The sequence below is a fragment of the Muntiacus reevesi genome, chromosome 2 (genome assembly GCF_963930625.1).
Source record: "Muntiacus reevesi chromosome 2, mMunRee1.1, whole genome shotgun sequence".
Lineage (NCBI taxonomy): Eukaryota > Metazoa > Chordata > Mammalia > Artiodactyla > Cervidae > Muntiacus > Muntiacus reevesi.
Genome location: NC_089250.1, coordinates 17,186,403 through 17,330,581, shown reverse-complemented (window position 1 = coordinate 17,330,581; position 144,179 = coordinate 17,186,403). Strand labels below are relative to the sequence as shown.

Here is a 144,179-nt window from a genome sequence, read left to right as displayed (position 1 = left end):
AAATGAGTATGCGCAAGTGAAGCACAGGTGCTCCCAGATAGGTAACTTGACCTGAGATGTGGGGTGTGGCTTCCGGGAAGGAGCTCCGTGGGGCCAGTCTCCCTGCTTGGGAAGCGCGGTGCGTCTCTCTGTAAAACGTACACTGAACCTTTTTATATGAAACCAAAAAGCCTCTTCAAAAAAAAATTTTTGTTATTTTGATCAAAATATCTATCAAAAACAGATGCTGATGTAGGCCTTTCTCTAAGCGAAGTAACATAAAGTGCACTTTGGAAAAGCAGGGGATACTTGTCATTGTTCCTGGGGCTGTTTTAGCTCTTTTCAGCCTTACCCTTTGACTTTCTCATCCTCCCTTGAGATTGTGGCTGTAGGTGATACCTCAGAGCCAAATGCTTAATTTCTCCAAGGTCGTGGGTGACACGTGTACACAAGGGTGGTGAAAGCAAATGCTTGAAGGCGGCTTTGTGGGAGGCGTGTCTCTTCACCCCTGAACTGTTTCCTGGGGGCAGTCGTGTCCCAGAGGCAGCAGGGGTCACTGTGGGCCCACCTCCCTTTCTCTCTGATGCCCATTCTCTCCTCTCCCAGCGGTGACTTGTTACCTGAGGAGCCCCAGAGACGTGCACTTCTTTAGAGCAAGGTCACAGCTGTCACTGTTTACAGGAGGCCTGCTCTATGTGTTCAGGGTTCAAACAGTTTAATGGGAATTCCGTTTACTATACGGCAACTTAAAAAAAGCAAATCATTTAGGGAAACATGAGCAAGGTTGGTGTTTTCCATCTTCCCCAGGACTCATGAGAGGCTGGCAGAGATCAGCACCAAACTTGAGGTGGAGAAGCAGCAGAACAGATCTTCATTCAGCACTCTTAGCAGGAGGCCAGTCCTGGAACCCCCTTGTGTTGGAGATTTCAATAATCCTTTAGTGCTCCATGGAAGTCTTACTCCAAGAGCAAATGTAGGGTTTTCTACCTCAATTCCACGCCATTCAGATGACAGCATGGAGACTTACTTGACCAAGGTTAGTTCTATTCTACTTTATTTCACTGGGTTTCACATTTCTGTTATGAATGATCCTTGTTTTTAATTTGGTGGACTTCTGAGTTGTTTTTTTTTTGTCTTATGCACACTAAGTAAAAGCTATCATTAACTGTGCTAATCAAGGAGACATTTAATGATTTTTTTGTCCTAGAGCTCTCGTTTTTAAGAGATACTTAACTTTTTAAATTTCTTGAAAAGCTGCCTTGAAATTCTACTTTAGAAATGAAATCTTTTTGCCTAGTAACTGAAAGTATACTTTATGATGTTTGACTTACTTTCTAATTGATTTCACTTTGGCAGTAGTTCATAATCACTTCTGAGCTCTGTTGCACCCACCACAGTTTATCTACCCCTAAGGATAAGTGAATCACTGGCATCTAAACACTAACCTCATATGGGTGTTTTTTTACTTGAAGGAATCCTAGATAAACCCTTTGTATGAATTAAACAAACTTGTAATACTAAATCAAAAGATTAATTTCTGGTTTTGGGTGAACACTTTTTGCTATTTTCTTGTACAAGAGTACGTTTTTAATTGCTGTTTTACTTATAGAATTTTGATTTAAATTTCTGAAAACTATCTTGCTGAGCAGTTGTAGAATGTTTCTAAATTTGTACTGAACGGAAACATTTAAAAATTATAAATGAAGCTCACTTTATCTCTATCTTGACATCACCTGGATGAATGGTATGAAAGATAGTGATGATGGGGAGTGTTTTAAGTTGCAACCAGTTTTCATTGTGTAATCATTGTGGTTAAAATATCCATTTCAGTCAGTGCACACGGGTTTATCGTTTTGATAGGGTTTTGTGATGTTCGTGATGCAAAGAAAAGTAGCCCTTGTTAAATGCAGTCTCAGCCTGTTTTCTCATTTGGCTTCTTGCCATCATAGGAGAGCGATCTAAGGTTTCTTTGACAGCACTGGGGCTACGTTGGGTCCTAGTTCTTGAGAGCCGTGAACCTGGAGGACGTGCTTTAGCTGTGCAGTCACAGCGGGCCTCCGAACACTTCATCCCAAGTCAGACACTGCCCCACGCAGGCCTAAGAGGAGGAAGCAAATGCTTGACCCCCGTCCCAGGGGCAGGCTGCCTACTGCAGACCCAAGTTCACGGTGCTGTGAGCACGTAACATCTTGTCAAAGAAGAGATTTGGAACCAAGCAAGCACTTCTTAGTTCCTTGTCCCAAACTCACCTGTTAGATAAATCTCCTCTCTTCTCACGTGGAGGGTAGGAGTATAAGTCCTCCCCTTGAAACTTCAGGCTGAGGAAATGAAGTTCAACTGTAATTTCTGACCGGATTTAGATTATAGTTGAGATTACACTCATACTTTTTGTATAAACTAACTAATGATGAGAGCTTGGATAGAAGTATGCTAGACAGTAAAGAGAGATCTGTTGCGTGTTTTAAATTTTGTTCTAAATAACCCCAAATGTGGATAATTCATTGTTGACTGATTTTAGTTCACCAGGTTTTATCTGGAGGAAACAAACATCCTTTGAAGGACGAATCTCTTCAGTTTTGGCCTGCTTGATTCAAATAAAGATTTTCTCCTTTACGTTCCCTGTCCTGTTTTTAAAACATATTTATCCTTTCTAAATTAACTATATTGACTGCTACAAATAGGAGTTTGATATTGATTTATTCTTATTTATGCATTTAAAGCACATAATTTAGTTAGAAAGTCATGTCATGCCACAAGCATTATTTAATTATATAAGAAGGATTTACATATTCATTGTGTCTATGTTATAGTTAAAAATCTGTGTGTTTTTTCTTAACCTGAGGAAGTAGCTGGCATAGGACTCAGTAAGAAGGTCATTGGCTTTGTTACTTCTTTTGTAGAATTAGGAACTTTGAGTAAATCAATGAGTCTCATCCCTTACAGAAAGTTTTTTCTTCAAAGGAAACAACCTTTCTTTAAAAAAAACTTCTGCATGGAACCGTGTTATATAAAATGGAGACAAGTATAGAATGTTTAGCTAAAGAGCGGCCAGAGCCCCTGCAGCTGTGACTTCTCTGTCCCTCCACCCTGCAGTGACCCCTATGGGGCCTTCCCCTTCTATGGGACATAGTTCAGAGTCTAACACTTAGGAGAAAATCCTTCTCGCTAAACATCTTCAGAATTAAATCTTGCTGGTACATTGTTTTCTTGTGTATAGTCTTCTCACCTTTCTGTGTTTTTGTTAAATGGAAGAGTTTAAAGAAAGTCACAGATGTGTTCTCCTTATTAACATTTGACTCAAACTACTTCCTCCACTTGAACAGGATCCTCACCTAGAAATCAAAATAAAGTCTCGGAAGTACATATTTAGGCCAGGAGCTTTTAGGGAAGAAGATGGGCATCTTGTGGGTCATTCCGAGGATTATGGGTCATTCCCTAATTCTCTGAAATTATGTGTACTTGATAGACTGATATTTATTGTACTTTTTATCAGATTAGTCTAAATAGCATTCCTTATATGTATTCTCTGTTATGTATAAGCAGAATAAGTAGGGATTAATTTTGTTTTATTTATGTGATTTTTTTGTTCTACTGAAGTAATCTTCAGGTTAGGTCTAATCTCTAAAAGTATTATTTAAAAGTCACATTTAATAAGTTATAAACATATACCTTGTTTATCTTAAAGATAAATATTTGACTTATTTCAGATGCGGCGGGAGTTGGACAGGAGTATAACTAGAGGAATAAGAGAAGGTATGTTGCCAAAATGTATGAATTAATGTAGACATTGATTTCAGAAATACATTGTAAACAATAAATGGCATCTCTTTCCATTGTTTGGATAACAGATGCTATGTGAAATTTTTTTTTTTATACATAGCTAAGGAAAAATGTGAAAGCATGAGCAATCATAGTGAAAAATATCCTTCTTCCTTATTTATTCACCACGTACCATAGCTTGAGGTATGGTGGCTCCCTTGAGGATATGGAGGGCATCCCTGGTGGCTCAGAGGTTAAAGCGTCTGCCTGCAATGCAGGAGACCCGGGTTTGATCCTTGGGTCGGGAAGATCCCCTGGAGAAGGAAATGGCAACCCACTCCAGTACTCTTGCCTGGAGAATCCCATGGATGGAGGAGCCTGGTAGGCTACAGTCCACTGGGTCGCAAAGTGTCGGACACGACTGAGCGACTTCACTTTCACTTTCACCATAGCTTGAAAAACAATCTCTGAAGGTCTATGTATTTCTTTTTATTTCTAGCTGTATTCTCCTTCCCTCCATCCCTGTGGAACTATCTTCCTACCCCTGACACCATTCTCAGAAAACGTGGCGTCCACACCATCTCAGTGTTGGTGGTGGTTAAGGCTGGGACACGCAGACTCAGGCAGTCACGTGTGTTCAGCGGTCACTGGGTGGGTAACTAAAGTCTCCCTGTCACTGATACGTCATCAGTTTATCTTTCAGCCTCAGGAAATGCTCCACACACCCACATCCATTTGGGTCCTGCCAAAGCAATCGGCCTCATCTCTTCACTGCCTTACACTGCCCCTCAGCTCCGCATCTGACCACCCGACCATGTAGGATCCCACAGACTTGCCTGCGCCCCTGCGGTCTGTGTACGCGCTTCTGCCCTCTGCCTCTTGTCCTTTCCTGTCCTTCAGGTAACGACATGCATATCACCTCCACCAAAGAGCTGCCAGTATGGACACAAAGCTGGCTGCCCCTCCTGTCTGTTCCTTGTGCCATCTTTTCTATCTTAGTATTGATGACTCTGTATGGAAATGGCCTGTTTGTCTGTTTTTCCAGTTTAGGGCATATCATTTTTCAGGGCGGACGGGGTCACCTTCATCTTGTCACTCCACTGTTTTTCACAGAACCTTTGCACATAGTTACTGAGTAAACGAATGAAAAGTGAGAAAACCAGGCGCTCTGACACTCAGCCCCACCTGTGACCATGAGCAGATTAGAAAACTGTGAGCTTGGTTAGGATTTGCTGTTGTGTCATCTGTAGATAGTTTTCATTTTTCAGAATACTAGGAGAGGTCTCAGGGTTTTTTATTTTGTGTGTGTGTGTGTGTGTGTGTGTGTGTTTTCTTTTTTTTTTAACCCAAGTATTTTAGGTAAAGAATATAATTCTTTCCTTTTCTTTCAGCTGATGCTCAGTTTGCATCTGATGCCTTTAGACTGTCTTCTCGAGGATCTGCAGATGAGTCAGATGTGTGTGATGACCTACTTTTGTAAACAGAAGAACAAGATATACAGATTTGGAAGGAAAAATACATGAGTTAGAAAGATAAATAGTAAACGTTTCCCTACTGGACCGTTTCCATGGCATTTCATTGTTTCCCGTTAAACATGATGAGAAAATCTTTATTAAAGGAAAATACTTTTGTATATGTGTGTATGATGAAAATTTATATAGTATTTTAAGTGATGTTTCTCTGCCTCTAACTTACTTTTTAGGTGATCTAAACATCAGCACTGGTGAGTTTTCCATATTCTAAGTGATAGAGTTACTCACTCAATCGTGTCTGACTCTGTGCAGCCCCAAGGACTGTAGCCCACCAGGTTCCTCTGTCCATGGAATTCTCCAGGCAAGAATACTGGAGTGGGGAGCCATTTCCTTCTCCAGGGGATCTTCCCAGACCCTGGGATCAAACCCAGGTCACCTGCCTTGCAGGTGGATTCTTTACCATTTTAGCCACCAGGGATGCCCTTTACAGACTCAAACTGAGCCCTAACACCGACTGTTTAAACAGCACCCAAACAGCCAGACATGTCATTAATATTATTGGTGTTGATTGGTAGCATTTTTGTATTTTCCAGTTTTTATCACTATATATAGACCTAAAGATTTAGATACTGCTGTTATGGCTTCTGTCAATGTTTTGATGTATTACAACTGTCAATAGTGACATAAAACTTACTATATGTAACTTTAAACACAGATTCATAGGCCTTTCCTCATGGGGAAATAAGATTTGCCTGAGTTTTTACCTTTTAAATGAATTAACTTTTTATCATTTTTATTTTGAATTAGGGGATAATTACTTTACAATATTGTGATGGTTTGTGCCAAACATTGACTTGAATTGGCCATAGGTATGTGTATGGCCCCTCACTCTTGAACCTCCCTCCCACCTCCTTCCCCATTCCACCCCTCTAGGTAAATCACAAAGCACCAGCTTTGGGTTCCCTGCATCATGCAGCAGATTCCAGAAAGACACATGTACCCCAGTGTTCATTGCAGCACTGCTTACAGTAGCTAGGACATAGAAGTAACCTAGATGTCCATCAACAGATGAATGGATAAAGAAGCTGTGTATTATTAAACTATAGAAAGGAATGCATTTGAATCAGTTTTAATTGCCTTTTGATTTACTTTTGGAGACAGTGTTAAAATTAGAGAAAGTTCCTCATGGATAAATAAGATTTGCCTAAGACTTTTCACCTTATCTTTACCTATCTACCAATCTATCTATTTTTGCTTTGTGTTTTGGATAAAGTCTTGGGAAAGACTTTTTTTTTTTTTGAAAAAGCACCAGACAAACAGACATTATCACAAAACTCCACTATCTCCCATATATCCTCTGGGATATAAGGTACCATTTCTCTTTCCTAAATGTTATTTGTTCTCCCATAAGTGCCTCGCATAAGACAAGTCACCTGTTTTTCAGAAGTTGCCTTTTTCTCCTACTCCCTATCATCTATTAAGTAGTGTATCAACTCCCAGTAATTGCATTAATGCTGAAGAAGGTGACGTTGAACGTTCTATGAAGACCTACGAGACCTTCTGGAATTAACAACCAAAAAAGATGTCCTTTTCATTGTAGGGGACTGGAATGAGAAAGTAGGAAGTCATGAGATACCTGGAGTAACAGGCAAATTTGGCCTTGGAGTCCAAGATGAAGCAGGGCAAAGGCTAACAGTTTTGCCAAGGGAACGCACTGGTCATAGCAAACACCCTCTTCCACCTACACAAGAGAAGCAAACACCCTCTTCCACCATCACCAGATGGCCAATACTGAAATCAGATTGATTACATTCTTTGCAGCCATTCAGGTATGACCTAAATCAAATCCCTTGTGATTATACAGTAGAAGTGACAAATAGATTCAAGTGATTAGATCCGATAGAGTGCCTGAAGAACTATGGACAGAGGTTCATGACATTGTACAGAAAGTAGTGATCAAGACCATTCCCAAGAAAAAAGAAATCAAAAAGGCAAAATGGTTGTCTGAGGAGGGCTTACAAATAGCTGAGAAAAGAAGAGAAGCTAAAGGCAAAGGAAAAAAGGAAAGATATAGCATCCTGAATACAGAGTTCCAAAGAATAGCAAGGAGAGATAAGAAAGTCTTCCTCATTGATCAGTGCAAAGAAATAGAGGAAAACAATAGAATAGGAAAGACTAGAGGTCTCTTCAAGAAAATCAGAGATACCAAAGGAATATTTCATGCAAAGATGGGCACAATAAAGGATAGAAATGGTAGGGACCTAACAGAAGCAGAAGATATTAAGAAGAGATGGCAAAAATACACAGAAGTACTGTACAAAAAAGATCTTCATGATCCAAATAACCACAAAGGTGTGATCACTCATCTAGAGCCAGACCTCCCAGAATGTGAAGTCACGGCCTTAGGAAGCATCGCTACGAAAAAAGCTAGTGGAAGTGATGAAATTCCAGTTGAGCTATTTCAAATCCTACAAGATGATGCTATTACAGTGCTTCACTCAGTATGCCAGCAAATTTGGAAAACTCAGCAGTGGCCACAGGACTGGAAAAGGTCCGTTTTCATTCCAATCCCAAAGAAAGGCAATGCCAAAGCTTATTTGAACTACTGCACAATTGTACTCATCTCACACACTAGCAAAGTAATGCTCAAAATTCTCCAGGCCAGGCTTCAGCAGTCTGTGAACCGTGAACTTCCAGATATTCAAGCTGGATTTAGAAAAGGTAGAGGAACAAGAAATCAAATTGTCAACATCCAGTGGATCATCACAAAAGCAAGAGAGTTCCAGAAAAACATCTACTTTTGCTTTCTCGACTACACCAAAGCGTTTGACTGTGTGGATCAGAACAAACTGGAAAATTCTTAAAGAGATGAAATACCAGATCACCTGACCTGCCTCCTAAGAAATCTGTATGCAGGTGAAGAAGCTACAAGTGGACGTGGAACAACAGACTGGTTCCAAATCGGGAAAGGAGTACGTCAAGGCTTTATATTGTCACCCTGCTTATTTAACTTATATGCAGAGTGCATCATGCAAAATGCTGGGCTGGATGAAGCACTAGCTGGAATCAAGATTGCTGGGAAAACATCAATAATCTCAGATATGCAGATGATACCACCCTTAATGGCAGAAAGCGAGGAAAGTGACAGAGGAGAGTGAAAAAGTTGTGTTAAGCTCAACATTCAGAAAACTAAGATCATAGCATCCTGTCCCATCACTTCACTGCAAATGGAGAAACAATGGAAACAGTATGAGACTATGTTTTTGGGCTCCAAAATCTCTGCAGATGGTGACTGCAGCCTTGAAATTAAGAGATGCTTGCTCCTTGGAAGAAAATATATGATCAACCTAGACAGCATATTAGAAAGCAGAGACATTACTTTGCCAACAAAGGTCCGTCTGGTCAAAGCTATGGTTTTTCCAGTTGTATGTATGTATGTGAGAGTTGGACTATAAAGAAAGCACCGCAGTATTGATGCTTTTGAACTGTGGTGTTGAAGACTTTTGAGAGTTCCTTGGACTGCAAAGAGAGCCATCCTAAAGGAATCCTAAAGGAAATCAGTCCTAAATATTCATTGGAAGGACTGATGCTGAAACTAAAACTCCAATTTTTGGCCACCTGATGTGAAGAACTGACTCACTGGAAAAGACCCTGATGCTGGGAAAGATCGAAGGCAGGAGGAAAAGGGGACGACAGAGATGACATGGTTAGATGGCATCACTGACTCGATGGACATGAGTTTGAATAAGTTGCAGGAGTTGGTGATGGACAGGGAAGCCTGGCGTGCTGCAGTCCGTGGGGTTGCAAAGAGTCAGACACAACTGAGCAACTGAACTGAACTGGCTGATATCAACTCCCAGTTGTAGTCATCCCTTACAGTCACATTTCTTTGTGAACCTCTGCATGTTATTGTTCCACTGCTCAATTATGTCCAACTCTTTGCAACCCCATGGACTGCAACATGCCTTGCTTCCCTGCCCTTCATTTCCCAGAGTTTACTTTAACTTATGTCTGTCGAATCGACCATGCCATCTAATCATCTCATCCTCTGTCACCCCCTTCTCCAGCCCTCAGTCTTTTGCAGCATCAGGGTCTTTTACAATAAGTTGATTCTTCACATCAAGTGGCCAAAGTATTGGAGCTTCAGCATCAGTCCTTCCAATGAATATTCAGGACTGATTTTCTTTAGGATGGACTGGTTGGATCTCCTTGCCGTTCAAGGAACTCTCAAGAGTCTTCTCCAGTACCGCAGCTTGAAAGCATCAATTCTTCGGTGCTCAGCTTTCTTTAGAGTCCAACTCTCACATACATGGAAAAACCATAGCTTTGGCTAGACAAACTGTTGTTGGCAAAGTAATGTCTCAGCTTTTTAATATACTGTCTAGGTGGGTCATAACTTTTCTTCCAAGGAGCAAGCGTCTTTTGATTTCATGGCTGCAGTCACCATCTGCAGTGATTTTGGAGCCCCCCAAAATAACATCTGTCACTGTTTCCATTGTCTCCCCATTTATTTGCCATGAAGTGATGGGACCAGATGCCATGATCTTAGTTTTCTGAATGTTGAGTTTTAAGCCAACTTTTTCACTCTCCTCTTTCATTTTCCTCAAGAGGCTCTTTAGTTCTTCGCTTTCTGCCATAAGGGTGGTGTCATCTGCATATCTAAGGTTATTGATATTTCTTCCAGCAATCTTGATTCCAGCTTGTACTTCATCCAGCCCAGCATTTCTCATGATGTACTCTGCATATAAGTTAATTAAGTGGGGTGAAAATATACAGCCTTGACATACTCCTTTCCCTGTAGGCAAACCATTTGATTTCTGCTCCCTTTGTCTTCTCATAAAAGACAGTTTGGGAGGATAATTTCCTAGGAAGTCTCCAGTGGTTTTAAGATCAAAGATTGGTTTTGATGCCTTCTCTCATTCCTTCCAGCTGTTTTGAGTTCTGTGCTCCTAGGTTAGCAGAAGCTTTTAAAAATGCATTGGTTATTTTGCAGCATCACAGGAGAGAGCAGAGGCTTCCCAAGGGGCAGTCAGCTCTGCTTGCCACTGGACCAGTCATCCATGTGCTTGGCCTCTGGCTCTCATCAGCTGTCTTCTTCTGTGTAGAGTGAAGATGGTGTGTGGAGTGAAGGGACAGGCAGACATGCTTCACAATTCCTGTGTTCGAAGAACAGAGATGCTCCACCAGCTCACTCTCCAACCTTGTTTACCAGCAGGTACGATAGATTTGTTTGAGTTCTGAGCTGCTGTCAGGGCGGAGAACCTGATTAGATCTCCATGCTAACCAAAATGTTCAGCACTGGTTCACAGCATGTTGACTGATTTCTAACTTGAAGTCCTGGAGTCTTCCCAGAGGAAAGGATAGCAGGGACTTGTTCTTGTGTATTGTCAGTGGTGATGTCTTAGATCAAATGCCTGTGATGTTCCAAAATGTGACCCAAGTCAGGTGACCCAGCCCTCTTTCCCGTGTAGTGAACAACTTCAGGGACGTCTCTCCCCAGTGGTGGTACTTGAACCGTGTATTCTTATCTTCATCATGATGATGTAGTCAACTCTTCATACTTGGCAATGAAAAGATGGACAATTCAAACCAGATGATTACAATCCATGTGGCTCTGGATGTAATAAAGACAGTTATATGATGAGACACAGTTTTTTTTCTCACCTACACATACCACTCATATATGTTTGATTTTAATTGTACTCTTCATCTAATTATAGTCCTTTCTTGACTAGGCCCACACCATCATGGACTGTGGGGCCCAGAAAGAAAGCTGCGTGCCAAAGAATTGATACTTTTGAACTGTGGTGTTGGAGAAGTCTCGAGAGTCCCCTGGACTGCGCAGAGATCCAACCAGTCCATCCTAAAGGAGATTGGTCCTGGGTGTTCATTGGAAGGACTGATGTTGAGCTAGGGAGGCACCAAACTGACCCTCCACTGGTGGTTATTTGAGAGCTGATCATAAGGCTTCAAGTTCATGGCTGCAGTGGGTGCTGCCCATGCATCAGTAGCACAGAAACCTTCCTGTTGTGCCAGAACATCCATCTAAAAACGGGTAACGTCAGTAGGAAGGCTGGGGCAGAGGGTAACGTCCTTGAAAACCAACCAATCTCAGGTCCCCAGGAAACTAGAGAGGCCTGTAGTTGTCATGAACAGGTCAGACCATGTGTGAACTAACAGGAGACTCAGTTTGGAGCTCTGGGGACCAGAGCACATGATTTAAAGTCTCTTTCTATACAACTGTGTGTTCTTTGGGAGAAGAGATTGGAGTGGGGAAGCAAACTGATTTCAAGAATTCTATGCTAAAGAAAGTTAAACAGCTTTCTTTAGCCTTTAATATTCTGGTTTGATTACAAATCTCTAAGAGAGGGAAATAAAAGGGAGCTTTTCCCAAATATTTTTCAACTGAGATTCCATCTTCACTGGGAATCACTCACATTTCAATGTGCACAAATTGCTGCCCCCACACCCCCACCCCAACCCAGTTTGGAGAATGCTAGCTGGAGAAGTCAGGGAATCCCTCGCTGGCAGGGTTGCCAGCTCTGTGACTCAGCCCCCAGGTCAGCTCCCAGACCGTCCAAGGGGGTTCAGTTCAGCTCAGTTGCTCAGTCGTGTCTGACTCTTTGCGACCCCATGAGCCGCAGCATGCCAGGCCTCCCTGTCCATCACCAGCTCCTGGAGTCCACCCAAACCCATGTCCATCGAATTGATGATGCCATCCAACCATCTCATCCTCTGTCCTCCCCTTTCCCTCCTGCCCTCAATCTTTCCCAGCATCAGGGTCTTTTCCAATGAGTCAGCTCTTCACATCAGGTGGCCAAGGGATTGGACTTTCAGCTTCAACATTATTCCTTCCAATGAACACCCAGGACTGATCTCCTTTAAGATGAACTGGTTGGATCTCCTTGCAGTCCAAGGGACTCTCAAGAGTCTTCTTCAACACCACAGTTCAAAAGCATCAATTCTTTGGCACTTAGCTTTCTTCACAGTCCAACTCTCACATCCATACATGACCACTGGAAAAACCATAGCCTTGACATAGACAGACCTTTGTTGGCAAAGTAATGTCTCTGCTTTCTTCACAGTCCAACTCTCACATCCATACATGACCACTGGAAAAACCATAGCCTTGACATAGACAGACCTTTGTTGGCAAAGTAGTGTCTCTGCTTTTTAATATGCTGTCTAGGTTGGTCATAACTTTCCTTCTAAAGATTAAGCGTCTTTTAATTTCATGGCTGCAGTCACCATCTGCAGTGATTTTGGAGCCCAGAAAAATAAAGTCAGCCACTGTTTCCCCATCTATCTGCCATGAAGTGATGGGACCAGATGCCATGATCTTAGTTTTCTGAATGTTGAGTTTTAAGCCAACTTTTTCACTCTCCTCTTTCACTTTCATCAAGACACTTTTTAGTTCTTCTTCATTTTCTGCCGTAAGGGTGGTGTCATCTGTATATCTAAGGTTATTGATATTTTTCCCGGCAATCTTGATTTCAGCTTGTGCTTCCTCTAGCCCAGTGTTTCTCATGATGTACTCTGCATATAAGTTAAATAAGCAGGGTGACAATATACAGCCTTGACGTACTCCTTTTCCTATTTGGAACCAGTCTGTTGTTCCATGTCCATTTCTAACTGTTGCTTCCTGACCTGCATACAGGTTTCTCGAGAGGCTGGTCAGGTGGCCTGATATGCCCAACTCTTTCAGGATTTTCCATACAGTCCAAGGGGGTAGCCTTCACAATTGGACCCCCACATGCTTGATGGTATGTGAATTCTTGCTAAGGTTACATCAATACGTGGATTAAAAAAAACTGAAGATCCACAGCCTGCCTGTGCACCCTTTCCAAAGGTTGTTCTGCCGAGAGCTGAGCATCAGTAAGCAGTCCCAGGTGGGTGGAGGGTCTTGCTTTCTACAAAGACCTCTCCATAAAGGTGAGACCTGCCTCTCTCCCTCTGCTTACTTTGATGAGTTTCTCCAGGGCCCACACATCTCTCGAGTGCCAGACAAAATAGTGTTTTTGAGAAAGTGAAAGAGTCTATGGATTTAGTGTGAAATCTTTTTGCAACTCAGATGATTTCTAATACTTTGCTTTCATGAAAATTGAGGGAAGACCGAATTGAGCTCTGTCAGAAGTTAGATCATTAAAAATCATTTTGATGATAGATCACCCTATCCCAGGGAGCTTGGTAATGGACATTGCTATGATAAAGTTTCTTTCATTTTCATGAAAAATGTTTCATAGTGTGTAGAATAACTGAAACAACAATAATTGTAAAATGAGATTAATGTTGGTGAAGATTGTCATCTAGTTTAGGAAATAGATGCATCTTAATTTAGTAAGTCTGGTGAAAACTGATTTTTCCAATAACATTGTACTTTTTATATTTAATAATATTTATGAAATCCTGTTGTAATAAGTCACATATTAATAGTACCTATAATAATAATTCAGTCTAGAATTATTTCTTTAATATCTAGAGCTACTTGGCTACAGGATTTAAACATTACTTTCAAATTAAAATGTATAAAATTAAATTCAAGTTATATACATACTTTTGCTGCAGATAAATATGAATGATCAATGAAAGGTTTAGGCATAAAATGTATCACATTAACATAAAATTATGTGAAGAAAGTAGAGTGGAAATAGAACTTTAAGGAGTAAATGAAATAACTTCTGCCTACTAAAGATGAGCTTATAGGTGTATATTAAAACAAATTATGGTGGATCTCAAATTGCTGTGGTGTTAGATTGTCCTGGAAACAGTGAAGACGTCATATTAGGATTTTACTTTTAAATATTTCCTACTTCTGGTTCACCAGAGATTGTATCCTTTACAACTATTTAGATTGATGAAGAAATGTTTTGGATGTGAACTTAAACAGGTGTGAAATGTCATATAGTGTTTTTTGTTGTTGTTGTTAAACGATAGTATTAATATGCATTTTGAAATATGCACAAATGAATAATTCGAAAAGGCATATAGTTTAAAGAATTATTTTAAGGGGTAACCAAGCAGGAGATTGACGGTCTCTGTATCCAACAGCACATACGGAAAATGAAAAAACAGGGGTCCAGAAATGGCTCCATTTGGTCTGGTTCAGGCTCTTTGCACACTTCTCCCACTGCCCTCCTTCTAGTCCAGGATCCAGGCTAACAGGTCCTCAGCTGCCAACTTAATATCCCACATCACCACTACTCTCCTCCTCCCACGTGTGACACTCATTTCTTTCACACTTAATGACAATCATGTTGACTTGGCCCTGGGACCACCTCATGAAACTGTCCGGGGAGTCATCATCCCCTGGCCCACATTCCCTGCCTCACTCTTGCCTCAAATCCCAGAAACCCTCAGGCAATAGAAAGCCCAAGTTTAGGCCTTGGTCCTAAGCCCTTGTCCATCTATCATCATCTGAATGATTGCTATTAATTTGTGCATTTGCAGTTTTCAAAGTGTCTCCCTCTTTATACTTCCTCTTTTCCTCTTTACCACAACCTGCTGTGATAGATGAAGATAGAAGATGGATGGATGGATGGATGGATAGGTAGGTAGGTAGAAAAAAGAAACTGGGGCTCAGAGGATTTCAATGGTTTGCCTGTGATGACACAGCCAGAAATGGTGGAGTTAGTATTTGGAACCAGGTCACCTGTCTTCAGACTCTTCGCCTTATGCACGACATCACAGAACCCAAGGCCAAGGTCACAGAAAACCAACTGGAATCTTTCGAGCCTGGGGTGGCCCACTCAAGCCTTACTGATCATACAGCCCTGGAGAGTGTGGTGCGTGTTAGCACGTAGTCCTTGTCTGATGGGCCTTCACACTTCATCCAGATTCTCTGCCAGACATTTGGAAAGGACTTACAGAGAGGGGAAATGAACACGTATGTGTACTTCCACGTACCGTGGAACAAGATTCCTTAGAACAGGACATGATGGGGCGGAGCTTAGAGAGCTGAGTATAAAGAAACATTACATAAAAATGGGCAAGTTTTGCTGTGAGAGATGTTTTAGTCTGGATAGCAGTACTGGAAATAAAACTTGGTTGGATGTCAAAACACCAGTCATCTAATTTTAGTTGTTTTTTTTTTTTTTTAATTTTAGTTTTATTTTTCATTAAAGACACTGAGTTTTAGAAACCAAGAAAAATACTAAACCTGTTTCAACTTACCTCAAAGTGCCCAAATTAATAGTTATTTCTGGCTAAGTTGAGTTTACCTATGCGTTTGTGTCATTTTTTGGAAAAGTTTTGAGGATAGTTTTTTTTTTTTTTTTTTTAGTGCATTCAGACATACAGTTTAAAAAATAATTACTCCTACTATGGAGCTTGATATTTTTATTATTCAATGTGAGGTATTTCATTTGAGGCTGAGCACTTAAAGCATTTGAAAGTTAGTTGGGATTTAGGGTTACGAAAAATTGAGACACAACTTAGCAACCAAGGAACAACTCAAGACAGAGTGATTGGTTTCCTAGGAGTTAAAGGAGTCGATCTGTAAGTCAGATACACAGTAAATAATTTTAGTTCACTTAGCACACACAGGACATAATTTACTAAAGGACTATGGCATTGTAAACAGCCAAAGGTTGCTCTCCAAGACCACCTGGAAGTTCAACTGTGCAGATGGCCCGAGTTCAGCAGCATGGACTTACTCTCCCTGTCCTCGTGGATTGGCTCCAGCCAACTGGTTTCATTCTGAGCACAACTCAGCTTGCTGAGTAGTCAGGCTCACTGTCAGTGACCGACATGTAGACTGCCCAGCAGGGGTGAAAGAGACCGGTGTAAATGACCTCTCCTGGCATTTGTGGCAGGAAAATCTATTTCTGTGAAATTTTGCTGTAGGAGAAAAAGCATCCAGACCCCTGGTGTCTACATATAATAATGCTGCTGCTACTATTGTTATGATGAATCAAAGTTACCTCTCCCAGATTTTCAAATACCGAGGATCACTTTATTTTCAGCTGCCAGTGCTGCAGGGCTCCCGCGAGGTGGAGGGGTTGCCTGAGATCATAATGTAAGTTATTAAGGGTAAGTCAGAATTTTTTCTGATATCTCTTGACTCTAAACACCCGCCTACTACTATCCATCTGTGAATTTGGAATCAATTTACAGATTAATTTACTATGCATGGCCAGTGTTTGTGAAGTGTTGTAACGTCCTGTGCAAAAGATACTTGTGTGCGTGCTCAGTCACTAAGCTTTGTCCAACTCTCTGCGACCCCATGGACAGTGGCCTGCCAGGATTCATTGCCCATGGGATTGACCAGGCAAGAATACTGGAATAGTGGGTTGCCATTTCCTCCAGGGCATCTTCCTGAGCTCTCCTGCATCCCCTGCATTGGAAGGCAGATTCTTTACCACTCTGCCACCTGGAAAGCCTTCACAGATGCTAGTGGTATTTTATTAGAATCATTTGATATCTATTTATAGTGTAAGGCAGTAGCAACAGAGTATAAGCTATAAAAGAAAAATTTAAGTTGGAATCCATTCTGTAAGTACTTGAAGAAAAAAAAAAAAGGTCAGGGATGGATAGAACACAACTGTTCTCAGATTGAAAGCATTGGGAGGACTGGGATATTCCGGTCTGGAGTCGTCTGGAATATTCTCCATACACCCCAGTGCCGAGCACCAAGCCTGGCTCAAAGCTGACAGCCAGCCACCGTGTGTTCATCCAGACTGAAGCGCGTGCATGTTTGCATTTGAGCTGCTCTCTTAGTTCATCCAAAGGAGTATCTTAGAGTTTTTCATTTCTGATTTCTCCAGGGGTTTCTATCAGGCTCCTCTGGATTATTGGGAGGAAACTGGACCCTGAAAGTAGCCCAGGTGAGTGGGAACTCAGAAGGCATGAGTTCCAGCCTAGATGTTCAGAACGTTGAAGCCACCATGCAACATGTGGCCAGGACAAGCTGCCAGTGCTGCTGGACTGGTGTGTAAAAGAGGCCCCCTGGCCAGCCCATAAATCCCTCCTTCCCAGGAGCCTTAGCATCCAGAGCAAGGCGCTGACTCCCAGGTGCTCTGAGCTGCGGGAGCTTCTACCATATTATTGTTTCTACCTGCTGACACAGGATGTGTGTAAGTACAAGGAAAGGAGTGACTTGGGTTCACATGCAAATCCACCTGAGCACCCAAGCTGGTGCTTGCTGCCTGCCTTCCAGGAACAGATGTGGCACCTCTGCCGCTGAGCCTCAGCAAGTCTTCTACATGTGTTTGTGATAAGAGCTTCTGGAACACAGATACTGTTGGCTGTTTGTTTTTCTGCAACAATCAACTTTTGTTCTTTCCCAGCAGAGCACCTACACAGCCCCAGGCTTCTGGGTCTCTGGATTTTGGAAACACTACTCTGCTTTTCAGCTCTCCTTGGAAAACCATTAGGGACCTCCTAGAGAGGAAAGCTACTGCTTGGGGTTCTAAGTGGATCCAGGGGAGGAGTAAGGTGGTGTGGGCACAGATGATACACGCACCAGTTTCCCAAAGTGAGACAGTGCAGAGCGTCCACCATATCAAACAATACGCATCTGGAAATCATAGCTGGCCAGGGGGTTCACAGTTTAAGAAATGGCTTTGCAACATATTCAGAGTGTGGCCAGTTCTTCAGGACTCTGAGCTCAGTATTTTCTAGCTACTCAATGACATGGGAAAGGAGTGGGAAATGTTCTAATGTGAAAGAAAGGTAAAAGAGACCTAAGTCACATAGTAATAACCTTGCATAGTGTCTCAAAGAAGCCTACAGTAAGAAAGAGTTTTTTAGATATTTGAGGAACTTGTGGATATTTGAGGACAAATAGCAATTTGTCCATATCTACTAGGATATCAGATTTTTTGGTATATAATTGTTCATCAAACTCTCAAATGATCCTTTGTTCTTGTATCTTATCATTTGTAATGTCTTCTTCATTTAGAATTTTATTTCAGTCCTTTCTTTTTCTTGATGAGTCTAGCTAAAGATTTGTTTATATTTTTAAACAAACAGATCTTATTAGTTTCATTGATTTTATGTTAATTTTTAGTTTCTATATCATATATTTCCATTCTCTTCTTTGCCTTCTTTATATTAACTTTGGGCTTGGTATGTTCTTATTTTTCTGGTTACTTATTAGGGTGCTTATCTGAGAGCATTCTTTTTTCTTAATGTACACATTTATTGTTATAAAATTTCCTCTGAGAATTTCTTTTGCTCCATCCCTTAAGTTTTGGTGGTATTTGTTTTCTTTCTCTTTTTTTTAAATTTAAATTTCTAAACAATATCTTGCTGAGCAGTTGTAGAATGTTTCTAAATTTGTAGTTAAATCAAATATTTAAAAATTGTAAATGAAGCTCACTTTTGTCTCTGTCTTGACATCACCTGGATTAATGATGACTGAGATAGCAATAATGGGGAGACTTTAAATTGCAACTAGTTTTCATTGTGTAATCATTGTGATTAAAATATCGATTTCAGTCAGAGCACACGGGTTTGTGGTTTTGATGGTGTTTTCCTGATGTTTGTGAGGCACAGGAGAGTAGCCCTTGTTAAATGCAGTCTCAGCCTGTTTTCTCCTTTGACTTCTTGCCATCATAGAGCAATCTAAGGTTTCTTCGACAGCACTGCGGCTACGTGGGGTGCGTACTACTTGAGAGCCGTGAACCTGGAGGACGTGCTTTAGCTGTGCAATCACAGCGGGCCTCCGAACACTTCATCCCAAGTCAGACACTGCCCCGCGCAGGCCTAAGAGGAGGAAGCAAATGCTTGACCCCCGTCCCAGGGGCAGGCTGCCTACTGCAGACCCAAGTTCACGGTGCTGTGGGCACGTAACATCTTTTCAAAAAGAAATTTGGAATCAAGCAAGCACTTCTTAGTTCCTTGTCCCTAATCACACATTAGGTAAATCTCCTCTCTTCTCACATGGAGGGTAGGAGTATAAGTCCTCCCCTTGAAACTTCAGGCTGAGGAAATGAAGTTCAACTGTAATTTCTGACCGGATTTAGATTATAGTTGAGATCACACTCATACTTTTTCTATAAACTAACTAATGGTGAGAGCTTTGGATAGAAGTATGCTAGACAGTAAAGAGAGGTCTGTTGTGTGTTTTAAATTCTGTCCTAAATAACCCAAAATGTGGATAATTCATTTGTTGACTCATTATAATAAACCAGGTTTTATCTGGAGGAAGCAAACATCCTTTGAAGGATGAATCTCTTCAGTTTTGGCCTGCTTGATTCAAATAAAGATTTTCTCCTTCAAGTTCCCTTTCCTGTGTTTAAAAAAAATTCATGCTTTATAAATTAAATATATCAACTTCTCCAAGTAGGAGTTCGATATTAATTTATTCTTGTTCATGCCTTTAAGGCATATGATTTAGTTAGAAAGCTACTACGTCATGTCATGCCACAAGCATTATTGAACTATAAACAAGGTTTTACGTATTCTTTTTCTCTATGTTATAGTTAAAAATCTATGTGTTTTTTCTTAATCTGAGGAAGTAGCTGGCATAGGACTCAGAAGGCCATTGACTTTGTTACTTCTTTTGTAGAATTAGGAACTTTGACTAAATCAATGAGTCTCAGCCCTTACAAAAAAAATTTTTTTTTCCCCAAAGAAAACAACCTTTCTTTCAAAAAAAAAAACCACAAAAAACAAAAAAAAACTTTTCCGTGGAACAGTATTATATATAATGGAGACAAGTGTAGAGCCCTTTAGCTAAAGGAGTGGCCAGAGACCCTGAAACTGTGATTTCTCTGTTCTACAAGTCTGCAGTGACCTCTGTGGGATCTTCCCCTTCTATGGGACATAGTTCAGAAACTAACAGTTATGAGAAGATCCTTCTCACTGAACATCTTTAGATTTAAAACTTGCTGGTTCTTTGTTTTCTTGTGTATAATTTTCTCACCTTTCTGTGTTTTTGTTAAATGGAAAGTTTAAAGAAAATCACAGATGTGTTCTCCTTACTAACAATTTGATTTCAAACTACTTCCTCCATTTGAACAGGATCCTCACCTAGAAATCAAAATAAAGGTCTTGGAAGTATGTATTTAGGGCAGGAGCTTTTAGGGGAGAAGATACTAGTCTTCTAGATCACTCCTAGGACTATGCGTGATTCCCTAATTCTCTGAAATTGTATGTTCTCGATAGACTGGTATTTATTGTACTTTTTATCAGATTAATCTAAATAGCATTCCATATATATGTTCTCTGTTATCTAAAAGCAGAAAAAGTGGGAATTCATTTTCTTTTATTTCTGGGATTATTTTTCTACTTAAGTAATCTTCAAGTTAGGTCTAGTCTCTAAAAGTATTATTTAAATGTCACATTTAGTCAGTCTGTGTCATTCCTATGATAATATCTCTTGCCTAACTTAAACATAAATAATATTTGACTTATTTCAGATACAGCAGGAGTTGGCCAGGAGTATAACTAGAGAACTAACAAAAGGTATGTTGCCAAACGTATGAATTAAATTTAGACATTGATCCCTGAAATACACTGAAAATGGTAAATGGCATCTTTTTCCATTGTTTGGATAACAGATGCTATGTTAAATAATTTTTCTTGTACATAGCTAATGAAAAATGTGAAAGCATGAGCAGTCATAGTACAAAATATCCTCCTCATTTATTCATCATGTTCCATAGCTTTAAAAAAAAATCTCAAAAGGTCTATGTAGTTCTTGTTTTTTTTTAATGTTTGTTTTTTTAAAAATTTATTTATTTTAATTGGAGGCTAATTACTTTACAGTATTGTGATGATTTTTGCCTTACATCAACATGAATCAGCCATGAGTGTTCATGTGTCTGCCCGTCCTGTATCCATCCACCCTGGACCCCACCCCCCACCTCCAAAGGCCTCTCTAGAGTCTTCTCTAGCACCACAATTTGAAAGCATCCTTTTACTTCGAGGAACCTCAGTCTTTGCCCTGACAGCCGTTAACTGATGATGCCCCTGGACATTATGGAGGGTAATCAGTTTTATTCAAAGTTACTGATTTAAATACTAATGACATCTAAAATAGACCTTCACAGAAACATCTAAACTGGTGTTTGACCAAACAGCTGGGATCATATTCTAGCCAAGTCAACAGGTTAATTAACCATCACACTGGGCAGATATTTAAACTATCACTTTTAAGGAGAATATTGAAATTGTCTAGTATTGCTCCAATTCTAGGCTAGGTTTTATGGAGAACCTATAACACAATCTATATATTCCTTCCTGTCCTCCTGCAGGAGTTTGTTACTGATTTTGTTACTCAACCAGACTTGGGTCCACTTGCCCAATACACAGTCAAACCAGTCTACTGACATCAGGTCGTGATGAAGGAAATTGTGGTGTTTCTTGCAAGGTGCCCAATGTGGGGCCAGGCAAGGAGAACCCAGGGTTCCTTCTCAAAAGACCCAAAGTCTGATGGCTTCCCGGGAAGGGTTTTATTGTTGGTGTTTATTTTTTTTTTTTAATGTCAGTGATTTATTGTTAAGCAAGGCAAACTTCAAAATACTACACAGCATATTTCCAGTATGCAGAAATAGCTAGATATAGAAACACATAAACACACACACAAACACACACACGGGAGTAGATATAGAGATAGCAGTATAGAAATATATGTCCCCAAGTTTGGTATGAAACTGTTAATCTTTTCTTTCCAAGGAGGACAGGCTAATTTATGAGAGAATTAACAAAATTTTAAACATTTCCCAATAGTTAGAATCCGTGGGGAAAAATGAATGTACCTTTTGGTAAACTAGAATAAAGAAAAATATGTGGCTTAGGTTTCCTAAGGATGAAAACAAGTTTTTTAAAAATACTTATTTTATATTGGGCTATTGCCAACGAACAATGTGGTGATAGTTTCAGGTGCAGAGCCGAGTGACTCCGCCATACATATACATGTATCTATTCTCCCCCAAATTCAGGGAAGGGTTTTTGATGGCAGAGTTAGGGGTAAGAGTGTGAGATGCCTGACAGCTTGTATACATCCTTCTGGACTGGTTGGTGGTGAGGTAACTGGGTGACTTGAGGAGTCAGTATCATCAAACATCAGGTTTCAACTGGTCTGGGGTATCCATAGGTTTAGTCAATGTGCAGTTAACTTCTTCCACCTGGTGGGCATTTCAGTATCTGCAGAATTCAAGGATGTGGCTCAGAATGTTATCTACAGCCCTTGAGGAGGAATTAAGGGTCCTTGACTTTGTTTGAAGGTTTAACTATTGTTATTTTGTCTTGCTCAACTGTTTTTATTTGTTTCAGCATTTTCTCACTTCTCTGATTACATTTGCTCTTTGGGCAAAGCCTCAGAGGCTAAAGCTTTTCTACAAACAAAAGGCAGGGTCTGTGGGCAGGTCCTCACAGGGTCCTACTCTGTTTCCATTAGTTTTTCTTTTTCTGTGTCCTCCTTTATTTTTAATAGATTTAAGAGATGGAGAGAGGGTTCCGAGTTAGGAGTTTCTCATTCATAACCCACCTAGGCTGGAACATCTAGAAAAATCTCTCTTCTTAAAATAATCTGTGTGTCATATTCCTCTCCCTCATATGTTAAATACACATCATGTCCTTCAAAAGCTGCACACCCCAAACCAATCAATTCCAGAATCCAGGCTCTGTGCTGTATGATAGAGATGCAAAAACAGGCAAAATGCGGCTTCTTTTCTCACGTTGCTTGTTACTGGTTGCCACTGGGCCCCTCAGTGCTTAGGACTCATTGGGCTGAATAAAGGCACTTCACGAAACTGCAAAGAAAATGGAAGGAAGTCATAGGAAAGACCCCATAGCTTCTGAGATACTTATTGGGAGTTGGAGAGATTTGTTCTGAAGGGATATAAAGCCTTGTCCCAGCAGGAAATAATTGTTAAAAATTTTTTTGGAGTATATGTGATTTACAGTGTTGTGCTAGTTTCAGGTGTATAGCAGTGAATCAGTTATATATATATATATATATATATATATATATATATATATATATATAACATATATATATGTGATTCACACATATATAACCCTTCTTTTCAGATTCTTTGCCCATATAGGTTATTGAGTAAATTCCCTGTAATATTTTCTTGGTCCTTATTATCTATTTCTATTCCTTCTGGAGAAGGAAATGGCAACCCACTCCAATATTCTTGCCTGGAAAACCCCATGGACAGAGGAGTCAGGCGGGTTCCAGTCTATAGGGTCACGAAGAGTCGGACACGACTGACTATTTTTATTTTATGGATAGTAGTGTATATATATCGGAGAAGGCAATGGCACCACACTCCAGTACTCTTGCCTGGAAAATAACATGGACAGAGGAGCCTGGTAGGCTGCAGTCCACGAGGTCGCACAGAGTTGGACACGACTGAGTGACTTCACTTTCACTTTTCATTTTCATGCATTGGAGAAGGAAATGGCAACCCGCTCCAGTGTTCTTGCCTGGAGAATCCCAGGGACGGCGGAGCCTGGTGGGCTGCCGTCTATGGGGTCGCACAGAGTTGAACACAACTGAAGCGACTTAGCAGCAGCAGCAGTGTATATATATTAATTCTAATCTCCTAATTTATCCCTCCCCCCATGTTTCCCCTTTGGTAACTATAAGTTTGATTTTGAGGTCTGTGAGTTGGTTACTAGCTTATTTTTATTCGAGTCCACCTTTAAGTGATATCATATAGTATTTGTTTTTCTCTGAGTTACTTCATTTAGTGTGAAAATTTCTAGGTCCATCCATGTTACTGGAAATGGCATTATTTCATTCTTTCATGACTGAGTAATTCTCCGTTGTGTGTATGTGTGTGTGTACCACATCTTCTTTATCCATTCATCGTTGATGGACACTTAGGTTGCTTCCATGTATTGGCTATTGTCAATATTGCTGCAATGAACATTGGGGTGCATGTATCTTTTTAAATTATGTTTTTCTCTGGATAATTGACCAGGAGTGGGATTGCTGAATCATATGGCAGCTCTATATTTAGTTTTTCAAGAAACCTTCATACTGTTCTCCACAGTGGTGTACCTAGTTACATTCCCAGGAACACTGTAGGAGGGTTCCCTATCTCCACATCCTCTCCAGCTCTTATTGTGTGTACATTTTTTATGGTGGCTATTCTGACTGGTGTGAAATGATACCCCATTGTAGTATTTCTGCACTTCTCTATTAATTAGGGATGCTGAGCATCCTTTCTGAGCTGTTTGGTCATCAGTAAGTGTTCTTTAGAGAAATGTCTATTTAGATCTTACACTCATTTTTCGCTTGGGTTGTTTGTTTTTTGATATTGAGCTCTTTGAGTTGTTTGAATGTTTTGGAGAGTAATCTGTCACATCATTTGCAAATATTGTCCCCCATTCTGGGGGTTTTCTTCTGTCTTGTTTATGATATCTTGTGCTGTGCAAAGGCTTCTAAGTTTAATTAGGTCCCATTTGCTTACTTTTGATTTTAGTTTCATTACTCTAAGGGTTGGGTCAAAAAGATGCATTGCTGTGATTTGTGGCAGAGTGTTCTGCCTGTGTTCTCCTCTAAGAGTTTTGTAGTGTCTGTCCTTATGTTTAGATCTTTAGTCCATTTTGAGTTTATTTTTGTGGATGGTGTTAGGGAGTGTTCTGATTTCATTCTTATACATGTAGCTGTCCAGTTTTCTCAGCACTGCTTATTGAGGAGGCTGTCTTTTCTCCATTGTATAGTCTTGCCTCCTTTGTCCTAGATTAATTGACCACAGTTGCATGGGTTTCTCTCTGGACTTTCTATCCTGTTGCATTGATCTTGCAATCTATTTCGATTTTTGTGCCAGTACCACACTTTGTTTTGATTACTGTAGCTTGTAGTGTAGTCTAAAGTCAGGGAGCATGATTCTGTCAGCTCCTGCTTTTCTTTCTTAAGATTGCTTTGACTATTCAGTGTCTTTTCTATTTCCATACACACTGTAAAATTTTTTGTTGTAGTTCTATGAGAAACACCACTGGTAATTTGATACAAATTGCATCGAATCAGTAGATTGCTTTGGGTAGTACAATTATTTTGACAGCAGGAAACGGTTTATTCAGAGTTGTTCTAGGTATATGGTGGCCACCTTGAATTAAATCAGATTAAATCAGATTCATTAAATCAGATCTGATTTTCCCAGCCTGTGGCTCTTTGTGTCCTGTAGAAGGCGCCAAATGACCGGTCAGAGCTCTGATGCACGGGTTCCTCTTTGGAAAATGTGAAATGTAATTCTGAAAGGCCAGCATCTTAAACAAAGCATTCAACGGTCTGTCTGCGACCCTTCCTTTTGCTTCATTTTAGTGTAACGTGGGTCAAAATGAGAAGCAGACAGGAAAATGGTTGCGTCTCCTGGCGTGTGGTAATATTGTGGAATATGAAAACATGAGTCAAACACAGAGGCAGCCCAGTCAAAAAGCAGCTAAACACGGAGCTGGTGTGGGAACGTGTGTGTGCGTTTGTGTACTTCTGCTTCTGAGAGAGACTAAATAGTAAAGGATGGAATGAAACATACTCCAAAAAAAAAGGTAAAGAGAAAGTATTGTAGAAAAACATATAAAAAGAATAAAAAAGTGGGACATGAGAGAAAGAGAAAGGAAAGCTCAAGGGAGCATGAGACCAGGGAACGTGGATAAAAGTACTGACATGGGAACTCCAGGAGGTAAGATCCTATCCTCTCTTTCTTGCAGTTCTAATAATAGTTGAATTTCAAATGACTGTCATACAAGTAGAGGACAAGAAAAAATACACCAAGGCATCTGGAACTAATTCAGTGGAATTCTTTATTTCAAGGGGTTCTTTATAATTTCTATATATTATATTTTACATATAACTTACATACTATATTTTATATAAATTTATATATATATATATGAATGACAATGTCAGGTGGTAAGTTTTGAATTTTCAGTGATACCAAAGAGAGTGTGGCAGGAATTTAGGAGGAAGTTGCGTGGAAGTGAGCTAGTGTGGTTGGGAGAGAAGACTAGCTCGGGAGGGCTGGGACGTGGCCTGGGCCCTGATTGATGGGTAATGAACAAGATATTTGAGATGAATGAACAGAATTCGCTTCCTATGATAGTTGTTAAGCAAGGATGTTATGAACATACATAAACCTACAGTAAAGATGGCATAGTGGCACAGCATGTCCAGGGATTAAAAGAATAATCTTGTTAATGACCTTCAGAGGAGTTATAAAGGATAAGAAGCCAGAAGTTCCTGATTCAGCAACATCATCTCCTTTTTTTTTCAATGTTCTTTGTCAGTTGTACCATATTTAAAAAAATTTTTTTAGCAAGTTGGTAAATGGTAGGAAAGCTTGACATGACATATTTATTGTGTGTGTGTATATATATATATATATATATATATCCTGCTTTTCACAGATCCATATTTATATCATCCAGCTGCTTTAAAGAGTTAAAATTATGATCATAAGACATATGAAGGGCATAGACAATGAGCATCTTAAGAAGAGGGTCAGGACTATTTGAAACCAAAGGAGGATGATTAGTCTAATTAAAAGTTACTTCTTGTTTAATAAAGTTGTATTCCTTAAGACTTATGCTTAGACATGTTATTATTTGAGATTGTATTTTGCCTGTTTCATTACATGGAAAAATCTTTAATCTTGTTACTTTGTTTTCCTCACCCTGCTCTTCTTCCCCAGCTATCCTGCAAAACATTAAAAAGAAAATATTTAAGCAGAATTTGTCCAGGAGGTTTCACCGAGCATGTAGAGTATCCTGCTCACAGACTCACTGTGTGATGTTTATTCCCTGGCACTTCCCTGGCAGGTTTCTCTGAAACTTAACATCTAGAACCCATGACGTGAAGTGCTGACCACTCTCCCCCTTCACCTGGAGGCAAACCGTTCGTTTTCTGCTCCCCTTGTATGCCCATAAAAAGGAGTTTGGGTGGATGATTTCCCAGGAAATCTCTAGTGGTTTTAAAATAAAAAACTAGTTTTGATGCCTTATCTCGTTTCTTCCAGCTGTTCTGAGTTCTGTTCTCCTTGCTTTGCAGACGCTTATAAAAATGCATTGGGGAAAAAAAATGCATTGGTTATTTTGCAGCTTCACAGGTGAGAGCAGAGGCTTCCCAAGGGCCAAGCCAGCTCCAGTTGAGGCTGGACCAGTCATCCATGTGGTTGGCCTCTGGCTCTCATCAGCTGTCTTGTTCTGTGCAGAGTGAAGGGACAGGCAGACACATTTCACAGTTCCTGTGTTCCAAGAACAGAGATGCTTCACCAGCTCGCACTTCAACCTTCTTTCCCAGCAGGTATGACGGATTTGCTTGAGTTCTGAGCTGCTGTCAGGGTGGAGAGTCTGACTGGGTCTCCACCTTAATCAAAGTGTTCAGCACTGCTGCATACCTTATTGACTGATTTCTAACTTGAAGCCCTGGAGTCTTCCTGGAGGAAAGGATAGCGGGGACTTGTTCTTGTGTATTGTCAGTGGTGGTGTCTTAGATCAAATGCCTGTGATGTTCCAAAATGTGACCCAAGTCAGGTGACCCAGCCCTCTTTCCCATGTAGTGAACAGCTTCAGGGATGTCTTTCCCCGGCTGTAGTACTTGAACTCTGTATTCTCATCTTCATCATGATAATGTAGCCAACTCTTCATGCTTGGCAATGAAAAGATGGACAATTCAAACCAGATGATTACAATCCATGTGACTCTGGATGTAATAAAGACAAGTTATATGATGAGACACAGTCTCTTTCTCACACACACATACCACTCATATATGTTTGATTTTAATTGTACTCTTCATCTAATTATAGTCCTCTCTTGACTTGGCCCACATCGTCATGGACCGTGGGGCCCAGAAAGACAGCTCGGGAGGCATCAAACTGACCCTCCACTGGTGGTTATTTGACAGCTGATCATAAGGCTTCAAGTTAATGGCTGCAGTGAGGGCTACCCCTACATCAGTAGCACAGAAACCTTCCTGTTGTACCAGAACGTCCATCTAAAAATGGGTAACATCAGTAGGAAGACTGGGGCAGAGTCTTCCTAGCAGCTCTTCCCGGCATTGTGCCCTAGCGGGTAACAATCCATGAAAACCAACCAATCTCAGGGCCCCTGGAGACTAGAGAAGCCTGTAGTGGTCATGAACAAGTCAGACCTTGTATGAAGTCACAGGAGACTCAGTCTGGAGCTCTGGGGATCAGAGCAGATGATTTAAAATCTCTTTCTGTACAACTGTGTGTTCTTTGGGAGAAAAGATTGGGGTGGGGGAGCAAACTAGTTTCAAAATTCTGCACTAAAAAAAGTTAAACAGCTTTCTTTAGCCTTTAATATTCTGGTTTGATTACAAATCTCTAAGAGGGGGAAATAAAAGGGAACTTTTCCCAAATGTTTTTCAACTGGGATTCCATCTTCACTGAGGATCACTCACATTTCAATGCGCACAAATGCCCCCCAGTCCCCGCCCCAACCCAGTTTGGACAGTGCCAGCTGGAGAGATCAGGGAATGCCCCACTGTCCAGGGTCGCCAGTTCTGCTGAGACTCAGCTCCCAGGTCAGTGGGAATCAGCTCCTGGACAGTCCAAGGGGGTAGCCTTCACAATTGGACCCCCACCTGGTTGGTGTGGTATGTGAATGCTTGCTAAGATTACATCAGTGCATGGATTAAAAAAATTGAAGATCCACAGCCTGCCTGTGCACCCTTCCCAAAGGTTGCTCTGCCAAGAGCTGAACATCAGTAAGCGGTCCCAGGTGGGCAGAGGGTCTTGCTTTCTACAAAGACCTCTCCATAAAGGTGAGACCTGCCTCTCTCCCTCTGCTTTCTATGATGAGTATCTCCAGGGCCCACAGATCTCTTGGGTGCCAGATAAAATGGTGGTTTTTGAGAAAGTGAAAGAGTCTATTGATTTACTATGAAATCTTTTTGCACTCAGATGATTTCTAATACTTTGCTTTCATGAAAATTGAGGGAAGACCTAATTGAGCCATCAGAAATTGGATCATTAAAAATCATTTTGATGATAGATCACCCTATCCCAGGGAGCTTGGTAACTGACATTGCTATGATAAAGTTCCTTTCATTTTCATGAAAAATGTTTCATAGTTGTACAATAACTATAACAACAATAATTGTAAAATAAGATTAATGTTGGTGAGGATTGCCATCTATTTTAGGAAATAGATGCATCTTAATTTAGTAAATCTGATGAAAACTGGTTTTACCAACAAAATTTTAATTTTTATATTTAATATTAATAAAAATCTGTGTGATAAATCAGATAGTAAGTGTATTTATAATGATAATTCAGACTAGAATTATTTCTTTAATATTTAGAGTCATTTGGCTACAGGATTTAAACATTACCTTCAAATTGAAATGTACAAAATTAAATTAAAGTTATATACATATTTTTGCTGCAGATAATTATGGATGATCAATGAAAGGATTTTAGGCATAAAATGTATCACATTAACATAAAATTATGTGAAGAAAGTAGAGTGGTAATACAACTTTAAGGAGTAAATGAAATAAATTTTGCCTACTAAAGACAAGCTTGTAGGTGTATATTTTTTTTTTTTTTTTGTAGGTGTATATTAAAATCAATTATGGTAGATATCAAATTGCTGTGGTATGAGATTGTCCTGGAAACAGTGAAGAAGTCATATTAGGTTTTTATTCTTTAAATTTCCTATTTTTGATTCACCAGAGATTATATTCTTTGCAACGATTTAAGTTGATGAATAAATGTTTTAGATGTTAACTTAAACACATGTGAAGAGACATAGTGGTTTTTGTTTTTTTGTCAAATGATAGTGTTTCTATGCATTTTGAAATATGCACAAATGAATAATTTGAAAAGACATACAGTTTGAAAAATTATTTAAGCAGGAGATTGACGGTCTCTAGATCGAACAGCACATAAGGAGAATGAAAAAACAGGGGTCCAGAAATGGCTCCATTTGGTCTGGTTCAGGCTCTTTGCACACTTCTCCCACTGCCCTCCTTCTAGTCCAGGATCCAGGCTAACAGGTCCTCAGCTCCCAACTTAAGATCCCACATCACCACTACTCTCCTCCTCCCACGTGTGACGCTCATTTCTTTCACAGTTAATGACGGTCACTTTGACTTGGCCCTGGGACCACCTCATGGAACTGTCCGGGGAGTCATCGTCCCCTGGCCCATGCTCCCTGCCTCACTCTTGCCTCAAATCCCAGAAACCCTCAGACAAAGAAAGCCCAAGTTTAGGCCTTGGTCCTAAGCCCTTGTCCATTGCTATTAATTTGTGCATTTGCAGTTTTCAAAGTGTCTCCCTCTTTATACTTCCTCTTTTCCTCTTTACCACAACCTGCTGTGATAGATGAAGATAGAAGATGGATGGATGGATGGATGGATAGGTAGGTAGGTAGAAAAAAGAAACTGGGGCTCAGAGGATTTCAATGGTTTGCCTGTGATGACACAGCCAGAAATGGTGGAGTTAGTATTTGGAACCAGGTCACCTGTCTTCAGACTCTTCGCCTTACGCACGACATCACAGAACCCAAGGCCAAGGTCACAGAAAACCAATTGGAATCTTTCGAGCCTGGGGTGGCCCACTCAAGCCTTACTGATCATACAGCCCTGGAGACAGTGGTGTGTGTTAGCACGTGGTCTTGTCTGATAGCCACTGTCTGTGGCCTTCACACTTCATCCAGATTCTCTGCCAGACATCTGGAAAGGACTTACAGAGAGGAGAAATGAACACATATGTGTACTTCCACGTACCGTGGAACAAGATTACTTAACTCAGAACAGGACATGATGGGGCGGAGCTTAGAGAGCTGAATATAAACAAACATTCACATAAAAATGGGCAAGTTTTGCTGTGAGTGGTGTTTTAGTCCGGATAGCTGTACCAGAAATAAAACTTGGTTGGATGTCAAAACACCAGTCATCTAACTTTAGTTTTGTTTTTCATTAAAGACACTGAGTTTTAGAAACCAAGAAAAATACTAAGCCTGTTTCAACTTACCTCAAAGTGCCCAAATTAATAGTTATTACTGGCTAAGTTGACTTCACCTATGCTTTTGTGTTATTTTTTTGAAAACTTTTGAGGATACCTTTTTTTTTTAAAGTGCATTCAGACATACAATTTAAAAAAATAATTACTCTGACTTTGGAGCTTGATGTTTTATTATTCAATGTGAGGTATTTCATTTGAGACAGCCCTTAAGAACATTGCAAAGTTAGTTGGGATTTAGGGTCACAAAAATTCAGACACAACTTAGGGACTAAACAACAACTGAACAACAGAGTGATTGATTCCTTAGGACTTAAAGGAGTCGATCTGTAAGTCAGATACACAGTGAATAATTTTCATTCACTTAGCAGACACAGGACATAATTTACTAAAGAAAGGACTATGGCATTATAAACAGCCGAAGGTTGCTCTCCAGACTACCTGGAATTTCAAGTGTGCAGATGGCCAGTTCAACAACCTGGACTTATTCTACCTGTCCTCGTGGATTGGCTCCAGCTGTTTCCTTCTGCTGCTGAGGCTGCTAAGTCGCTTCAGTCGTGTCTGACTCTGTGCGACCCCATAGGCGGCAGCCTACCAGGCTCGCCTGTCCCTGAGATTCTCCAGGCAAGAACAATGGGGTGGGGTACCATTTCCCTCTCCAAATGAATGAAAGTGAAGTCACTCAGGCATGTCTGACTCCTAGCGACCCCATGGATTGCAGCCTACCATCTTGTCCATGGGATTTTCCAGGCAAGAGTACTGGAGTGGGGTGCCATTGCCTTCTCTGGTATCCTTCTGAGCACAACTCAGCTTGCTGAGCAGTTAGGCTCACTGTCAGTGACCAGCATGCATAGACTGCCCAGCAGGGAACGGTGAAAGAGACCAGTGTAAATGACCTCCCCTGGCATTTGCGGCAGGAAAATCTATTTCTGTGAAACTTTTCTGTACAGGAGAAACAGCAACCAGACCCCTGGTGTCTACATATCAGTAATGCTGCTGCTACTATTGTTATGATGAATTAAAGTCACCTCTCCCAGATTTTCAAATACCGAGGATCACTTTATTTTCAGCTGCCAGTGCTGCATACAGGGAGGGCACAGGGCTCCCGCGAGGTGGAGGGGTTGCCTGAGATCATAATGTAAGTTATTAAGGGTAAGTCAGAATTTCTTCTGATATCTCTTAACTCTAAACACCCGCCTACTACTATCCATCTGTGAATTTGGAATCAATTTACAGATTAATTTACTATTCATGGCCAGTGTTTGTGAAGTGTTGTAACGTCCTGTGCAAAAGATACTTGTGTGCGTGCTCAGTCGCTAAGCTTTGTCCAACTCTCTGTGACCCCATGGACTGTAGCCCACCAGGCTCCTCAGCCCATGCGAATTTCCAGGCAAGAATACTGGAATAGTGGGTTGCCATTACCTCCTCTAGGGCAACATCCCAAGCTCTCCTGCATCTCCTGCATTGGCAGGCAGATTCTTTACCACTCTGCCACCTGGAAAGCCTTTACAGATGCTAGTGGTATTTTATTAGTATGATTTGATATCTGTTTATAGTGTAAGGCAGTAGCAACAGAGTATAAGCTATAAAAGAAAAATTTAAGTTGAAATCCATTCTGAAAGGACTTGAGAAAAAAAAAAAGGTCAGGGATGGATAGAACACAATTGTGCTCAGACTGACAGCCTTTGGAGGAGTGGGATATTCCGGTCTGAAGTCGTCTGGAATATTCTCCATACACCTCAGTGCCGAGCACCGAGCCTGGCTCAAAGCTGACAGCCAGCCAGCGTGTGTTCATCCAGACTGAAGCGCGTGCATGTTTGCATTTGAGTTGCTTTCTTAGTTCATCATAAGGAGTATCTTAGAGTTTTTCATTTCTGATTTCTCCAGGGGTTCCTATCAGGCTCCTCTGGATTATTGGAAGGAGACTGGACCCTGAAAGTAGCCCAGATGAGTGGGAACTCAGAAGGCATGAGTTCTTGCCTTGAAGTTCAGAACCTTGAAGCCACCGTGCAACATGTGGCCAGGACAAGCTGCCAGTGCTGCTGGACTGGTGTGTAAAAGAGGCCCCCTGGCCAGCCCATAAATCCCTCCTTCCCAGGAGCCTTAGCATCCAGAGCAAGGCGCTGGCTCCCAGGTGCTCCAAGCTGTGGGAGCTTCTTCCATATTATTGTTTCTAACCTGCTGATGCAGGCTGTGTGTAAGTACAAGGGAAGGAGTGACTTGGGTTCACATGCAAATCCACCTGAGCACCCCAGCCTGCTGCTTGCTGCCTGCCTTCCAGGAACAGATGCGGCTGAGCCTCAGCATGTCCTGTACATGTGTTTGTGATAGGAGCTTCCTCTTCGAGAACACAGATACTGTTGGCTGTTTGTTTTTCTGCAACAATCAACTTTTGTTCTTTCCCAGCGGAGCACCTACACAGCCCTAGGTGTCTCTTTCTCTGGACTGTGGAAACACTACTTTCCTTTTCAGCTCTCCTTGGAAATCCGTTAGGGACCTCCTAGAGAGGAAAGCTATTGCTTGGGATTCTAAGTGGATCCAGGGGAGGAGTAAGGTGCTGTGGGCACAGATGATACACGCACCCAGTTTCATAAAATGAGACAATGCAGATTGCCCACAATATCAAATGATACACCTCTGGAAATTCTAGCTGGCCAGGAAGTGGTTCACAGCTTAAGAAATGGCTTCGTAACTTATTCAGAGTGTGGCAAGTCCTTGAGGATTCTGAGCCCAGTATTTTCTAGCTACTCAATGACATGCGAAAGGAGGGGGAATGTTCTAATGTGAAAGAAAGGTAAAAGAGACCTAAGTCACATAGTAATGACCTTACATAGTGTCTCAAAGAAGCCTACAGTAAGAAAGAGTGTTTTAAGTATTTGAGGAAATTTTGGATATTTGAGGACAAATAGGAATTTGTCCATATCTGCTAGGTTATCAGATTTTTTGGTATAGAATTGTTCATCGAAGTCTCTAACGATCCTTGTTCTTGTATCTTATCATTTGTAATGTCTTCTCCTTTATTTAGAATTTTATTTCAGTCCTTTCTTTTCCTTGCTGAGTCTAGCTAAAGATTTCTTTATATTTTTAACAAACAGATCTTATTAGTTTCATTGATTTTATGTTATTTTTTTAGTTTCTATTTCATTTATTTCCATTCTGTTTTTTGCCTTCCTTATATGAACTTTGGGCTTGGTATGTTCTTATTTTTCTGGTTCCTTATTAGGGTGCTTATCTGAGAGCATTCTTTTTTCTTAATGTACACATTTATTATTATAAACTTTGCTCTGAGAACTTCTTTTGCTCCATCCCTTAAGTTTTGGTGGTATTCGTTTTTTTTCTCTCTCTCTCTCTCTTTTTTTTCTTTGGTGGCTAACATCTATTGTTTAGGTTCTGAGCTATAAAACCCATCATAGTGTCATGCCAAAAGGTGCACGTTTCTTTTATCTGGTTTCACTAAGCTAGTAGAAAATTAATGTAAGACATGCTGGAGCAAAACAGGAGCAAAAAGCACAGAAGCTTGCAGAGGCCACTTCCACCTTGTAAAGTCCCCATGTGTAAGACTGCCTCCCCAAATAGAGAGAGCCATGGTGCGGTCTACTTGGGCATCCTGAGATATCCCAGAGCTGCGTGTTACAGAGATTTCCTTCGGTCTCTTCTGTTTGTAACTCAAATGGACAGAATGAAACTGGTTCCCCAGGCAGTATCAAAGCAGCTTTCCTCATGTCACAAAAATTTCCAGAAGTTTGAGACTTAGAAGTGGATCCCCAGTGAGGGCAGCGCTGTCAGAGCCCACTGCAAGAGCCCAGGGGAGAGGCTTACAAGCCTCCACTCTTATCCTTGCCCACACACCACACACCTTGAAACAGGTTACTCTAAATCAGCAGGAAATTCCACTCATGGTTAGATCACACAATGACCCATTCAGCGTCTGTTGACAGCTGACAGTGCAGCCACCACTTTGAAGGGTGCAGTGATGCAGCAGGGACTGAGACACCAAGCTTCCTGTCATCGTGGCATTTATAGTCGAGCAACGTCTGAAGTATTACCTCATTTATAAAGAGGCAGAAACCTGGTTTTGGGAAATTTGATTGTCAGAAAAAGAGATAGTATCTTTTACACTTTACTATTCTTCTATTTTCTGTATTTGTGTTTTTGCATCAATTTGTCCTCCTAGGACTCCAACTCAGACCAGTTATGTAGTAGTCTAGGAAACCAACAGTAGTCCACAAATTGGCTCCAATACCCTATTTTTTCGGTGGGTGAAGTAGCATAATCCACTAAATCCCTTAAGTTTTGGTTCCGCTCTGTCATCTGGGAGTGCTCTAGGAACTGTGAATGAGAAAAAAGTTGACAAATAAATTAGAAATCCCAGTGAGGTTGTTCGGATGACTGGGTCACATGTGTCTGAGATTCTGTTCTGAGATATTCCATTGACTATCGACGCTGAGACACCATGTCTTATGTCAACCTGGCCTTTGTAAACCAGAGGGGTCCTGGTCAAAAATGTGGTCAGCATTTCACTGCAGAATCATGGTATCTTCCTAAGAGGAATATTAACCTTGGTTTCCATCACTAATTGAGAAGATAGAATAGGAGGTTTAAATGCTAGCTGCAGCATTTACAAGCAGTACCACCCTGAGAACTTAAGCAAGTTAATATAACCTCTCTAAACTGTTGCTTTAGTTCATTATCAATAAATGAGGCTAATAATACTTACCTTGTAGTGCTGCAGTGGATCAATGATAAAGTCCGTGGTAGAGGGTTCACATATGCTGTGGGCTTCCCTTGTGGCTCAGCTGGTAAAGAATCTGCCTGCAGTGCGGGAGACCTGGGATCAATCCCTGGGTTGGGAAGATCCCCTGGAGAAGGGAAAGGCTGCCCACTCCAGTATTCTGGCTTGCTTTTAGCTTGTGCCCCTAGGCGTCCCTTCACGTGCTGATTCTGGACTTGGCCACGTGACGAGCCTTGACCAGTGGAGCGTTAGCAAGAGTGATGCACATGAAAGCCTGGTAAGTCCTTGCACACTGGGCTCTGTTTTCTTAGAATCCATCTGCCATGCTGTGAAGAAGCATAAGCAGCCATGTGGAGAAGCCCACTTGGAGGAGAATGGAGGCCTTAAGCCAACTCCCAACTGGGCTTCCAGCCTGCAGCCAGTACCGGTTTCCATCCGTCTGTATGAGTCCATTTTAGATCTTCTAGACATCCAACTCCAAGCCGGCAACATTCTTGAAGCCTAGTAACCTTGTGGTTACTAGGTCAACCCCCAGAGCTGTAAGAAGGAATAAGAAATTGTGAGAAGCCATTAAATTTGGGGTGATGTGTTATGCAGCAGTCGATAGCTAAAACAGAGCTGTTACCTCAAAGTGGAGTCCTGCCACCACACATGGCATTGAATTTTGTGTCTGGTGGAAGAGGGGAGAAGTTTGGAGGAACGACGAAGAGACTGTCTGGTGGAGGCTGGAACGCAGTGGAGGCTATCCTACTGGAAGCTGCAGGAAGGAGAACCAGAGTTATAGAGCCACAGAACAGTTACCAGAACTCTGCCGGTGGAAATATGGGAACTAAAGAGGTGCCTCATGGACTTGGGGTCTGGCTAAGCTGATTCCTGACAGGATGCTGAAAGTGCCATCTGCCTCCTTTTAGACCCCCGTGGTAAAGTCCAGGAGGAGCTACTTGAGCTAAAGAAGGAAATGTTTAGATTTCAAGCAAATTTAGAAGAACTAAAAAGGCACTAGAACCTGTGGGTTTGATAATAAAATTGCTTTCATCTCTCCGAGGAAAATTTCTCAAAGTGAAAAATGGCCTTGGTTTGAAGATGAAATCCAGAGTGCTGTTAGGAAAACATGACCTCAGGGTCAGCGTTTCTGTTAAAACATGAGAAAGATTTAAAGAGTATCTCAGTGATCCTCTTGGCTAAACAAGAAGACTTCTAAGAATCTTAAAGGTACCATGTGAAGCAGAACTACCAGATCATCCAGAGGAATTGGGAGAAATGTTACATTGTTATTAAGTCTTTAAATATATGGGTGCTTTCTTATGGGGCAATAGATCAGCCAAACAGGTTGCTAATGGTTTTTAGATGCACTTGTATAATGGTAGGATAAAACATTTTTGACTTCATATTTGACTTTTGCCATATAGTCAGAAAAGGGCTACTTTTGCAAAAATATTCAAAATTTTCATTTTTACCCATGTGCTCTATATCTTTGTCAACATCTTTATTTTCTCTTCTTAAATTTTTTTTTTTTTTTTTTCTTCTTAAATTGTTAACTGGTCATGTTGTATATAAGGGCTTCCCTTGTAGCTTAGTTGGTAAAGAATCTGCCTACAATGCAGGAGACTCGGGTTCGATCCCTGGGTCAGGAAGATATCCTGGAGAAGGAAATGGCAACCCACTCCAGTATTCTTGCTTGGGGAATCTCATGGACAGAGGAGCCTGGCATACTACAGTCCATGGGGTCACAAGAGTCGGATATGACTTAGTGATTAAACCACCACCTTCACATATTGTGTATATTCTCATTTATTATTGGCCTGACATATTTCAAGCAGTTCTCTGATATTGCTTTCAGCAAATTTATGAAATCCTGCACCTTTTGCAATGTTCACAATTTCTTTTCACTTCTACTGTCCTTGAATTTGTTATCTGCTATAATGTTGGTAGGATGGATACTAATGTCTTGAAGGAATGGGTCTTCGGCTAGACATTAATTTTATAAGTAGTCAGTTTATTAATGAATAATTTTTCTTTAAGAAGTTTTGCTTCTTTTCAGCAACCCAGACATTGGATTGTCATATAATGAGAGGCACTGTGGTACCACTCAATTTATAACTGAACAGGCCCTAGGACCAGACAGGGCTTAACATTCTGGTAGAAGCTGAGTTGAAGCCTGGGATTCAGGCTCACAATCTAAGAGGAGCTTCTGTTTTTCACCCTGAATCTAAATCTTGGTGCAACCCACTCAGATGTAACTTTGGGGAGGGAGAGAACTGGAGAGAAGTCTGACCCTCTTAGCATGCCATTGTAAAGTGTGGCAGAGGTGGAGAAAAGAAATGAATGCTCTGTGAAGAGAGCTTCTTCACAGTGTGCAGAAGGAGGCTGACGAGAAAGCTCTGCCCATCCGTGTGATCCTCCAACGCACCATGAGCCTGCTCCTGGCAAGTGTGACCTGAGGCATGTTCTGGGTGCTGGGCTGTAAAATCAGTACATCTTCATCTCTTGTGGGAAGATAGAGGAAGGAGTGGGTAAAGAAGCAGTAAAGCAGGAAAAGATGAGGACAGAATCTCCTGTCTCTACAGTGTCCGTCATACTGGAGAGAATCCGTTCATTAGGTGATGGGAGGCTGGTTGGTCAGAAAGTAGCGAAAGGAGGTAGGTGTACTCAGAGGGCAGATCCCTCTATGTTTCCCTCTTAAGTTTCCCCTTTGGAGAGGAGAGAAGAGAACTGAGCAAAGGAAGCCACTCTTCTGGGCAGCATTGCTTTAGTAACTGTGATAGAAGCTGGTTACAGGAATGAGCTCTCCTCCAAGTTGAAGTTCAGAAGTTGTTGTTGCTAAAAAAAGCTGTAAGAATTTTTTAAAGCCCATTTTCCCCAAAGTCTGTTGCTAGAAATAGGAGGGACTGACGTGGAATGAGAAGCTCTGGAGCGAAGATCTAGAGATTCATGTCAGATTAAGCTGAGACTGAGAAGAGGAGAGAGATCCAAAGGAACCTATTGTACTTCGAGTGGATTTCTTTAAAAGAGTTATTCCAGAAGAGTTACCCACTTCTATTGCTGAGTGTTAAGCTTAGGTATTTCCACAAAGCACTCCTTTTTGTAAATAAAGAGTAGAACATGTATAGCTACATTATAGTTATAATCTATTCCCAAAACCCACATTTTTTTAGTTTGAACACACAAATTTAATACAGGAAAAGATGATATTTAAACTGAATAAATTATTTCAGTGTTGGATAAACTTTCAGCTGAGGTTGTACATTTATAGATACAGAACACACATATTTGTCCATTCATTTAACAATTATTCAGTGCCTGCTCACTGCTTGTCATTATATGTAGTGTTTGTATTATTAAGGCAAATTTAGAAAGCTTATTTTTAAAGGCTGTAATATGTAAAGAAGTGTCACTGGCAGTAAGTCATAGAATTTTTAAATGGAAAAAAGTCAGTAATGGAAAATTTGGGATAAAACAGATATTCTTCTGCAATGTACTTTACCTTAGAGGTAGAAGTTTCTGAAATACTGACCACATTATGCCTTGGCAATGAGAGCACAGATAGAAAGGTGAATACGTGCAGAAGGCAAATGAAAAAATGTCAGGGGAATAAACCATGCTAATTGTGATGCCTTTGGGGTTTTGCTATAAATGAACCTGTTGGACTTTTTCCTGTAGCCAGAAAAGCGGCTACAATCTAGTATTATTTATGCTTCAGTTATATACATTAACCCTGTTATTCCAGTGCTTTCACAGCAAACGTAAGAATCCCTGACTTCTTCCAACTTTTCTGTTCATTTCTCAACAGTCATCACAATGTCTCATCAAGCCAGAAATCCTGTGAGGTCCTTCCTCCGGAATACGGGCCTGTTTCTCCAGCAAGCTTTCCAACAGGATTTTAACTCTTCTATGCAGCTGGCAAAAGCATTGACCCAGCAAACTGAAAACACACAGTGGTATGTACGCTTGGGTCTGAATGAAATGTCCCACGTGTGCTATTCAGTCAGCTTCACACATTCTCGGGACAGGTACTGAATTGCTGAGGAATCAGGCAAGTGCTCAGAGGTGAGAATTGGTCCCGGATACACAGTGTGTGAATTCACAGTCTAGAGAGCGGACCCAGCTGCGGGTCTTCTCTTTAGCGGGAGGGTTCTTCCCTTTTAAGAACTGTGTCCCATTCAGTCTGCCATGGCTTCTGCTACCTCCCCAGGAGACTTCACTTCCTGTGGGAAAGAGCCACTCATTGGTAATATCTCAGGGAAAGTCAGAGCAGCATTACAATAATCACACAGATACCCTCTCTCCACTTCTCAACTGTGGCTTATTTCCATTTGCTTCCGAGGACACTGATGTGAAAGGGAAGAACGTGATATTGATGTCAATGAAACCCACCTTGCTCTCAGTGTGAGGGTTGGTTATGCTCTGAATATAAAGGGGAACTCAGTTCCTTAGAGACTCATCTGAGCCCCACCATGCTAAATCTTACTGTGGTCAGTTCCATGGACTTTATTTAAGTGAAGGCGTTTCAGAGGACGTTGAACAAGGTTCTCAAGCCATTCTTCCCCAGGTAAAGGCTGTGTCTTCGAAGGCAAGCCTTTCTCTCCCCAACCTGTTGACGGCACCAATTTGACTTTTGGTGGATATCTCCCCCCAAAAGGAGGGCGCTCTGTTTTATTCACGTCTGTATTCCCAGAGCCTAGAATAGTGCCTGACACATGGCAGTTGAAAGGGAAATGTTGCAAGTTATTTGTTGAAATGTACATGTGATTGACAGCAGTGTGAAGATGCTCAATCTCTGCCTAACCACTTCCATTTGGCATCTAGAAACTTACACGAAAAGATGGTGGGGATTTGGTTTGATAGACTTAAAATTGCAACAGGAATTCTTAGACCCTCAGCTCAGCTTCTTGAAAAATCAACTAGTTCCCCTGTTTCTGTTTTGCCAACTGTGAAAAGGGGTCTGGCCAAGTCTTCCCTGTGACAGAGTGAGGAAAAAATGTGAGCGCAGTGTTTAACACCTAACAGAGTGATGCATTCCTGAAAGATGCTTGTCAACTCCACTCTTAGCTCCTTTTTCTGAAAGGCAGACATGGAAAGCTATAGAGTGAGATGTCTATCAAGAGCCCATCCTTCCTGTTTCTATCTTCTCCTGATAGAATTGTCATGGATTCAGCACCGGAATGGTTGTTTAGGCTAAATATTGGTCCCCAGATTGGATGGACTGAAACTATTACGGACAATGCCTACACGTCCTAAACCTGCCTTCTGAAAATGTACTCTGTGTGAACATGCAGGGGAAGGACAATGTATGTAGCATGCCAGCAGTCCCATAACTTCCCTGTTATAGAACAAGATTCCCACAGAGTTTGAACACAGAATCATCTTTAAGGAAGGCCCTGTTTGGGAGCCAAGGGACCCCAGGCAGGGATTCCTAACCCCAAGCCCCATTCCCAGCACCCCTAACTGCCTGTAGTTATGTGACCGGGGCAAGGCGTTTAACCCTTGGGACTCAGCTTCTTTATCTGTGAAATAATACTGGCTTCCTGCCTCCCAAGGGGACAGAAGGAAGACTGAGTTAATATTTACATAGCACATTGAGAAGCTCCAAGAAAGGCACCATACAACTGGGAAATGTGATATCATGGGAAGAATGTCTTTTTAAGTTGTTGGTTTCTGGTCAGCCTTTCCAGGCCTGTTCCACACGTACAATATTAAAACGACAGGTGAAGGGGTTTGATTGGATAGTGTGTTAGTCAGGCATGGTCAGAAAAACAGATGAAGATATATATATGTATATGCATAGATATGTTATCACCAATATGATATGTATATATGTATATATAATATCTATCAGGACATACCTATATTTGTATATACTTAGGATATAGGCATATACTTTTTCATTATGCTTCACTTCATTGCACTTTACAGGTATGTTATTTACAAACTGAAGTTTTGGGGCTACCTGGTGTTGAGCAAGTCGGTTGATACCATTTTCCCACCAAGTATTTGCTCACTTTGTGTTTCTGAACTTGTCTTACTAAGGTCAGCCTCACTAACCCCAAGGCTGAGGGCTTACTCTGTCAGCAGTAGGGACCTATCCCAATGCCTTATTATGGTCCCGGGAGCTGCCTGTGGCTCAGATCATGAACTCTTTATTGCAAACTTCAGACTTAAATTGAAGAAAGTAGGGAAACCACTAGGCCATTCAGGTATGACCTAGATCAAATCCCTTATGACTATACAGTGGAAGTGACAAACAGATTCAAGGGATTAGATCTGATAGACAGAGTGCCTGAAGAACTATGGATGGAGGTTCATAACACTGTACAGGAGGAAGCAATCAAAACCATCCCCAAGAAAAAGAAACACAAAAAGGAAAAATGGTTGTCTGAGGAGGCCTTACAAAGAGCTGAGAAAAGAAGAGAGGCAAAAGGAAAAAGAGAAAAGGAAAGATATATCCATCTGAATGCAGAGTTCCAAAGAATAGCAAACAGAGATAAGAAAGCCTTCCTAAGTGATCAATGCAAAGAAATAGAGGAAAACAATAGAAAAGGAAAGCCTAGAGAGCTCTTGAAGAAAATTAGAGATATCAAGAGAACATTTCATGTAAAGATGGGCATAGCAAATGGCAGAAATGGCATGAATCTAACAGAAGCAGAAGATATTAAGAAGAGGTGGCAAGAATACACAGAAGAACTATACAAAAAAGATCTTCATGATCCAGATAACCATGATGGTGTGATCACTCAACTAGAGCCAGACATCCTGGAATGTGAAGTCAAGTGAGCCTTAGGAAGCATCACTACGAACAAAGCTAGTGGAGGTGATGGAATTCCTGTTGAGCTATTTCAAATCCTAAAAGATAATGCTGTGAAAGGGCTGCACTCAATATGCTAGCAAATTTGGAAAAGTCAGCAGTGGCCACAGGACTGGAAAAAGTCCGTTTTCATTCCAATCCCAAAGAAAGGCCGTGTGAAAGAATATTCGGACTACCACGCAATTGCCCTCATTTCACTTGTTAGCAAAGTAATGCTCAAAATTCTCCAAGCCAGACTTCAATAGTACGTAAACCGTGAACTTCCAGATGTTCAAGCTGGATTTAGAAAAGGCAGAGGAACCAGAGATCAAATTGCCAACATCCGTTGGATCATAGAGCAAAAGAATTCCAGAAAAATATCTACTTCTGCTTCATGGACTCTGCTAAAGGCTTTGACTTTGTGGATCACGACAAACTGGAAAATTCTTAAAGAGATGGGAATAGCAGACCACCTAACCTGTCTCCTGAGAAATCTGTATGCAGGTCAAGAAGCAAAAGTTAGAACTGATATGGAGCAACAGACTGGTTCCAAATTGGTAAAGGAGTACGTCAGGCTGTATATATTGTCACCCTGCTTATTGAGCTTATATGCAGAGTACACCATGTGAAATGATGGGCTGAATGAAGCACAAGCTGGAATCAAGATTGGCGGGGGAAATATCAATAACCTCAGGTATGCAGATGGCACCACCCTTATGGTAGAAGGTGAAGAGGAACTAAATAGCCTCTTGATGAAAGTGAAAGAGGAGAGTGAAAAAGCTGGCTTAAAACTCAACATTCAAAAAATGAAGATCATGGTATCTGGTCCCATCACTTCATGGCAAATAGATGGGGAAACAATAGAAACAGTGAGAGAGTTTATTTTGGGGGGTTCCAAAATCACTGCAGATGGTGACTGCAGCCATGAAATTAAAAGATGCTTGCTCCTTGGAAGAAAAGCTATGACCAACCTAAACAGCTTATTAAAAAGCAGAGATATTACTTGGCTGACAAAGGTCTGTCTAGTCAAAGCTATGGTTTTTCCAGTAGTCATGTATGGATGTGAGAGTTGAACCATAAAGAAGGTTGAGCACCAAAGAATTGATGCTTTTGAACTGTGGTGTTGCAGAAGACTCTTGAGAGTCCTTTGGATTGCAAAGAGATCAAACCAGTCAATTCTAAAGGAAATCAGTCCTGAATATTCATTGGAAGAAATGATGCTGAAGCTCCAATACTTTGGTCACCTAATGTGAAGAACTGACTCATTTGAAAAGACCCTGATGCTGGGAAGGATTGAAGGCAGGAGGAAAAGGGGATGACAGAGGATGAGATATTTGGATGGCATCACTGATTCAATGGACATGAGTTTGAGCACGCTCTGGGAGTTGGTGATGAACAGGGAAGCCTGGCGTGCTGCAGTCCACGAGGTTGCAAAGAGTCAGCCACAACCAAGCGACTGAAATGACTGAAGTGACTACACTGAACCTCTTCCATCTTGGAGGGAGCAGAGGCTTGTCCTCACTGGAGTAGACACATTTTAGGTGTAGATCTGCCTTTCCTGCCCCACAGTGCTTCTTCCAGGAGCTCTGTCCACAGAACCCACAGAACCCATTTTCCAGCATCATGGTACTTCCTGTAGCATTGCTTCTGATCAGCGATTTTCATAGTATCTCTTCTCTGATGGCAAAGAGAATACAGCAATGTGCTCTTGGCCATGGAATTAACTGGTTTTACTGAGGATGCCATCACATAGAAACAACTGGGCAAATTGTGAAAGCTTACTGAGACAGTGTGACAGCTAATGAAGACTCAAGTGCGTCAGATGGGAGGCAGCATCCCGAGAGGATGGGGTGCAGTCTTCGAGGATACCATACATGCTGTGAAGGATATGATGTATATCTGAAGCATAACGGTGTCATCTTTCTCCCACAACCAGAACATATGGGTCTTGTAATCAAGGGGTGGGAGTGGCTTGTTTCACTACTGAACCCACGACCCAGTTGTAGAATTTTTGCTTCTCATCCTGGCTTCCTTGAGCTCTGCGTCTTTGAAGATCTTGGTCCCCAAAGAGGAGCTGGTCACCAGGGACACTCACATATGTCCAGGGCTCCAGGTGAACAACCCCGATGAGGGAGGCACTCTGCCAGACCTTCCAGAGGAGAAAAGCATGACTGATGTGTCTGTGAAGAATCCAGGAGAAGGAAAACCCTTACAGGCCCCTGCATCTGGAAAATGCATTCTGGGTAGTACTAGAAGAGTTTCGATTCTGTTCAGTTTATACAACAAGAGCAACATTAGCCATGCATACTGATTTTTACTTATTTGTTCATCTAAATGGAAAGAATAATGAGGGTCTTCAGGTCTGTAGAAACAGAAAAACTTTTTCCAGCCCTCTGAAGCACTAGATACAATTTACAGAAAAACTTCCTTATTCTCTCGTCTGCATAAGTTACAGCACTAACTTAAAGTAAACTTAACAACTTAAAATAGAGCAGGGCCGCTGGTGAAAACAAAATTAATGTTAGTCCGGTTTCTCCCTCATTTAGCCATCACTGGTGATTCTGTGAAGGTTATTACTATTCATATACTCGGCTTCTTTTTAAATATTCAGTTATTTATTTGGTTGCGGTGGGTTTTAGTTGTGACATGTGGGATTTTTATTGTAGTTGTGGCATGTGGGATCTAGTTCTTGGATCGGGGATCACACCTGGGTTCCCTGAATTCGGAGCATGGAGTCTTAGCCACAGACCACTAGGGAAGTCCCTTCTACTTGTTTCTTGATAAAGGGCCCCCCGTGCCTTTAAAACATTGATTGTTTTGTCCATATTTTAATGCTGTAGTTAAGAACATGGACTCTGAAATCTGATGTTGGTGTTTGAATCCTGGCTCAGTTCCTTTCTGGATCTGTGATACTGGATAAGTCAATTAACCTCTCTGTACCTAAGTCCCCTATCTCTAAACTGAGGATGATAGCGGTGCCCACTGTAAGTGTTTGGAGCATTCATTACGATAACATAGGCAATATGTTACAACAGTGCTTGGCACGTAGTAAGCGGTGAATAAATGTTAGCAGTTGTTATTGTTAATATTATAATTTGGCAATGCTTGCTGTAAGTTAGCGTGCCAGGAATATAAACCATTTTATATCCCCTCTTTCTCTACAAACCTGCAGAACACCTGCTAAATGACTGCTATGGATCGAATTCTGTTTCTTGTTCACATCCCCTCTTCCCTGCCCTGAATTCTTCTGTTCAAGTTTTAACCCCCAGTGAGACTGTATTGGAAAGAGCACCTTTACGGAAGTGATTAAGGTTAAATGAGGTCACAAGAGTGTGGTCTAATCTGATAGGCCTGGTGTCCTTAGAAGGGTCAGACATTTCTGTCTCTCTGCATGTACAAAGAAGACAGGCCATGTGGGGACGCAGAGGGAAGGTGGCCGTTTACTCACCTGGAACCAGTCCCACTGACACCCTGACCTTGGACTTCTGGCCTCCAGCACTGTGAGAAATGAATGTCTGTTGTTTAAACCCCTCAGGCTGTGGTATTTTGCCATGGCACCCTGAACAAACTAAGACGTTCTGGAACGTTTTAACTTGTATATTGAATGAGAGACAACGGGCAGTCCTCACGTAGGATGTCTGATGCCATCCTCAATGCCATTTCTCCCTTGTGGGAAAATCTTAACTCTGCCATCTCCCATGGTGGTGGTGGGGTTGTCCGGAGGAGTCATATACCACTGGGACTACTGTCCACTTGCTTCCCTCAATATCACTGTTTTCTATGGAATTAACTGAGGCTCCAGGCTGACTTCCAGCTATGCAGAGGTTAGTTATTGTCCGTGAGGACCTCTTACTCTTACTTCTTTCCTCTTCCAACACAGATGATCTTGTAGGAATAAGAATCTGGTCCATTGAGTCACTGCTTCCTTGGTGGCTCAGATGGTAAAGAATCTGCCTGCAATGTGGGTTGGGAAGATCCCCTGGAGGAGGGCATGGCAACCCACTCCAGTACTCTTGCCTGGAGAATCCCATGGACAGAGGCACCTGGGAGGCTACAGTCCTTGGGGTCACAAAGAGTAGGACATGACTGAGCGATTAAGCACACATCTGTCCATTGAGTCATTCTGGATTGGTGTGACCTTATGGATCTTTAGCCTTCATTCCCTCAGAAGCTGGGCCACACTGGCTGGAGACCTGGCCATTTCACTTCAAGGCATGCCCAAAGCCTTCCCAGGGTCTTCTGGTTCCCTGAGACCACGCTGCTCATGGCCTCTTCCTCCTGAGTCCCTGCCTCACACCAGCTGGATTTGTGCTCTGTCACAAGAAGCATGCATGAATTTAGTTGTCCTAATTGAAGACTTGGTGATCACAGGAAGATTTGGTTGTCACGGGATGTGAGGCCTTGGAATTTTCTCTCTTCCCCCTCCCCACTTTTCTCCTTACCTTTCCTTTTTCAAGTCCCTAAGAACTCTTCCTTTCAGTCAGAGAAGACTTTGGCTGGGTGCTAAAAGTTGCAGAAAGCCTCGTTAATAAGATGCTTGCAGAAGAAAGAGCCTTCTATTTTATGGCAGTTTTGGTTATCAACTTATTGTAAATATTTTATTGTAAATAACACTGTAAAATATCAACTTATTGTAAATATTGTAAATACAATATAACTTATTGTAAATATAATAATATAAATATAAATGAAATATAATAATATTGTAAATACATATTGACATATGTATGATGAGATGTATATTATATGCACACTATTTCATACATATGATGTTTTGACTATATAAAATATTTACACTTATAAATAATCTTTTTTCTTCTCACTACATAAAGAATAATTAAGGCAGTTGGGAGATAAAAGGAACTGCCTAGTTTAGAAATACAGATTTAACTGTGGAGTTTAGGTCTTTTCAGAGTCACTCATTGACTCGTGAAAAGCTCTTTGGAACTTCTGAATCTATTTCTCAGGTGTAGGGTGTTCAGAATATTAAAGTAGGAATGAGGTCAATCATGAGACCATGTAGCTGTAGGAAAGTCCAAGCAACGTGGCTTTGGCTTTTCAGGTGTTGAAGGCTTTCCTAAGAGCATCGTTAAAACAAAAGAGATGGAAAGGGAGAGAGAGATTCAGAAAAGTTTATTGATCACACAGAATATCCAAGGTAACCTCTGCGACGGTAAAGTTAGATTTCTGTGCCATCTGAGTGTAAATGAACTACACAGAAAACGCACAAACGTACGCCGAGTACTCATGGCAATTGACGGCAATCATTCTAAGAAGGCCACGTCTGGAGCACGCTTTGTGCCTGCAAAGCTTCACCTGGTCGGTGCGCAGGGCGCCGGCCGCTCCTCATACCGACTTTTCGGCCGCGGACCTCCGGGCTGGCGCAAACCCTGAGCTCGGCTCGGGGGCTCCCGGACCAGCGCCGACTGCGCTGTCGCCCCAGTACCGCGCGTCCCTGGACGGCTTCCCGCCTCCGCCCCTCCCGCTGCCGCCCACGCCCCCGCCACGGGGGGCAGGAGGCGGCGGCGGCCGGCCCTCCCCGTGCCCTTTTAAAAGCCTCCCAGGCGAGGCCCGGCAGGGGGATCCCGGCGGAGGAGGGAGCAGCACGCTGAGCTTCCGCAGCGGTGCGCGGAGTCGAGCGCCCAGGGCTGCGCCTCCCGCTGGTGGGGCCCGGCACTCCGGGCTCCCCGACGCTCTCGCTGCAGCCACCGGCCTCCCCGCCCCGGCCATGCGCCCCGGCTAGCGCGCCTGGGGCGCAGCGCCCACCCGGCGGCTCCCGCCGCCCGCCCCCGCCGCCGGCATGCTGCGCCCGCTGCTGCTCGCCGCGCTCTGCCTGGCCGGCCGGCTGGGGGCCGCCCGCGGCTGCCAGCTGCCCTCCGAGTGGAGACCCCTGAGCGAGGGCTGCCGAGCCGAGCTGGCCGAGATCATCGTGTACGCCAAGGTGCTGGCGCTGCACGAGGAGGTGCACGGCCTGTACAACTACCTGCCCTGGCAGTACGAGGCCGGCGACGCGGGGCTCTTCTACTCCGCGGAGGTCGAGATGCTGTGCGACCAGGCCTGGGGCAGCATGCTCGAGGTGCCCGCGGGCTCCAGGCTCAACCTCACCGGCCTGGGCTACTTCTCCTGTCACTCCCACACCGTGGTCCAGGGTTACTCCTATTTCTTCTTCCTCAGGTGAGCCCGCCACTCCCGCCCATACCATCCCTGCGGCTACTTGGCATGGCCAGCAGAGGTACCTCTATCTTCAGCAGGCTCGGGAACTCCTCCAGAATCCTGTCCGGGCGATGCTAAGTGATGGCCTGGTCTCCCCTGGTCTCCTTCCCATTTTCTGCTCTTTCCTGCTCCTCATGTGGAGTCTACAGAGATCTGGGTGCCTCTGGCTAAGACTGTTGGCAAAACAGGGGAGGCTCCGGTGCTTAACCAGGGAAGAGTGTTTCAGGCCAAAGCTCGAGGTGGTTTCCGGCAACAAACAGCCTATTCCCAACAGCGGAGGTTTATGCGGGGATGATGGGGGAAGAAGCGCCTGGTCACAGCGCTCTGAGGAGTATGAAGGGCAAGCGGACAGGAGCCCACTCTGGCTGAGTTCCACGCAAGTTGGTCTGTGGTGCAGATGAGATGCCTGTGAGTAAGAGTTCAGGGGATGGCGTCTCCTGGAGTTTGAAATAAGAAAGTGGAACCCTAATTGAGGTGGAATCCTTATAGAAGAGGAAGGCTGTATTTTAAAGTGGATGCCGTGGGAGTCGTCTGGGATGGACAGTGGTCAAAGCCAAGTCAAACACCTTTGGAATCAGATGGTTGTTGGAATTCTGGCTCCGTTCTTCCTGTCATTTTGAGCAAGTTACTGACCTTGTCAAGAACCTCCAGAGCCTCACCTTCATAATGTGCAAAACAAGGTTAGTTGAGATTAAAGCCTAGTAACTGATGCAAAACCCCTGGTGCAGGTTAGATGAGGAACGTGTCGTTACTCAATTCTGCACACCTGCTTAAATGCCGAGATGGGACTGGTGTGGAATGCAGCCCAGCTGTCCTCTTGTTTCACTCGGATTAGCTCATATCAGCTGCTAGCAGACCTCAGTGCCAGGCTCTTGCAAATAGCAAAAGTTGATAGAGGAAGGGCCTGGGGGCGGGGGCATTAAGGGATTGGGAAGGTACTCACAGGGCTTTGAAGAAAAGACAGGTGAACTAGACCAGGCCCTGTCTGTTGGGAGACTCCTGGAATCTTGTGAAGTTCCATGAAAGTTTGTCGTGTGGTCACGAGGAAATGCATGTAGATAAGGGTTCAGGTTATGGGTTCAACTGAAGTTTACGATACAAAACAGCAGGTGGAACCCTAATGCATTGGTGTTCTCCAGTTGGAGGAGGAGGCTGATACAGAGGACCTGGGAGGAACCTCAAAATGGGAATCTAATGGATAGTGATATTGCTGTGATGGACAATAAGTCCCGTCTTCCCAGTATGTGGCATAGCATTAAGGATATTTGGAGTGGCCATGACCTTGGTCTGGAGACTAACTTTTAGCTCTTGAGATTTCACATCACTGAGAAAGAAGACAGACGGTTCCACAGAGGGGCGTCCGTAAGCTCGCGGTAACACATGTTTTCCATATTAAAGCCTGAATATCTAAGTTTAGAATACATGGCGTGCTTTGTGTTGGCTTGGGTGGTTTAGCCAGATTAAGTTGAATTAAAAAAAAAATACTGGAGAATACAGTTTCTAAACAAAGTTAGAAAGGAGTGAGATCCTTCTTGATATGGAGAAACTTAGACTTTTACATGTCTTTATTTAGAGAAACCAGCTCTAACACTATTCAACAGCAAAATTTTATTTTCCAAAGGTAAAAAGAGCCAGAGTACTTAAGACATTATTTTCTTTTCCGATTTTATAATGAAATACAGTTTTGTCCACTGGCTCTGTGGTGGTCAGCCAGCTCTTTCCTCTTTTTCTCTAACATATTTATAAAACTTTAGGGCAGAGGTAGAGTCAAATGCTAGTCTGACAAGATTTCTATTTCACAGGGCTGTGTTGCCCTGATGTGCAACAACCACATACAAATCATTCCTCTGTTGTTCTGGGCCCCGTGGAGAGGAGAGCAGATTCTGGTCAGTGTCACAGGAGAACGTGGTAGTGGAGACTCCCTGGTGAGCCCCCACATGCCTACTCTGGACTGGAGTGCAGCTTCCATCTCTCCTTTTCCTTCTCTTGACTTCTCTATCTTGCCAACAGGTACTTTATGCAGGGTTCTGTAAAAATGTTAACTTTTATACTGTGCTTACACTGTGCCAAATACTTTACTTACTTTAAAAAAAAATTGCACTCCTTACACCACCATTAAAAAAAATAAGGATGCTGTTGTCATCCTCGTTTTGTAGATTGTACATTTAAGCTTAGAGAATTTAAGGATTCGTTGTGTGTCAAACAGGAGATAAGTAGCAGTGGTAGGACTTGAATCTCGGGTCATTGAAATTGGCTTTCCTTTGCCCAGGGAATAAGGAGCACTCTTCTAGGAGAAGGAAGGCCGCTTGGGAGATACACAAATAGACAGACACAGATTCACACTCACCTATCCCCCAGCTCACACGTTTTGAAAAATTTAAGGATAGACACATGCAGTGTGAGGTAGAGAAACAATTAGAGATAGTGACTCCTCTAATGTGAGCCATGTAGATGTGTAACTGGAAGCTGCATGTAAATCAGTGAAGTTAGAATGTACCCTCACACTGTGCACAAACATATCTCACAATGGTTTAAAGATTTAACCATAAGACATGACACCATAAAACTCCTAGAAGAGAGCATGGGCAAAATGTTCTCTGACATAAATTGGACCTATGTTTTCTTAGGTCAGTCTCCCAAGGTAATAGAAATAAAACCAAATATGAACAGAGGGGACCTGATCAAACTTACAAGCTTCTTCTGCACAGCAAAGAAAACCATAAAAAAAAGACAACCTAAAGAATGGGAGAAAATATTTGCAAATGATGCAACAGACCAGGGCTTAATTTCAAATATACAGACCATACAACTCAACAACAAAAAAACCAATCAAAAGATGGGCAGAAAACCTTTAATAGACATTGCTCCAAAGAAGACATGCAGATGGCCAGTAGACACATGAAAATATACTCAGCATCACTAATTATTAGAGAAATGCAAATCAAAGCTATAGTCAGGTACCATCTCCTATCGGGCAGAATGGCTATCATAAAGAACAGAACAAATAGCCAGTGTTGAAGAGTGTGTGGAGAAAAGGGAACCTTCCTACACTGTTGGTGGGAATGTAAGTTGGTGTAGCCACTATGGAAAACAGCATGGGGGATCCTCAGAGAATTAATAGGACCACCATATGATCCAGCAGTCCCCCTCCTGGGCATATCCCCGGAAAAAAACTGTAATTCAGGAATATACATGCACCCCCAGGTTCGTCACAGCACTATTCACAACAGCCAAGATGTGGAAACGGCCTAAATGTCCATGGACAGTTGAATGATTAAAGAAAATGTGGTACGTATATATGAATATTACTCAGCCATAACAAGAAGGGAACAATGCCATTTGCAGCAACATGGATGGAAGTAGAGATATTTATACTAAAGTGGAGTAAGTCACAAAGAGAAGAATAAATACCATATTATATCACTTATATGTGGAATCTAAAATACGGCACGAATGAACCTATTTACAAAACAGAAACAGACCCATGGATACAGAGAATAAACTTGTGGTTGCCAAGGGGAATGGAGGGAGGGAGAGAGATGGACTGGGTGTTTGGGGTTAGTAGATGCAAACTCTTACATTTGGAATAAACAGCTAAGGTCCTGCCTTAGCACAGGGAACCATATCCAATCTCCTGGGATAAACCATAATGGAAAAGATATTTTAAAATGTATGTATGTGTATAACTGAGTCGCTTTACAGCAGAAATTAGCACAACATTGTAATTCAACTCTACTTTAAAAATAAAAAAGATGTTGTATAACTGGCAATCTGTCACAGTCTTCTCTTGATTCAAGATGGTACACCCCATGGGTATCCCATCTACAGTTCTTGCCTCCTTTTTTTCCATTAGGATGGATGAGAACTATAACCTTTTGCCTCATGGAGTCAATTTCCAAGATGCCATCTTTCCAGACACTCAAGAGAACAGAAGGATGTTTTCTAGCCTTTTCCAGTTTTCAAACTGTTCACAAGGGCAGCAGCTGGCGACTTTCTCCAGTGACTGGGAGGTCCAAGAAGATACTAGGGTAAGAATTGGCTGTACCCTGGGCTACAGCAAAATAATAAGGTTGCTATGACTGGTGTGAATGTGGTGACCAAGGGAGTCAAGGGTCCTCCTCCAAAGTCCAGATCAAGAAGTGTTTTTCACCCTCTCCACAGCCCTTCCAGAAGTTAACAAATACTGCTCATAAACTCTGGAGTCCTCAGGCTGTACTGTGTGGCACGAGGTTCCTCACAAAGTGAGGGGACAAGATGGGCTGAAGGTTGGCATGCTGTGCCTCAGTTTCCTCTTCTGTAAATTGGAAACAATAGTAACATCTGTGTCTTAGGGCGGATGTGACATGATTTAACCGTGTGGGGAATGTCAGTAGGTAAAGCCTTTAGTTTAGTGTTTGAGAGCAAGCACTCAATACACTGAGCTGTGATGACTACTTCTGTTGCTGATTTTAAATACTTATGTATGTTTTTACTTGGCTGTGCTGGGTCTTAGTTGTGGCACGTGGGATCTTCAGTCTTCCTTGCAGAAGGATCTCCGGTTGCAGCATGCAGACCCTTAGTGGCAGGATCTAGTTCCCGTGGAACAAAGGATCTGGATCACTCTGGGCATGAAGATAGAAAAGGCATCTTTCAGTCTGAGGCAGATGCCTGAGTTGTGGGGATATTTCGAGGACTATCGCTTTCTCTGAGCAGTGGCATTGTCACAGCTAAGCCAGGGGAGCAGGGAGGCCGTGGCCCATCGCTCCCAGTCTCCCACCAAGGTGTTTATAGGACCACGTGACGGGCCGCTGGAGACAGTTCTGATGTGGGTTAATGAACCAATGTGCATGTATTAGGTCGTTTCCTTCTTCCCCCCCATCTACGGTGTCCTTATGGGGGTGGCGTCTTTCTCTTGTCTGGTGGGTTGGCCTAGGCGAGTGGCCTTGTTCTTCCAAACCTCCTGCCCAGGGCTCCCTGGCACCTGGAGGCTTTCTTTGTGTTCTTTGCGCAGAAACTGTTCTCATCGTGGGCCAGTGCATCCGACTATGGAAAAGTGCTGATTCCTGCTTTCCATTTGTTATCCAGGGTTCCTTCCTTAGGCCTGCTCTACTGACAGTTCTCGACTCCCCGACCCCTCCTCAAGATTTGCCAAAATCTTCTGAGTGCTTGTCATATATTTCACTCCCAACATGGATCTAAGTGCCTTTCTTTCCCCCTGCCCCACTCTTTTTGTTTTCCTACCCGAGTCTTAATCTGTGCCAGCACCCACTCCACATTGAACTGGACCCACCAAGTATAAGCCTGAGCATCCCCAGCCTGGGTCCGACTGTAGCATTTCAAATGAAATCTTCTTAGTTTTGGTCCTTTGGTTCTCCAGTTTGTGGGATTTTTGCTTCATGTACTAAATCCTTGGTAACAGTACACGGATGTCAAGAGATCAGATGTTGATCCAAAAATACCTCACAGCTGAGCCCCAAACTCTTTAGATATATAACTGATTAGCCCTGTGGTCACACAATGAAGCTATTAACATTTTACTGCAATTAGATTTTCCATCATTCGAAAAAAATAGAACAATGGGACTGTGGAGAATTGTTTTAATGTGAAGGCAGTCCTATTTTGGGTGGTCAGATGTTGATCTTGGGGAGAATTCCTTTTCCCTTTCATCATCCTGGTCTCTTAGATAACAGAGGGTGGGTATGTGTGTTTGCGCTGAGTCAGAAGCTTTTGGGGAAAGAGAATTAATTGTTCCAGGTTGCTGAGCTGCTGCAGAGCCAAATTGAGGTGTTGACGGACTGTGTATGTATCACATCTTGGCTCCTTCCTCTGCCCACTTTGAAAGGTACTACATCAGAGCTGAGTTAAATTAGCTAGTTCATTTGAGAATTTAGGTTTAAAATAAAACTAAGGTGCTAGCATTTGTATTTTATGATATTCCTTGAGAAATTCTTACTTTCTGTGGAGTGATTAAAATAGTTGTGAATTGAAGGTGTCAGAATTAGACGAAGAGTTATTGACAGTTACTTGCTCCTTTCTTGGAAAAAAAAAAAAAACCAAACAACTAAAACTAAAAATTATCTGCCTTAAAAAAAAACACAACAACTTATGTTTGGTTGCACTGGATCTTTGTTGCCATGAGGGCTTTTTTCTAATTATGGCAAGCAAGGGCTACTCTTTATTGCAGCACACAGGCTTCTTATTGCAGTAGCTTCCCTCGTTACAGAGCATAGGCTCTGAGCACGTGGGCTTCGGTGGTTGTGGGTTGTGGGCTCACTAGTTTTGGCACACGGGCCTAGTTGATCTGCAGCTCGTGGAATCTTCCTGGACCAGGGATTGAACCAGTGTCCCTGCATTGGCAGATGGATTCCTATCCACTGTGCCACCAGGAAAGTCCTCTCTGCTCTCTCTGTGTGAAGGTGAGTGTCCTGCTTTCTCTCCTGTGCAGGGTAAGTAAATCATGTTATGACACAAACAGTCTGTTTTTCCTAAGGTGATGGGTCTTCCATCTTAGACGGGATCAGAGGAGCTTGTTTGGGTCACCTTTTTATTCCAGTTAGACTCTTGCGAATGGGAACATGTGAAGCCTTCATTTGTTCTGAGAGCATTATGAGTGGCCCTGGACGGTGCACATTACACAGTTTCCCTATATCACATGCTGTGTCTTAGATGATGATAAATTCCGGGGGAACACTGATGAATTCTCATCATTTCCACTGTCGCTGCTGCTCTTTAAGCCCCGAGTCAGCTCGAACAGTATGTTTAGATTGTGGTCGTGAAGGGCGCATCTCCTCTTTTTCATGGATAGTTCTCATTCTCTTGCAGCATCACGTGAATCTGGGACTCTAGGGTTATTCCGGAGGTTAAGAAATGGAACCAGAGGAACATCTGATGTAGGGAATCTTTTTGTGATACATATCCAGGACAACCTGCAACTCCGTCCTCAGCAGTCAAATCCTCCCATGCTCTAGGTCCATCCTTAGACATCCCCCCTCCTCCCTCCCCTGCCCCCCCTCGCTTCAGTCAGTGAAAACATAAGCTTGCTTTCAAAAGTTGCCAGGAAATCAGCAGCTCTCCTAAGTGTTCAGCATCTCTCTGGTTCAGTATCGTGGTGTTAATGGGGCCTCCGGGGATGTCTTTGGCAAGTTAGAGCATCCATCCCATTTTCTGGCAGGGTTCTTTCCACGCCAGCCAAGAACATTTTCCTTCCCTTTTTTCTTCCCTGCTGGGTGAGCGTAACAATCAAAACAAACGCTGGCTGTTTTCCTCTCTCAGCAAGTCCTGTCCCCTGGGACCGAGACCCAGACTGACCCACACATACATCAGTCCGACCTAGAGTGTCATGGGACCGACATAAAATCTGTAGAAGACCTCCAGTCATCTTTCTTTTTTCCCTTTTTAGAGTTGGGAAGGATGGTGAGGGAGGTGCCATCCTCATCAGACAATCAGGATTGGCTGTGCCATTTTCAGTGGCGTGACCTTAGGCAGAACCCTTAATTTTTCACAGCTTCAGTTTTCTCCTTCCCTGATAGCTCCGTTGGTAAAAAAAAAAAAAAAAAAAATCTGCCTGCAATGCAGGAGACCACAGTTTGATTCCTAAGTCAGGAACATCTGCTGGAGAAGGGATAGGCTACCCACTCCAGTATTGGGCTTCTCTTGTGGCTCAACTGGTAAAGAATCCCCCTGCAGTGCAAGAGACCTGGGTTCGATCCTTGGATTGGCATATCCCCTGGGGAAGGGAAAGCCTATCCTCTCCAGCATCCTGGGCTGGATAATTCCAAGAACTGTATAGTCCATGGGATCACAAAGAGTTGGACACGACTGAGCGACTTTCACTTTCAAAACATATAAACTCTCACGTTGTCTTAAGGACCCAATTAGATCATAGGTTTGAAAGCACTTTGTCAGTTGTAAAGAGTGATGGAGGGGTTTATGACTGTAAATGGATAGTTAGAAAGTATGACTTTAAAACTTAAAGATTATGCAACTTTTAAAAAGCTTCCTGTGTCTTCCCAGGGCAGTGTGGGAGCAGTCGTGACAGGGAAGGTGCTGGAGAAGGGACCAGATGATGGGGAAGCGCTCATGTGTGTTGTAATTCATCCAGCAGATTTTACTGGGTTCTGGTCACAGAGCACTTAAAAATTCAGGTACTGAATTATAAACCATGTTCATGAGGATTCCCAAATCTGAAAGTATAATATGGTAGTCAGTAGAGTTTTTCCCTCCCACCTCTGACACCCATCCACCCAGTTCCCACCTACCCTCCAACCGAGTAACCACTGTTATTGGTTTCTTATAAGCTTCCAGTGAGTATTCTCCTCCAACAGACAATTCAGGCAAGATTTACTGTCTCCTGCTTCCCTGGTGGCTCAGCGGTTAAAGCGTCTGCCTGCAATGCGGGAGACCCGGGTTCGATCCCTGGGTGGGGAAGATCCCCTGGAGAAGGAAATGGCAACCCACTCCAGTATTCTTGCCTGGAGAATCCCATGGAGGGAGGAGCCTGGTAGGCTACAGTCCACGGGGTCGCAAAGAGTTGGACACGACTGAGCGACTTCACTCACTTAAGGGAATGGCAGCCCACTCCTATATTCTTGTCTGGAGAGTCCCATGGACAGAGGAGCCTGGCGGGCCTCAGTTCATGGGGTCACACAGAGTCGGACTCCACTGTGTGACTAACACGCTTTTGATACCAGTGGTACCGCGCTATGTAAACATGATTGTGTCCTGCTTTGTTCGCAAGTGGATACATGTAAGTAGACATGTAAGTTGCTATATCTAGACTAGTGAGTTGGTTTAAACAGCTGCATCCTTTTCCATTGTATTAATGCCTTACTATGTATTTAATCAAGTCCCCTGTTGATAGGTAGTTACACTGTTTCCAATCCATGGATATTACATAGAGTGTGGACGTGTATGACACTATATCAGTACACACCTCATTTTGTGGAATTGTTGAGTCCAATCTTTAGCGAGTGACTACCTTGAGGCAGCTGCTGTGTTAGATACTAGAGTTTCAGTGTTGAGAAAAATACAAAGTCCTTGATCTCATGAAGTTTATAGTCCTAGTGCTGGTGGTGAATATGATCAAAAGACCACATTAATGACTTTAGAATTTAAAATGGAAATAAATGCTCCAAGGGAAAGAAAGGAAGTAATCAGGGAGTCTGACCTAGACTTAGGGATAAAGAAAGCTTTTTCTGCTGAATTATACTGGAGCTAAAATCTGATGGAAGAGGAGATACCCTAGTTAACGTTGGGGTATTGGGATAATGAGGACAATCCAGAGAGGCGAAGGATCTATGCAAAGGCCATGTGGTAGCAGGATCCATGGTATCTTTGAGAAAATCAAAGAAATCCCCAGTAGCTGGAGGAAAGGGAGTGAGTGAGAAGGATGTGGCAAGAGAACTAAGTGGGGCCAGACCATGTGGGGATTAATAGTTTCTGGTGAGGATTGGGCTTTGTTCTACCAGTAATGGGACACCTCTGATGTTTTGAAAGGAATGGGTGATGGAAGCAAATGCATATTAAAAAAAAAAAAAAACAAAACAAAGTGGCAAAAGTGGGAAACTATATTGGAGGGGATCCAGATGATATGGTAAGAAAAGGCAGTGCTTGTTTGAAAGCTGCCAGATAGATGTTGGGCTCGGGTGAAGGTAGAGGGGCTGGAGTGATGTAGGCAAACTTGAGAGATATTTAGGATATAAAATCGGTAGATGTCATGGTGGTTTGGGTTTGGCTGGTAAAATATGTGGGAGGGACAAAGATGACTCCTGTGTTCCTGGCTGACTGCATACCAGGACTAACATGCCAGGATAAATGGAATAGGACAGGTTTGGAGGGGGATTCCTGAGTCCAGTGTTGGACATGCTGAGTTGAGGTGCCCTTGAGCTGTCCATGTGAGAGCTTGAGTAAGGGGTTGGATTTATGTTTGGAGGTTTGAGAAGAGCTCTGAGTGGAGGATATGCCTTTGAGACTAAGTGATAAAACCAGGTGTCAGCTGAAACTGGATATGTGTGGAATTTCCAAGGGAGAGGACTTAGAGTGAGAGTCAAAGCCCTCGGGTAGGTCTGAGCCTTGTAAAATGCTAACACTGGTGAAACGGCAGAGACGCCCGAGGGAGAACCAGGGGAGTGAACAGCACAGGATGTCTGCAGGAGGATGAGTGAGTGACAACCAAGAGCTTTTGGGAAGTCAGGTAAGAGGAGGACTAAAAGTAAGCACCGTACTCCGCTGGCAGAGAGAACAGTTTAATAGAGGGAGAGAGCAGAATCTAGGTTGTGGCATGGGGGAGAGAGGGCAGCTCCTTCAGGGTGTTCAGTTGTGGGTTGAACACCACTGAGGCTGCAGGTGAAGGGGGCAAAATAGTTGAGGGAGGGCTTTTTCTTTTTTTTTTTTTTAAGATGGCAGCCATGCTGGTCAAAGCCTCTTGGTCCTGTTTTCCTACTCATCAGATGCTGTCTTCCCAAATAGACTAGACTACTTGAGGGCAGGAATATCTATTTTATTCCTTGTTGTACAAGTGGTGCATTTTTGTGGTGTCTCATACATTTGTTGAATGAATTCTCTCTCGTTCAGAGAGCTCTGAGGCCTTAGAAAGCAGGGGCCTCTCTTTCTTTCTCTTTCTGTTCTCTAATTCCACACAGTAAAATTCACTTTTTCATACACAGTTATGTTTTGGCAGATACACATGGTTGAACAATTGCAACTACAACCACAATATAGAAAACTTCCATCGCTGCTGAAACCCTGCCCTGTGCTGCCACTGTGTGGTCAGACCCTTCCCCAACCTCAAATCTTGGGGACTTCTAAAGGGTTCTCCAACTAGTTTTGCATTTTCCAGAATGTCATATGAATAGAATCATTATGTTGCTTTTCTTTTTAAAATTTGTCTTCTTTTACATAGCAGAATGCACTTGAGATTTGTCTGTGGTATGCGTCTATAGTTCACTTTTAATGGCTAAAGCATTTTTTAAAATTAGAGATGATACCTTAATCTTTGTATAGTTGGCCCAATTTTTAGAAGTATTTACATTTCAGTTAGACTTCTCAGAAACACTGTGAGGCACATTAACATTGGAAATGTCAGTATCTCTGTTTTACAGGTGAGGAAACTGAGATTTAGGGCAATTAAGTAGGTTGCACAAGATCATCCAGCTAGTAAGTGGTAAAGAGACTGAAATGCAGGCTTTCTCATTTTGTCTTTGCATTAGCCTTGTATGAGATTTCCAGTTGTTTTTCATTCTCATCAGTACTTGGTCATTAAAAAAAAAGAATATTCTAATAAGTGTATGGTGCTATCTCTGTGGGTTTTAAGAAAAATTCTACATATAAGTGCGACCAAATAGTATTTGTCTTTTCCTGACTTGTAACACTGATCATGATGTTCTCAAGGTTCATCTGTCTTGTCACAAATGACAGAATTTCCTTCTTTCCTGTGGCTGAATAATATTCCTTTGTATGTATTAATATATATGCCACATTTTTCTTCATTTGTCAATGGATACAGGTTGTTTCCATGTCTTGGCTATTGTGATTAATGATTCAATGAACATGGTACTGGTTTCTTAGGCGTACTGATGTCATTTGCATATATACTCAGAAGAGGGTTTTCTGGATGGTAGTTCTATTTTTAATATTTTGAGGACCCTGCATTTGGACTGTTGCCCATAATGACTATACCAGTTGCCATTCCGATCAACGATGTACAAGTGCTCTCTTTTCTCTATATTCTGCTAACACGTTATCTTTCATTTTTTGGATTGTAGCCATAGTAACAGGCTTCCCTGGTGGCTCAGACGGTAAAGAATCTGCCTGTAATGTAGGATACCCAGGTTCAATCCCTGGGTCGGGAAGATCCCCTGGAGCAGGAAACGGCTGCCCACTCCATTATTCTTGCCTGGAGAATTCCATGGAGAGAGAGGAGCCTGGTGGGCTACAGTCCATGGGGTCACAAAGAGTCAGACATGACTGGTTAACACACTTGCACACCCAGAGTAACAGGCATGAGGTGATACCCCATTATGGCTTTGGTTTGCATTTCCTTGATGACTTGCTAGTCATTTGTACGTCTGTTCAGAACCTTCACCTATTCTTAAACAATCAGATGGTTTTGCTATTTATTTGTAAGACTTCCCTGAATATTTTGGACCAGATAGATGGTTTTCAAATTTTCTCCCAGGCAGTAGGTCGCCCTTTTATTTCATTGTGTCCTTTGCTGCACAGGAGCTTTTTATTTTGGTGTAATCCAGTTTATCAATTTTTGCTTCTGTTGCCTGTGCTTTTGGGGTCCTATCTAGAAAATAATTGCTCATACCAGTGTCAAGAAGCAATTTTCTTTTTTCTTCTGTTTTCTAGTTTCAGGTCTTACCTGTAAGTCTTTACATTGAGTTAGTTTGTGTATATAATGTGAAAATGTTAGTCACTTAGTCGTGTCCCACTCTGTGTAACCCCAGGGACTGTAGCCCACCAGGATTCTCTGTCCATAGGGATTCTCCGGGCAAGAATAATGAAATGGGTAGCCATTCCCTTCTCCAGGGGATCTCCCCAACCCAGGGATCAAACCTGGGTCCCCTGCATTACAGCAGATTCTTTACGGTCTGAGCCAACAGGGAAGCCCCATATAGGGTGAAATATGGGTCAAATTTCATTCATCTGCATGTGAATCCAGTTTTATGATTTGTTAAACGAATCTTACCCATTTTATGTTCTTGGCATTTTACTGTAGATTATTTGACTGTGAATGTGTGGATTTATTTCTGGCGCTTGATTCTGTTCCCCTGGTCTTTGTCTTTAGGTCTGTACCATACTGTTTTAATTACTATACCTTTTAATATAACTTGAAATCAGGAACAGTGATGCCTCCAGCTTTGTTCTTTTTTAAAGATTGTTTTGGCTAATAAAACCCAGCAATCCCACTGCTGGGTATACACACCGAGGAAATCAGAATTGAGAGACACATGTACCCCAATATTCATCGCAGCACTGTTTACAACAGCCAGGACATGGAAGCAATCTAGATGTCCATCGGCAGATGAATGGATAAGAAAGCTGTGGTACATATACACAGTGGAATATTACTCAGCTATTAAGAAGAACGCACTTGAATCAGTTCTAATGAGGTGGATTATACAGAATGAAGTAAGTCAGAAAGAAAAACACCAATACAGTATATTAACACATATATATAGAATTTAGAAAGATGGTAACAATGACCCTATATGTGAGACAGCAAAAGAGACACAGATATAAACAACAGACTTCTGGACTCTGTGGGAGAAGGCGAGGGTGGGATGATTTGAGAGAACAGCATTGAAACATGTATATTACCATATGTGAAATAGATCACCAGTCCAAGTTCGATGCATCAAACAGGGCACTCAAAGCTGGTGCACTGGGACGACCCAGAGGGATGGGATGGGGAGGGAGGTCGGAGGAGGGTTCAGGATAGGGACACATGTACACCCATGGCCGATTCATGTCAATGTGTGGCAAAAACCACTACAATGTTGTAAAGTAATTAGCCTCCAATTAAAATAAATAAATTAATTTTTTTTAAAAAGAAAAAAGAGTGGGGAAGAAAAGGACAACCTAGTTAAGCACCCAACACTTTTGCATCCTGGTTTCATGACCTACTAGTTCTGTCTCCTTGTGCAAGTCACTGAACTCTCTGGGCCTCTTTATCACTAAGAAAAGTTAATACACATGGGTGGTTAAAAAAAAAAAAAAGATTTCTTTGGCTATTCAGAATCTTTTGCAGTTCTATACAAATTTTTGAAATGTTTTTTCCATTTCTATGATAAATGCCACTGAAATTTTAATAGCCATTGTTTTGAATCTCTAGATCACTGTGGGTAATATGGACATTTTTAGCAGTATTAGTTCTTCCAGTCCATAAATATAGGACCGCTCCCCATTGATTTTTGTCTTTCTCATCAATCTTACAAAGATTTTAGTGCATGGATCGTTTACTTCCTTGGTTAAATTTGTTTCTAGGTATTTTGTTCTCTTAGGTGCCATCATAGATGGGATTGTTTACTCATTTCCTTTTCAGATAGATTGTTGTTGGTGTAAACAAATACAACTGCTTTTGGGTTTTGTTTTGTTTTTGTCATGTTGATTTGTATCCTGAAGCTTTACTGGATTCATGTATTCTAAATTTGTGGTGTGTATGTGTAGTCTTCGGGGTTTTCTACATATAGAATCATGACATCTGCAAACAGAGATAGTTTTCTTTTCTTTGTTCCAATTTAAATGCCTTTTATGTCTTTTTTTTTTTTTTTTGCCAGTACTTCCAGTATTATGTTTAGTAGAATTGTCACGAATAGGAAAGCTTTCAGTTTTCCCCGTTGATAATGATATTAGCCATGGGTTTTTCATAAATGGCCTTTATTGTGTTGAGGAAATTTCTTTTATATTTATTTTACTCAGTTTTTATCATGAATAGGTGTTGAATTTTGTCAGGTGTTTTTTCTGCATATTGAGATGATCATGTTCAAATATTTCATTTTGTGAATATGCTATATATGACATTGATTTGTGTATGTTAAACCAACTTTCCTTCCCAGGGATAAACACCACTGGTCATGGTGTTTAATCTTTTTGATACATTGTTAAATCCAGTGTGCTAGTGTTATTGAGGAGTTTTACATCTATGTTTATCAGAGGTATTGGTCTATAGTTTTCTATTCTTGCAGTGTCTTTGTCCAGCTATGATATCTGGTGAGTCTGCTGTCATTAAATGAGTTTGGATTTATTTCCTCTACTTTTACTTTTTGGAAGAGTTTAAGAAGCACTGGTGTTAATTCTTATTTGAATATTGGTAAAATTCAACTTTGAATCCATTTGATCCTAGCTTTTCACTTTGGGGAGTTTTTAAAATTACTATTTGAATCTCTCTATTTGTTACTGGTGTGTTGAGTTTTTCTATTTTTTTTTTTTTTGTTTTAGTCTTAACACTTTGTATGTTTCTCAAAATTTGTCTATTTCTTCTAAGTTTTCCAATTTATAATTATTTATCAATAGTCCCTTATGATTATGCTTCTTTACTTTTGAGGTATCTGTTATAATGTCACTTTCATTTATGTTCTTCAGTTTTCTCTCTGTCCTTCTTAGTTTAGGTAAGGCTTTTTTAAAAATTAATTTATTTATTTAAACTGGAGGCCAATTACTTTACAATATCATAGTGGTTTTTGCAGTACATTGACATGAATCAGCCATGGGTGTAAATGTGAGGCTTTATTGAATTTGTTTGTTTGTTTCAAAAAATCAACTTACAATTCTTTTCTGTTATTTCCTAGTCTCTATTTGATTGATTTCCTCTCTGATCTTTATTATTTCCTTCCTTCTGCTAGCTTTGGGTTTAGTTCTTTTGTAGTTCCTTGAGGTATAAAGTTAGGTTGTTTATTAGAGATCTCTTATAGGCATTTATCACTATAAACTTTTCTCTTAGTACTGCTTTTACTGTATCCCTTAAGTTTTGGTATGTTGTGTTTTCATTTTCATTTGTTTCAAGATTTAAAAAATTCCCTTTTGATATCCTCTTTGATCCAAATGATGTACCCTCAAGAAGAGAAGGAGTTTTATTTCTCCCTTTCAAATCTGTATGAATTTTTCTTATTGCACTGGCTAGGACTTCCTGTATGAGGTTGCATAGATTGATGAGCATGGACGACCTATCTTAAGTATGATATCATTAGTTTTTATGTCAGCGGCTTTTAGCAGGTTAAGGAAATTTTCTTCTATTTCTGATTTGGTGAGAATTTTAATCATAAATTGAACTTAAATTTTGTGAGAAACTCTTTCAGCATCTGAGATCATCGTGACATCTTTCTTTTACAGTTTGTAATTAAGTGCATGACATTGAATGTCAAGTGCTGAACCACCCTTAAATTCTCAAGATAAATCCTATTTTCATGTATTGATGGACTTTATTTGCTAATATTTTGTTGAGAATTTTTTTACACTTATGTTCGTGAGAGGTGTTTATTCGTAGTTTTCTTTTAATAATAATAAAAAAGGGTATGAGGATAACATTAGCCTTCCAAAATGGGTTAGAAAGTGTTCTTTCCTGTTCTGTTTTACGGATGAGATTGTGTAGAATTGGTGGTGTTTGTTTCCTATTAAATGTTGGTGCATTAGTCTTCTGTGGACAAAAAAAATATCACATAGTGGGTGGCTTCAACAAGAGACATTTGTTCTCTCACAGTCCTGGAGGCCAGGAGTCCATGATCAGGGTGCTAGCAGAGTTGAGCTCCTTTGGGGTATCTGTGACTTGGAGGTGGCTCCCCTCTTTCTGCCTCCTAACCTGGTCATCCCTCTGCATATGAATGTCCTTGGTGTCTCTCCATTTGTTCTAACTTCCCCTTCTCATAAGCACACCAGTCAGCTTGCATGGGGCTCACCCTAACAGGCTCATTTTAACTTGATGGCTGCTTTAAAGGCCCTATCTCCAGATACGGCCATATTCTGAGGTGCGGGGGTTAGGACTCCAACAAATGAATTTTGGAGAGACACAATTCAGTCCATAACAGTCTGGTAAAATTTTATCAGTGGATAATCTGTACCAGGAGTCTTCTTTTGTTGGAAGGTTCTCTACTCATTCAGTTTCTTTAATCGAAGGGACCATTTAGGGTGTCTGTTCTGGCTGTGCTACCGTGCCAGTGCAGATCTGATACTAGACCTGGCTGTGGTACAAAGCTGGGTGAGGAAAAAGAAAAAGAAAGCCGGGGACTTCCTCCATACTCTCCTGCACCCTGGGGCTCCTTTTCTTCATCTAGATAGAAATAGATTTCTTGCAGAGTCCCTGCTGCCTAGTGATTCAGCCCGCTTTGATTCAGGTCCCATTGCCTCTAGCTGTTTAGTTTTCAGAGTCTTCAGGTAGTTGCTTTGTGCATTATGTGCACAGATTTTAACATAATCAATGGGAGTCATAGGCTCCATGCAGTTTCCTTCATCTTGACTTACTGGAAGTTGATGTTTCTATTTGACTGGGCCCATTGAGAACATCTGGTCAATCTTGCATGGAATGTATTATGGGGAGACGAAGAATGGTATTTATTTTCTGATCAAAAGCAAATAAGAATGGGGGAGGATAGCACTGAAACATGTATATTATCATATGTGAAACAGATCACAGTCCAGGTTCAATACATGAGACAGGGTGCTCAGGACTGGTGCACTGGGACGACCCTGAGGGATGGGATGGGGAGGGAGGTGGGAGGGGGGGTTCAAGATGGGGAGCACATGTACACCCATGGCTGATTCATGCCAATGTATGGCAAAACCACTACAATATTGTAAAGTAATTAGCCTCCAATTAAATAAATTAATTAAAAAAAAAAAAGAATGAGGGGAGGAAGCAAATAGGATGGGAAAGAGGATCTGTCATTTTTAAAGTAAAATTTGAGCCCAGATGGGTCAAGAAAATCATAATTCAGTTCATCCATATCTTCCATAAAGTGTAAAAGTACTTGGTTTAAAATCTCCCTGGAACTTTGCCTAGACAGTCTAGTTTACACATTATTTGTTTAAGAACAAAGATATCCCTTAGGGATGGAGGAGTATACGGTCAGTTGAATGAGTATTTGTGCACTTGTTAAGTGTAAGTTGAGGACTTTTTCTGTATTTATTCTTCTCTGATACTACATCAAAACTGAAAAGTGATGCAGAATCTGAAACCTTATCAATGAGTTTTGTTGTATTCCTACATGAAAATCCAACAGTGTTTCTTGCCCTTTGAATGGGATTTTTAAATCCATGCATGATTTTGTAACACGACGAATTGACCATATGAAAAATACAGGTTCAGAGTTTTACAGATATTGAAAATGTTGAGACTTTTAATTATACAGTATTAAAAAAATCCATTTCATCAATATCACCATTGATCTTATCAGGAAAGTCTTGAAGCAGTGGAAAAATGTCAAGCATGCAGTGGCAAGTTTTCTAAAATTCTACTTTTTGCTTGAAAGTTCAAGTTTTATCAGTGGCAAAAAATCTGCTATTTTTCCTTAACATGACAGGCCTACTTTATTCATTTTCAAGAAAATTTCTATCAAATACTCAAATCTAGAGTCTATCTGTCATTTCTCCTTTCACATAAAAATAGTCTTTCACAAAGAAAGCCGCTAGTTCAGCTCAGAACTCAGTCGCGGAGGTGGTTTGCCTTGAGACAGCCATTGTACTCTGAGCCCTCGAAGTGCTTTGTGTGATTCTGATTTCTTCAGAAGTGGCACGCGGGGCTGCTCTGCAGTAGCGGTGTGCGGGCTTCTCACTGTGGTGGCCTCTCTTGTTGTAGAGCACAGGTTCTAGGGCGTGAAGGCTTCCGTAGCTGTGGTTTGTGGGCGCTCAAGTGCAGCCTCAGTAGTTCGGGCTTAGTTGCCTTTTGCGGCCTGCGGGATCTTCCCAGACCAAGGATCAAATCTGTGTCCCCTGCCTTGGCAGATGGACCCTTAACCACTGAACCACCAGGGGACATTCTGAAACTGCCTTTTTCTTTTCTGCCCACATCAGGCACTAAACAGTGTAATGACTATTCGTGTTATTTGGTAGCTCTGCCTTGATTTGTACTAGGTGCCATTAGTTTTACTCACTTTTGCTTTTGCAGCAACCGTGCAAATGTCAGCACAGTGACCCTGATGTCTTAGTGTTATTCTGAAAATAGTTTTGATCTCATGGGCTACCCTGAGAGGAACTCAGGATCCCCCAAGAATCTGCAGACTTTGCAAATCACTGCTCTTGACCAGCTCAGTGAAGGGAGACTGTGCCCACTAACTCATGTTAATATTGGGCAAATGCATTCACCTCAATGGATCTTTATGCTTAAAATGTAATTAATATATGCTCAATAAATATTCTTGTTCTTTGAAATGAAGTAATTTCATCTCTGGAAAATGATGGGGTTATATTTTATTTCTCTAAGGGTTCTGACAACACCGAACATAGTTCTGTTCTAATTATCACAGTTGAGTCAACTTTCACCCAGACAAGTCAAGGAAGGACCTTGGGTGGACAGTGATGGTGCTGGATGTGAGACCAGTGTCTCCCGACTTCAGTTTGTGTTGTTTCTGGTCTCCATCCTGCCGACTCCCTGAGCTCTCCAAAGGTGAAAGATTTTCTTCTCGTGGACTGTCATTTCCCTGACCCACTTCCTACCTGCTGTCCTTCTATGCTGCTGGTCTGGTTTTGTTCTTTGATTGTGCTGTTGGTGCACACTTGTTTTTATGTGTGTGTGTGGCACTTGTTATAAATACCATTAAGTAATGATTTATGAAAAGACTGGTTTACTATCTACATCCCCCACCTGGAAGGTAAACTCCTCCTTATTGGTGGTTGTCTTCCCAGAACCTCACAATCCCTCTCATGGTAGGCATGGGTACCAATATACCGAAAGGGGGTTGTGAAGTATCACATGAATGGTGCAGGCAGTAAAAGCTTTAGGGAGTTGGAGAAAGGAGGTGGTCAGTGAGGCACTGATTATTCTAGGAAGATTCTAGAGAAGCGAGGAGGCTTGATCTGGTTGATTATCTATAATACAGTTGACCCTTGAACAACACAGGTTTGACTGGCACAGGTCCATGTATGTGTAGATATTCTTCAGTAGTAAATAAGAGTACCACATGATTCGTGGTTGGTTGAGTCTGCGGATACAGGGGATCCATGGATGCAGAGGGCCGACTCTGTTACATGTGGATTAACCTCCATGTCGTTCAGGAGTCAGTGGTTTACTGTTTTCAGAGTCCTTTTTTTTTTTTTTTCTCATTTATTTTTATTAGTTGGAGGCTAATTACTTTACAGTATTGAAGTGAGTTTTGTCATACATTGACATGAATCAGCCATGGAGTTACATGTATTCCCCATCCCGATCCCCCCTCCCACCTCCCTCTCTACCCGATTCCTCTGGGTTTTCCCAATGCACCAGGCCCGAGCACTTATCTCATGCATCCAACCTGGGCTGGTGATCTGTTTCACTATAGATAGTATACATGTTTCGATGCTGTTCTCTCGAAACATCCCACCCTCGCCTTCTCCCACAGAGTTCAAAAGTCTGTTCTGTACATCTGTGTCTCTTTTTCTGTTTTGCATATAGGGTTATCATTACCATGTTTCTAAATTCCATATATATGTGTTAGTATGCTGTAATGGTCTTTATCTTTCTGGCTTACTTCGCTCTGTATAATGGGCTCCAGTTTCATCCATCTCATTAGAACTGATTCAAATGACTTCTTTTTAACGGCTGAGTAATATTCCATGGTGTATATGTACCACAGCTCCCTTATCCATTCATCTGCTGATGGGCATCTAGGTTGCTTCCATGTCCTGGCTATTATAAACAGTGCTGCGATGAACACTGGGGTGCACGTGTCTCTTTCAGATCTGGTTTCCTCGGTGTGTATGCCCAGAAGTGGGATTGCTGGGTCATATGGCAGTTCTATTTCCAGTTTTTTAAGAAATCTCCACACTGTTCTCCATAGCGGCTGTACTAGTTTGCATTCCCACCAACAGTGTAAGAGGGTTCCCTTTTCTCCACACCCTCTCCAGCATTTGTTGCTTGTAGACTTTTGGATGGCAGCCATCCTGACTGGCGTGTAGTGGTACCTCACTGTGGTTTTGATTTGCATTTCTCTTTTCAGAGTCCTTTTGAGGTATCAAGGGTCATGTTACCAACTTATTCTCTAGTTGAATGCTAGTAACATTTAGATTGCCATTTTAAAAAACCTGGCAGGTCTTTTTGTTAATTTTATTTTTAATAATTTATTTGGCTACTCTGGGTCTAGTTGTGGCACGTGGGCTCTGCCATCTTTGTTGTGGCATGTGGAATGTAAATCCCCGACCAGGGATTGAACCTGGGCCCTCTGCATTGGGAGCACAGAGTCTTAGCCACTGGGCCACCAGGCAAGTTCCTAGATTACCGTTAATAGATCATTCATTTGACCAGAGAGAGGCAGGACTGTGCAGTAGGTAGAGTGGTGATCTTTTTCATTCATTTATTTATTCAGACCTTCACTGTACACATATTTATTATATACCTGCTATATGTCAAGCACCGGGAGTAAAAAAAGAAAGAGATAAGAGTTCCCTGCCTTCCTGGAAGTTACACTGTGGTTGGATGAGGAAGAGTTGTCAATACATCAGTCGATAAGAAAAATATCAGATGATGAGGTGTTTGGCAAAGAATTAAGAGGGTGGTAATGGACAAGGAGGAACTAGTAACTAGAGTGAGGAGATAAAACCTACACTGAAGTCTGAATGACGTAGGGCTGGCCATACAAAGGTCAGGTGGCAAAGCATTCCCGGGAGAAGAAGAAGCCAGTGCCATTGTGCCGCCCAGACCTTGCTTGACATGCTTGAGGGATGGAAAGGTGTGAAGCGAGCAGTATGGTGGGGAAGAATGAAATGAGTTTGTAGGGGTGAGCAGGAGTCGGGCCATTCAGAGCTTTCTAAGCAAGTGTAAGAAGTTTAGAGCTTTGTGCTTTGGGGAGCCGTGGAGGGGTGGTGTGCTGTGAGTGATGCAGGCTGGGGGCCACGGTGGCGCTGCAGAGGAACAGCTGGGTTCAGGATACATTTGGAAGTGGGGCTCTTTCTGTGTTCTTCCAGCTGTTCCCTGATCGCAGTCTGCTTTTCTTTCCCCACTTTTTTTTTTTTAAGATTTTTTTTGGATGTGGTCCATTTTTAAAGTCCTTATTGAATTTGTTACAAGCATTGCTGGTGTTGTTTATGCTCTGGCTTTATTGGTCATGAGGCATGTGAGATACTACTTCCCTGAACAGGTTTAAAACCTGCACCCCCTATATTGGAAGGGGGAATCTCAACCACGGGACCACGAGGGAAGTCCCTATTCCCGGTTTTAAAAGCCTTTTTTTGGTCTTCTTCCTCATCTTGTAGGGCCTCAGCCACCCCCAAGGTGTTGGCTAAGTACCACATTTCCTGCGAAAGTATTTAAAAATACACAGTAGTGATTACGTGTGAAACATTATGTCTTGACTTTCATGTGCCTGTATGTACCCACTCTGCATCGTGTTGCTCACAAGAGTGAGAATTAAAGATTTTGAGGCAGCACACCCTTTATTCCATCTGCAGCGATTTTTGAGCGCTTCCTACGTCCTCAGCACTGTGTCATGTATTATGGAGAGTATAGTAGAGGAAGACAACCTGGGGTCTGAACTGGAGCATCTAGTTATACAGTTAACCCGCATTGAAAGATGGATACAGCTGCTGGGGAAGTATTTGGATACCTGGAGAGAGATGCATTTAGACAGCGAAGAGAATGAAGGGAAGCCCAGAGATGGGGATGAGGGTGTGTGAGGACAGTAAGAGCTGCATGCAAGGGGCTAGAGGGTGAGTGTGAGGACATGTGAGTTAGCCGGTCCATGCCAGAAGCTCTTGATTTGTTATCAAGTATGTGCAATTCACACTAGAAGGAGAAATTCTCTGACACGTTGGAGAGGTGATGGTTTGTAGCTGTCAGGGTTAGGGTTATCGTTTCTTCTTTACTTCTGCCTTTAACTATAAGCTTTATTGAAATACAGCTGTTGCCTTTCTTAAAGTTAATTTTTATTAGAGTACAGTTGCTTTCCCATACTGGGTTAGTCTCTGTGGTACAGCAGAGTGAATCAGCTATGCATATACATATATCCCTTCTTTTTTGGATTTCCTTCCCATTTCAGTCACCACAGAGTATTGAGTAATGTTCTCTTAGTTTTACAGTACATTGTCATCAGTTATCTATTTTATGCATAGTATCAACAGCGTATATGTGTCAATTCCAATCTCCCAGTTCATCTCCACCCCACCCCCCATCCTCTTGGTATCCATCCAGTTGTTCTCTTGCCTGTGTCTCTTTTTCTGGTTTGCAAATAAGCCGTTACTTTTAAACACTGACTAATACCCTATGTAGTTATTTAAAAAACACCCACAAACTTCTTATTTTGGAATAAATATAGATTCACTGGCAGTTGCAAAGAAATGGAGAGGAGTCTTTGGCACCCCCTTGCCCCTTTTTGCCCACTGAGCATCTTGGGTAACTAGGGCAATAGCACATCCGGGTGATGACATGGGTAACATGCACAGAGCTGATTCAAATGCTGCCGCTTATGCATGCACTTGTGTTTGCAGCTTCCTGTCACCGCCAACACAGTCATGACACAGAACCATCCGCTACCCCAGGCTCCCTAGCGCTGCTCCTTACAGCGCCACCTTCTCTGTTGCCCATTCCCAAACTTTGGCAGCCGCTCACCTGTTCTCTATCTCCAGAGTTTTGTTATTTCAGTGGCTTCACAAGTAGAGCCATACTGGTTTGGAACCTTTTGAGATTATATTCCTTCACTCAGAATAATCTCTCTGAGGTTAATCTAAGTTGTTGTATTTCTTTTTATTGCTGAGTAACATTCTGTGTGATGGATAGACCATCATTTGGGTAATCTTTCACCACTGAAGGACATTGGGTAGTTTTTAGTTATGAGCTGTAATGGAAAAGCTACTCTGAACACTGGTGTGTAGAATTTTATGTGAACAGAAGTTTTCATTTCTCTACAGTAGATGCCCAGGAGTGTGATAGGCTGGGTCATTTGTCACTTTAAAAGAAACACTTGTCATTTTAAAAGAAGCTTGCAAGCTATTTTCCAAAGTGGCAAAATCATTTACATTCCAACCAACAGTGTATGGGTGATCAAGTTTTTTGCATAGTTGCCAGCATTTGCTATTATCACAACTTTTTGTTTGAGCCATTCTGATGGATGTGTTCTCACTGTTTAAATTTTTTTGAGATATAATTCACATTCCATTCAGTTCAGTTCAGTTCAGTCGCTCAGTCGTGTCCGACTCTTTGTGACCCCATGAACCGCAGCACGCCAGGCCTCCCTGTCCATCACCAACTCCTGGAGTTCACTCAAACTCATGTCCATCAAGTCAGTGATGCCATCCAGTCATCTCATCCTCTGTCGTCCCCTTCTCCTCCTGCCCCCAATCCCTCTCAGCATCAGGGTCTTTTCCAATGAGTCAACTCTTCACATGAGGTGGCCAAAGTACTGGAGTTTCAGCTTTAGCATCAGTCCTTCCAATGAACACCCAGGACTGATCTCCTTTAGGATGGACTGATTGGATCTCCTTGCAGTTCAAGGGACTCTCAAGAGTCTTTTCCAACACCATAGTTCAAAAGCATCAATTTTTTGGCATTCCATTAAACTCTCCCTTTTAAGGTATATAATTCAGTGATTTTTAGTATATTCTCATGTAGGGTCAACCATCATCATTATCTGTATTTCCAAAGCATTTTCTTCCCTGGTAACGCAGGGCCCATTACCAGTCACTCCCAATTCAGCTGTCTTCCCAGCCCCTGGCAACCACTGATCTTCTGTCTCTATGGATATTCCCATTCTAGACCCACCATATAAATGAAATATGATAATGTATGGCCCTTTGCGACTGGCTTCTTTCACTTAGCATAGTATTTCCAGGGTTGATCCATGTTGTAATATGAATTGGTACTTCTTTCCTTTGTATGGCTAAACAACATTCTGTTGTATGAATACACTGCATTTTGTTTATCCACCAGTGAATGGATATCTGGGTTGTTTTGCCTGTTATAAACAATGTTTTTCACAACATTTATGTACAAGTATTTCTGCCTATGAGTGTTTTCTTTGGGGTATTTTCCTAGGAGTTGAATCGCTAGGTCATATGGTAATTCTGCGTTTAGACTTTTGAGGAACTGCCAAACTGCTTTTCAAAGCAGCTGCATCATTTTACCTTCCCACCAGCAGTATATGAGGGTTCTGGTTTACCTACATCTTTGCTGACACTTGTGTTTGTTTTATTGATTCTCGCCATCCTACTGGAAGTGAAGTGGTCTTACATTGTAGTTTTGATTTTTCATTTCCCTGAGGACGGATGATTTTTGCATCTTCTTATGTGCTTATTGGCCATTTGTGTAGTTTCTTTGGAGAAATGTCTATTCAAGTCTTTTGCCCCCCACCCCCTGCTTTTAACTTTCATTTTTTTAAATTAAACTTTTAATTTTGTGTTGGAGTATAGCTGATAAGCAATGTTGTGGTAGTTTTAGGTGGACAGCAGAGGGACTCGTCCATACATAGACATGTATCAGGCTCCCCCAAACTCCCCTCCCATCCAGGTGTCTTGCCAAGTTTTAAATTCAGGTATCTTTTCAGTCTTGAGTTGTAACGGTTCCTTACGTATTTTAGATACTAGATTGTTATTAGATACATGAAATGCCAATCGTGTCTCCCATTCTGTGGGCTGGCTTTTGCCTGTGGTTTAGATTTGTGTTTCCCCAATGACTGCTGATGTTGGTCATCATTTCGTCTGCATGTTTGCTGTGTGAACGGCCTCTTGGGTGAAATGTCCACGCGTATCTTTGTGCGTGTTTGTCACATCTTCTTACTACGGCTACGGCTGGAGACGTTTCCCTTGATTAGTCTTCACACTCCTCTTTGCAGCAGCAGTAGGATGAATCAGAGACAAAACTGTTAAGTGGCTTATATCTATAGGTTTTTTTAAATTGTGATTAAAAAACACGTAACATGGAGTCTGCCCTCAACAAATAGGTGTACAGTGCAAATGTTAACTATATGCGTGTTGTTGTAAGCAGATTTCTAAAACTTTCACTTTGCACACACTGAAACTCTAGAACAAGCCCCTGGCAGCCACCATTCTGCTTTTTGTTTCTATGAGTTTGGCCTCTTTAGATACAGTAAATGAATAGAATCATGCATTATTTGTCTGTGACTGCCTTATTTCACTTAGCATAGTGTCTTCCAGGTTCATCCATGTTGTAGTATGTGACCGTAGCCGTAGGGTTTTTAAAGTTTTTATTGAAGTGTAGTCAATTTACAATATCATGTTAATTCCTGCTGTACAGTGAAGTGATTCAGTTATGCATAAATGTGTATATATACACATTCTTTTTCATATTCTTTTCTACTATGGTTTATCACAAGGTACAGACTGTAGTTCTCTGTGCCAAACAGTAGGACCTTGTTTATCCAATCTATATATAATAGTTTGCATCTGCTAATCCCAAACTCCCAGTCCAGCCCTCCACCCCGCCCCTCAAAAACCACAAGTCTGTTCTCTAAGTCTGTTTCTGCTTTGTAAATAAATTTACTTGTGTCTTAAATTTTTTTAAATTTATTTTTAATTATTTAATTTTTCCCCTGGATAAGGGATAGGCTACCTACTCCAGTATTCTTGGGCTTCCCTGGTGGCTTAGATGGGAAAGAATCCACCTGCAACGCGGGAGACCTGGATTTGATCCCTGGGTTGGGAAGACCGCCTGGAGGAGGACATGGCAACCCACTCCAATATTCTTGCCTGGAGAATCCCCATGGACAGAGAAGCCTGGCGGGCTGCAGTCCATGGGGTCGCAAAGAGTCAGGCACGACTGAGCAACTAAGCACGCACAGCACAATTTATTTTGGCGGCTATGCCTCACGCTTGTAGACTCTTTGTTCCCTAACCAGAGATTGAACTCAGGCCTCCAGTAGCAAGAGTGTGGAGTCCTAATGACTGTCAGGGAATTCCCCATTTGTGTTATGTTTTAGATTCCACATATATGTAATATCATATAGTGTTTGTCTTTCTCTTACTTGTTTCACTTAGTATGATAATCTCTAGGTCCATCCATGTTTTCAGAAATAGCATCATTTCATTCTTCTTTATGGCTGAGTAATATTCTGTTCTATATATGCACCACATCTTTTTTATCCTTTCATCTCTTAATGGACATTTAGGTTGTTTTCACGGCTTGACTGTTGTGAATAGTGCTGCATAGCTGTAAGATTTTGATCCATGCTAGGCGAATACTCGGAGAAGGCAGTGGCACCCCGCTCCAGTACTCTTGCCTGAAAAATCCCATGGATGGAAGAGCCTGGTAGGCTGCAGTCCATGGGGTCACTAAGAGTCGGACACAACTGAGCGACTTCACTTTCACTTTCATGCATTGGAGAAGAAAATAGCAACCCACTCTAGTGTTCTTGCCTGGAGAAACCCAGGGATGGCAGAGCCTGGTGGGCTGCCATCTATGGGGTCACACAGAGTCGGACATGACTGAAACGACTTAGCAGCTTGGCAGGTGAGTACTCATTTTTATCTCATTAATAACCACATCATCTTACCATGACTCAGTTTCTCCAACAGGAAAATGGTCACAGTGGTATGGAACTTGGCTGTAATTAAACTCAGACCTTTGTGAATAATTAGTACTCAGACCTTTGTGAATAATTAGTACTCTGATCCTATGGACAGCCTCATAGATGGCAGATAGGCGCATTTGCCAAGAAGTCAAAATCAGCAGGAGAATGTCCTCATTCTGGTTTTATAATTTTTTGCTTTATTTATTTGGCTGCACTGGGTCTTGGTTGCCTCATATGAACTCTTAGCTGTGGCATGTGGGATCCAGCGCCCTGAGCAAGGATTGCAGACACCCCGCATTGGGAGTGTGGAGTCCCAGTCACTGGACCACCAGGGAAGTCCTCTCATCCTGGTTTGTTGAAGAGGCGTCATTGAGTGGCCACATTTTTCTATTAATTTTTAATTTCTTTTCTTGCATAATATTTATGCAAACTATTCCCAAACTATTCCAGAGTGTCTCAGCATACACATCCTGGAAAGGAAAGGACGGGGCGGGGGACCAATTAAGGGTCTGATTCTCATTAAAGGGGCTTCTGTGCCCCCAAAGAGAAGAATCCCTAAGCCAGCCTCCCCCTGACCCCGAGAAACAGCCAGTTCTCCGGGAGTTGCTATGGAAATGTGCTCTGGTACCAGGAGGCAGTGAAGTAAAGCATTCCAGGAGTCTTGGAGGCTAGGAAATGGACGTTTTGACGTCTGTTCCCAAAGTCTCCTGCAGTTGGTTTTTGCATTAAATTCTTTCTCAGTGTTTCATTGTTCCCCTGTGGACACGGAGGCTGAAGGTGTGGACTGTCACTTAGAGGCCTTACAAAGGGCAGGAGAGATCTGGAAGATTCTGGCCATCACACTGCAGTTTTTAAATAAGACAGAATGATCAATTTATACCCCTTCTTGTCTTAGAAGCAAAAAATCTGTCACCATCTGAAATCTCCCCATGGACATCTTAGCTCATGCAGCCTTCTCTTGGGAAGAGGGAATGTATCTTTGACTTTGTCCCTTTTTTCTTCCCCACCTGCCCTCCTCCCTGTAGACTCTGATTCTGCAGCACCCCTCCCTGGGAGCTGACCACAAGCTTCAGCTCTCACCTGTCTCAGCATGCACTGTGGTTTTGCATTCTGGGGACGGATCTGGGTGGTTAGGACCACCACTGCCTGGGACTCTTTGGCCAGAGGAGATTCCTCCCGTGTCCTCCATACTGCTCTGCTTCGCGCTCATCAGACCCTCAGGGATGCTGGCAAGCTTCAGTTCCCATGGCTGATTTTCATCTTTCTTCCAGTTAAATCAGCTATGACACCTGGCAGAGCGCTGCTTCTCGTGGGGGCTGAGGCAGAGCCAGATGCTGCCAGCATGTTCTGGGGCCTGGTGTCCCTGGAGGGCATTCAAGGCCAATCCATCTACTCTGCACAGACATGGGGAGAAGAATGTCAGTGCTGGAAAGGAGCTGAAAGTCATCTCATCAACCCCTTAATGCAACATCATGGAAGAATTTTATTGGAAAACAAAGACCTGCCCCCAGCTATAGTTCTTAGCATGTGGCTGAGTGATGCTATTTTGACTTTAAATATAATAACTGTGATTTCAATGATAAAACTATTAAAAATATTAGTAGAAGCTAGCATAGGGTTCCAAAAGTGTGAGGGCTCTGTCACAGTTTTGTACTAAAGCAAAATGGTCAGAAATATAGGTCAAAGGAAGTACCAATGCGTGCAAGCGTACACACACACATACACACACACACACAATAAGGGAAGGGCATTCTTGCACAGTGTCAAATGGCAACCCTGTAGGTGCTTTCTAAATCACTTCTATTTATTTGCTTTGAGAAGAGTGTCCTCCCCGCCCTCCCATTTCCTTATCCCGTGTCCAGGGAGTAGGGTCAGTTTCTCAATTTTCTGGGAAAAGTCTGTGGTTGCATTGAAGACCAGGGTTAATCTCTGTGGGCTGTTTGTCTTTTTGTCTTTGTGTTCTCCCTGTGGACCTAGGCTGGCTCCCTACCTGGTACCCAAGCTTCCACCTTACCTCCTTCTCAAGAGTCCCAGTCTCCAGACCTCAGAGATTTCTTCTCCCTCACCTGTCCTTTGCTGACCTGTGTTGTTTCATTCCAAGGCTCTGCTAGATACTTCAAGCTGATCCCAGAGACTTTTTGAAGGTAAAGTGGGAAAGGAGATTAGAGGCATTCCTTATTGCCTTTCCATAAACATTTACGTTTTAAAGCTTTAAATCCTTTAATTCTAAAAAGAGTCAAGAGAACAGGGGAAAGACATGATAGTGGAAGGAGATTAAAAGGTATAAACAAGTAGATACAACTTGGAATACTCTGGTGGTCCAGACTCCCTACTTCCAATGCAGAGGGTGTGGGTTTGATCCTTGGTAGGGGAGCTAAGATCCCACATGCCTCGTGGTGTGGTCAAAAAATAAAAATATTAAAAATAAATTTAAAAAGCAAAATTAAAATAAGGTACAAGGGTGTAATGTACAGCACAGGGAATATTGTCAACATTTTATAATAATTTAAATGGAGTATAATCTCTAAAAATGTTGAATCACTATGTCATAAATGTGAAACTAGTACAGTGTTGTAAAAAAACTATACTTCAGTTGAAAAAATAGTGAGTGGAACAGGCCACTCAAGGAAGAATGGGAAAGTAGCTTTTCTTTTTTGGACATTACATTGGATCAGTCAGATCACACAGTTGTTACCATCCAGACACTGGCCATGCCTACATCTGGGCCGTAGTTCATTCCTCTGTCCAGTTGTTAATCCTGCTTTATTCCAGATGTGTCTTTTATAAGCTTTTATCTGTCTGTACATCAGGTCGTAAGTTACTAATGGAAAGGAATCCTCTCTCTTAAATCCAATTATTTTTGTGAACAATAGGAACTTAATATGTATCTGTTAACAATGGAATATTAATAAACCAGAAGGAGTCAGCAGTAAGTCTTTACTAGTTTAGGAAACCACTTTCAAGGGTGATTGGAACAGCCCTGTGAGGGCTTGGATTCTGCATTATGAGAAACATCAATTAACGGAAAGCTTTAAGCAAAGGTCATTTCTTCCCCCCTTAGCTAATTCACATGGCAAATATGTTGCACTCACAGCTGGAACTGAATGCTTTCTGGAGAGACCTGCAGAAGGAAATGAGCTTGAGATGCTGTCATTGTCAGCATTGTGATCAGCTCGCTGACTCTGCAGAGGCGGCAGGTCTGGTCTTTTCCGTTGAAAAACTTCAACAGTGCTGGTGTCTACAGGCATTTAGGGCATCAAGGAAATAATGTCAAGGGCGCCGCTTACTCTCCTATGGACACTTTAAAAATATATTTTTTTTAATGTAAAGATTATATATATAAATATATATGACCTGGTGAAGACCTGTGCCTGGTCTTCATTGCAGCTCGTGGGATAGTGGGTCTTTGTTGTGGCATGCAAACTCTTAGTTATGGCACGGGATCTAGTTTCCTAACCAGGGATCAAACCCTGCATTCGGAGCACAGAGTCTTAGCCACTGGACCACCAGAGAAGTCCCTCCTATGGACACTTAAAGTGGTGGGTACTGTCTTGAGTGTTGACCTGGGGCAGACCCTGGGGCTGATCCTACTACTGCTCCAAACTGGTTCTGTGACTGTAGGTGAGATGTTCACCCTCTCGGGGCCTCAGCTTCTTTATCTGTGAAACTGGGATGATGATCTCTTTGAGTAGAGCTGTTTTAAGATTTACATAAGCTCTGTATGCAGAGAAAGTGAAAGTCGCTCAGTTGTGTCTGATTCTTTGCAGCCTATGGACTATACAGTCCATGGAATTCTCCAGGACAGAATACTAGAGCAGGGCTACCCTTGTGGCTCAGCTGATAAAGAATATGCCTGCAATGCTGGAGACCTGGGTTCTATCCCTGGGTTGGGAAGATCCCCTGGAAAAGGGAAAGGCTACCCAGTCCAATATTCTGGCCTGGAGAATTCCATGGACTGTATAGTCCATGTATAGTCACAAAGAGTAGGACACGACTGAGGGACTTTCACCTTCACTGTGCAGAGAGTTTGGCACAGATTAAGAAATGGCTAAGGAGTGAACAGAAGCCTTATAGTTTGGTAAATCCCCAAACGGTTCGCATTTTGGCCCAACTGAACTTTCAGGATGGTGTGTGAAGGCGGTGCTTGCAGACTGAGGAATCTGAGCTTCCAAGCGGATGTCTCTTTAAGTCTTGGACCCCAGGGGGTGACCATGGAGGCTCCAATGGCTGGCCATGCTGTGTAATGTCTTGTTTTGGCGCACAGTTCTCCTTCTGGGGCGGGGAAGGGGGGAGCGTGGGATTGGTTGCTGTCATGGAGAGGGCTTGGGGGATAGAGGGGGCTCAGCGTGGGTAGGCTGGCTGGATGCCCAGAACTCTTAGGGCCACAGCACGGACTGAATGTTGTGTCCCCTCCCCCCACCATTCATATGTTGAAGCCGGAACCCCCAGTGCGATGGAGTTGGGAGGCTGCGAGGAGCCTTATGAATGGGCTTACAGAGAAGACCTCAGTGAGCTCCCTGTCCCCCCATGTGCGGACATGGCTGCTTACCGACCTAGAAGCTGCACTCACCCGACACCAAACCTGGCAATGTCTGGTCTTGGGCTTCTTAGCCTCTAGAACTGTGAGGAGTTAATTTCTGATTTTTTATTTTTTTTTTTACAAGCCACCCAGTCCGTAGTACTTTGTTATAGCAGCTGGACTGGACTAAGATAACTGTCAATATTATGGCCCAGTAGTCTTACTGAATTAAAAAAAAAATACCTTTTAGTATTCTCAGATTCACTGCAAAATTGAAGGGAAGATAGATTTTCCATATACCCCTGCCTCAACGCATGCAGGGCCTCCCCCCGTCATCAACATGCTTCTCCAGATGCTACCTGTGTTGCAGTTGACGAATCTACACTGACATGAAGATCATGGAGTCCACAGTTTACCTTTAAGTTGCCCTTGGTGATGTGTGTTCTGTGTGTTTGTACAGATGCGTAATGGTGGGTATCCACCGTCAGGGTACCATTCAGAGTAGCTTCTCTGCCTGAGACTTCCCCGTGTCCTGTCAGTTCACCCCTTCCCTCCCTGCTAGGCTTACTGGACTTTCAGCAAGGATTTAGTTATTTTGCCAATGGGACAGGACATACTTAGAGGTGCATGCATCTGTTTTTATCTGTATCATAAGACCATAAGTTGTAGGTTCAGATCAGAGGTAGAAAAGTAAATTCTATAACATACCTTTCTTTGTGGCTGTGGATTCTCGTCTTGACAAGTCAACCTTGTGTGGTGTGATTCACTTAGAATTCTTGGCTACTTCTGCTCCCCATATCTGCCACTCCTCACCCTCCACTTCTCCATGACACCAGATACTCTGAGTATAGGGACTGTGTCTTTTTTAATTGGAGTATAGTTGCTTTACAATGCCGTGTTAGTTTCTGCTGTACGGCAAAGTTAATCAGTTATTCGTATACATACATCCCCTCTTTTGTGGATTTCCTTCCATTTAGGTCACCACAGAGCATTGAGTAGAGTTCCCTGTGCTACAGGAGGTTCTCATTAGTTACATATTTCATACATAGTATCACAGTGTAATCTCTCATAGTGTATCATAGTGTAATAGTATCATAGTCCTAATCTCTCAGTCCATTCCACCTCTTTCCCCCTTGGTATCTGTACATTTGTTCTCTGTGTCTATATCTCTGTTTTTGCTTTACAAATAAGTTCATCTATACCATTTTTCTAGATTACACAAATATGCATTAATATATAATATTTGTTTTTCTCTTTCTGACTTACTTCCCTCTATATGACAGACTCGAGGTCCATCCATGTCTCTGCACATGGCACAGTTTCATTCCTTTTTATGGCTGAGTAATATTCCATTGTATATATGTACCATATCTTCTTTATCCATGCCTTTGTTGATGGACATTCAGGTTGCTTCCATGTCTTGGTTGTTGTAAACAGTGCTTCAGTGAACATTGGGGTGTGTGTGTCTTTTTTTGAATTATGCTTTCCTCTGGTATATGCCCAGGATTGGGATTGCAGGATCATATGGTAGTTCTATTTTTAGTTTTTTAAGAAACCTCCATCCTGTTCTCCATATTTGCCGTACCAGTTTACATTCCCACCAACAGTTCAAGATGGTCCCCTTTCCTGCACACCCTCTCCAGCATTTATCATTTGTAGATTTTTTTTTTTTTGATGATCTGACTGGTGTGAGGTGATACCTCACTGTAGTTTTGATTTTCATTACTCTAATAATTAGTGATGTTGAGCATCTTTTCACATGTTTGGTCATCTGAGTGTCGTCTTTGGAGAAATGTCTGTAGGGACTATGTCTTCTTCATCCTTGTAGTTAATACGCAGATTGCTCAGCCAGTGCTCGGTGAATGGGAGAAGGAATGCTCTAGTGCCAGCTTTAAGACCCCACTTCCTTTCCCTCTTGCTATTTTGTGAGCTTGTCCTGCCACTCTTGCCTCACGTATGCTGCTGCCTCTACTCTTTCCGCCCATCCATCTGGGGGGGAAATTGGGCAGAGACCCCAGTCTCCAGAGAGACATGGCAGTTGCTTCTCACCCAGCCTGGACTTGTAGCAGGTTGAGGTGGCTTTGCTCCAGGGTCTGAACCCCATCTGGGGAGGCCTGGGAGCTTAGATGCAAACAACAGCCATCTTACTCCTGTGGGGGTTTTCATCGCTTATCTTTTGACAGTAGGATACAGGCTTTGCTGTGTCCTGAATTTCTAGCCTGGCTCAGATCAACTCATTGAAACCTGGGGAAATGCAGTCTATCACCTGCAAACTGGGGTCGGCTTAACTCTGCCACCCTTGGTAACATGGTTAAAGGATGGTGAGTGAAACGCTTTGAGGCTCTTTTGGAAGAGTTGCTGGTGAAATGCAGTATGTCCTTCTCTTGTCATCTGCCAGTGGCACCCCTTTGTGACCGAGGGTGCTGACCACAGATGGGTGTTAGCAGGACCAGTCCCACTAATATCACTGGGTGGTCAGCTGCTTGCTGAGAGCCCTCGGCTGCAGGCCTGGCCTGGTTCCCAAAGCAGGGAGACCTGAGTCCCCCTGGCTCATGGGCGGGTCTGTTGACTGTCATTCTTCTTCTAGTTGGAAAAACAACCAGGGGTGAATTGGTTTTGTGGGTTTTTTCACTTTCAACTTTTCTCATGAAACGCAAACTCTTCCTTTACTATTACAAGGCTGACCTGTGTCCAGCAGGGGTGGGGGGAATTGAGCAGAACATGGGAGGTTTCCTATCTGTTCAGAACTTAGGCTGATGACTGGGTTTGAAGGAACCTTGCTTGGTTTCCATTGGAGGGTATGGGGAGGCCTGGAGAGCATTTGTGTTTGTGTGTGCAAGGTGGGTGGAAGGGGCGGCCGGCGTCTTCTTCACCATGCCCTCCAAGATGAGGGGGATGGAGGCCTGGTAGGCTTCAGTGGAGGACTTTTATGGTGGAGAGTTCTCTCTGCTCCCTGCTGGGTCAGGGCCTTGGTGAGACGGTGTGGATGGCAGGGTCCAAGTCCATGGCGTCCCAACAGTGTAAAGCTAAGAATGGAGACCACGCACGTTGATTTGAGCACAGTCAGTCAGGGACAGACTTGACTCCCAGCCTTGCCAGGTGTTTGGCCTTTGGGAATGCCTTCACTGCAGGGGGACCCAGAGACCTCATTTGTCATGGGATTGTGTACAGGGTAGGCATGACTTACCTGGAAGAGATGAGAATTTCAGGAGATAATGCATATAAAATGCCAGCTACTACAAGTCCTTTACACACGGTGCATGCTAAGTCATGGCCTGTCCAACTGTCCAACTCTTGTGACCCCATGGACTGTAGCCCGCCAGGCTCCTCTGTCCATGGAATGTTCCAGGCAAGAATACTAGAGTGAGTTGCCATGCCCTTCTCCGGGAGATCTTCCCGACCCAGGTATTCAACCTGAGTCTCTTCTGTCTCCTGCATTGGCAGGTGGCTTCTTTACCACTGGCACCACCTTACAGGTGCACAAAATATGGTAACTGTCAACTGTTGGTTTTTTTAATTTTTAGATATTTGTTTACTTGTTTATTTGGCTGCTGAGGGTCTTAGCTGTGGCATGTGGGATCTTTACTTGCAACATGTGAATTCTTAGTTGCAGCATGTGGGATCTAGGGGTCAAACCTGGGCCCCCTGCATTGGGAGCACTGAGTCTTAGCCCCTGGACCACCAGGAAAGTCCCTACCAGCTGTTATCCGGGGGAAACACATTACTGGAGTTCTCTGAGGGGTGGTTGTCAGCCTTCATCCGTGGATGGAATTCAAGAGTCTGGTTGTGCCCCGTGGGGTGAAGCCTCAGAGAATGCCCCCACCCCCACCCAGGTGACAGGGACCTAGGAAGGTGGGAGCCCCCCTGTAGAATGGGGGCAATCAAAGACCCAGCTGCCCAGAGAGCTGGGGCCTCTGCTGATGGGTCAGTGTCAAGCCCGTGAGAAGTGCGTCTGCTTCTTTTCCCCACATTCTCACTAAGGCTCTCCTGGGACTTCCCTGGTGGTCTAGTGGTTAGGCCTCAGTGCTTCCACTGCAGAGGGCATTGGTTTAACCCCTGGTCAGGAAACTAAGGTTCAGTATGCCACGAGGCGTGGCCAAAGAAGAAAAGAAAAAAAAGCTTTTGCCCCCTGGAGTGGCATTTCTCAGACATGCCACCCTTTTTCATTTGGCCACTCAGAGTGACAATTACCTCATGTCTAGGAGTCCTTGGGGCATTTTTCAAACACCTGGCATGAAAGTGAACTACAGTATTAGCTGTGGGATTAGTTTCTTCATAAAAAAATGATCTTTGAAAAATGATCTGCATCGATGCTATAAAATCGTTAAGAAGCTAAATTAGCACTAGCCTTTTAAGCTATAGGATAATAATTGACCCTACCTTATCAGGTTGTAAGGCATTAAACGCATTAACTCACATTCATATACTTAATACACTTAGAGTAAGGGATGAATATTGGTTCTGTGGTTCTTACTGTGATTATTCTTTCATCTCCTCCTCCCATGCCCCCATCCTCTCCTTCCACCCCCTGCCTTTGATTTGGGTTCCAAGAAGTTTCCAGGAAGGCAGGGGATTGTTGGGTCTGTCGTGAGAAGCTGGGTTCATCCTGCCCGCCCTGTCGCTGCCCCACCCCCTCCATTCTGATGGGTTGAGTCAGCCCAGTTTTCTAACTGCGCCTGGCAGAAAATACGTCTTGCTCCACATAAGGTTGGTTCCTACCCTTGGAGGAGCTGGTGAGAGAGTGTCCTCATCCGACCTTGAAGGACGGGCCTCCAGGCAGAGAGGAAAGGAACAGAACACAGGGCATCTCTGGGCCACAGGAGAACTCTCATAGATACCCTCTAGTTTCTTTTTTGGGATTAAGGATGGAGATCATATCACTGGGAGAAACCAGGCCTCTTCTTGACCCTCCCACCCACTCTTCCTTTTTGCTAGAAAGATGGGGGTGTCCTGTCGGCCCTGGGGCACAGCCCACCTTGGGTCTTCCCCATTGTGAGCTTGGCCCCCCGCCCCCCTGTGACTCACAGCCAGAGCTCACTTAGCCCTCAGCCCCGTGCCCTCGGCTTTGCAGCACCTCTGCAGTGCTCCGGCCCGGCTGTAATTCCCCTTCCACCCCGCCCCACCCTCCCCTTCTGTGGGGTGTTCTGAGGCCAAGTTAGGATCAAATGGCCACATGCGTAATTTCCAAGGTCTGTATGATTGCTGTCCCTTCCCTGTATCGGGCTACCATCAGGCGACTCCCTCCCCTCTGCTGATAGAGATAACAGCTATAAAAACACACTTTGAGGGGAAAACAGGAGGAGAGGTGCGTGGCTGTCCCTGCGGCAGGCTCTGCACTGGTGGCCGCGGAGCCCTCCGGCCTGCACCGAGCAGCCTTCTGTTCCTGCGCCCTGTTGGTCATGCCTCGCACGGAGCGGGCCAGCTGGCTTGGCCAGGCTCTGAAAGCCGCCTGTCTCATAAATGGAAACACCAGACAGGAAGTTTGAAAGCCTGGCCATGGTTTCTGCGTGGGACAAGGCTTTTCTCAGTATACCCAGCAGGTCTTTCCTGTCCACCGTATTTCATTGTGTGGTCCACAGATTTGGGACGCTCTGTCCATTTTCCTGTAAATCTCCTACTGTGAAAGGGGCTGTTGACCGTGTCCGTGACCCTCTTGGACCTTTCTGCACTGCTGCCCAGTCTTGGGGTGCTTTTATTTCTCATTTCATCTGCACAACCACGGATGTCATTATAGATGAGAACGTGGAGGTCAGTGACCTACTCAAAAGTCACAGAAATTTTAGTGGGTAGGAAAGTAGTTCAGGTCCTCAAATGTCTGGTCTAGTGCTTTTTTAAAGAGCTACATAATGCCTCTAGGGGAATAGCTGGGGTTATACGTGCAAGGGCCTTGGGGATGTGGGACTGGGGCTACTTTACCAGGAAGCCCTAAGTGAATTGGAAATTGGGAACCGTGCTGTGAATGGGAGGGAAACTCAGCCCTCTTCACTGATGCTGGGGCTACAGCAGCCTTCTGGTGGTCCTGGGAACCCAGCAGGTAATTGCAGCTTCTGACCTCCGGAAGGAGACTTCCATATCAGAAGAGCATGGTCACTTCCCCCTGCTTCCCAGAGCTGGCCAGTGTTGGTCCAGACAGGTGACAACCAATGGCATTCCCCGAGGACTCAAGGATGAGGCCAGGTTGCCTCTCTCCCTTCTTCTGTTAGTGAGGCCTCCCGCCTTGCTTAGGCTCTCTGCAGGGCCTCCTTCCTCTTCATTTAGCATGGCGACTTACCCTGTAGGGTGGGTGACTGTAGTGGCCCTGTCCCCGGACTCACAGTGGGGGCTGCGGTTTGCACGGTGCTAGGATGGTCTTTACCTGCATCCCTAAGAGCTGGTCTCATCGGGTCTCCTTCCCCTGTGATCCGTCTGACTGTGTATTAGCAAGAGAGACCTCAGGTCTTCAAGAAATGAAACAGGCTATGGGTTTTGCTATGCCTCCCCCCCATCCCGGGCTGAGCACCTGGCAGGTAGTACGGGCTCCTGTCGTCGTTCCTCCGACCTTCTTGATTCCTCGCTACAATTCCAAAAGCCAGGTGTGACCGCCACCTCACAGTGAAGGGACCAGGCTTAGAGGACAAGGCTGCCTGGTCACAGAAGTCAGTTGCAGTGTTGGGATTTGTAATGTGCAGGCCTGTCCACTCTCAAAGCTGGGGTTTTTTCTATGACAACACCCTACTTTTCCCTCTGCTGCGCTGTTCACCCCAAACCAAGCTGATTTCTGGAGTTCCTCACTTTTATTAAAAAAAATTTTTTTTATTTTTAATTTCTTTGTTGATTTGCAATGTTGCCTTTCAGGTGTACACTGAAGTGATTCAGTTATATGTGTATACGTGTGTGTGTATACACATGTGTATATTCATTCTTTTCTCATATAGGTTATCCCAGAATATTGAGTAGAGTTCCCTGTGATATGCAGTAGATTCTTGTCGATTATCTGTCTTATATATAGTAGTGTGTGTTCATCCCAAGTTCTTGATTTAGCCCTCCTCCCCATGTTTCCCCTTTGGTAACCATAGTTTAGTTTTCAATACCTATAAATTTGTTTCTGTTTTGTAAGTAAGTTCACTTGTTTCATTTTTTAAAAGATTAGATTCTACATGTGAATGTCATATATTTTTCTTTCTCTCAGACTTAACTTCAATTAGTATGATAATCTCTAGGTCCATCCATATGGCTGCAAATGATATTATTTCATTCTTCTTTATATGGAAATAACATTCCAGTGTGTGTGTGTGTGTGTGTGTACACACACACACCACATTTTCCCTTCCCATTCCTTTGTCAATGGATGTTTAGGTTGATTCTTTGTCTTGGTTATTGTGAACACTGCTGCTATGAACATTTGGGTGCGTGTATCCTTTTGGATTATGGTTTTCTCTGGGTATATGTCCAGGAGTGGGATTGCTGGATCATATGGTAGTTCTCTTTTTAATTTTTTAAGGAAACTTCATGCTGGAATTCCTCATTTTTATTGATTTTTAAATTTTTAATGGAAGGATCATTGCTTTACAGTATTATGTTTGTTTCTGCCAAACATCCACGAGAATCGGCCACAGGGACGCCTGTGTCCCCTCCCTCTTGAACCTTCCTCCCACCGCCCTCCCCACCCCACCCTCTAGGTTGTTACAGAGCCTCAGTTTGAGTTCCCTGAGTCCTACAGGAAATTCTCATCAGCTACCTATTTTACATATGGTAATATATGTTTCCATGTTGCTCTCTCCATTCTTCTCAGCCTCTCTTTCCTCCCCCTGCCCCATGTCCATAAGTCTGTCCTATGTCTGTGTCTCCACTGCTGCCCTGCAAATAGGTTTATCAGTGCCGTCTTTCTAGATTCCATATATGTGTTAGTATACGATATTTGTTTTTCTCTTTCTGGCTTATTCCACTCTGTATAATAGGCTCTGGGTTCATCCACCTCATTAGAACTGACTCAAATGCATTTCTTTTTATGGTTGAGTAACATTCCACATCTTCTTTGCCCATTCATCTGTTGATGGGCATCTAGGTTGCTTCCATGTCCTAGCTACAATATATACTATTGTATATAGTGCTGCAATGAACATTGGGGTACGTGTCTTTTTCAGTTTTGGTTTCCTCAGGGTGTATGCCTAGTAGTGGAATTGCTGGGTCATATGGTGGTTTCATTCCTAGTTTTTTAAGGAATCTCCACATTGTCTTCCATAGTGGCTATACCAATTTACATTTCCACCACAGTGCAAGAGGGTTCCCTTTTATCCACACCCTCTCTAGCATTTATTGTTTGTAGATTTTTTGATGATGGCATTCTGACCAATGTGAGGCGATATCTCTTTGTAGTTTTGATTTACATTTCTCCAATAATGAGGAATGCTGAGCAACTTTTCATGTGTTTATTAGCCATCTTTGGTAAAAGTAGTGATGAATTTCCTTTTCTTGGATTCTAATATTCCTGCGGATGGTGACTATAGTCATGAAATCAGAAGACGATTGCTTCTTGGTGGGAAAGCTATGACAAACCTAGACAGTGTGTTGAAAAGCAGAGACATTACTCTGCCAACAAAAGTCTGTATAGTCAAGGCTATAGTCTTCACAGTGGTTACATATGGTTGTGATAGCTGGACCATAAAGAAGGCAGAGCACCAGAGAGTTGATGCCTTCAAACTGTGGTGCTGGAGAAGACTCCTGAGAGTCACTTGGACAGGAAGGATATCAAACTCAGTCAATCTTAAGAGAAATAAACCTTGAATACTAGTTGGAAGGACTGATGCTGAAGCTGAAACTTGATCATCTGATGCAAACAACTGACTCTTTGAAAAAGTCCCTGATGTTGGGAAAGATTGAGGGCAGAAGGAGAAGAGGGAATCAGAGGATGAGATGGTTAGACAGCATCACTGGTGCAGTGAACATGAACTTGGGCAGACTTTGGGAGATGGTGAAGGACAGGGAGGCCTGGTGTGCTGCAGTCCATGGGGTCGTGAAGAGTCAGACACGCCAGGGTGACTAAACAGTTGTTTAGTCTTCTAAACAAAATGTCTTCTTTGGAGAAATGTCTGTTTAGGTCTTTTGCCCACTTTTTGATCGGGTGGTTTGTTTTCTCTGGTGTTGATTTGTATGAGCTGCTTGTGCTGCTGTGCTTTTCAGTCGCTCAGTCGTGTCTGACTCTGTGACCCCATGGACTCGCCAGAGTAGCCCGCCAGGCTCCTCTGTCCATGGGATTCTCCAGGCAAGAATACTGGAGTGGGTTGCCATTCCTTTCTGCAGGGGATCTTCCCCACCCAGGGATTGAACCCGCATCTCCTGCATCTTCTGAAATGTGGCAGATTCTTTATCACTGAGCCAGTGGGGAAGCCCATGAGCTGCTTGCACATTTTGGAAATTAATCCTTTATCAGCTGTTTCATTTGCTATTATTTTCTCCCATTCTGAGGGTTGTCTTTCTACCTTGTTTATAGTTTCCTTTGCTGTGCAAAAGCTTTTAAGTTTAATTATGTCCCACTTGTTTATTTTTGTTTTTATTTCCATTACTCTAGGAGGTGGGTCATAGAGGATCTTTCTGTGATTTATGTCATAGAGTGTCCTACCTATGTTCTCCTCTAAGTTTTATAGTTTCTGGTGTTACATTTAGGTCTTTAATCCATTTTGAGTTTATTTTTGTGTATGGTGTAGGAAGTGTTCCAATTTCATTCTTTTGCACATAGCTCTTCAGTTTTCCCAGAACCACTCATTGAAGAGACTGTCTTTACCTTATTATGTATTCTTGCCTTCTTTGTAAAAAATAATGTACCCATAAGCGTATGAGTTTATCTCTGGACTTTCTGTCTTGTTCCATTGGTCTACATGTCTGTTTCTGGGCCAGTGCCATACTGTCTTGATGACTGTAGCTTTGTAGTATAGTCTGAAGTCAGGAAGGCTGTAGAATTCCTCATTTTTAAAGGCTTATGGAACATAATCTAGAGATTCCAGTTTACTATGAAACAGGCTTCTCCTCCAGCTCTGGTGGATGGGGACCTGATAAGAAGTAGGAACATATCAGGACTGCAGCCGAGAGTGGGATGTGGCTTAGGGTAGGCAATCTGGCCCACCAGGAAACCCAGGATGCCAGACTGGATAACACAGCAGAAACCAGCTGTATGGCCTGGACCTTGTGGCCAAGATTAGGGGATTCTTGCCTCTAGCTGGCTTTAGAAATTGGGAATGAGGTGCCAGTGAGGTCCAAGATGCTGTGGATTCTCAGAGGTTGAAGCCTACTTGACTGTGAGTATCATGAAAACAAAAATAGAATAGCAAAGACAAAACCACAAGCAAAATTGGGGAGAGTGGTTGCATTAGAGGTCTTGGATGGGAATAGTAAGTTTGGCCTGGGTTGTGGATGGCATAAGGTGATGGTTTGACAGTGAGGGTTACTGTCCTGCAGGCAGTAGGGTGAGAGGTGGGGAGAAGATGGTGTTCCCGGCCTGGGAGGTGATGGTTGCAGCCATGAGGCAGAACGAACCCCTCTTGGAGGAGATGAGAGAGCTGAAGTCGAGAACCAAGCGTAGGGGGCTTGGCTGCAGTTGAGGGAGGACAGAAGGACAAGAGTCAGCCTGGCAGCCCCCCAGCCAGCCATGGGGAATGTGGGTGGGAGGGCAGGAGGCCTCACTGTGGTGGGACCTTTCACAGAGACAGCCGGGGGAGGAGGAAGGCAGCAGTGCCAAGAGCTGAAGACATGGAAAGATGCCGGATTTGACAAGGAAGAGGTCCTTCAGGACCGCAGGGAATACATTCCTGCTCGTCCACACCTTCACCTTTTGTGGTCGATGTCGGGAAGTTGTGCTCCAGGCAGGGGGTCTGAGGTCCTCCACGAGTCACTGGTGTTGTCTGCGCATGACCAGTGAGGGCAAGAAATTGTCCTGGGTCACGTGAGGCAAGATAACAGCACTTGCATTTCCTGCTCAGGCCTTGAGTCAGCTGAACATGTGTCAGCTGACTGCTTCAGGGAGTCCAGGTTTTAATGCACAGTGTAAATATAATCCACATGGCCCGGGGCACATGGGAGGAGGGAGGTTTCTGAGGGCAGCTGACAGCTCAGGGTCTGATTTCACATCATGATAATCAAGGACTTTTCTTCCCTTCAGAATACTACAGCTTTGTTAATATGTGTCTTAATTATCTGCCTTGATGCTGCCTCTGTGAGGAGACAGCTTCTCACTTTAGAGTGTGGACACTGAGAGTCAGTGGGCCTGATGACACGCCCACCTTTGTGAAACGCTTTCTAATTGCTTAGTTTATTAGTTTGTGGAGTGGCTTTTTTTTTTAATTGGAGTATAACTGTTTCACAATGTTGTGTTGGTTTATGCCACACAATGATGTGAATCGGCCAAGAGCATACATACATGCCTTCCCTCTTGAGCCTCCCTCCCTCCCGTCTACGTTATCAGAGCACCAGGCTGAGTTCCCTGTGTTATATATACGGCAGCTTCCCACTAGCTACTCTATGTTACACATGGTAGTGTACATATATCAGCGACACTCTCTCAGTACGTCCCACCCGCTCCTTCCCCCGCAGTGTCCACAAGTCCGTCCCCTATATCTGTGTCTCTATTCCTTCCCTGAATTAGGTTCATCAGTACCATTTTTCTAGATTTCAAATATACGCATTAATATACAACATTTGTTTTTCTCTTTCTGACTTAACTTTGTATAACAGCTTCTAGATTCATCTACCTCAGTTCAACTGACTCAGTGTGGCGTGGCTTTTTTAAAGAATTCTTTAAGAGTCTCTAGTTTGGGTAGAGACATACTGCTTCAGAAAGAAAAATAAGGTCATTGAAATAACAAAAGAATTCACCTAATTATCTTCTTTGCCTGGTCGGAGCCTCCAAGGTGAGGAAAAAGTAAAGTTGGGGCTTCCAGTAAATTAGGCTCTCTATCAGACAGAACCAGAATAAATGGTGTTGTACTAAAGCAGCCTTTAAAAGACAGGATCGCCATATCCAGGGAGTTTCCTTTCTGCCCTATCATGGCTCAGACACTCAGCTCATGGTTCCTGGAGCCTTGGAGGAAGTGGGGAGGCAGAGGTGTGCTCAGAGAACAGAAGCTCAGAACTGGCGACTGATCGGGGACGTTGTGCCGTGCTGAGCTCTGGACCCATCACTTAATATTTCTGGGACTTAGTTTTCACACCAGAGTCCATTTGGGATAATAAACTCTGTCTTCCTCCCAGGTGTATTGAGAAAGTCCAAAGAGAAAGGATATGGGCCATCACATCCTTCAAATGCCATCAAGCACTGGACACAGTCAAGGGTGGGGAAGCTGCTCTGCTTTTGGAAGATGTTGGGTTTGAGTGAGCTCTGTAAATAGCCACTAGCTTCCTCACCCGTGTTCTAATTGACTTGAAGACTGCTTTTTGTTACACTGATCAAGATGGTACTGGGAAGTGTGACTCCTACCACAGGTGGGAGGGTTGATTGCCCAGTTCAGGATTGGACGGATTTGTCTACTCAGGCAGGCACAGGTGGCTCTGGAAAGCCGTGGCCTGTGTCTATGGGCTGTGATGCGCTAGTGTTTTCAGCTTTGATAAGAGACTGGACAGGGAGTTCCCAGTGGTCAGCTAGTTCCTAAAAGGGTAAGCAAAGACGGTGGGGCCAAGTGAAGCAGGCAGGTGCCATTTCTGTTCTCAAATAAACCAGTCAAGACTCACTCCTCATCCCTGGTCGGGGGCGGGAGTGTGAGTGAGAAGCCTCTAATGAAGGACCCTCTACACAGAAACTAGATGGCACAGAAAGAGTCCTCCAACAGATATTACTGTTTAGAAGTGACTTGGCCCCCAGATCTCATGCTGAGGGCTGTGACTTCATTGGAGCTAATTTACCTCTCTCCCAGAATGCTTCTTGTCCACAGACCATGACAGGTCTATTGAGACATGGCCTTAGGAGCCTCTGGGGAAAGGTTCACAAAGGACATGGAAGTCAGATACCTGGATGGGAGGATTTGCCCTCTGTGCTGGAGACTCTTAATGAGGGGTGGCTACTAAAAATGAACTCTTAGCTCACTTTAACAGAACTTAAAGGTTTATCATCCAGAGTGAATTCTGTGCTGAGTCCCACTTGTATGGGGTCTGCCTCTTCCACGTGTCATTCTACAGTGTGTATAGTAGTGCAGACATCTCCCTGGGGAGAACCAGCTCTGGGTCCTATATTGCGTCTTTCCAGCTGAAGCTCTCACACCTCTAGCATCTGGGAATCAGTGACTCAGCCTCAAAGGAGAAAAGAAGCATTAGCAATGAATGATAGATCACTGTCTTATGTATATACTTAGACTCTGGTGGCTGGTCACTTGATTTTACTAAAAGATGAACCAGAAAAAAAGAAAAAAAGATGAACTGTTGGAGTCAAAACCATTGTAGTTTAATTAAAAAAAACATTTTTGCCTTTTCATGTGTCTTCTGACACTTTCAGTGACTTGTTGTTCGCTGTTGTTCAGTCTCTCTTGTATCCAGTTCTTTGTGACCCCATGAACTGCAGCACGCCAGGCTTCCCTGTCCTTTACTGACTCCCAGGATTTGCTCAAACTAATGTCCATTGAGTTGCTGATGCCATCCATTTAGTGACTTACACCTGTAATCTCTCTCTCTCAAAATCTAACAATCTTTGGGGATAGGAGACAGAAATATATATTGAGCTCTAGTTAATGAACTTGCTAACCATAATTTCAGGATTGGTTGTGCTCTACATGTATAAGAGAGACAGAAAGAGACTGTGCGTGTGATTATGAAAGTGTATTTACGTATAATTTATAAAACAACTGTATTTGGAAGTCTTTCTCTTAGCATTTGTTTTCAGCTTTTGTGTATGAACTGTAGTCCCTTAGTGCCTACATGTTCTTAGGACATTTTCTAGCCGTGTGATTCGTGATTCTAGGTAAGTCACTTGTTCTCTTATTCCTTCTGTCTTATTTCCTTAATTTATCATTAAAGGTGCCTTTGGCTGCAAGTAAGAGAGAAATCTATACACAGCTAATTTGAAACAATGAGGAAATGTATTATCACATGAGACAAGAAAGCAAAAACTATGGCGACTGCAGAAACAGTACAATCAGGGCTCCAGGACCCCTCCGGGTGACTCTCTGTGTCCTCAGACCAGCTTCCCTCATGGTGGCAAGAAGGCTGCTGCAGCAGCTCAGGGCACCCACTCCAGGTCCCACATGATCCAAAAGAGGGAGACATACTCTTTCCCTGTGTAACTTTTATTGAGAACAAAGAAAATTATTCTCATGAACAATTTCTCCTTCCCCACAACCTGGCAGACTTTCTCTCAGACATCATTGGCCAGAAGAGTGTCACATACCTGTATGTTATTTGACTTGGCCCAATAAGGACCCACCTCCTAGGACAACCCCTCCTGAAGTAATGGCCATGTGAAAAAGGGAGGAACTTTTAACAACATTGTAGTTTAATAGAAAGGAAGAAGGATTTAGGCTTACTGTACTGCATATGTGTTTTTGATGAGCCTGCATGCCATATCAATAAAAAGTAGTATTGTGAATGGTATTATTTGATAAGAGATAAAAGAAGAGAGACGCTAAAGGTAAACAAGAGAGGGAAAATCTAGTTGGTGCAGAGAAACAAAGAGGAGACAGAGTGAGCAGTTGGCCTATATTTGGTCATCATCTTTATCTTGGGAGGAGTTGGAGCAGTTTTCTAAATAAAGGAAAAATACTATTGTCCAAAGTGTTAATGAATTCCAGTCTCAGAAGTCTCCTCTTTCCCACAGCTATTTTCTTTCACTAGTTGAAAATGGTATTTAACTGCATTAGTATTCTTAACACAGCTGGAGGTCTCTTAACCAAATAAAAAGCTTAGATTCCATTACTCTTGATGGGGGGAGAATGGAGCTGGAAAATTGTGTGTTATGTATCTGTGTGTGTAAGTTTAAATATCTCTTTATGAAAAGCACACACGTACACTTGTAAGAAATCATATAAAAGCTATGGCAGTCCTAGCCAAGAAAAAAAGGAAAAGAAAAAACTTGGCTTCTTGAAGCTTTTAACTAGAACTAAAAATAATCTTCCTAAGACCATGTTTGATACATTACTCAGGAAAAAATGTACTCTGTGTATCCTGAATGATTTTGGAGTTCATTTTCACAGTGTATGATTTTAAAAAGTCCCTGTCGTATCTGATGGTGTTTTATGTTACTTGGGTCTTAGATTTTTGTGCCAGCCACTTGATATGGGATTTTCAATGTAATAGGTGACAACTGCAAAATTACCTGTCTTTAGAAGCAGAAAGGAAGGAACAGTTCTAAAAGGGAATGTTCATTTACATTAACTCATTGATTACTCCTTATAGTTTGAAGAGATTCAGACGGTTTGCTGATCTAGGTATTTTTCCTAGATCCAAAGCAAATCACTTTAAAGGGAGGGTGTCGATCTGCTAGTAGAACTTGTCATATCAAATCCTTCGACTTCAGGGAAGCCAGAGAAGGCAGGGAGAAATTTTGGAGTTCTTCCTCTGGTGTGAAAAATAGCAGTTTCTGTTTTCACTCCTCTTGGCCTTTTATCAAGTTTGACTCTGAATCTCAGGAAGCTACGCTCCATTATTTATCATCGGACTCATAAATTCTGACATTTTCCAGTCTCTCTGATCTGACACTTAGTATCCACTGATCCAAATGATCATTTCTTCCTTTCTCAGAGGCTGACATTTTCTCTCATGTCTCTCAAAAAGGGGGTCTTCCTTGAGGTGACCTGAGTAATTTCTTTGAAGTTGAGACCAAAAGTAACTGGAAGTCTCACTGTGGGGTCTGTAGTGCAAACCTGGACCACCGAAGGTTGAAGTGGTAACTGTACTGATTTCAGCTGGTTTCTTGGGGGTGGCAAGTCCTTAGTGCATCCCCAGTACCATGAGCCTAAGTACTTCTGTTAACATCCTAATGCCCTTCTTTGTCCTGAGTTCTCCAGGCTTCTGAACAAAACAGTGGGGAACTGGGCTGGTTGTATACAGCAGTCCCAGAGCCTTGAGAAAGAAGCAGCAGAAAAAAACAGCCCAATTATGTATGCAATGTCTTTTCTAAGGCTCACAAGGGTCCTTTCTGTGAATATGTTTGCTACATAAACTTGAGTGAATAATTTAAGGCTGCTGGAAGCTTCTGCCCTCTCTGCATTTCTCATGCCCTTCTGGTTCTTCTTTGGCTTTGAAGGAAATACTGGTTTTCAACAAGGAGTTGATCCACCTGCTGTGTCCTTTCATGACACATTTTTGGGAACAGTCACGGCAGGCTCTGGAGACACTGGGTTTCCACAACAGCCCTGCAATGTGTATACCCTTAGGACCTTCATGTCATAGGCGTGGAAGCAGAGACAGGGTGGGGTGATGTCACCAAGCTGGTGAGGGCAGTCTGGGCCAGGGCTTGGGTGGGGGTCCCAAAGCCCGTGCGGTCCCAAGCCCCTGCATCTCTGCAGACCCCCGGGGCGGTTTCAGGATGGTGATGCTCTCTGACAGCACCTTCGAGGGGATCCATATTGCTAAGGGGGTATTGGTGCTATTTCTGGGCTCTTCCCTGCTGTTAGGCACTTCTGTTCCACCTCCTGCCTACTTTTCTCCCACTGAGACAGCACATTCTAAACAGACCAACCAAAACTGTGAGGCTAAGCGTCTGAAGTCCCCCCAAAGCTTCCTGTGTTTGTGTGCAGACTTTGTACCCCCTGGAGAACTTGCCGTGTCCCATCCTGTTTGATTTCAGTAGGGCTGCTTCTGGGTGTTGGGACAGAAATCCCAAGTTGGGATCTGGCTGGCCGAGTCTGGTCCGCAGAGTGGCTCTGGCAAGGTGGTGACTTCTCCAAACCCTTGGGCCTGGGGAGGGTTGTGCAGCCTTGCTCCCTTCGGGGGCCTGGGGTCCTTCCCACAACTCTCACCTTTCCCCACAGCCCAGCGTCCCCTGCCTCACCCTGAGTTTCGATTCTGCCTCATTTGTCATTGTGGTGGGAAAGATCTGGAGCCCAGGACAAAAGTACTGGGTAACACTGAGTCCTGTGGGCTTTGGCCTGTTTATTCCACAGAGATGAGGGCTGGAATGTCACATTATAAATCTCCCGTGTCTGGCAGCTGCCTTCTCTGGCCAATAAACAGATAAGCCTTGAACCCAGGGGCAGGGAATTTCCATCCTCAGAGGCACCAGGACCCAGACACGTCTTTCTGGCTTCCAGTGATCTTTCTTGCCCCAATCTTTCTTTATTCTGGCTCTTCTCCTGCACTCTTTCCAAACACATGCAAGGGAAACACTAAAAAAGAAGTAATCCCAAAGGTCTGTGGAGTTGGAGGATAAAAGCACAACCGAGATTCAGAAATCTTGTGTCTCTTCTTTTCATTGCTTTTTACCCTCAAGGACAGTACGGTTATCGGTTATGCTGAGAAAACTGTTAAGACAGGAGGGAACATTTTAATTTTCCTTGTATCTCACCTGTAAGTGTTCTGGGTGCCACATGATGTAATAAACACTGGGCTGGGAAGAGGCCCCAGCCCTGACCTTGATCCTGACCAGCCTTGAGATCCAGGCCACACCTCCAACCCTCTCTGGTGCACAGGTTTTTTGTTGTTGTTTTTTTTTTTTTTTTTTTTTTTTTTTTTTTTTACCGTAGTCTGAGAGATTTGGCCTAGGTCTGGTAAGGTGTCTTTCAGCTCGGATGTTCTGTTGTTTGAGTAGAAGAGATGTCCATAGAGATGGCTTGCTATGGGCTGGTCCTTGGCTTACCCCAACCCCTCTAGATGCAAATGATGGAACACTTGGGTAAGTAGTGTTTATTTAAGCCATGCACTGTGTTCAGGAATAACAAAGCATAGTCTTTGTAGCTTGTAAAGTAATAATAATAAATGATAATGTGGGTGAGGTGGGAATAGTGCCCGCCCTAGATCACAATGAATTGGGGCAGTTGTTGGAGGACAGTTATCAGAGTCCTAGATTTAATTTCACTCCGACCATTTGTGGACATCTGCTGTCTCAGCCATCTTCTTGATTTTGGCAGTGGCACCCCAACTTTCCTACGGCCACCTTTCTCACTGAACTGATGGCCTCCCTGTGAGGAAGACTTGGCCCAGTAGAACTCACATCTGTTGGCCACGGTCAGCGTCTAAGAAATGGGCCATTGGCTCCAGTTCTTTGCTGGAACTGTAAGGACAGAGGCTCCCCTTTCCTTTTGGGGTTGCCAGTTGGAGGAATGTTCACCTGACGCTGTTGGCATCTTCACTGTGACACGGGATGGACCTGCCGAGGATGAGATTGATGCCGGGGAAAGCAGAGGATAGGGAAGAGGCTTCTGATGACCTTGTCAGCTTAGCTGAGTCCTGAACCGAAAGTCAGGCTTGGACTTGTCAGCTTCGTGGGCCGGAGATCCTTTCTCCCTATTGGAATTCTGGGTTGCATTTGTGTTCTACAAAGGTGACAATCACCTATGCTCCTTGGGCACTACCATATTTCAGCCACATCCTCTGGGCAGCTCTTCATCCTATGGGTTGAATCAGTTAGGATGTGTTTGGCTTCAGGATCACATGCAAAGCAGCCTAAACAGTAGGATGCTTATTCATCTCCTATAATAAGAATCCCAGGGCCGCATCGGTCCAGGTTTGGTATCTAGTGTCATCAGAAGCTCAGGCTGTCAGGGTCCTGGCTCCCTTGGTTCTCAGCATAGTCTTTGAGTTTGTTCCCTCATGGCTCAAGGTTGCAACCCTAGAAATCACCTCCTCACAAAACTGCTGTATCCCAAATGGAAATTTCTCCCCAAATTCCTTCATAGTCTTTGGTGGTTGGAATCCTACTATCAGCCCTTTGGCAGACTTTCCTTATGCTTCAGGTAAAGATAAACAAAGCCTGCCATGAATTAAAGGTGGGAAAGACAGATTTCACTCAGTACTATGATAGTAGGAGAGAGTGACTTGTGTATACATAAAACTGGACTCAACTCTGATCCAGGTAGAGGTAGCTGGGTGTTTTAAGAGAAGAATGAGTAGGGGGCATGAGCATAGACAGAGAGGTAGAAAATCTCAGAAAGCAGGCTGCTTAATCAGCAGCCTACATCCATTAGGCCACGTGGATTTGCTACCTGGTACTGGTGGAAGCTAGGTTCCCAGTGTCCCACAGAGCCTGGGAGACCAGGGTGCTCCTGATGATTGCATTAGAAGGGAATGGCTCTCAGGTCCTTGAGAAAGACACTCCTTAGTTATAGGAGATACATGTATTGGGTTGGCCAAAAGGTTAGTTTTGATTTTTCTTTCATAAAACCCAAGCAAACTTTTTGGCCAACCCAGTACATCTCAAAGGAACAGAAGAAGGACTTAAAATTGCAAGAGATTTTTAAAAATAAATAATAATAATAAAATAATAAAAATAATGATAATAATAAATTAATAAATGCTTTAAGAAGAGGGAGATCAAGGCCCTATCATGCTGTTGACTGAGACAATTGGTAAATTCTTTTTTCAGCTTTGAGTCTTTTCTGATCAGAACTCATAGGGCACTGGGTCCACCCAGGGTCACGTCCACAGGCTGCTAGAAGCCTCATTAGAATTGGTTCATGTCCTTTAACGGGGTGCAAAGATAAGATCATTTGTGCTGGAAACTGGAGTGTTTTTAGCAGAAGGTCCTCTTCTCCACCAGGCCTCAGAGCAGCTTGACTAAAGCTTCATCGAGAAGAGGTCTTTGTCGTTTCCTTGGCCAGAATTGCATTATTAGTTTTAAAATAAAGTTTAATGGAAATGCTTAATTGACAATGATGTGTTAGATTCTGCTGTACAGAAAAGTGAATCGGCTATATGTATGCATTTATATCCCCTCTCTTTTGGGTTTCTTTCCCATTGAGGTCACCATAGTGCATCAAGTGGAGTTCCCTGTCCTCTACAGTAGGTTCTCATTAGTTATCTGTTTTATCCCACTCTCCCAGCTCATCCCACCCTCTTGGTATCCATGTGTTTGTTCTCTCCGTCTGTGTATCTCTTTCTGCTTTGCAAGTAAAGGTCATCTATACCATTTTTCTAGATTTCATATGTATGCATTAATATATAATGTTTGTTTCTCTCTTTCTGACTTACTTCCCCCTGTATGACAGTTTCTAGGTCCATCCAAGTCTTTCCAAATGACCCAGTTTCATTCCCTTTTATGGCTGAATAATATTCCATTGTATATATGTACCACATCTTCTTTATCCATTCCTCTGCTGATGGACATTTAGGTTGCTTCCATGTCCAGGCTATTGTCTATAGTGCTGCACTGAACACTGGGGTGCATATCTCTTTGAATTTTGATTTTGTCCAGGTAAATGCCCAGGAGTGGGATTGCTGGGTCATGTGGTAGCTCTATTTTTTAGTTTTTTTTTTTTAAGGAACCTCCATACTCTTCTCCATAGCGACTGTATCAGTTTACATTCCCACCAACAGTGTAGGAGGATTCCCTTCTCTCCACCCTCCAGCATTTATTGTTTGTAGATAGTGTGACATGACGGCTTTCTGACTGGTGGGAGGTGGTACCTCATTGTAGTTTTGATTTGCATTTCTCTAATAATTAGTGGTATTGAGCATCTTTTCATGTGCCTGTTGCCCCTCTGTATGTCTTCTTTGGAGAAATGTCTATTTAGATCTTCTGCCCATTTTTAGATTGGATTGTTTGTTTTTTTGATATTGAGCTGCATGAGATATGTGCATATTTTGGAGATTAATCCCTTGTCAGTTGTTTCATTTGCAAATATTTCTCCCATTCTGAAGGTTGTCTTTTCGTCTTGTTTATGATTTCCTTTGCTGTGCCAAAACTTTTAAGTTTAGTTAGGTCCCATCCGTTTACTTTTGTTTTTATTTTGATTACTCTAGAAGGTGCATCATAAAAGATCTTGCTGTAATTTATGTCAAAGAATATTTTGCCTATATTTTCCTCTAAGAGTTTTACATTGTCTGGCCTTACACTTAGCTCTTTAATTCATTTTGAGTTTAACAGCACCATGATAACCAATCCACCACCAAAAGCTCCAGGCCTAGACTGTGGTGAAACAAGTGTGATTCCTGTTGCTAGTGTAGAGTCTGACCTTAGACTCATCAAGATCCACCTCCTGGATCCTAATCCATTGAGAGCCGGAAAGGGCCTTTTCTCTGAGTCTGAGACCAGGAGGAAGGTGAACGGAACCAGGCTTCTGTGGGCAGGAAGAGGGAACAAGGAGTGGATTTCAGCTCTGCCACTGGGTCTGGTGCTAACTCCCTGGCTCTGTGTGGTGGAGGGCCCGCTGGTGTCCGTCTTCACCGTATTTGCTCCATAGATATGCTCGACGGGAAAACTGGCCTAACGAATATCATCCTGAGCTTTAGGGGCAGCTCAGTGTAATCTTGAAAACCACAGAATGATGGAATGAGGGAGTTTTTCCTTCTGATCATGGGGATGGTGGTTTGGCAGAAGAGCAACACGTAGTGGTCACAAGTCATGGAAATAAGAATAAAGTTATTGAATCTGCATCTTGTTTATAAGCCAGACGATCCACAGGGCTCACTTGGAACTTTTCTCCCTGTCTTCACTTCCAACATCCTGCCCTGTAATAACTGAGGACAGGCTCAGAAATAACTGGGCTTTGCCTCAGACAGGTGTTGTTTTCAGACAGGAATCAAGTGATGGATGGAGTAGGATGGGGTTGGGGGCAGGATGGAATCCCCATCAGTGGGCAAGTAGTAGGATTTTCTTAAGTGGAATTCTACAAATTGTCTAACAGATGTGTCCTTGGAAAGTGAGTTATTTTTTATTTGAGTTAAGAGAGCTTAGTAGTTAACAGAATCTGACAGGGACTCTGTAAACAATTTGGGGACTCATAGCTGTGTTCGGCATACCAACTGAAGAGTCTAAATACCAGATGTGTATGGACAATAATAGACTTACTCTAAACGTTTAAAAATAAATGATGAGTCATCAAAAAAATTAAAGAACAGATTGGTGTTGTGGGTGGTGTGTGGTGGTTGTGTTAAGTGCTGGGCTGTGAGTGACAGCTGGTGATGTCTATGTGGCTAATCCAAACAGTAAAAATGGAAGGGCAGATGGCAATGGACATTGCAGGGCTCTCCTGGGAGTCTCCCAGGTGACACAGACATTATGACTGGGTCCCTACTTGTTGTCATGGACAAAGCTCATTTTTTAGAGTACTGGATTATAATTGGGCAAATATCTATTAAATACCCCCATTCAATAACCTGTATCATGGAAGGAAACAGTAAGATCATCCAAAATCAAAAAGCGTTTGAGTTGGATGAAGTCTTTTATGAACACTGTGTTTGTTTGGACTTAAAATATCCAAATTCTAGAAATACTGATATTTGGCACAGCTCAGATCATGAACATTCTGAGTAAACTCATATAGTATTTGTTTTCTTTTCTTAAATTTTCACTTCCTTGGTAGCTCAGCTGTAAAGAATCCGCCTAAAATGCAGGAGACCCCAGTTCAATTCCTGGGTGGGGAAGATCCGTTGGAGAAGGGATAGGCTACCCACTCCAGTATTCTTGGGCTTCCCTGGTGGCTCAGATGGTAAAGAACCCGCCTGCATGTGGGACACCTGGGTTTGATCTCTGGGTTGGGAAGATCTCCTGGAAAAAGGCACAGCAACCCACTCCAGTATTCTTGCCTGGAGAATCCTATGGACAGAGAAGCCTGGTGGGCCGCAGTGCATGGGGTCGCAGAGTGAGACAGGACTAACGTGACTAAGCCTAGCCCATAGTTGATTTATAATGCTGCGTTAGTTTCAGGTATACGGCAAAGTGATTCAGCTACACACATACATGTCAGTATTTGCTTTCTGAGTGAAGATTTTCAGACATCACATAGCATGATTTCTCTACAGTAGGCTAGAGGTTGACAAACGTCAGGCCTCTGGCCTCAGCTGGTCACTTCTGGCCCACTGTCTATCTTTGTATGGCTCCTGAGCTAGGTATGGTTTTTATAATTTTTTAAAAATTATTTTTTATCTATCTACTTATTTATTTATCTGGCTAGGCCCGGTCTCAATCATGGCATGTGGAATCTTTTCATTGTGGCATGCAAACTTCTTAGTTGCGGCGTGTGGGTTCTATTTTCCTGAGCAGGGATCAAACCCAGGCTCCCTACATTAGGAGCATGGAGTCCTTCCTAACCCCTGGACTCCTAGGGAAGTCCCGTGGTTTTCACATTTTTAAGTGTAAAAAAAAACTTGTGACATAAGAATGGTAAGAAATTCGTATTTCGGTGTGTGTAAACTGGCTCACAGCCCTAGTTGGTGTTGGGAATTGTGTGTAGTTGTTTCTGGGCTGGAATGGTCTGGATGAATGGTGTTCCAGGCTGCGGGCCTCACAAGGCAAAAAGACCTATTCACTGGCCTTTTATCACAAAAGATTGCCATCCCCACCCTGAACCCTTTCAGTGACTTCCCCTATGTTCCTCTTCCCACGTGAGAGGTCCTTCCTCTTGGGTCGGCACCCCCCTGGCTGAGTGCCCATGAGCCCTCTGGGCTCTTCCCCAGTCCCAGAGTCCCAGTTCCACAGGGTTAAGCCAGAGCGAGCCACCCTCTCGGCGTGTCCCTGAAATGAGTGAGCGGCAGTACTCCAGGGAGGATGTGCCCAGCGCACATTCAGATGGGCAGTACCGGGGCAGATCATTGACTTCCCGGAGCTCTGCTTGTGACAGCACCACCAGCCGTTGACTTTCTATTTTCCTTTTGCTTCAGGCTGTACACTATTTGATTTGCCTGTTTGTATATTTTAATCTTTCAAATTTCCTTGTAATTTATAGGGACAGGATGAGATGGGCTAAGGCTGAGCAGGAGGGCTCCAGGGGAACTAACTGGTTTACTCATTCATTCATTCATGTATTCATTTTTGCCTCCAATAAGCCCTCACTGGATACGAGCCTCTGTAGACCTCAGGGGGCTCACAATCTGGTTGGGAAGTAAAACACATAAGCAGGTAAATTGCAGCAGGATGTTAGCAAACAGCAGCTGTACTGGATTTGTACGCAGTACACAGATAGCACAGATGAGAGTTTGGTTTACTCTGCAGAGGCTGGGGTTAAGGGCGTTTTGAGGTGGTCATACCTGACCTGAGACTTAAAGGACAATGGGATGATGTGACTGGGCTCTCAAAGAAAACCAGCATTTCAGGCCAAGGACATTGAAGATGCAATGGCACCAAATCATAAGATAGTCCATGCATGGGAGAATTTCCTTGAGTTCATTCTTGCTGAAGAAGTTGTTTCAACATAGGCTGAGAGGGAAGAAGAAGGTGTAGCTAGAAAGGTTGGAGGGAACTCGGGTGTGAAGAGATACCCCAGGCCAGGGCAGTTTAGCCCAAATGGCACCTTTAATACATTTCAAGGTGGCATTCAGTCATTTTGGTTCTAACTCAGCTAGTTCTCTAAGTCTAGCTGAGTGTCTTTATTGCACCTCAGTGAAGTATGATTGCTTTGTAGGGTTAGGGAAATGTCCACGTTGGTACATTGTGATTTTGTCCTCATTCATTCCTTTGTTGAATAATTCATTCAACTACTATTTATTGATGGCCAGTTTTGTGCGTGGGACTGTTTCCAGGACCGAGGACAGAACAGTGAGCTATAGAAAACCTTTGCCTTGTGGAGCGTCCCTTCTAACTGGCACCCACTGGCTATTTGTGGCTGTTCACTGTTTGGCTCCATAGGAGGTTTGGGGAGAACCACACAAGCCTGCCTTTTGGTCTCTTTTCATTTGGGCACAGTCATTTTAGTTGTGTCCTCTGTGTGGCCACCAGGAGTCATTTTATTAATACATTTTGCACCTGCATCCCTGATCTATCAAAAGGATATAATCGTGGCTTCTTTGAACTCACCCAAAGAACAGTGTCAGAGGTTGTGCAGATGGGGGTGGAATTCCATCAAGGAGCATACACTGAATCAGGAAAGACGAATTCCCATGAGAACAGGAACCAGCCATCATTCATTCAGGCAGTGGCTCCCACATGTTTCTGGCTGGAGCTTCCACAAAGAACACTTTAGAACCAAAACAGAAGTTTCACAGAGTTATGAAAGTGCTGACCTGATACTTTCTATTCTGTCCTGATTTATTTACAAATGCAGGTAGAGACCTGCTCAATTGATTTCATAACCCACTGTGATTGGGTCGTTACCTCCAGGCTAAGAATCTGGCATCAAGACTAACATTCCTTGCTGGCTGAAAGGTTTTCAACTGTCTTTATTTCTCCCAGTTCTCACTAAGTACTTGTTGATGGATTATTTCAGCAGCTCCTTGGCCTTTGATAAGTCAAGCAACTGTGCATAAGCTCAACCACAGATCACTCAGGCTTTGTGTGGCTGAGGAATCCTAGCCATCTATGCCCCCCACCTGCCCTGCCCCTCCTGTGGTGACCCTGGTCATAATTGCCCCAGTTGGGCATTAAATGGAGTCAGAACCTTCCTTCCAGAGGGTCTCGCTCTCAGCTCTGAAGAAACGGTCATGACCTGACACCTCCTCCAGGGGTGACTGCAGGTCTGAACTTGTGACGTGTGCTCTGCTTGGGGTATGCAGATTCTTCTAAGGGTTTCAGATGTGGGTGAGGAGGTGGAAAATTGAGAAATGTTTGTTTTCTCTATTCCAATGGCATACAGGAAATTTAGCCAGAAAATCCAGGATAAGGAGAAAAGATGGCAATCAAATACATGTTTCTCTGGGGTTCACCAACCCCAGGGTGTTAAAGCATTTCATGTTGTTTGTTTTAATAGAGAACAATTCGCCTCATTCTGCTGTTTGCTCCTGGACTGACCTCGGGCGTGATGGCCTGCATCTGAAAGGGTGATGGATGAATTTCTCCCTCAAAGTCAGCATTCCAGCAGGCAGTGTTCCCCTCCCCACCTTGTTTTTTAACAGGCGAAACAGTCCTATGGACAGAACAGTGATGATTCAGGCTGACTTTCTTTTAAATAGGAGGTGCTTCTTGACTTCTCGAGGCAGGGTTGGGAGGTGGTGCTTTGGAGGGAATTTCCTATTCACTTTAACTCTCAGACCTGAAGCCTTACTGATTATATATATTCATTCATTCATTATGTTCGAGCTCTGACCTGTCATGGGGAGCCCTTGGGTTAGTCAGTGTGCAGGTGAGAGCAGGATGAAGAAAGGACCAGCTTTCAAGAGGGGATGGGGCTGGATCTGTGTCTTCTGGAGAATCATGGGTGTGGGAAGAGGGCTGCCCTGGAGAGGAGACAGCCAGGGGACCTCAGGGTGTGTTGGTGTATAAGGGTGAGGGATGGCAGTATCTAGGAGAGAGCACAGGTGTGCACCCCTCAAGAACACTCGGGAACAGGTGCAGTGCGATGCCTAGCCCACTGTCCCACCACTTTGGTGGGCCTGCATGACCACCACGTGTATATAACCTTAACCTAATGTTAGCACCTGACTGCTTGACAGGCTGCACCCATAGTGATCTCCAGCCAGAGAAGTCCGTGGTAACACTTTCCTCTGGTCAGAAAACCCAGATATGTTGGTATTAAGGGAAGAGTCTTTTGTCCAAGAATCTGATGTGACCTCCTCAAAGAGTCCTGCCCGGTTATTACTTCCGCTGAGTTAGAACCATGAGACTGTTATTACAACTTCTTTTCCAGTAAGCAAGACAACTAGTCCTGTCATGTTATATAACTTGATATATATTCCTTAGGATTAAGTTTGGGTCAAAGATCAGATGGAGAAGGCACTGGCACCCCACTCCAGTACTCTTGCCTGGAAAATCCCATGGATGGAGGAGCCTGGTAGGCTGCAGTCCATGGGGTCGCAAAGAGTTGGACAAGACTGAGCGACTTCATTTTCACTTTTCACTTTCATGGATTGGAGGAGGAAATAGCAACCCACTCCAGTGTTCTTGCCTGGAGAATCCCAGGGACGGGATTGCCGTCTATGGTGGGCTGCCATCTATGGGGTCGCACAGAGTCGGACACAACTGAAGCGACTTAGCAGCAGCAGCAAAGATCAGAAAATCCAACAGGCTCAGGTAGAAGTTTGTTTCTCACTCGTGTGAAAGTCAGGTAGGCAGGCCGGGCTGAAATGGAAAGCCTTAGGATCTGGTCTTTCTGTCTGGTAACTTCCCTGTGTGTGGCCTCTGTGACTTACTTTAACTCATGCCCCAAGATGTCCATTCCAGCTCCAGCCATCACATCTGCATTCCAGCCAGTGGGAAGGTGGTAGGGAGATAAAAGAAGGACATGGCTTTTCCTATTGTGAAGCACTCCCCAGAGTTTTACATTATACTACTCTACCTACCACTTCTATGCATATCCTGTGGTCAGAGCCTTGTTCATGTGGCCACGCTTGGCTCGGTAGGCTAAGATACGTCGGTTCTCATCTGGGCAGCCATGTGCCCAGTTGCACACTTCTTAAAGGACTCTGTAGGCTTCCCTTGTGGGTCAGCTGGTAAAGAATCCGCCTGCAATGCAGGAGACCTGGGTTCAGTCCCTGGGCTGGGAAGATCCCCTGGAGAAGGGAAAGGCTACCCACTCCAGTATTCTGGCCTGGAGAATTCCATGAACTGTATAGTCTGGGGTCGCAAAGAGTCGGACACCACTGAGTGACTTTCACTTTCACTTTATAGGACTCTGTTACTGAGGAAAAGAGAGAACTGATATTGAGGGACCGCTGGCAGTGATGTTTGGCTCTTTGGCTGTTTAAATAAGCAAGAGTCTTCCTTCCCAGGAGCCCTAAAAATCAAATGTGCTATTGCAGTCCACTCACAGCCCACTGCCTGCTGCGTACCCTTGTAATGCGCCAGGATACGAATGAGCTGGCCTGAGGACAAGAAGCTGAGCTCTGAGCAGACCTGCTCATCTTCAGGTGGCCACCAGAGGCGCGGTTAACACTCCCCGTGACCTAAGGCACCTGACCCGGGGTCTGAGAGGGGCACACCCCGTTCAACAGGGACCTTCACATCAAGGTCGAGGACGGAGATCTGTTCTAGGAAGAGTCCTACAAGGAGAGGAAGAAGGGGAAAAGAGACACAGTCTGGGGTGAAGGTGCCCTTCCCCTCCATCATGTATTGGGTTGGTCAAAAAATTAGAGTTTTTCCGTGAGAAGGTACAAAAACCCGATCTTACTGTTTGGCCAACCCAATATGTGTGCTGCCTGGCTTCCTTCAGCCACATCCAATTCTCAGCCCTGCCATCCTGTGACTAGGGAACCACTCTGACCCTAAGGTGACTTCTACAGACACCTAAGCTCGTTCCTAACACGGATAATACTAGTGTAACTCTCAAAGGACCATGTGGTCTTAAAGCCCTTGAAGATCATTTCATTGCAGTCTCCTGGGTACCAGGAATATATCTGAAATGTAGCAGTTTTTCCCAACTGTAAAATCTCATTCCCAGGAGAAGCAGTGTACTGGGGCTTGGCTTAAGGGGAACAAATTCTTTCAATTACTCTTTTTCCAGATGCCTTGTTTTTTCTTTCTGTGTTGTTGCTTCTGTAACTGAAATAGTCTAATGTATTTTAAGCTATTTTCTTTTCTCTGTAAAACATCTGCCAGCAGGGTCCTGTGCTTTGTCGGAAAAATCAGCCTGTTTTCAGACATTTAGGTCTGATACATTAACACAGAAGTAAAATTGGAGAGAGGGAAGGCCCTGGAATGGGCATTTGGTCCATCTGAGCCCGGTCTGTCCTATGTTTAAAGGCCTCTAGGCTCACTCTGATGAATTAGGCTAGTACCTAACAGTCTTTATTTCAAGGAGATTCTTTGGGTTTGCCAGTTGGTTAAGATTTTTTTTACATCATGGGGGGCTGTAAAAAGCTACTGGTTTTGGTCAGTCCCTTTTATTCTTTTTGGCCACTGTGCTATGCTTAGTCGCTCAGTCGTGTCTGACTCTTTGTGACACCATGGACTGTGGCCCGCCAGGCTCTTCTGCTCATGGGATTTCCCGGGCAGGAATACTGGAGTGGGTACCACACCCTCCTCCAGGGGATCTTCCCAACCCAGGGATCGAGCCCAGGGCTCCCGCATTGCAGGTGGATTCCTTACCATCCGAGCCACCAGGGAAGCCCAAGAAGGGATAGGAGTGGGCAGCCGAGCCCTTCTCCTGATCTTCCTGACCCAGGAATCGAACCAGGGTTTCCTGCATTCCAGGTGGATTCTTCACCGACTGAGCTACCAGGGGACCCCCTTTTTGGCCACACTGAGAGGCATTAGGGATCTTAGTTGCCTGACCAGGAACTGAACCTATGCCTCCTGCAGAGAGTCTTAACCTCTGGGACGCCAGAGAAGTCCCAGTTTTGGTCATTCTTAATAGGTTTGCTTTTGCTTTGATTTCATCTTTCTTTTAGATAATTATCATGAGTTGTTTAGAGTCTCTAGTATGGCCCCGTGTGAGAGAACTGACCATCCCAGAGTGTGTTATTTATTCTTACAGGCCAGTTGATATATGGACAGAATGGATCCATTTCTATCATTTATTACATAGTAGTAATCTTCATTAATAATCACAATGGTGTGATCACTCACCTAGAGCCAGACATCCTAGAATGTGAAGTCAGGTGGGCTTTAGAAAGCATCACTACGAACAAAGTTAGTGGATGTGATGGAATTCCAGTTGAGCTATTTCAAATCCTGAATGATGATGCTGTGAAAGTGCTGCACTCAATATGCCAGCAAATTTGGAAAACTCAGCAGTGGCCACAGGACTGGAAAAGGTCAGTTTTCATTCTAATCCCTAAGAAAGGCAATCCCAAAGAATGCTCAAACTACCACACAATTGTACTCATCTCCCACGCTAGTAAGTAATGCTCAAAATTCTCCAAGCCAGGCTTCAGCAATACGTGAACCATGAACTTCCAGATGTTCAAGGTGGTTTTAGAAAAGGCAGAGGAACCAGAGATCAAATTGCCAACATCCCCTGGATCATTGAAAAAGCAAGAGAGTTCCAGAAAAACATCTATTTCTGCTTTATTGACTACACCAAAGCCTTCGACTGTGTGGATCATAATAAACTGTGGAAAATTCTGAAAGAGATGGGAATACCAGACCACCTGATCTGCCTCTTGAAAACCTGTATGCAGGTCAGGAAGCAACAGTTAGAACTGGACATGGAACAACAGACTGGTTCCAAATAGGAAAAGGAGTATGTCAAGGCTGTATATATCACCCTGCTTATTTAACTTATATGCAGAGTACATCATGAGAAACACTGGGCTGGATGAAGCACAAGCTGGAATCAAGATTGCCAGGAGAAATATCAATAATCTCAGATATGCAGATGACACCACCCTTATGGCAGAGAGTGAAGAAGAACTAAAGAGCCTCTTGATGAAAGTGAAAGAGGAGAGTAAAAAAGTTGGCTTAAAGCTCAACATTCAGAAAACTAAGATCATGGCATCTGGTCCAATCACTTCATGGGAAATAGATGGGGAGACAGTGGAAACAGGGTCAGACTTTATTTTTGGGGGCTCCAAAATCACTGCAGATGGTGATTGCAGCCATGAAATTAAAAGATGCTTACTCCTTGGAAGGAAAGTTATGACCAACCTAGAGAGCATATTAAAAAGCAGAGACGTTACTTTACCAACAAAGGTCCATCTGGTCAAGGCTATGGTTTTTCCAGTGGTCATGTATGGATGTGAGAGTTCGACTGTGAAGAAAGCTGAGTGCCGAAAAATTGATGCTTTTGAACTGTGGTGTTGGAGAAGACTCTTGAGAGTCCCTTGGACTGCAAGGAGATCCAACCAGTCCATCCTAAAGGAGATCAGTCCTGGGTGTTCATTGGAAGGACTGATGTTGCAGCTGAAACTCCAATACTTTGGCCACCTCATGTGAAGAGTTGACTCATCGGAAAAGACCCTGATGCTGGGAGGGATTGAGGGCAGGAGGAGAAGGGGACGACAGAGGATGAGATGGCCGGAATGGCATCACGGACTCAATGGGCATGAGTTTGAGTAAACTCCGTTAGTTAGTGATGGACAGGGAGGCCTGGCGTGCTGCGGCTCATGGGGTCGCAAAGAGTCGGACACGACTGAGCAACTGAACTGAACTGACTGAATCTTCATTATAAAATATAATGCTTTATTCTCAGGCAACTTAAGAGCTATAGTTGAATGGACTGGATGGATGTTGAGCACTGGAGTAGGAATTTGGCTTACTCCGGAGAAGGGCAGCTTTTCTATTTTAACAGGGAAATTAGAAGTTGCAGATATGTTTAAAGAATAGAGAAGAAAGTTGAGGAGCCTTTATTCTACCCTCTTTCGTTTCTTTGTTTCTTTCTCATTTCTCATACACACACCCACACCTGGAAGCCTTTATTTCTCTATAAAGCAGGAAGCAAAGTCACCTTCCAGGACTGAGAAAGCAGGTGATAGGAGAGGATGGCTTTGAGGAGAGTGCTGAAGGCTAGCATCATTGTTGTGATTGATGGGGGAGAGAGCTGACTTTTGTGACACATGAAAGAAGAGCTGGTGGAGAGGGTGTGGAGAAAAGGGAACCCTCTTACACTGTCGGTGGGAATGCAAACTAGTACAGCCACTATGGAGAACAGTGTGGAGATTCCTTAAAAAACTGTAAATAGAACTGCCATACGACCTAGCAATCCCACTGCTGGCCATACACACCGAGAAAACCAGAATTGAAAGAGACATGTGTACTCCAATGTTCATCACAGCACTGTTTACAATAGCTAGGATGTGGAAGCAACCAAATGTCCATCAGCAGATGAATGGATAAGAAAATTGTGGTACATATGCACAATGGAATATTACTCAGCCATTAAAAAGAATACATTTGAATCAGTTCTAATGAGGTGGATGAAACTGCAGCCTATTACTTCACAGAGTCAAGTAAGTCAGAAAGAAAAACACCAATACAGTATATTAATGCATATTTATGGAATTTAGAAAGATGATAATGATGACCCTATACCTGAAACAGCAAAAGAGACACAGATATAAAGAACAGACTTTTGGACTCTGTGGGAGAAGGTGAGGGTGGGATGATTTGAGAGAACAGCATTGAATCATGTATAATACCATATGTGAAATACATCACCAGTCCAAGTTCAATGCATGAAACAGGGCACTCAAAGCCGGTGCACTTGGACAATCCAGAGGGATGGGATGGGGAGGGAGGTGGAATGGGGGGGTTCGGGGGGGACACATGTACATCCGTGGCTGATTCATGTCAATGTGTGGCAAAAACCACCACAATACTGTAATTAGCCTCCAATTAAAATAAATAAATTTTAAGAGTAAATAAAAGAGCTGGGCAGGGTTGAAGTTGGAGATGCTGAGTTTCCGTGGAAACAGTCAACGTCTGGGGGGTAGAAAGAGAGAAGACAGATCTTTGGTTAGATCTGGGACTGCTGTATTGTTGGCGTATTTATTAAAAGGCAGGGGGTTTGAAAGAATGAAAACATAGTTGGAGTTACAGCTCATTGATTTATTCATCCATTAAGCATATATTTATGAAGCAACCATGGGAGGCAGGGTGGCTGGATAGGGAGGGAGGTGATTTCAGAAATAAATGGATACTTTTGGAGAAAATGGAGCAATCAGGAGATGAGAAACCTCCGGGAGTCAAGGACCAAGAAAGGAAGGGAGGGTATGAACAATCTGGAAGGATGATAGTGGAAGCCAATGTGTAAATAACCCTGTACATGTGCCAGGCATCATTCTACATTCTTGGTAGAAACTAACTCATTTAACTCTCCCCACAACCATATGAGAAAAGACCTCACACTTTCCAAGCTTGGAAAAATTAAGTTCAGTATGGAGCTGGAATTCTGAACCCAGATAGTCAGTCTAGCATCAAAGCCCAAGTTTTCTGCATTGTACCTACACTGCCTCTAGGAAGCTGTGGTCGGAGTGGGTGCAGAATGTCAAGGGTGAGGTGGTTCCAGGTGATTACCCAGCACTGGGGACATCCATCGGAGAAAGTGGCTAAAGCCCAGTGTGGACGAAGGTCCCTGGAAGCAAGATGGAAGGAACATTACCCACGTGGTTCCTGCGAGGAGAGAAGACTGGGCTGAAAGCATTCAGGAGTGTAGGCTGGTGGTTAGAAGGCCAGCGGATGACAGACGATGAGCTGGAGATGGTGATGCGGTCAGATGGCCCGAGTCTGAAAGCTCCAGGTTATTACATGTGAGTGGAGAAGATTTAGTTCAGAAATGCCATTGTTGGGGGAGGAAAAAGCCAATCCCGCCTCCCAGCTCTGCATCCCGAGACTGGGAAACTGTTCCTGGGGACGGGCCAGGCCTCAGCTTAGCAGGCAGACGGAAGGAGGATTCTCCCCATGAGGTGAAGATATTTGAGGGTTTATTTTCTGCTCCATCATGTTCCAGGGATGTGGGAGGAAGGAGGGTGTGGGGAGCCTGGATCCAAGCATCAGAACACAGAGAAGATGGGAACAAGAGCAGGGTCAAGGATGGAAGGTGGAAGGGGCCAACATTTTGAGTGATAACAGGCCTCTGTGGACTGTTTTGCCTTCACGGGTCCAGGTGGGGCCCTGGTATGAGGTTGTATGGGCCTCCAGCAGGCCAAGGCCCAGGTCGTGACCATTGTCCAGAGGGTCCAGGTTGGCCTTCCATCTGAGCCAGGCCAAACGGATGTGCTTTCCACAGACCATCAGCTCTCCTTTAGCCTTGGCAGCCAGCTGTGAATGGGCTTCTTCTGAATCATCCTCTGTCCCTCTCCGACAGGGATTCTTTTTATTGGAGTAGAGTTGATTTACAGAGTTGTGTTAATCTCTTCTGTATAGCAGAGTGACCCAGTTATGTATGTGTGTGTATATTCTTTTCCATGATGCTTTATTATGGGATATTGAGTATAGTTCCTTCTGCTTACAGTAGGACCTTGTTTATCCACCCTATACATAACAGTTTGCCTCTGCTCATCCCAAATTCCCATTTCTTCCTTCCCCAACCTCCCCCTGGGCTACCACAAGTCTGTTCTCTATGCCACCAAGAGGGAAACTTTTTTTTTTTTTAATTAGTGTGGCGGATCTTAGCTGTGGCATATGGAATCTTCATTGCTGCATGCAGAATCTTTTGTTGTGTCGTGTGGGATCTAGTTCCCTGACCAGGGATAGGATCTGGGCACCCTGCATTGGGAGCACAGACTCTGAATGTAAACACCACCGAGAAGTCCCCCAACAGGGATTCTTAACCTTCTCTGTGCCAGACAGCTCTCTGACAGTCTGGTGATGGCGTACGGACCCCTTCCGAATAATATTTTTAAGTGCATAAAATAAGATGTCCAGGGTTACAAAGGCAACAAGTTTTATGTAAGGAGGTTATCAGAATATAAAAACCAAGTTTGTGATATAGCAATACACATGCTTCATTATTGACACCTTACAGAATAGGAACCAGGTGCAGCCCTCATAACATTTTATAATTTCAGGTAATGATGAGCATCAGTAATTTACTGAGATGTAAGGTGAGAGGAACATGTCTGATTTCCACCAGTGACTAAATGTCAGATGTTGCTAATACTGCTGTGGCTTGCTGACTGAATGCAGAATAGAGCGAAATGCTATATTTCAGTTAGAAAATAGTGAAAATAAATATGGAATATGTTTTCCCACCCAAATCCACAGAGTCTCTGAATTCTACTCATAGACCCTTTGTGGGGTGGGGGTCTTCCAAAGTAAGAAACCCCCACAGAGGAACCCTAAACCAAGGACCTAATTCTCGAAATGCAGACAGTTAGGACTTCTGGCTTTTCCCATTCCACCATATCTGCCTAAGAAAGTTGATGATTGTTGTACTTAGGAGTGGCCCTCACTCACGGAGGTCTGTGGACACAGTACACTCGTCAGAGCCATAAGTGGGGGTGTGCCCCTTGCTGTGTAGAGTCAGGTCTGGACCAGAACCTGGGGCAGAGACACGTCATTGGAGTTCCCCCTGACACCCCATCATCACAAGCTCCAGCCTGGCCCTCTGCTCCAGCTCTCCTTCTAGAACGGGCTTTCTCAGCCTTAGCAGTGTTGACATTAGGGGGTGGATACTGGCTGCTCTGTCACGGGGCGATGTCCTATGCATTATGGAGGTTTGGCGGCATTCCTGGCCTCTGCCCACTGATGGCAGTAGCATTATCTCCTAAGTCATGACAGACAAAAATGTCTGCAAATACTGTCAGATGTCCCCGGGGGGTTCAAATCACCCCCATTTGAGAACAGTTGCTCTAGAACATGGTGTCAGCTGTTAACCCAATAGTAGCAGCCACTGCCTGTCAGTTGTGCAGAAAAATAATTCTACTGCATGTGTCAAAATGGCATCCCGTCCCTTTAATGTCAGATTAACCTCTGGGCTCAGATGGTAAAGACTCCACCTGTCAACACAGGAGACCCAGGTTCAATCCCTGGGCCAGGAAGACTCGCTGGAGAAGGAAATGGCAACCCACTCCAGGATTCTTGACTGGAGAATTCCATGGACAGAGGAGCCTGGTGGGTTGCAGTCCTTGGGGTTGCAAAGAGTCAGACATGACTGAGTGACTGACACTCCACTTCTTTTCTTAGTACAGAGAAATGTTCACGGATTGAGGGGAACTCTCATCTGAGTCATGGGAAGAGAGCATTTTCCATTGTTTACAATATTTGACGACAGAAAATGGGTAATGCTTTCCTTCAAAATAATACCTGATTATGCTCATCACTCTGCTAAATGTCTGCAAATAGCTTTTGTGACACATACACTTTCCAAGGGCACATTGCAAATTGGTGACCCATTATCACTGAATAGAAAAGAAAGTGAGAAATGTTAAACCCTTCAGAGAGAAACTTAAAAAGCTTTCTAGGAGAAAGGGATTGTAAAGAAGGACTAGAAACCTATTTGATGAAAATGATTTGGCTGAGATTCTGCCTGGAGTGTGAGCTTGATGACATCTGGAATTCTGTTCCAACTGTGCAATTATGAAAGAAAAAACCAGGGAGGAAAATCATCACCATGACTTGCTCCCAGGTTAGCATCTCCCATTATAACACATAGATGCAGGAACAGTACTTTTATTTGAAAACATAGCTGTTAATCATTATTTTTTTCCCATTTTTTGTTAGCTGACTGCCCTCTAATATCCTTCACCTTTCATCTACTCCTTATAAAAAGAAATTTCAGTGGCTAGAGTAAGCCTAGAAGATTCTTTTTCATCCTAGCTTTTCTGATATTGTGCCTTGCAGAATGGAACCTTACTTCTCTCACCCTGATTCTTCACTTGCTTCTGTGTGGCATCTTAGAGTTTATGAAGACCTTACGTATACATATTCGTGCATGATGTGATCCCCAATTCTATCAGATTGGCATCAGGACTTTCATTTTAAGCACAATGAAACAGCCCTAAGAGGTAAAGGCTACCAGCTCAGGATCAAGTGATGTTGGATTGTCCTGAGGGGATCAGTCTTGAGGCACGTTGGTCTTTGGACCAGTGGAAAGGGGTAAACACCAGTCCTGGGCCACCATGATGGGTGAGTGTGTAACTGTGATGTTAGGTGGCACGTGGTGGACAGTGATGGGGAAGATACATGGCAGAAAGGGGCAACGTGGTCTTCATTTCCCCATGACTCTAACCTGCACAGGGCGGGTGTGGGCATCACCCACCAGTACAAGGAAGGACTGGGCTGGGCTTTCCAGGGAAAACAATAGAGGCATTGAAGAGGGAACATCGTCTTACCTCACGCTCACAAGCGCTGTTTCTGTGACAGTCCTTTATCAGAGCCCCTCACCACCTTTGCACCTCGATTTTAGTGACCTTAAGAAGAGGCAGAGGCAGGTCGAGTGTTTTCTCTGACATGACAGGGTGCAAAGAAAAGAAAGAAAGGTCAGTGTTGAGCAGGGGTCCTGTTTAGGCAGCATTCTGTTGCGTTTCTGAGTCCTCTTTTAGTCTGATGACCCCTGTTGGCCTGGAGTTTCACCGTCTCAGTCAGAGAAACAGAACCAAGAGGATAAACATAGGAATATAGAAAGACCTCTTAGGAGGGATTGATCCACACCATCTGTCATCTACAAGCTGGAGGTCCAGGAAAGACAGTGGTGTGGTTCCAGTCCAAACCCAAAGGCCTGAGAACCAGGGGTCCAATGGCATAAGTCTCACTCTGAGTTCGAGGGCCCGAGAACCAGGAGTGTTGATGTGTAGGGGTAGGAGAAGAGGGACATCCCAGCTCAAGCAGAGGGAGAAGTCCCCTTCCTCCCCCTGGTTGTTCTGTTCAGGCCCTCAAGGGATTGGATGATGCCATCCACACTGGGAAGGGGGGTCTTATTTACTCAGTCTACCAACTAAATGCTCATCTCTTCCAAAAACACCCTCAGTCACACACAGCCATGTTTTACCAGCTCTCTGGGCACCCCTTTGCCTTGTCAAGTTGACACATCAAATTAACCATCACACTCACCTCCACCTGGGGTCAACCAGGTGCCTGCAAAGCTGGTCTTGCCAATGATCCGTGATTGAGATCTGTCTGTCCTCTCACTTTGGATGTTGGGGAACTAGGCGTATCTTCAGCAGAAAAAGAGCCTTCTTGCCACATCGGATCCTGTTATGTGGGGAGAGTTGATACCTCCAGGGATGGGGTGGTGGTCAGAGGAGAGAGTTCCTAGAATACTTCTACCCCACCCCACCAGGGCTCCTGTGTGCAGAGTCCCTTCCTGCGAGAAGGCTTGGGGCAGGCTGGAAGCCCGGGTGGTTTGGATGAGAGGTAAGTCACCCCCCTACAAGCGGGTCCAGGGGGAGGTTACTGCGGTGACTCCATCTCCCTTATTCCTTTTGGTGGCTGAGTGTAGCCTTGCCCATGGGCAGGAAGGTGAATCAATAATGATAAACTCGTGTTGGTTCCCGGGGGCTCAGTTGGTAAAGAATCTGCCTGCAATGAAGGAGACCCGGGTTCCATCCCTGGGTAGGGCAGATCCTCTGGAAAAGGGAATGGCAACCTACTGCAGTATTCTTGCCTGGGAAATCCCATAGACAGAGGAGCCTGGTGGGCAACAGTCTGTGGGGTTGCAAAGAGTTGGACATGACTGAGCAGCTGAAACTTTGACTTTCACTTCATCAGCTCCTCAGTATGTCCTACCGAGGGTATCAGTTACAAAGAACAGTCATTTCATGCCTTCTCTTTCTTTCCTGTTGTTGCATTCTTTATTTTAGTTCTTCTCTGACTGTGGTTTTCTGAACTTTTCTTCCCAAGATGGTAGCCTTCCAAGCTCTCTAGGAGAGTCCAAGGAAGCCTTGGGCCACGGTTGTCATGAGCACCTCCTCTAAGCTCGGAGTATGTCTGTATTAAGTCTTATTTGGACAGTGGTGCGATGCCTTTTGCCTGACTGTGTTTGAACACGCTGAGGCCCTGGGTGTGTACACCTGAATTCCTTGACATCTTCCATGTGCCCTGGCAAGCCTTGAAGTTAGAAAAAAATTAGATAGTTACTTATGATTTGGCAGTCAGCATTCATCTCCTTCAGGCCCAGGGGGCCCTCTGAAGTTTTTCTCCATTTTAGTTACTGTTCTGGATATATGTGTGTACTTTGAGATTGATAGAACCTTCAAGTCTAGTTAGTGCTTTTGAAATGCAAATTGAATTTCACTTGAAATTGAAAAGTCTTGCTCCTGATGATTTTAATAGAATCTGTGGATTTCTGATGAGATTCAAACTGGCTTAAAAAAGATTGAGCAAATTCCCTGGGGAATGAGAAGCCATCTCTTTAGAATGTTTTGGAACAGAGTATGTATTAGAGAATTCACTCCTAAACTTCTATACTATTTTGTATTTATGTGGTGGTAATGATTATCTCTAGCAGAGATCTTTGTTTACATAAAACATTGCTCTTTGTCATTCAGTTGCACAAGCCAGCAGTTTCTCTTAAGAAATCAATAATGTAAAAAGAAAAAGGAGAGGATTTTCATGGCACAAGAGACTCAGGAGGTGTAACAACCAAATGCAGTATAAAGGCCTTATTTGGATCATGATTTGAACAAACCCCATACACAAAAGACATCCGTGAGGCAAAGTACTGGGTATTAGCTGATATTAAGGCATCATTAAGTGTGATAAGAACATGGTGATTATTCTTTCAAAAATGTTCTTAGCTACTGGAGAATCCTACAAAAGTATTTCCAGGTTAGATGATGTGCTGTGTGGGATTTCCGGTAAAATACTCTTTTAAAAAATAGTTGGGGAAGGGCTAGTGGATAAATGAAACAAGAAAGACAGACTGCTGGGAATTGTTGACAGTGGGTGGTGATGGTACGTGGAGATTTACTGTATTCGCCTCTGCTTTGATGTGTTTGGAAATTTCCACAATAAAAAAAGATTCCTTTTCTGGGTGGAGCTGGAAAATATCACATCAGCTGATTGGAAGACCAGGCTATTGGAGTGTCTTTCTCTGTTGCTAATATTCGACTCTGAAAATCTTTAAATACTTGTTTATTTACAAGTTGGAAGTTGTTTGAGGGTAGTGACTATCTTATTTACCTTTCTTTTTGTCTATTTTTTTTTTTCATTTACTTTTATTAGTTGGAGGCTAATTACTTTACAGTATTGTAGTGGTTTTTGCCATACATTGACATGAATCAGCCATGGATTTACATGTGTTCCCCATCCTGATCCCCACTCCCACCTCCCCCGCCATCCTATCCCTCTGGGTCATCCTAATGCACCAGCCCTGAGCACTTGTCTCATGCATCCAGCCTGGGCTGGCGATCTGTTTCACCCTTGATAGTATACTTGTTTCAATGCTATTCTCTCAGAACATCCCACCCTCGCCTTCTCCCACAGAGTCCAAAAATCTGTTCTATACATCTGTGTCTCTTTTTCTGTCTTGCATATAGGATTATTGTTACCATCTTTTTAAATTCCATATATATGCGTTAGTATACTGTATTGGTGTTTATCTTTATTTATCTTTCTAATGCCCCACACCATTAAAGAAATGTTCCCTGAGTTTATTTCCTAAATTTTTTGTTTTAGGGATAAAAATATGTATGATTATAATGTTTTCATGAGTTGACCCTTGGTGAAATATCCTCTATTACCTGGAGTAATGGACACCATGTGCTGAAGTCTACTTTGCCTGATATCAGAGTAGCCACACCAGATTTCTTGTGCTGTATATTTTCATGATATATCAGTATATATTTTCTACCCTTTTGCTTTCAACCTAGTTGTGTCTTTTTATTTAAACTTCATTTCTTATAAATAGCATGTAGTTGGGTCTTACTTTTCCATCCAGTTAGGTCATCTCTGTCCTTTTAATTACTGCTTAGTTCATTCATATTTAATAGTTGAGTTTAGTTGTACCATCTTGCTATTTATCATTTTCTGCGTCTTACATGTGATTTGATCTTTGTGTCCACATTGATAGAAAAACAGGATGCAGAGCAGAGAGAGTATAGGCAGGTGCAGAATTCAAGGAGGCATTCACATCACATTGAAAAGAGTACTGCTAGATCACAACTCCGGTGCATCACCAATGAGACAGCCTGGAGAGGGCATCATATCTGTCCCGCCTTCCTTTCACTGAACCTCATAACTAAGGCTACTTGCCATCCTTAGGTTCCATTAAGCCACAGTTTTTGGTATATGTGAAAGAAATATTAATGGCTTTAAGTACATGGTTTGGGTACCCCGTTCAGTGGATCTTAGGGTTATGTCAGTTTTCTGGATTCAGAAATTAATGACCACTACTAGTTACACCCAACCCAGTGTATGGAGTAGAGACTAGCCTACTGTCACTTATTCACAGCTGTCTTTATACTCTGTGTTCCCTGGTCCATAGTAAGGATTGATATGAATTGATGCTCTTGTTTTGGTTTCTACCCCTGACGGTCCACCTGTTTCTACCCTGCCCAGTGTCATAGACCCCACCCAGGACTGGAACAGATGCATCACCAGGTGCCCAGCTGGCCTTCTCTATTACTGCCCAACCTCTGTATTTAGCACAGCACCACAAATACCCACCTGTACGTGCAGATCCTCCTTGGCCTCCACAGCCTGATCTACCCTAGTGAATTTCCTTATGAGAGTCCCAGCTCTTCCTCTCCCTTCTCCTTCTTGCCTCATACATAAGCTTTGGGCTTTAACAGCCCTGGTTAGAACACCTCTTAAGCACAGTGCTCTGCTTTGGGCATCACACGTGGGTGGATGGAAGGATGGATTGGAGGGCTTCTTGAGATGCACAGTCAGACCACAAGGGGTCTTGAAAAGTGTAAGGTGAAAATACTCTTGAATGGAGAGGACTTAAAGACGGCTTGATCCTGTGTAGCATTGATACAAACCTTTGGCATGTTACCTTAGAGAAGAGGAAATGGCTTAATTCTGTGCAACTCCAGCAGCAAGAGTTGAAACTGTTCAAGTCATGTTCTGCTACAAGGCACATAGGTACGTTTGCCTTTGTGGTAGGTAGCTGTGCTGGAAAATCAAGTGAGCTGGATGCCAGGCATATCCTTCCCTGGAGGCCACTCATCAGAGGCATTTGCCTTTACTGGGCGAGAGGTTGCCTGCAGGAGCTCAAAAACATGTGATTCAGTGGGGCTGAGTTTTGAAATTACTCTTGATTCATAGTGGGCCCTCAAGGACTTTAAACAGGGAAAGGCCATCTGGATGACTTTTTGACTAGGGTCGGACACCTATTTTGCCAAACATTTGACAAACGTAAGCCAAACAGGCGAAGAGGACACCCTCGTTTGGTGACCTTAACAGCCCTCCCACTGGTGTGATTTCTCAGCATTTCAAGGCATCTCTGCAGGCCTTGCTGCTCACTCCCCTTTCTGGAATCACCTTCCCACTTCCCTGCTTCCTGGTGGAGACCCACTGCTCTGACCTAGGTCTCTTGCTCCCCAGATGGGTTCCCCTGGGACTCTGTGTTGCATTCAGACCATCTCTGCCCCCCCAAACCTACCTTCACCCATGAATCGTATGAGTGCTCCCTCTCCTTCAGCACACAGAAGCTTCTAGAACGTCAGACTTACTGCATCCTCTCCCCCTTTGCTCAGTGATACCCAGGGGCTGTTCACCATGTCACATCTGGTCCCCACCTTGGGGAACTGCAAGTCTCCCTTGAAAATCTCCAATTCCTCCTTGCCTGTTCCTTCCTGCTCTTCTCCACGGTCCCCCACACTCAGGAGACCCACACTGACCACATATTTTTGGGAGTCTCACACTGATACACATATGCATAAAGAACACGGTAGAAAAGCAGAAGCCGTAGCCTCATCCCCCAGTTTAAAAGCTGTGTCCCCGCAGTGACACTCAGGGAGAAGTCAGGGAGTTTAGAGGTCCACACAGAGGCACAGCGGGTTAAGAGCAGGAAAATGGATCTTACCCCAGGCCCCTATGGAGATCACACTTGGCCGTTCACTTCACCTGTTCTCAGAACATCAGGGTTTAGATGTTGTTAGGCTGAGTAAAACATGACAGGTTTTGCTGCCATGGCAACAGTTATAAATTCTGTTTTGGCAACGAATTTTCACTTCGGAAGGCATTCTAGGATTTCTACTTCAACCCACAGGCATAGGATTTCCTGAAACAGAGCAGAACCACCTAATGAGCTCATTGGTGCTCGAAAGTCTGCAGCCTAATGCAGTGCTTTCTGTGTCTTAAATCACACTCTATGATGAGGTGGTTTCAAGACAGAGTAGGAAATAGGCAATAGCTCTTTGTCCTACAGTTTTCTGTGAGTTTGGGAAGAGCTCTAAAAACTCAGAGCTTCACTTGGAAATGTGCATAGTTTAAGCTAATAACACCAGATGCTTCAAGGAGGAATTGAGGTGATGAGAATTCTGCCTCATCTGAGACCTGTCTCCTTCAGGGTACAGAATTGAACTCACAGATGAATCTCAGATCAGACCTAGTGTGTCACCAATCTATCACGGAGAGAAAATCCTGCTTTCCCTTGGTTTCACTGCAGAGTGCAGCCATTCTGCTGCGATGTGTGCATTGCTGAGTTCAGGTTCCTTATCTACACGTGCAAAGATCCACATGGAGAGGAGGTTGTGTCCACAGGCTGTATGCTTAGAGGTGTCATTAACTTGCAAGGCTTAGTAGACCAATGTTTACTGAGTACCTGAAGAGTTCCAGGCATGGAGCAGGGGTGCTGAGTGATGGAGACCAGGAGGCAGACCCAGGTGTTGCCTTCAAAATTTCATCATCACGCATGGAGGTGAAGACAAGTATGTACACGACCAAGATGTATCTCTAGGGTGGACCCATCTATGAACCATATAAGATTTCAGGAAGTTGGTTTTAATTCTTGCCTCTGCAAGAGGAATGCAAAAAGGGAGGTTCCAGGCACCATGGGAGGCCAAAGAGGGTGGATTCCATGCAGTCGAGGGATAAGAAAGGCTTTGTGAAGGTGGCATCAGAGTCTGGCCTGAGAGAGGGTGGCCTGAGACAGGCCAGGTAAAGAAAGCATCGAGAATAGAGAGTCTAAAAGTGATGGTTGGGGTTTGTTCAGGAACAGTGAGACTAGTTCAGGTTGCCTGTAATTTAGTGCTTCATGATGTCAAGTCAGCAAACTCAACGAGGACGACCTCCTGATGGGCTTGGTTGCCTTTGAAGTTTTCTGGGTAGAGAAGTGATGTAATGCAAGTGTTCTGGCCTGTACTTCCCAAGCAGAGGAACAATCAGACTACTTTCCCTTCTAGGAGACTAAAGTTACAGACGGGCCTGGGGGATGTCTGTGGAAGCCCATTCCAGTCTCGTTTGTCTACTGTTTTTTTCCTGTGTTTTAAGACTTTCAAAGCCTACAGATGGTCTCTCTCCTCCCCCCCCCCCCCCCAGTGACTTTCAGAAATAAGTGATTTATTCTTCACATCTAAAGGGGATTGTCTTTCTTCTCTCACTCACAAAGGGGAAGGGAAGGAAGGGATGTCCTGTATCTGTGGATCAGACATTTGGTAAGCATCAGGACAATGTGTGTTTTCCAAGCCCAGGAGGCTCTGGGCTCCCCCGCCTCCCCAGGCTGTAAACTGGCATTTAGGGAACCATCTCTTTCTGTACATTCCCTGCTTGAGAGGAGACATCTCATTTTTAAGCGGGCATTTTTTCTTCTAGACTCAGCCAAGAGAAGATGTTAGAAACAGAGGCTCCTTGGTGTTCAGGCAGTGGAGGGCCAGCCTCTCTCTACCACGTGGTGGGATAATACAAACTTTCTGGATTCCAGTCGATGGCAGAGAGTGAGGAGCGGGTGGACGGGGGTGTGGTGGAAAGAGGAAGTGAGGATGAGAAGGAGTGTGGGAGAGACAGAGGGCGCTGGGGTAGTTAGCAGTAGGAGCTGGCACCATCCCATGGAAGGAGAGTGTCAGCATCTAACAGAGCTTTCCTGCTGCCAGGCCCTTGACACGGCTCTTCAGGTCTCACACTCACCCTGGCGATTAGATGTGGGGCCTATTTTGTAGAAGGGTGTGTGGGTTCCTTGAGGTTTGGCCACCTGCCCGGGACCACCTGGCTGCCCAAGGAGGTGCGGGGTTGTAACCTTTTTCCGAAGCATCTCCTGACACGGAGAAGCCTGGAGAGAGAAGGGGCGGATCCTGGGCTGTCCAAGAGGCAAATCCTGAGGCTTCCAGGCAGGGAGGTCCAGCCTGAGTCTGCAAGGGACCCCAGAGGCTGGCAGAGTGGGGCCACTCGGGAGCCTGTGCCAGGTGGGTGGTCGAGTTGCGGCTTCATCCCCCAGCATGGTGCCTCTGCAGAAAGCAAAGGCAACCTGGAGAAGTGGAGGCCAGTGTGTGAGGGCAGAAGCGGAACCGATGTCGGGGAAGGTAGGGTGGGGTGGAAACCCTTAGGGAGCCCAGAGGTGAGGCCTGGAGATGGATGACCCCGGGGGCATCAATGCCCTTGATACCATGGAGCTGTGCACAGAAACTTGGGTACGTTAAGATACATTTTGTGTTCTGTGTATGTTGTCATTGTTCAGTTGCTAAGTCACATCCGGCTCTTTGTGACCCTATGGACCATAGCCCACCAGGCTTTTCTGTCCGTGGGATTCTCCAGGCAAGAATACTGGAGTGGGTTGCCATGTCCTCCTCCAGGGGATCTTCCTAACCCTTCTGCATTGCAGGTGGATTCTTTATCACTGAGCCACCAGGGACACCCTCTGTGTACGTTACCACAATTAAAAAAATTATTTGAAATAAGAATAAGGCCTGGCTTTTCCTCCGATCAGTCAAGTCTATCAGTGGGTAGGGCTTCCTGCCTTCCGGCTCTATCAGAGGGTGAATGGGCGCTGGCTGCCCGCTGTGGGCTGACCTCACGGCAGATGTGCACGCCCAGCCCTGGGGACAGGATCCCAGCACGGAGGCAGCTCTGGCCACAGAGGATGTATAAAGTTTATGAGTCAAAAGGTCACCTTCTCAGGGACTAGAGTGGAATTTGATGTTCATTAACTGTGAGATTTTAAAAGCCACGCTGACGTCCTTCTTCACTGAAGTTGCTTCCTTAATTCATTTTAAATTGACTATCCAGACTGACTGCTTGCTAGTGGGATTAGGAGGAGGTAGGCACCTGGAATGCTGGTCTTCAGTTTTCTTCTTTGGTAACTGAAACCACTGTGTCACAAGCAAATGTCATCATATGTGGTTTGCCCAATTTTGGGGGGAGCGGGGCAGAGGAGAGGGAGTAGTTGGAAAGTGGTAGTTCAGGGAAAATGGCCTTATGTGCAAGGCTGAGGGTCAGGAAGTCCAGAGAGGAAAGCCAGGCCCCAGGAAACCTTTTGAGCTATTGGTTTGCAAATGAAATCTCCTTATTTGAAGCGCTATGTCACAGAGCTTAAGAGCAAAGAGCACCGCCTTTGAAGAGACATGAGTCTGGGCTTTAGGCAAGTTGCTTCCGCAGTCTGAGCTTTTTTTTCTGGTCTCTAAAATGGGACAAATAGTGCAACCTACCTTGGGAGTCAAAGGTCAGAATTTAATGAGAGAATGAATCCAAAACGGGTGGTAGTACGGTGCCTGGCACATAGATGCTGGATAAATGGTGGTTATTGTTCTGTTTGCAACACCAGAATCTGGAGACGAGCAAGTCCCAAGAGTGGGAATCTTGGTACCCAGGTATGTAACAGCCCCTCCCAAGCCGTGAGCTAGTTCTGACAGGTTCTGTCCCATGTTCCCAGCTGGTCACGTGTTTGCAAATGCTCCTTCATGACTGCGGTTGGGAAGTGTCACCATACCCTGGCTGCTGGTCTGACCCTGATCAAGCTCCCCCGACCTTTTCCACAGCATGGCTTTTCTTACCTAAAATGGCAACTGCAGCGTCTCTGTGAGTCCTTCGGGGCCAGGACTAGGTCACAGCACATCCCCGGGAAGCCGATGCCCGGGATGCTCCATGGGGCTAAGTATTGCTGACCACCTGTGCACTCAAGAGCTGATTGATCATCCCTTTGAAGCGTGTATGACTTTAAAATCATATACTGGTTTCTCATTGTACAAGTGAAACATACATGAATACAGTATTTTAATACTACAGGTAGAAACACTTTTACACTCTGAGTCCCAGGACCCTTCCTGGAGGTGACCTTCCAAACCTTTGACAGGGTTTCACAAGCATGTATGTAGACTCTGAAAAAAAACAGTTTTGTGAGTTTTTTATATGTGTGTGGTATAAATGATATCATAATATACGAATGGGTCTGCAACCAGGGAGGGTGGTTCCTACTTGACAATATATGTTGGAGATTTTTATCTTTTTAATTGTGCATTCTATTTCAACAGGTGGCAGGCTGTAGTTTATTTAGCCCTTCCCTTACTGACAGGCATGAAAGCTGTTCCTATTTTGTCAGTCTTATAAACAATTCTGTGACCATCCTTCCTTATCCCCATTAGGAACATCCGTGCATATTTTTCCAGATGGGTAATGACAAGAAGGAAACATATAACTTTTATAGGTTAAATCCAGAATGAAACATAAGCTTTCATGGCTTTATTCTCTGAATAGGAGTAAGACAGTGTTGAATCAAGGGTTTATTTAAGAAAAAACAATGGGCAGGAAGACGGATCAGAAAAGCATATACTTTGAAGCAATTTTTAAAGTTAGTCATAGTCTGTAGTTTTTGATCTATTCAAAATATGTATAGAACTGTTTGGGTTCATAGTATGTTTTAAGATTCATATAGAATCCTTCTGGATTTTAAAATTTTGGCCAAGAAATTTTTGAAAAGGAAGATTGTATCTTGTAATATACTTTTAATATAAAAGCCCCATAAGATTGGTGTACTACCCCATAGCTGAACAGGACAAAGTTGGTCCAATCAGATCTTAGTGTCTAAGTTAGAATCCTGAGGAAGGAGGTACTACAGTCTATGGGAGAGGGAGGAGTATTTTTTAAAAAATATTTTTTAGGCTGCACTGGGTCTTAGTTGTGGCATGCAGGATCTTTAGTTGCAGCATGTGGGATCTAGTTCCCTGACCAGGGATTGAACCTGGATCCCCCTACGCAGGGAGCGTGGAGTCTTAGCTACTGGACCACCAGGGAAGTCCTCTATAATTCCACTAATTCCACCTAATAATTCCACCAATTCCACCTAATAATTCCACTTTCAAGTGTCAACCCTAAAGAAATAATCCCGATAAAGAAAAATGTGGTGTTTTATTTTCTTGAACATTATTTACAATAGCACAATGTATAAAAACAGCCTGTGTGCCCAACCAAAGGAATATGTCTAAATAAATTAAAGAGTAATCTTACAATGAAATAGGTTCAGCCATCAGAATAATAGAACTCTTGGACTGTAAGGCTTTTATGAAATGAAAGCTTGAGAAAGCCAAATTTAAAATTGAAAATACAGGGTAATTTATAACCGGGTTAAAAAAAAATCACACCAGTAAAAGAAGTTACTTTTACCGGTGACTTTTTTTTTTTTTTCTGTTTTTCAGTAGTTTCCAATTTTAAAAATACTTAGCATGTAATAGTTTTGTAATTCATTATTTCAGTCAACACTCTTTTGTGCACTTACTCTATGCCGGGCACTGTATTAGGCACCAGGGGGTAATAGCAGTTAAAAGTGAGAGACAGAGTCCCTGTTTCATAGTTGGTGGAAGAAAGAGATTAACCATTATTTAGCCAACTGATCATGCTACTAGGGGTACGAGCAGAGTGCCAATAGTCATTAGGAGAGGTTAATTACAGGATGGTAAGGAAAGACATCTGAGGAGGTGCCACAGGAACCAGAAGGATAAGAAGTAACCTGCTATGCAGAGTCATGGAACAGCATTTCAGGAGGATGGAACAGCAAATTGTTAAAGGGGTGGCTAGGAATAAGTTTGGTTGTTTGTATAATGGAGCAATAATTAAGGCATATTTAAATTTTTCTCCTCATAGCTACTATCTCTTTTTCATTTGTCATAGAGTCTGGCCATAACCATGCAGAGTGGGTAGGATTCTGTAATCTAATGCCTTTCACATGTAAAATGTGCCCTGGCCATGTTATTGAAACTTTCAAGTTTGCAGGGACTTGTGCCACATACCAAGCCGGAAGGATGGCCCTTGAAAGTTGGCAGAGACACATCACTGTGCTTGAGTATCTGTTTGTCATCTGTGGTTTAAGGATTTTCCAGTAGTATTTTTACCTATTAAAATACTGATGCTGGGACATGAGGTTAGGGACTGAGCCTATATGTAATTATAATGGTCAGCATCTAGTGGATGAACTGCTTCCTACATGCCTCCATGCAGTTTCACCATTATCTGAATGTCCACTTTCTGAAAGGAAAAACAGCCATGCAGCCTGAGCCAGATTTGAAGCTCTCACTGAATCCCACCCCCAGCTCTGCTCCTTTAAGGACAGGCGGCTCTCAGGCTACCTGTCTTGATTCAGTAGCAGAAAAGCCTGTATCTGGGTTTGATAAATTCTCCGGAGCAAACAGACCCTGGGCTGAGTCAGGCCCTGGATGTGGCATGTGGACAAGTCATCAGTCTCTGGGAAGTAAACAGGAGTGCGCTCACAGCTTATAAATCTCTGTCACATTCCCCAGTTGGGCTGGGCGGGTGGCGGGAACCCTTTGGGTTTTTTAGCCAGTACTGATGATGCCAGGAAAACACAACAGGCATCAGGAGGAAAAGTAGAGCCTGGTCCTTAGCTGCCCTTTCCTTCCAGGAGAAGGGCTGGACACTGAATGCTCAAAACCTGTGGGTGTGAAAAGCTCCAGGGAGATGAGCCTCGATCCGAGATGGGTCAGGACAACAGTGCCTTGGGAGGGAGAGCAGGACAGAGCAGGCGGCTTGCTGGGGCCAGTTTCTGCTCTCAGCTTTCCCCTCCCTGGTGGACCCTGGTGGTCCTTGGTCCAGCCTTCCTGCTCTCAGCAGCCTCACTCAGATGTCCTGAGATCAGAGGGGCTGCCTTTAGGTCATCTTGGACCGAGTTCAGAGGTCCACAGGGCACGGTGGAAGTTTCAACTTGGCGTGCTGTTTCCTTGGGCAACAGCACTGACCCAAGGCCTGGAGATTCAGGAGTTAATCAGTGGATGCGGCAGGAATGAACTTGGCCCCCAGTAGCAGCAAGTCTGTCAACTGCTGGGCTCTAGGGGAAGCGCCTACACCAGCAGGCCCTGTCCTCCTTCCTCTCCCATAGCCTGAGATGCCGTGAAGGCAGAGCACATACATCAGAAGGCCAGCGGCCAGATCTTTAAATAAAACCCCGAGATCCCAGTGACCAGGAACAGCACCCATGCCCCCAAAGAGAATCCCTGCATTGGCAAGTCTACCGTGGGTCTGTTTCCCTCCCACTATTTTCATGGGAAAGAACTCCAGCCCTGGCCAATGAGAGCCTGAAATGCCCAAGGAAGCTCCGACCAAACATTCAGAGGCATGGGACCTGGGGAGATGTCTTTGAGGCTATGACTGAGGCTGAGGGAGGACCGTGACTCACCATGGTCACTGACTCATCAGTGGCAGAACTGGGACTAGATGGAGGTGCCCCTGTTTCTACTGTGATGCCAACTGTCTGGAGTGAGTTTCTGGAACACAAACAATCACACTCTTCTTCCTGCCTTCCCTGGATCTTTTCTTCCTTGCACCATGGAAGGTACTCAGAACTGAAGGAGAGCCGCTAGCTGCCTTCTCACCCCAGGGTCTGTGATTTCAGCTCTGCCTCCCTTGGTAGGTCCAGAAAAGCCTCAGGGGTTGGAATCAGTGTTCCATGACCTCGTACTTCCCAAACATCCCTCCATCCCATTGGAAAATGGTGTCTGCAGAACTCCCTGGAGAGATGCAGATTGCCCCACAAGAAGCTGAGAACCTAGACTGAAAGGTCACAGAACGAGACAAGTTCAGTTCCCATCAGTGAGGTCCACATGCATGTGATTCAGTGGTTGGTATTTCCTAGCTCACAGCTGAGTGGACTAGCTAGGGAGGTCTGGCCTCCTCCAGGCCTAAAGCAATGGGAAACCCTCACCCTTGAAATCAGTTGTTGTTGCCTGTTGGAGGGTTCTGCCACAGCCAAGAGAGAGTGGGTTATAGAGGTTGAGTTAATACAGGACCAGTGAGTGTGGTTAATAGGTTACTGTGTATCACATCAAAGAGAGACACATAATATGCAGAATTTCTGAAATTTATGTGACCAAAGAAATCTCCATTTGTCCCCCTGTGAGCATCTCATGAGATGAGCGTTATGTGGACTTCACTTTGGCAGTGCTTTCTAAGTGCATTTATCGGGAGATCTGACTGTATTTCTCTGTAACTGAACTGGTAAACTTCCCTCTCGGTGGTGGCAGGGAATGAACCCAAAGCAGTGCCATCTTTCTTAGTTTTACCTGTCATCTATTCAGGAGTTGAGCACTGGCCTTTTAAGACTCTATCTGCTTCTTCCACCATCTTTGGGGTCTTTCTGAAATGTGCGCTATCTCCTGAATTAACCTGGGTTCCTATAACCTAGCATCTCTCCTTGGAAATTCAGTCTTTTCTCATCTCCATCATGTCCTGCAACTCTTGTGGGTTTGGTATGGGATGTCCAAGACAACCTGATCAGCTGGGCCTGGGAGGGAATCAGAAAAGAAAATGCATGATCTTCAGTTCAGTTCAGTTCAGTCGCTCAATCGTGTTCAACTCTTTGCGGCCCCATGAACCACAGCATGCCAGGCCTCCCTGTCCATCACCAACTCCTGGAGTTCACCCAAACCCACGTCCATCAAGTCGGTGATGCCATTCAGCCATCTCATCCTCTGTCGTCCCCTTCTGCTCCTGCCCCCAATCTCTCCCAGCATCAAGGACTTTTCCAATGAGTCAACTCTTTGCATGAAGTGGTCAAAGTATTGGAGCTTCAGCTTCAAAAATCAGTCCTTCCAATGAACACTCAGGACTGATCTCCTTTAGGATGGACTGGCTGGATCTCTTTGCAGTCCAAGGGACTCTCAAGAGTCTTCTCCAACACCACAGTTCAAAAGCATCAATTTTTCGGTGCTCAGCTTTCTTCACAGTCCAACTCTCACATCCATACATGACCACTGGAAAAACCATAGCCTTGCCTAGACGGACCTTTGTGGGCAAAGTAATGTCTCTGCTTTTTAATATGTTATCTAGGTTGGTCATAACTTTCCTTCCAAGGAGTAAGCGTCTTTTAATTTCATGGCTGCAATCACCATCTGCAGTGATTTTGGAGCACCAAAAAATAAAGTCTGACACTGCTTCCACTGTTTCCCCATCTATTTTCCATGAAATGATGGGACCAGATGCCATGATCATGTTTTCTGAATGTTGAGCTTTAAACCAACTTTTTTACTCTCCTCTTTCACTTTCATCAAGAGGCTTTTTAGTTCCTCTTCACTTTCTGCCATAAGGGTGGTGTCATCTGTATATCTGAGATTATTGATATTTCTCCCGGCAATCTTGATGCCAGCTTGTGCTTCATCCAGCCCAGTGTTTCTCATGATGTGCTCTGCATATAAGTTAAATAAGCAGGGTGACAATATACAGCCTTGACGTACTCCTTTTCCTATTTGGAACCAGTCTGTTGTTCCATGTCCAGTTCTAACTGTTGCTTCCTGACCTGCATACAGGTTTCTCAAGAGGCAAATCAGGTGGTCTGGTATTCCCATGTCTTTCAGAATTTTCCACAGTTTATTGTGATCCACACAGTCGAAGGCTTTGGCATAGTCAATGAAGCAGAAATAGATGTTTTTCTGGAACTCTTTTGCTTTTTCGGTGATCCAGCAGATGTTGGCAATTTGATCTCTGGTTCCTCTGCCATTTCTAAAACCACCTTGAACATCTGGAAGTTCACAGTTCACGTATTGGTGAAGCCTGGCTTGGAGAATTTTGAGCATTACTTTACTAGCGTGTGAGATGAGTGCAATTGTGTGGTAGTTTGAGTATTCTTTGGCATTGTCTTTCTTTGGGATTGGAATGAAAACTGACCTTTTCCAGTCCTGTGGCCACTGCTGAGTTTTCCAAATTTGCTGGCATATTGAGTGCAGCATTTTCACAGCATCATCTTTTAGGATTTGAAATAGCTCAACTGGAATTCCATCACCTCCATAGCTTCGTTCGTAATGATGCTTCCTAAGGCCCACTTGACTTCACATTCCAGGATGTCTGGCTGTAGGTGAGTAATCACACATTGTGATTATCTGGGTCATGAAGATCTTTTTTGTACAGTTCTTCTGTGTATTCTTGCCACCTCTTCTTAATATCTTCTGCTTCTGTTAGGTCCATATCATTTCTGTCCTTGATTGAGCCCATCTTTGCATGAAATGTTCCCTTGGTGTATCTAATTTTCTTGAAGAGGTCTCTAGTCTTCAGGGATCCTTAAAGTCAGTTCCTGATCTTACAACAGGGAGTCAGATGGACTTGGGGCAGGACTTCACAAGGGCCACGTGGAACCCAGTGCCCACTTTCCAAAGGTCGTTCCTAGTTCTCTGTTAGTTGCCCACTTTTAAATCCCTGAACTTGATTCTGTTTCAGCCTGTATCCCTTCATTCATTAAGGGCTTTACTCCATGCCAGGTGCTAGACACAAAGATGAAAAGATGGAGCCCTTGCACGTGAGTGGCTTTGACTGTCCAGGAGAGAGTCAGACTCACAATGTGATGAACTTAACAATGGAATTGGGGAAAGATGACATGGCTTTTTCTGGAGAAATCAGGGAAGGGTTCACAGAGGAGGTGACCCTGCATCCTTGGAGAATAAGAATTGTCTCAGGGTTTGTGTGGTAGTTAGTGGAGGTTTCCTAAGCAGGAGTGCAGAGGCATAGATAACTGGAGGGAAAATTGAGGGAGCCCCGTGTGGAGGAGTTTTTCAATCAGGAAAGTTCAGGATGAGTAACAGTCATAAAGGTTCATATGCTGTGGTCACTGTATGTCAGGAGCTATGTCAAATGCTTTACATCTCTTGTCTGATTTTACTTTTAAAATATTTGGCTTCGCCAGGTCTTAGTTGTGGATGTGGAATCTAGTTCCCTGACCAAGGATCAAACCAGGCCCCCCTGCACTGGGAGCAGAGTCTTAGCCACTGGACCACCAGGGAAGTGCGTATTAACGTTTCATTTTCAAAGTCTGTCTGTAGTGGAGACGTCACTGTCCCCGTTGTATAAATGAGGAGGGGGAGGTGCTGAGGCAGCTGCATTGACCCCGGCGAGGCCCCGCAGTCAGATGGGGCAGCCAGGATGCCGTCCCAGTGGTGCTTGGTTCTGAAGCCCGGGGTGCCGGATACCTGTGGCGTGTCGGGGCAGGGGGAGCCCACCCTGCCCCAGCTCGGCCCCCACCTCCGCTCGCCCGTCCTCCATGCCCCCGCCTTCAGCCGCAGCCTGTCTGGGCGTGTGCGCTCCCTTCTGGGCTCCTGGCACAGGGGGACAATGGCATTTGACTTGGGGTGGAGCAGAGGACCGGGCGCCAAGTCAAACAGAGTCATAGGAACCTCAGCTTGTTTCTCCAGAGAGTTGGCGGTAAAACTGCCCTGTGGTCACTCCTGCGGCTTGGGACTTTTCTCGGTAGCACTGGGTGTCATCCAAATTATTACTGTCGAGTCATTTAGGAAGCAGTTCTGCTCTGCCTTGGCTCCGCTGCTCGCCTCCTTGCCCCACTCTCTCTAAGAGGTTTAAAAACAGTGGTAGAATGGAGAGACAGGGCCCGAGAGAACTGGAGAGATCCAGGGTTGAAGCCTGGTGGGCTCGCCCTCAACGCCCCCAGGAGTTCCCTGCTTCACACAGAAAAAAGGAGGCGTCTTGGCCTCTGGCCTTGACTGGGTCAGAAGACACGAGGCAGGGTGAGCTTTGCGGAACTGACAAATCGTGTGACCAGTGACCCACTTCAGAGCGCCTCTCACCCTGAGAGTGGATGCTCCTGGGCAGTGCGTGTGGTGGGTTCCAGAAAGCTTATCTTTCCAGTGTCCCTGGGGAATCCCTTTAGAAACAGTGTGTTAACCATTTTGGAAAGAGCTGTTCTGTGAATTTCCATCTGGAGGTGTGAAACTGGCAGCAGTCTGTTGGGAGAATCCCTGAGAACTTGAGCAGGCCGCCCAAAGTAGTGCTCACACTTTGGTGTTTGAAAGTGGTGTGAAAAGGATGTGGGGTGGGCAGTGAGGGTCTTGGCGGACTCTGGGACCCAATGCTATTTTTATCCTTTGCACGCCTCCACACTCCTTGTCTCTTTTCCCTCCAAATGCATCCAGTTGTCAACTGTTACCTTTGCATCTCGGTTTGCCTTGAGCTCAAGATGAGGGTTCCAGAATTTTCTCCTATAAAGGGCCAGGTACAATTTTAGGCTTTTTGGATTACACAGTCTGTGTTGCAGCTCCTCATCTGTGCCACTGTAACAGGAAAGGAACCACAGACTATGTGTCAACAAAAGACTGTGGCAGTGTGTTCCAATAAAACTTTATTCACAGAAATGGGTGGTGGGCCACATCGGGTCTATGAGCCATAGAGTCTGTTGACCTCTGTTCTTGGTTTTAATTTCCTTTTCCCCCCTCTGTTCTGAATCTTAAGAACAGAAGTGAAAGATGAAAAAGGCAAGTTGTTAATCAGTGTTGCCACTTTGGGACTTGCCTCATTTTTAACATTTCAGAAAGTACACTTTGTCTTTATAGGTTAGGTTATTTAAATTGAAAACAGCTGTGAAGGCAAGACTCCTCTCAATGAGCCTTTGTGTGTCTGCTGCCATGAAACAGTAATTTTTAATGGACTGTCTTTTTGTTTATTAGATACAGAGCTTAGTGGTGGAATAATTCAGGAAGCACTTTGCAACATACAGTGCCAGGCATGGGGTAATAAATGCTTCTTGCTGGAATGAACAAGCATGTATCATCTAGAGGTGATTCTCCATTGCATATGGATTCTATACATACAGTAACACGGATACAGTTCCTTAATAGGAAGGTCTCAGAGTCCTCCTCCGTCTTTCTGCTCCAACTCGGACCCTGCCCATGTCAAAGGGAGGCCGTGGGACCAAGAGTGACACAGTGACCAAGGGGCTCTAGTCATTCTATTCATCCTGTCTTGATAACTACCCCCTTCTAGCTGTTTCTGTGCTGCATCTTGGTTTCTCCAGGCCATTGTCATGGTGGCCTTTAGAGGAGGGAGTGACAGGGAAGCCTGGTGTGCTCCTGTCCTTGGGGTCGCAGAGAGCTGGACACGACCGAGCAACTAAAGAAGAAGAAGAATGGGGAACAGCTGGCCCCTGGGTCTGAGGGATGCCTGTGAAGAGTGTCGATGTCTCAGGGGTACACTAACATTCTGCCAAGAGCTTGTGTTTTTAATTAATTTGTATTGGAGTAGAGTCGCTTTACAATGTTGTATTAGTTCCTACTGCACAGTAAAGTGGATCAGGTATATGTCTATATATATCCACTCTCTTTTGGAGTTCCTTCCCATTTAGGTAAGAGCAGATGTTCCTATGGTATACAGTTGGTTCTCATCAGTTATCTATTTTATGTACAGTATTAATAGTGTATATATGTTGATCCCAATCTCCCAAAGCACCTCTTCTTTTCCTGCTTGGTGTGTATACATTGGTTCTCTATTTCTATTTTGCAAAGAAGAGAATCTATATGATCTTTATAGATTATGACATTTCTCATGTGTGTGAAAGAAAGAGGAGGGAGACAAGGAAGTAACAGTGAGACCTGAGTGTAACTTGGGAACTTTGTGCACCATTCTTTTTTACATTTATTGTTTTATTGGCGGGTAACTGCTTTACAAATGTGGATCACCATAGTTATACAACGTCTCCCCACCTGTCTAGGTGTCCACCAAGTCAGTCTGTCTGTTCTTTGTATTCCTGCCCTACAAATAGGTTCAACTGTACCTTTTTCTAAATCCCACATATATGCATTAATGATTTTTTATGGCTGAATAATATTCCATTATATATATTTGTAACAGATCTTTATCCATTAAAAAATGGCCCTTCCCCGCCCCCCCCTACTCTGGGGGACCACAGATTAATCAGGTAGTTCCTGAGAGTCCAGGCAGAATAGTTACATAGAAGAGAGAGATGCAAGTGTCTGTCTTGTCTTTTTGTTCTTTAAAATCCCACTAAATAACCCAAGTTGGAGTCTCAGGCAGTGTGGGTTGTGTTTCAAGGCCGAAGAGCTCCACTGTGCTCACAAGTCTGGCAGACACTTGCAGGATTAGTTGGACAGCCAAAACTACATCACAAAGATACCAATCACAAAGCAGACACAAATAAGTCTTCAGGGTAAAGGGGATGGGCGTGCAGGGGTGAGGACCAAGGGAGAAGAGGTAAAGAGAGGCGGGACAGAAGAGACTGCAACGAAGGACAATGCTGCTTCAGTCAACCTGCATGCTTCCAGAAAGGGTCAGTGAAGGAGGGAGCAAGCACCCTGTCCACTGCCCACAGAGGTGATACTTGTGTGTTGTCTGTGGGTCCCCAGCCTGCAGGGGGAGTCACCCATGTATAGAAATCTGCCGCTCCAGCCTGTTCCCAGCGGGACTTTTCTTGGCGGTAGGAAATAAAGGTGAGAATGTTGCAAGGACTGAGTTTCCATCTACTACACAAGATGAGGTCTGAACCTCTGTCATCAATCTGGTCAGGGAGAGCCCCCTGGACCAGGGTCTGCAGGGCGTGAGGAGAGCCTCCTGCCACTGCTGGTCAGAGCGGGCGGTCTCACAGACTTGCAAGGGGTGATGCTGGACTGCCCCCGTCGAGGCGAGGGGAGAGAGAGAAGTAGAGAGTTAAGGGCAGGGAGAGGATAAAGGAGAGTGGGAAGCATTGCCTGAATAAGGGTCCTGAAGGGTCCTGAGGCCCCAGGAAGGCAGACTTAGCAAACATGGCGATGCTAAAACCAGAGGTTCAGGTGGCCTCTCTGCTTCCCCGTGGGTGACGTGTTCAGTGGTCCCAGGGGTGCCCAGAAACTCTCCCCAGAAGGGGAGACGCTGAGCGCCACAACGTGTTACCAACCAGGGTTCTTGGCCTCCTTAATCAACAGGAATTGGTCAGAGGCCTGGAGAGAAGTGGGAGGGAGGACAGACAGGTTCCCTTGCTTGCCTGCTCTTCATGGTGGTTGTGATTTGTATTTTCCTGATGATTAGTGATGTCCAGCACCTTCCACATACCAACTGGCCACCTGTATGTCTTCTTTGGAGAAATACCCGTGGAGATCATTTGCCCGAGAGGGTCTGGTGAAACTCATGGATCATTGCAGTGTCCATAGCCAGGACTGGTGTCTTTTTTAATGCTTCAAGATTAACATTTTCATTTATAAACATACAAATTGCATATGCAGGGAAACATCAGTTTTGTGGACACAACAGAATACTAGATAGACATGGGCAGGCAATCAGAAGGAGGTGTGCAGAGATGCATGGGTGGGCAAGACTCTTCCTGGGTCCCCTAGTTCTAAAGTCACTTTTGTTCACAGATAGATGCCAATTTTTTGGTGAGGCAGGGGAGAGGGATGTCTTATGTGGTCACGATGCTTCAGCCTTCTTTGTTGTTTTCTCTGTGTGTGTTTATATATAATACTATTACAATTACTAATTTATTAGATATTTATCACATAATAGAATAATTATAATTATTCTAGATGATATATAATATGTATTTTTGCACATGTGGGAGTGTTTCTATCAGATGAAGTCTCAGAATGACTAGATCAAAGGCTAAATGCAGTTTTCATTTTGATACAGCCAGATTATTCTTTATAGAAGTTTACTTTCCACCTGCAGTATATGAGAATGCCTATTTCCCCAAATATGGACTCTGATTTTACAAAACGGTAAAATCAAAATTTCATTTTGTTGAAAGAAAGAAATCCATTGTGGATCTACTTTGCATTTACCTTATTAAGAGTAGAGTTAAGCTTTTCCTATGTTAAAGAGATAATCGTATATTACCTTTCCTGTAGATCATCCATATTCTCTGTGCATTTTTCTGTTTTAGGTTTTGTTCTTTCGGGTGACTAGAGCTGTCTTTTTTGCTAGAGTGACAAATATTTAGAATTTTTTTTTCCTGTAAGAAACCAAAGGGCTTAGGTAAGAAACAACTCGATTTTTCAGAAGAGGTGCTTACTTGTGGTTCATCCCACAGCTACTAGAAAGATTTCCAGAATGAGGGTATTTGCATCTTAGTGCCAGCAAGGCTCTTTGGCGGAAATACCCTGAAGGCCCTCTGTGAACCAAGTTTCCCTAGGTGAGCCTCAAGCTTTGGCTTTCCTGGAAAATGTTCTAGACAGATTCGAACTGAACAGGTAAAAGTGCTGACTGCTCCAACAGGGGAGGGACAGGATACAAATGGATAAGCACGTAAGACAAATCCCAGCATCTTTTTACAGCACAGTTATCTAGGTACCCAACACAGAAAGCAAAAGAGGGGCTCTGCAGTGGGGTTCACAGGGTGGAAGCAAAAAGGAGGTATGAGGCCTGGCCTTGTTCCGGGGTCAGGCCATTAGTGACAGGAGGCCTGTGCCTCGGGGCTGGCAACCCCAGGAAGCTTACCTGGGGAGGTTTCTGAAACTTACCTGCCTCTCCCCCCTCCCGCGTTTCCTCCCCAGCTCATGTGTTCCTCGGTGCAGAAGGCCCTGTTTGAGGAGGAGGACCACGTCAAGAAGCTGCAGCAGAAGGTCGCCACCCTGGAGAAGCGGAACAAGCAGCTGCGGGAGCGGGTGAAGAAGGTCAAGCGGTCCCTGCGGCAGGCGCGGAAGAACGGCCGCCACCTGGAGCTGCTGAACCGCAAGCTGAGCGAGAAGCTGGCGGCAGCGGCGGGCGCGCTCCCGCACATCAACGCGCTGGGCCGCGAGCCCGCGGGTGCCCCCTACCTGCGGGGTTAGCGGGCATGGAGCGCCGGCCTCCCCTGGTCCCGGGCGGGGCCCCTTCCAGGGAGTGGAAAGGGAGGCGGGACTTGTACACGCACATAGCTCAAGAACCCTCGTAGATGACGTTTTTACTCTGCATTTGGTAGCGGCTACTGGGTTTACAGGGCAAGTCTCCTGTCTCCTTGGCGGCCCGATTCCTGCCCTCCCGTGTGCCTGGGGCCTGACCCTGGCATCGAGGAGCAGCTGGGAAAGTGCACTTATTAGGGAAAGAACATTTCAGAATCTCTCTGGGGGCACAAGGACCCAAGGGGTTCGGCCTCCCTTTTCAAGGAAAGGCCGTGTGGTCTCAGTTCTGAGTGGCAGGACCACCCTGAGCTTGGAGGAGTGGGGGCACCTTCTGGTGTCACTAAGACAATGAGCCCGTCACAGGTCAGGGAATGAAGCTGGGAGTCGGGTGGCGGGTAATTGAGTAGAGTGAACAATACCTGCTGTCCAACAGCAGCTGCCCAGCGTCCCTGGAGACTCCCGTGGGCCACTTCAATCTAAAGGGGACCTGCCTTTATGGGCCTGTCCTGTTTCATCACAGCACATTTCTAAGTTGGAAGAGCCTGAACCTCCACGGCTGAATTCGAGGTGAGCTGACCCAACATGCTGTGAACTTCTGTTGTGCAAAGACATTTCTTTACCAACCGGGGCCTGGGGACCTTGCCTCATAACCGTCTGTGCTCTGCTCATGAGAGGGCTTGTTGCAGGCCTCCCGATCCTGGCTTCTTTACACAAATGCTTTCCCCCTACCTGGACGGTCCAGACAGACCCCAGCAGTAGCGCTTCCGTGTTGGCCCACGTCTCACCGCAGTAGAGTCTGTGTATGGTCACTTCACCTTCTTTGGGAAGAAACCTTTAGCGAGAGAGGTATTGTGAATATCTTTTACTTAGTTTTTGCCGTGCTAACACTTGAGCCCTTGACTTATCCACATGTGATCAGATCCCAGGTGTGTGATTAAGTAGTCACTCACTCCTTGGTTATCTAGACCAACCACTTTCCCTGCCCCGTAACCACCCCAGATATAGGAGGGCCCGATAATGCCATCCTCTCCACTGGAAATGCTCAGATTTCCATCCACTGCCTTTAGAAAAATCATGTCCTTCTTGCTCTCGGAGACTGTCCGGGGCATGAGCCTTGTGTCCCTTGGTGGCAGGCGATGGCCTCAGGGGAGAAGTCGATGTCCCGGTCTGCACAGCAGGGGGGCTTCTCAAGGGCTCTCCACTGCCACGCTTCTGCCAGCACTTAGTCGTAGTCGTCACAGTCTGGTACAATAGGAGGTGCGTCTTCTGGTTTCTTCTTCCCAGGGACGTTGCATCCTGGGAACGTCTGCAGGAAACCCTGCAGTTTCACTGCCACCCATGGGTGATTCACAGCCAGCGTCTGGAGAACTGTGGAAGCTGGGTCTCTTCAGATGCATTATGTTCTGCCTTTTCAATAAAGATGAGCAGTAGTTCAGCCACAGCAGCAAAGTGATGTGTGTTTCTTCTGGAGCAGGGGGACTGCGAGATTTCCAGCTTGAGCCTGGAAAGGCCATTTCCATCCTCTGGGGTGAGCACCTGCGGGTCACACCTAGGATAAAGCGGAGACTGTCCACCTTTGCTGTCTCCTGGGTTCGCATCTTCCCACACACCTGCAGCCGAGCCGTGGGATCCTGGCCTCACCTCATGAGGGACATGCAGCTTCATTAATCAATGCCTTCAAAAGTGCACTCAGATCTATGCCCATGGGAACTCCCCAAGTCCCCATTATCTGCTGCGCTGTCATCTTACAGCAGCCCTCGCCACTGGCTCATTGAACGAGTAGGAATTGTTCATGCAGGACAAACCCAAGAACTGCTCAGAACTTCACACACTTTAGCCAACCTATCACAGCACGGTCTCTGAGCCATGGGGTTTTGTTCCACTTGGTGTGATTTTGCCAAAGTCATATAATAAGCAGGAGGTCAATAGATTGTAGCATCTTTTAAACCCATGTCCCCAGGAGTCACAGACTCATGGCATATGGCCCATGCCTTCTGTGGGGTGAGGCTTCTGTGTCTGAAGGTAACCCTCACTGGGCTACGGGTCTGGGCCACTGTCGCACACCAACCCCACACCCCTCCCCATCCTCATTTATTTAAACACACATCATACATTTGTGGTACCTGCCTAGGAGCAGAAGTTAACAGGGATTCCTGCTTCTGTGATGCGAGTCTCCATCTTCCTCGGGGGAGAGAGAAGGTGAACTCCGACCACATGACTACAGATCAGTTGTTAGCTCAGCAATGTCCACATTCTACGATGGTTTCAAAAAAAACAAAACAACTAAGTACCCAGCATGGTTTAGGCTCTTGCACACACATCTCATTTAATATTCCTAATAATTTCATCAATAGTGATTCTGACCACCATTCTCCAGGAGGAATCTGGGGCTTCACGAGATTACATTGCCCAGTGTACACAGTAAGAGAGGTGGCCCGTCAAGGCTCCAAGTACATCTTCCTTTCTCTGTTTGCATGTGCTCACCTGCAGGATGGGGATGGCTTCACTCCTGCCATAAAGGCTGTCAAGAGGGTTGAAATTACTCCTAAAAATGCTCAGCATGATGCCTGAGAGCCCACATGCACTCAATCAGTATAATGCAAATCTTCACTGTGAGTGTTAAGTACTCACCAGAAAGGACCAATGCATGTCATAAGCAGGAGGATTAGTGGGATTCCACGTGATCGTCTCATCACCTCTAATCACTGTACAATATTCCAGCTCCTTTCCTTTCTTGTTTCTGAACCACTTTTCTTTCACAATCAGTAGTTGGTTGTTCCTCTAAGTTTACCATGAAATATAGTCCATCAGAAGTGTGTTTCCTCCCCTTCCTAGGATTGCACAACCTGAACTCCAGACTTCAAGTTTTATTCAGTGGATAGGCTGAGACCTAAGCCTGGGAAGTGTCTCTCAGGTAGCTCTGAAGGGCTGTTCCAAAGAGGTAAGGGAGGAGCCAGAACACATGAGTTTTTTCAAAAATGAAACAAGATAGACCATCAAAAGATTGCTGTTAGTTAAGGAAAAACCAGACATTTCAAGTTAAGGAACTGCACACTTATCTATGTATGGGAAGACAGAAGAGTCTGGGCTCACTGAAATCACTCCTTTGATAAGCATCGTACCTGTCTAGGGCCAGCATCCTGAGTTCCCTCGGCGCACAGTCAGCTGCTGCAGCGGCTGCTGGCTTGTCGGCCACCACCCTTTGTTCACTGATATGGCAGGGGACATTCTTCATCCACACTAGTGTGTCATTATCTAGTTTGCCCCGCTTCTCTCCTCCCTCCCAACTCAAAGGAAGAAACGTCACATCCCTCTGGCCCACATCCAGGGTCAATTCCTTTCTCCTGAGTCCATATCACTCCTCTCAAAACCTGGCTCCACCAATGTTCCCTCATCGTGTGTGTGCTGCCTTTTTTATTAAGTAATTTTATACAACAAATTGAAAGTCATGTCAAGCATAAATGCAGTGCAGACAAATAAACTGTTCATGTGTAAACAGGATGAATGCATACAAAATATGCGCAATATCATGAGCCCTAGTGAAGGCACAGAAGCTAGAAGACTTGAGGCCAAGTAATGCCTTTGAGCTAGGTTTTCAGGTAAAATATAGGATTCTGTATTTTATAAGTGAACAAAAAGTATTTTTAGAACCAGTATGACCCAAATATTGTACAGGACCTACCCTACAGAATTCATTCATTGTTCATTTGTTATTGAAGTTTAACTGGGCATCCTGTTATTTTTCTTTGCTAAACTTGGCGACTCTACTCTGAGCTTTAGTGTATTTTCACTGATAAGATAGTTTTACCTAGATAGCTCATCTGGCTGTTAAGATACTCAAACAGGGTACAATGACAGCATGTCATGAATCTTTTTTGACTTAAATATATTCAGCTCTATGCCTATCTGCTGATGTCTCCAAAGAAGAGACAGTCACAGAGCGAGAAGGAAACAGAGACTAAGACATGGAGAGACGTGAAATAGCAGGGACCACCCACCGAGCCCTCCGCTGCCTGAGCACGTGCCCGGGGTGACAGTGAGACGGGAGGGTGCTCTTGCTCTGTCCGCTGTCTCCCTGACGCTGCTGCTCATCATGTGAGCACCTGGTGGTTCAAGAGTGTGATTCTAGTGTTAAAAGATACTCACTCGTAAAACGTATTTCCTAATTGGAGTATACTTGCTTTACGATGTTCTACTATACAACTGCGTGGATCAGCGGTGGGTACACATACATCCCCTCCCTCTGGGGCCGCCCTCCCACCCCTCTAGGTCATCACCAAGCTGAGTTCCCCGTGCTGAGCAGGTGCGTCCCGCTAGCTTCTGTTTTACACATGGTAGCATCTGTATGTCAGTCCCAATCTCCCATTTCATCCCACCCTCTCCTTTCCCTCCATGTCCACAGTCCATTCTCTACATCTGTGTCTCTATTCTTACCCTGCAAATAGGTTCATCAGTACCATTTTCTTGATTCTATATACATATGTTAATGCACAATATGTTTTTCTCTTCTGACTTCACTC

The 144,179-nt window shown here is 43.9% G+C and overlaps 2 protein-coding genes and 1 non-coding gene across 3 annotated transcripts in view; all 3 read left to right on the top strand.

Moving 5' to 3' along the window:
* LOC136157109 (ankyrin repeat domain-containing protein 26-like) overlaps positions 1-5,546 on the top strand; it is a 59,158-nt gene extending 53,612 nt beyond the window's left edge. The window contains exons 24-26 of the mRNA XM_065919139.1: positions 787-1,015; positions 3,687-3,732; positions 5,130-5,546. Of these exons, the coding sequence (XP_065775211.1) occupies positions 787-1,015; positions 3,687-3,732; positions 5,130-5,218 (364 nt within the window). The 3' untranslated portion in view covers positions 5,219-5,546. The remainder of the gene's footprint in view (positions 1-786; positions 1,016-3,686; positions 3,733-5,129) is intronic.
* Positions 5,547-48,205: 42,659 nt separating this feature from the next.
* On the top strand, positions 48,206-141,093 carry CCDC3 (coiled-coil domain containing 3). Its single transcript, XM_065919551.1, has 3 exons — positions 48,206-48,789; positions 52,682-52,856; positions 139,333-141,093. The coding sequence occupies exons 1-3, from the start codon at positions 48,416-48,418 to the stop codon at positions 139,606-139,608; spliced, it is 825 nt and encodes a 274-aa protein (XP_065775623.1). The 5' UTR covers positions 48,206-48,415; the 3' UTR covers positions 139,609-141,093.
* On the top strand, positions 57,163-57,234 carry TRNAC-GCA (transfer RNA cysteine (anticodon GCA)). The gene has a single exon. It is a non-coding gene; the product is annotated as a tRNA-Cys (tRNA).
* Positions 141,094-144,179: the final 3,086 nt, after the last annotated feature.

Coding starts and splice junctions, on each gene's coding strand:
- CCDC3 (XM_065919551.1), top strand. CDS start 48,416: ATGCTGCGCCCGCTGCTGCTCGCCGCGCTCTGCCTGGCCGGCCGGCTG. Junction 48,790..52,681: donor TCCTATTTCTTCTTCCTCAG/GTGAGCCCGCCA, acceptor TTTTTCCATTAG/GATGGATGAGAACTATAACC. Junction 52,857..139,332: donor AGGTCCAAGAAGATACTAGG/GTAAGAATTGGC, acceptor TTTCCTCCCCAG/CTCATGTGTTCCTCGGTGCA.